Here is a 144,179-nt window from a genome sequence, read left to right on the forward strand (position 1 = left end):
GTACTGTTTTGAACCTTACATTTATTCAGGTTGATCTTAGGACAGTAATCCATTAATTGGACAAAATTATCCTTTTCACCCCCCCCCCCCTTCCCCCTCCCAATCAAAAAAATATTTTTCTATTTTTTCCCTATCTTTGTTTATTTTGTTCTTGTTAGTCCTGTTATATATCCGGCTGGCTTAACCAGACATTGTTTCTGACTAGTTAGGGGCCAACAGGGATTCTCAGGAACAGCTGATGGTGAGCGGGGGCGCCACATTGCGACCAACCTCCGCTGGTAGGAAGGGGTGTACTAGGGAATGATAGGGTGACAGGCTGTGAAGAGGGTGAGGGCTTAGCAGGTGCCCGGTAGATGCTGGTTAGATGGTATGAATAGTATAAATCATGAGGGCCAAGTTAAATAGCATAAGAAATGTAGACCATAGAGGCCAAGGTGGGCAAAACATAAGGAATACTACCTTGGTGGTCCACAACATCTAGTATGGCACTGAGCACTTTTGACTTAACTGCCTGACTTACATACTTTTCTTCGCAGTGGTTAGGTATTGTGTGCATTTCGTCCCTATGTGATCTATTTAGAACCTGCATTTCCCTTTGTAACACTAGTCATGGACCTAACTTTCCACAATAGGGACTTTTGCTGACTCGCCTTATCAGGTTTGCTCGTATTGGGCCATACTGGATTTTTATTTAATTCATACTATAGTATTCACACCTTCAGTTTACTGAGTACTAATTCTTCACTTGTGACTCCCTTTTGTGTGTTCATTGACATTTTGTACTATGCTCGATGTACTACATGCTTGGTCTTCTCTCACTTATGTATGATTTGCTCCTATGTGGTTCAGGATATTTTTAACTATTTGTGTATTTATATAACTACTATATCTGGCTTTATAACCCAAACCCTGGATGTGGATTACGATAGAAAAAAAACAATAAGAATGATAAAATAAATAATGTGTAGAAAAAGGGGAGGGACAATAATGTAAAGGATCAAAAATGACTTTATTAGTGGTAATTTGGCAAAAGCATTGGCACTTATATGCATAAGGTGCCCGCACAAATAAAAATGACAATAAAAGATAGAAAAAACAACATACTGTATATAAATGAAACAGGATAGAGACCACATGAAAATTGCTAGGTATAAGGGGACTGAATATATTATAAAAATAAATAATAATACATCACAGTAAAAATAGATGAATGACTAGAAATATGAAAACAGTCACACGTAATACCCAAATAATATACCATGTAAAGGTATGATTGATGAATATACTATGAATTAATTAACGGACACTGTATATGCAGTTGTTAGATGTGATATGGCAGCCGCTCAAAAACTAATAGGCAAATAGTATATAATCAATAAATATATTTAAGATTAAACTATCTGACACCATATATGCAACATATAAAAATAATGAAAATGACAGTCAGAATATCATGATCTCATAATCAAAGGAATATGGGATGAATAAAAGGAGACAGGCAGGGCCGTATTTAGAGTTTGTGCTGCCCTAGGCACTTTTAGTGCTGCCTCCCCCATTGGTATGACTAAGGGCTCATACTCACATGCAAGAAACTCGGACGAGTGTCACACGTCAATACCCAGCACTGAGATCGGAGCCTGTGGCCGCATAGCAGTACACGCTCCGCTCCTGAGTGCTGGGTATTGATGTGCGACACTCATCCGAGTTTCTCGCATGCGAGTATGAGCCCTAATGCAGACACTGTCGGCAGTGACTTAGGCTACTTTCACATCAGCGATTTTTGCCATTCGCGGCACACATACATACAGCTCGGCACACATACATACAGCTCTACACACACACATACACAGCTCCCCACACACCTACACATACATACAAAGCTCCGCGCGCACACACACACACATACACACACAGCTCCGCACACCCACAGCTCCGCACACACACAGCTCCGCGCACACACACAGCTCCACACACAGCTCTGCACACACACAGCTCTGCACACACACACACAGATCCACACACATACACAGCTCCACATACACACAGCTAGACACACACACAGCTCCGCACACTCACGCAGCTCCGCACACACACACAGCCCCGCGCACACACACACAGCCCCGCACACACACACACACAGCTCCACACACATACACAGCTCCACACACACACAGCTCCACACACGTACACACAGCTCTGCACTCACAAACACACAGCTCCACACACACACAGCTCCACACACACACACAGTTCCGCACACACAGCCCGACACACACACATCTCCGCACGCACACAGCTCCACACACACAAACAGCCCCGCACACACACACAGCCCTGCACACACACAGCCCCGCACACACACAGCCCCGCACACACACAGCCCCGCACACACACAGCCCCCCACACACACAGCCCCGCACACACACACAGCTCCGCACACACACACACAGCTCAGCACACACACACACAGCTCCACACACAGCTCTGCACACACACACACAGAGCTCCACACACACACAGCCCCGCACGTTTGCTCCAGGGATCCACCCCACTCACTCTAGCTGGGTCCGACTCCTGGGAGGAAACAAACATCCAACATTACAGTGCACGGGTCCAGCCTCAGGCACTGTCTGCAGGCAGAAACGACGCTGAGGAATCTGAGGGAAGGGGTGAGGGGAGTCATGACAGAGCCAGGCAGCAGCAGGCAGCATGCAGGCGGGAGATCATTACAGTACTTACTGTGTACTGCTCTACTGCGAGTCTTGGCCAGCAATGTGTGTGTCCCAAGGTCGGGAGTCAGGGCGCCTGCCGCTCCACCTCAGCCCCAGTAAGTGGACTTCTGGGCACGCAGGAGTTAGGCTGTGAGCAGGGGGTCACTGTGTCTCACTCAGCAGAGAGTAGGGCGAGTCGGCATCAGCACCACATGTTCTGACTGCCGCCCTCTGTCTTCAGGAACCAAGGGACGCACTGGACTAATTGGAAAAAAAAAACCTTGTTCAGGCGCCACCCCCCGCATCTTCCCACCCTAGGCACGTGCCCTCAAGTGCCTAGTGGCAAATATGGCCCTGGAGACAGGGACTACACTGAAAAAGTAAGAAAAATTATACACCGGTATGCCCAGCATAAAGGTGGCAGAAAAGGATGATACCTGTCAAGTGGTGTGGCTGCGTTCCCGGAAGAGGTGCGCCTGAACTCAGGACCGTAATCCTTCGAATGGACCAGATATTGCAGTGGGCGACAGACCACGCGAGAGTCCACAATCCGTTCTACCTCATACTCATTCTGACCATCCACCAAAATAGGACTACCCCTGAGGAAGACCCCAACGGTTTCAAAAGAGCTTTATAGAACACGTTGGGGATCCGTAGTGATGGGGAGGGCGCAAATGGAAGGCCACAGGATTAACTACCTTCATAATCTCATAAGTGCCAATGAACTTAGGCCCCAACTTAGCCGAAGGAAATTTAAGCTTAATATTCCTGGTGGACAACCATACCTTATCCCCAACCCGGAATACTGGCCCAACAGATCGTCTTTTGTCAGCAAAGATTTTATACCTCCCCTGGCCCCCCCAATGTTCCTCTGAACCTCCTGCCAAACCACCCCCAACTGTTAAACAGCTTGATCAGCCCCAGGTCAGCCTGAATCCAGTCGGAAAAACTCCCCAAAATGAGGGTGAAACCCATAATTACAGAAGAAAGGAGAGGTGCCCCTGAACTGATTAATGTGATTATTAAAAGCAAATTCAGCCACAGGCAAAGAGGATCACCAATCGTCCTGCCGCGCTATGGTGAGACATCGCATGATTTGTTCCAGGGACTGATTGGTCCTCTCTGTCTGACCATTAGTCTCCGAATGATATGCTGAAGAAAAGGTCAAACAGATACCCAACTTTTTACAAAACTCCCTCCAAAATTTGGACACAAACTGCACTCCCGCCAGAAACCACACTCACAGACACACAAATGCAACCGCACCACACGTTCAACAATTTAGCTAACGTCTCTGCATTAGGCAGACCTGTTAATGGTACAAAATGCGCCTACTTGCTAAATCTGTCCACCACTACCCAAATGACCGTTTTACCACTAGAAGGAGGAAGATCAGTGATAAAATCCATGGACAGATGAGTCCATGGTCTATCAGGAATTTGCAATGGCACCAATTCCCCGGCTGGCCAGCTATGGGAGTTCTTAGCACGAGCACATACATCACAGGGTGACACAAACTTCACCACATCCGAGGCCAACTAGGACCACTAAAACAACCTAGACACACCTTTACGGGCAGCTGAGATTCCATGATGTCCATACAGGGCAGAATCATGAAACCCCCGGAGTATCCTGAGACAAAATTGAATGGGCGCAAAGAGCTTATTGCCCAGCAATGATGGATGGGGCAAGAGATTGGGCCTCACGAATCTCCAGCTCCAATACCGAAGATACCCCAGCCACCACTACACCATGCTGAAGAATAGAGGAAGGAGGTTCAGGATGTGATATCGGGTCCAGACTACGAGACAAACAATCAAGGCATCGGCCTAGACATTTTTAGAACCGGGTCAAAAGGTAATAAATAATTGAAACCGTGAAAAGTGACCATCTCGCCTGTTTCGGTGTCAACCTTTTAGCAGATACGATGTACGCCAGATTCTTATGATCTGTAATTACAGTGATTTGATGGACCGCCCCCTTCAAAAAATGCCACCATTCTTCAAATGACAGTTTAATGGCTAGTAACTCTGTTACCTACATCATAATTCTTTTCAGCAGAAAATAATTTCTCCGAGAAGAAGGCACAAGGTCTTAAATTGGTCAAAGTGGTAGGTCCCTGGGACAATATCGCCCCTACCACCACCTCCAAGGCGTCCACCTCCACAATAAACGGTTCAGATGGATCTGGTTGAATACAGGGGCAGACATAAAACATTACTTTAACGCCACCCCCTTTAGCGACACCCCTCGCCCCAGCAACAAACGCGGTGGAGGAGTTGGCTTGCTCCTGTCCGACACCTGCTCCTTTACTCCAATCCCGCTACCACCCTCCGCTACTCTTCCCTCGTTTGAGGTGCACTCTGTCCGCATCTATTCCCCCTCCAACCTCCAGCTGGCTGTCATCTACCGCCCCCCAGAACTAGCCATCTCCACCTTTCTCGACCACTTCACCACCTGGCTACTTCATTTCCTCTCTGTTGACATCCCCACTATCATCATGGGTGATTTCAATGTCCCCATTGACACTTTCACCTCAGCTACCTCTAAACTTTTATCACTGACTGCCTCCTTTGGCCTCACTCAATGGTCCTCTGAGGCCACTCACAAAGATGGCCACACGCTGGACCTCATCTTCACCCGCCTCTGCTCCCTTACTAACCTCACTAACACACCCCTCCCCCTGTCTGACCACAACCTACTGACATTCTCGTCCCTCTCCTCTCCTAGTGTGCAACCCCCACTCCACAAACTCACTCACCCTCGCAGAAATCTCAAACATCTCAACTTACAATCACTCTCTGAGTCCCTTCTCCCTCTCACAGACATAGCTTCCCTTCATGACACAGATGCTGCTGCCACTTTTTATAACACCACAATAACAACAACACTCGATTCGGCCGCCCCACTCATGCATAGTAAAACTCGTACAATTAACAGGCAGCCCTGGCTGACCAGCCTGACCAAAGAATTGAGACGGGCTTCCAGGATTGCTGAGCGGAGATGGAAGCGATCCCACTCTGCCGACCACTTCACTGCATACAAGCAGTCCCTCGCCAGCTTCAAGTCTGCGCTCACTGCCGCAAAACAAACTTACTTCTCATCCCTCATATCCTCCCTGTCCCACAACCCTAAACAGCTTTTCAACACTTTCAATTCTCTACTCCGTCCCCCCGCACCTCCTCCCTCCCCCCTCATTTCTGCTGATGACTTCGCCTCTTTCTTTAAACAGAAGATCGATACGATCAGAGAAAGCTTTGGCCCACAGCGCCCACTGCCCCTCTTAGCTGCTCAACCCTGCTCCTCCAAAACCAGCTTCTCCACCATGACAGAAGATCAGCTCTCCACCCTCCTGTCAAGATCACACCTCACCACCTGCACGCTTGACCCGCTCCCATCCCACCTCATCCCTAACCTTTCCACGGTCTTCATCCCAACCCTAAAGCACCTCTTCAACCTCTCACTCACAACAGGTGTCTTTCCCTCATCCTTCAAGCATGCCAAGATCACACCCATCCTCAAAAAGCCCTCCCTCGACCCATCCTCTGTGTCTAGCTATCGCCCAATATCTCTTCTCCCTTATGCCTCCAAATTGCTGGAGCAACACATCCATCTTGAACTGTCCTCCCACTTCTCCTCCTGCTCCCTCTTTGATCGGTTACAATCAGGCTTCCGTTCCCATCACTCAACTGAAACTGCCCTAACTAAAGTCACCAATGACCTACTAACTGCCAGGAGCAAGCGACACTACTCTGTCCTCCTTCTCCTGGACTTGTCTTCTGCCTTTGACACTGTAGATCACTCCCTTTTGCTACAAATCCTCTCATCCCTTGGCATCACAGACTTGGCCCTTTCCTGGATCTCGTCATATCTGACAGACCGAACATTCAGTGTCTCCCTCCCCCACACCACCTCCTCACTTCGCCCCTTGTCAGTCGGTGTTCCTCAAGGCTCTGTTCTAGGACCCCTACTCTTCTCCATCTACACTTTCGGCCTGGGACAGCTCATAGAATCCCACGGTATGCAGTACCATCTCTACGCTGACGACACGCAGATCTACCTCTCCGGACCTGACCTCTCCTCCTTGCTTACCAAAATCCCGCACTGTCTGTCTGCCATTTCAGCCTTCTTTTCTGCTCGCTTTCTACAACTGAACATGGACAAAACAGAATTCATCATCTTTCCCCCATCTCACTCTACCCCTCCACCAGACCTATCCATCAATGTCAATGGCTGCTCACTATCCCCAGTCCCACACGCCCGGTGCCTCGGGGTGATCCTCGACTCTGCCCTCTCTTTCAAGCCACATATCCAAGCCCTTGCCTCCTCCTGTCGTCTCAAACTCAAAAATATTTCCCGGATCCGTGCTTTCCTTGACCGCAACACTGCAAAAACGCTAGTGCATGCCCTTATCATCTCCCGCCTCGACTACTGCAACCTCCTACTCTCTGGACTCCCCTCTAGCACTCTGGCACCACTCCAATCCATCCTACACTCTGCTGCCCGACTAATCCACCTGTCCCCCCGCTATTCCCCAGCCTCTCCCCTGTGTCAAGCCCTTCACTGGCTTCCTATCGCCCAGAGACTCCAGTTCAAAACCCTCACACTGACATACAAAGCCATCCACAACCTGTCTCCTCCATACATCTGTGACATGGTCTCCCGGTACCTACCTACACGCGACCTCCGATCCTCCCAAGACCTCCTTCTCTACTCCCCTCTCATCTCTTCTTCCCATAACCGCATCCAAGACTTCTCCCGTGCTTCCCCCATACTCTGGAACTCTCTACCCCAACACATCAGACTTGCGCCTACCATAGAAACCTTCAAAAAGAACCTGAAGACTCATCTCTTCCGACAAGCCTACAGCCTGCAGTGATCCTCAACCTACTGAACAGCCGTACAGCCAGCTCTTCCCTCTCCTAGTGTATCCTCACCCACCCCCTGCAGACTGTGAGCCCTCGCGGGCAGGGTCCTCCCTCCTTATGTACTCGTGTGCCTTGTTATCTGCTCATGTTTAATGTATTTGTCTATATTTGCCCCGTATTCACATGTAAAGCGCCATGGAATAAATGGCGCTATAAAAATGTATAATAATAATAATAACGCCAAAAATGCCGCTGTGGCTGGAGCAGGCCAACTCGATATCAGACTCCTTTTGGGTCAAACCAGTGAGGGGTTTGACAATTTGAGAAAACCCCCTTATAAATTTCCTATAATAATTAGCGAACCCCAAGAACCGATGAAGGCTTTTAAGATCTCTGGGTTGCACCCAGTCCACAATAGCTTGAACCTTTCGGGGGTCCATATGAAACCCTTCAGCAGACAAGATGAACCCCAGAAAGGACAATTCCTGAACAAAAAACAAACATTTATCTGGTTTAGCAAAAAGACAGTTCTACCGGAGCCTCTGGAGAACAGCACGCAGATGACAAATATGGGCCAGCTTCTCCGTACACCAGAATGTCATCTAGATAAATAGCCACCTTCGAACCAAAGAGAGGCAGGAAACGTTAAACCCACCATAACCAGGCCGGGGAAAGAAAAACAAGAAGCAAACCTCGTCCTGGATCATGATACTCAGACTTTCCGGGCAGTAATAAGTTGCGGTCACAAGATGGCGGCGCGGGACTGGAGCGGCACCGGGAAGAGCAGAAGACAACTGCTAATGAGTTCCAGACTGGGGGCAGGGAACATAGATTAACGGCACCACTCCAGAACTGCAATAGAAAATACAAAAAACGCTGGGCGTGGTGTTTGGGTGGTGTTAGGAGTGGTTATTGGGGTGCTGTTTGGAGCGGTGCTTGGAGCGGTGCTTGGAGCAGTGTTTGCGGTGGTGCTTGGAGTGGCACTTGCAGTAGTGTTTTGGGCGGTGTTTGCGGTGGTGCTTGGAGTGGTGTTTGGGGCAGTGTTTGAGGGGGTGTATGGAGTGGTGCTTGGAGTGGAGCTTGGAACAGTGTTTGGAGCAGTGTTTGGAGCGGTGTTGGGAGCGGTGTTTGAGGTGATGTTTGGAGCTGTGTTTGGGGCACTGTTTTGGGCGGTGATTGGGGCGATGTTTGGGGTGGTGTTTGGGGAGATGTTTGGAGCAGTGTTTGGGGCGGTGTTTGAGGCAATGTTTGGTGCGGTGTGTGCAGAGGTGTTTGAGGTGGTTTGGAGCCGTGTTTGGGGAGATGTTTAGGGTGGTGTTTGGGGCGATGTTTGGAGCTGCGTTTGCGGATGTGTTTGAGACGATGTTTGGGGTGGTGTTTGGGGTGGTGTTTGGGATGGTGTTTGAGGCGATGTTTGGAGCCGTGTTTGCAGCTGTGTTTGGAGCCGTGTTTGGGGCGGTGTTTGGAGCCGTGTTTGGGGCGGTGTTTGGAGCCGTGTTTGGAACCGTGTTTGGGACAGTGTTTGGGATAGTGTTTGCAGCTGTGTTTGGGGCGATGTTTGGAGCCGTGTTTGGGGCAGTGTTTGGCCATGTTTAGGGCAGTGTCATCGCCCCAAACACGGCTCCAAACACCGCCCCAAACAGCGTCCCAGTGTTTTGGGAGATGTTTGGGGCGATATTTGGAGCCATGTTTGAGGCAGTGTATGGGGTGGTGTTTGGGGTGGTGTTTGGAGCCGTGTTTGGAACTGTGTTTGGGGCAGTGTTTGCAGCTGTGTTTGGGGCGATGTTTGGAGCCGTGTTTGGGGCAGTGTTTGCAGCTGTGTTTGGAGCCGTGTTTGGGGCAGTGTTTGGAGCCGTGTTTGGGGCGGTGTTTGAGGCAGTGTTTGGAGCCATGTTTAGGGCAGTGTCATCGCCCCAAACAGGGCTCCAAACACCGCCCCAAACATCGTCCCAGTGTTTTGGGAGATGTTTGGGGCGATGTTTGGAGCCGTGTTTGAGGCAGTGTATGGATCAGTGTTTGGGGTGGTGTTTGGGGCGATGTTGAGAGCCGTGTTTGGGGCAGTGTTTGCAGCTATATTTGGGGCGATGTTTTGAGTGGTGTTTGGGGCGGTGTCATCGCCCCAAACAAGGCACCAAACAGCGTCCCAGAGATTTGGGGGATGTTTGGGGGCGGTGTTTGAGGCGGTGTATGGAGCAGTGTTTGGAGTGGAGCTTGGAATGGTGTTTGGAGCAATGTTTGCGGTGGTGCTTGGAGTTGAGGCGATTTTTGGAGCCGTGTTTGGGGTGGTGTTTGGGACTGTGTTTAAAGCTTTGACTTGTCCCTAGTGATGAGCCAGTGTACTGGTTGCTCGGGTTTTCCAGAGCACGCTCGGGTGGTCTCTTTAGTGTTTGGAGATTTAGTTTTCATCGCGGCAGCTGAATGATTTACAGCTACTAGCCAGGCTCAGTACATGTGGGGGTTGCCTGGTTGCTAGGGAATCCCCACATGTAATCAAGCTGGCTAGCAGCTGTAAATCATTCAGCTGAGGTGAGGAAAACTTAATCTCCGAGCACTAATACTCGGACATCACCCGAGCGTGCTTGGGAGAACTCGAGCAGCGAGTACACTCGCTCATCACTACTTGTCCCACAACACACAATCTGACTCCCAACTACGTGGATGGGTTTGAACATTATTGCTCCTGGAATTTGGCTCTTGAAAACATTTTTTTTTTCTTGAACTGTGAAAAAAGCTGTAGAACATAATAAAGTGTTTATTGTCCGATCCGCCGGATGACAGGAACACAATATTTATTATGAACACTTAAAAAGGGAATGTAAAATAATTAGACTAACAAAACATTACAGAATTGATGTTTTTGTTTGTCCCCCTCCCAAAAAAAAATAAAGTTATTCAATGAGTCACGTCACATGTACCCGAAAAAGGTGCTAGTAGAAATGCAATTCATCCAGCAAAACAAAACCTCGCGAACTACGGCACAAAACGCTTCAAACAAAGGACGTGAAGCTCAGGCTTTCAGCGGCCTCTTCTTCATCAGTCCCTCATGCTGCCGCTCCCACGTGGCAAGCCCCAGCCAATCAGCACCGCTCAGAGTCCTGTCCCCTCCGCGCCTGCTGCCTCACTGTCACAGAGCTCAATTTATAAACAAACAGTTGCGTCCTTCCGCTTCTGCGGCGCGGTTCACTGATTGGTTGTAAGGCTGGAGGTGGGAGGGGCTACGCAGTGGAAGCGTATGGTTGCCATGCCGCCAACAGCTTCCGGTCTGTGTAACTTGCCGCCTTCGCCTTCATTCAGCGGGAGTTGCGTCCTGTACAGACCCGGGTGAGTGCGGTATTCTGCGTCTGTCACCGACAGCGGTACACAATTCACACTGCAGACGTTTCCTGTCACCACAAGTTCTTCTGGGGCTTGTGGTGCCTCGGTGACGTGCGCATAGTGCTCAGGGGAGTGCTAGGGAATTGCCTTTATAGCAGTTTCCTTCCTTTATTGAGACATGAGCTTTATTTAAAGGAATTGTCCTGTTTGTCACAGCAGCAGTGATCTGTGATCCGGCGACCCCTGGGCCCCCCATGGATGACGGGTCGCCCTGAAGGCCCCTTCACATTCGACGCTGCAGCGATACCGACAACGATGCACTCCTCCTGCACTGGCTGTGAGCACAGCGGCCGGAAAGCAGAGCGGTGACGTCACCGCTCTGCTTTCCGGCTGACCAACGCTCACAGCCAGTACAGGAAGAGTGCAGAGAAGCAGAGCGCCGGGGACAGACAGCGGTAGGTAAGTATGTAGTGTTTGCTTTTTTTTACTTTTACGCTGGTAACCAGGGTAAACATCGGGTTACTAAGCGCGGCCCTGCGCTTAGTTACCCGATGTTTACCCTGGTTACCAGTGAAGACATCGCTGGATCGGTGTCACACACGCCGATCCAGCGATGTCCACGGGAGATCCAGCGACGAAATAAAGTTCTGAACTTTATTCAGCGACCAACGATCTCCCAGCAGGGGCCTGATCGTTGGTCGCTGTCACACATAACGATTTCCTTAACGATATCGTTGCTACGTCACAAAAAGCAACGATATCGTTATGTGTGAAGGTACCTTTACTGACAGCCGCCTGCCACAGTGACATTACCCGAGGGTGAGGGGCAAGGACTTGGTCGGGTCCAAATGAGTTTACAGATTCTTTAGTGCTTGAGCCATCAAATGCTTTAAAGGGAACCTGTCACCCCGTTTTTTCAAGAAGAGCTAAAAATAGCGTTAAATAGGGGCAGAGCTGTGCTTTACATTAGTGTATTTTGGAGCCTTTATTCACCACATATGCTGCCGAAATATCTTTGTAAAGTCGCCGTTTTGGGCTGTCACTCACGCTCGTCAGGTCATATGGGCGTAGTGACATCGCTGTTTCTCCCCCAGGTCTCCGTTGGTGGCGTAGTGGTGTGCGCATGTCCAAGTGGCGAATCCACTGCGCAGCTTCAAGGAAAATAGCGCGATCTGCGCTATTCAGCCGTTTATCAGTGGGCGTGGCCATCTTTGTGAGGCCGCGCGTGCGCAGATGGTTCTTCTCGGCTTCCCGGGGCTTCAGGAAAATGGCCGCGGAATGCCGCGCGTGCGCAGATGGCGATCTCGGCGGCCATTTTCCTGAAGCCGAGTTCGCATCTTCCCCCACTATCGCCCTATAGTGAGTTCAGACGTCCCCACTACCACCCTAAAATGTGTACTGATTGCCCCACTATTGTGACTGGTTTGGTTTGGTGGTGGTCTAGTGTGTCTAAATATTTGATAAGGAAATGCTTTGTGTTTAGGATCCGGCCATAATAAAGATGGCGGCCTGGGATCAAGATGGCAAGGAACTGAGCTTGATGGATAAACAGATCACGAGGTAAGAGCCCAAATCTGCAAATTAAAAGGGTTGTTTGAGCATGTAATGATGATGACATATTTGGCAGTAGACCATCAATATCAGATTGGGGGCAGTTTGACCCCCAATCACCTGTTACTGAGTGGATCTAGATGTAAGCATTGAAAGGAGCTGAACAGCACTTTGCACGGCCGCTGCTAAATTCTGCAATCATTATCATATGCCCGGACAATCTCTTTTAGCAATTAAGGAGGATCTGTCATATGATTTCACAATACAAACTGCAGACATTATTAAATAGATCTTTTTCCATCATACATGACGGCACCACGAGAGAGGGGATCCGCCCATCAAGGACAGGAAACCTTCAAGATAAAAGGGGCGGCTCCTCTCTCCACATCAGTTGGTTTCCTGTCCTTGACGGGGAACCCTCAAGAAAAGGACACTCTAATAATTCCCTACTTGGACGACTTCCTGATAGTGGGAAAGAACTTTTCTCACTGTCAGGAGCAGGTCAGGATAGTGATGGACACTCTTCAGACACTGGGATGGCAACTAAATCTCAAGAAGTCCAAGTTAGAGCCGGCATTGGTCCAGAATTTCCTGGGGATAACGGTGGACTCCGTGGCACAATAGTGCCGCCTCCCAGAAGAAAAAGACGAAAAAATCAAACAGATGATTATGGCCACATTAAAAAAGCCGGAAATGACCTTAAGAAGGGCCATGTCGGTGTTGGGGTCCCTAACCTCCTGCATACCGGCAGTAAAATGGGCCCAGTTCCATGCAAGAGAACTGCAATGGTGTGTGCTGCAGAACGACCTGGAACTTCAGGGACAGTTAGAGCAGAAGCTCACTCTCCCACTCTCTGTGCTCCAATCTCTCAGATGGTGGTTACAGATAGAGTCATCCCCCAGAGGAGTTCCCTGGACATTCACAGCCTCCATGGTAATCACAACGGACGCCAGTCCATGGGGATGGGGAGCTCACTCAGACACACTATGGGTCCAAGACCCCTGGGCTCAAGAGGAGAAAGATCTATCCTCAAACGAGTGGGAGCTCCTAGCAATAGAAAGGGCGCTAGAGAGATTACTTCCACACTTGGCAGGGCATCATGTGAGAGTCCTATCGGACAAACGAACAGCGGTCGCATACGTGAACCACCAGGGAGGCACCCGCTCTCGGGCACTGATGCACATAACCACAAGACTCATGTCTCTAGCCGAAAAGCACTTCCTGTCATTATCGGCCCTGCATATCCGAGGTGTGGACAAACATAAAGGCAGACTTTCTAAGCAGGAACCACTTGAGGCAAGGGGAATGGTCCCTAAAAAAGTCTGTTTTTCAACGGATAGTGCACATGTGGGGAAAACCCAGGGTGGACCTCTTTGCCTCAAAAGTCAACAAGAAAGTCCAAAAATTCTGCTCCCTGAACCCTACAGACAGGCCGTTGGCAGTAGACGCCTTCAGCATAAAATGGACATCTGGACTCTTGTATGCCTTCCCACCGATATGTCTAATCCCAGTGGTTCTGAGGAAGATCAGGGAAGACAAGGCCAGAGTGATCGTGATAGCGCCCTTCTGGCCGAAAAGACCGTGGTTCTACTGGCTGAGAGTGATGTCAGTGACGGACCTGTGGGTTCTCCCGGAAGACCAGGACCTTCTAACTCAGGGTCCCTTCAACCACCCGCAGAACTCCGGGCTTCATTTGACAGTCTGGCATTTGAGCGGTCGTTACTAGAGAAAGAGGGGTTCTCAGCTGGGTTAATATCCACCTTGCTCAGCAGCAGAAAACCAGTAACGACCAAGATCTATGGGAGGATATGGAAGAAATTCCTGTCCAGCTCAGGGCCAATACGGGAAGGGGAGGTCCCGATAGTGGCAAAACTGGAGTTCCTGCAGAAGGGCTTAGATCTGGGGTTAGCTGTTAGTACCCTCAAAGTACACATTTCAGCCTTAGCAGCCCTATTCAACTGTGACCTGGCAAGTAATAGGTGGGTGGTGAGGTTTATCCGAGCCTGTAGTAGAACTGACTCTGTCCCATCTCCTACTCCTCCACCATGGGATCTAAATCTAGTGTTAACTGCCCTGACGGAAAGCCCCTTTGAGCCGTTAAATACAACTTCTGATAAAATACTAACATTAAAAACAGCTTTGTTAGTGGCACTTACGTCGGCCCGTAGGGTGGGGGATTTACACGCGTTGTCAGCTGACCCCCCTTACACACAAATTATGGACGATAGGGTTGTATTAAAATTAGATCCGGCATATCTCCCCAAAGTGGTATCGAGATTCCATAGAGCTCAGGATATAACCCTACCCTCTTTCTGTCCCAATCCCAGTAACAAAAAAGAGGAGAGACTCCATTGCCTAGACGTTAGGAGATGTATCCTACAGTATCTAGAGGTGACTAAATCCTGGAGGAAGCAGAGGGCTTTATTTGTTTCATTCCAGGGGTCAAGGAAGGGCCTTAAAGCCTCAAAACAGACTATAGCTAGATGGGTGAGAGAGGCCATTATTCTAGCATATAGTAGTGCAGGCAGGGTTGTTCCACAGGGTCTGAAAGCCCACTCCACGAGGGCCATGGCGACGCCGTGGGCGGAGAGAGCAGATGCTACCATCGACCAAATCTGTAAGGCGGCCACTTGGTCCTCTCCGTCTACTTTTTTTAAACATTATAGACTAGACCTATCTGCTACCTCTGATCTCCCTTTTGGGAGAAGAGTGTTACAAGCAGTGATCCCTCCCTAGAAGAGAATACAAATCTCTGTAACTCTCTCGTGGTGCTGTCATGTATGATGGAAAAACACGGGTATTACATACCTGGTAATGTGTTTTTTCATGAGACATGACGGCACCCTTATATTCCCACCCTTTTGATCACGTCATTAGTTGGGTGCATTATTAGCATTATTTGTATTATACACTCCCTGGGGTATCGGTGAATAGAACTGTATAGGATGTATTATTTATGTGTACACTAACCAGCGGAGTTCCTCTCGTACTCTGTAAAACAACTGATGTGGAGAGAGGAGCCGCCCCTTTTATCTTGAAGGTTTCCTGTCCTTGATGGGCGGATCCCCTCTCTCGTGGTGCCATCATGTCTCATGAAAAAACACATTACCAGGTATGTAATACCCGTGTTTTGGACCCGATGAGGCTGCTGTATTTTTTTTTGAAAATCCACATCATAATTGCTATATAACCCTTTATGAAAGTTTTTGCTTTTTTTCCGTCCATCTGGCCTGATTGACAGCTGCTTCGTATCCCACCTCTCTGATGATGAGATCGAACATTGCTCCGTACAAGCTAAACTGACCGACCGGGCGGGAGGACGGAGAATGAATACTCGTGGACTCTGAGCGCTTTCTTTAACTGGATTTAGAAAACGCACCTCTTATTATGAGGATTATGCAGCTATTTTGAAGTGGATTTTCAGAGCAGGTACACCAATCTCATCAGGTCCAAGATATCGATCTTCTAATGTGTGCAGTTAATATTTTGAAATCTGGTAACAAATTCACTTTAAGATGTTTCCCGTGACCTGTTCATGTCAGGTTTAATGTCTCTGCTTAAAATATTTGTAGGTGTAACATGGATGTCTAAGGGTATGTGTCCACGTTCAGGATTGCATCAGGATTTGGTCAGGATTTTTCATCAGTATTTGTAAGCCAAAACCAGGAGTGGAACAATTAGAGGAAAAGTATAATAGAAACATATGCTCCACTTTTGCATTTATCACCCACTCCTGGTTTTGGCTTACAAATACTGATGAAAAATCCTGACCAAATCCTGATGCAATCCTGAACGTGGACACATACCCTTACAGTGAGATCCATCACCCTTGGCTATAATGGTGTCATTACAGCACGGACATTACGAGCTTTTCATGGCGTAAAGCCTCTTGGTGACAGGTGCCACCATTTCGTATTTCTTCTAAGGTCATTGTCACTAATTGACATCTGTTTTACAGCCACATCATAAAAAGTCCATGATATATTTCAATGAATGCCTGTAACAGATGGCCATTAGGATCACAGATTTATAAGAAAAGTATACAGCACGGATGGACCCCGCCATACAAAATACAGAACTCTGCTTCACTAGTCCGCACAAAGTCATTGGGATGATGACTATACTGATCAGATGAGGACCTTAAAGGGGTTGTGTGGCCTTAGGCTACAAGTCTGAAGTCACAATATGTGACTGCAGACTTGTGAATCCTCACATTGCGTGCGCTGTACACTGTGGGGCTTTTCTAGTGGGCGCGACGGGCGCAGAATGTGGCCGGGAGTATGCAAGTCCCATGACCACCTGCTTCCAGCACTGAGGAATCCTCACAGCGTGCATAGAGTGACTGCAGCCTTGTAGCCTAAGGCTGGACAAACCCTTTAATTAACGCTATTTTGACCTTTTTATCACTAAAGTAGTCATATGCACGCACCATGTACGTTCAGATTTTTTTTCGGGTGTCGTTCACAAGAAATGGAATTAAAAATTGAGGTGTGAAGAGGCCCTAAAGCAGGGGTGTCAAACTGCATTCCTCGAGGGCTGCAAACAGGTCATGTTTTCAGGATTTCCTTGTACTGCACAGGTGATAATTTAATCACCTACACAAATAATGAGTTGGTGATTAAATTATCACCTGTGCAGTACAAGGAAATCCTGAAAACATGACCTGTTTGCAGCCCTCGAGGAATGCAGTTTGACACCCCTGCCCTAAAGTCCTCACTTTAAGACCACCTATCTTTATACAAGTAGCTGAACCACGCCACGCATATGATGGTGATCCAGACCCCTTTGTACTCAGGCATCCCACAGAAGTAATCTGCACAAGGTCTGATTAACCCTTACATTGTGATTAGCGGAGCTCCTTGCTCGCTCTCCATGGTTGTGTCTCGATGAATCTTGCATGGCTGGGCGCGGTGTAATTCTGAAGATTGACAGCTCAGACCAGCGTCACTGTGGCACTGCTGGTCTGTACTGAGTGCTCTCCTGGGCTGCAAGCAGAGACTGCCTCTGCAGCATGGAAGAAGGCATGTGGGACTGACTCTGGTTCTGGTCCAGTGATCCGGCCAGCTTCAGAGCAACGTGCATCGCACTGCTAGCCTAGTTAACGAGCCACTCTGAGGCTGCAGGGTGGCCGGTAACCTAGGCCACAAGAGGTACACTAGAAAAAAAAGTGTCAGGAGGACTGATCAATATAGAAGTGTCAGGAGGACTGATCAATATAGAAGTGTCAGGAGGACTGATCAATATAGAAGTGTCAGGAGGACTGATCAATATAGAAGTGTCAGGAGGACTGATCAATATAGAAGTGTCAGGAGGACTGATCAATATAGAAGTGTCAATCAGACTGGCGGCCTCGACCAATTAGAGACGCGGGATTTCTACGTCGATGCTATGCCGGTCTCTGATTGGTCGAGGCCTGGCGGCATCGACCAATCAGAGAGCCGGGATTTCCAGGACAGACAGACAGACGGAAAAACCCTTAGACAATTATATATATAGATGTCTAAAACAATGCGAATACAATGAATACCCAGACGTGAATAAACACCACCACCGACTTAATAAAATACGGAGGCACCAAGGGGAGGTGCCTCTCCCTATATGTAACCTATCTCACCCTGCCTGACAGCGGAGGTTGGCACCCTATGTCCTGCGCTCTGGCGCCCCCACTCGGCGACGGCTCTCCCTGTCTGCCCTATTGCGCCTAACAGTGGCAGGGGAGTGAAAAGAGATGCCTAAAGGGTGAGAAAGATAGTTTAAGGAGATATGCGGTTTGTCTTTGAATCATATAATAGAGCTAATTGAAGCTGGTCTCATGGCTGGACTAGATATAGTTTATGTAGAAATCTTCTTCTATTGATAAACTTTCTTATGTGAATGCTTCTTGTATTGACAAATCTTCTTATATGAATGCCTAACTGCTGACTGAACAATCCATAATAACCCAAGCAGATATTTCATAAACAGAATAAAGGCCTATTATATATGGATAGAGGAAATAGAGAGGATAGTGAGAGGGATATCTTATCTTATTCCTACTGATGGCATATATTCCTCATATATCAATAACACATGTGTATACAAGATGCTTAAAATACACTGAACCAAACACGCTCTATGTTTATATAAACTCTCACAGGCCTAATATATAGTCCACAGAAAAATGTCAGTACTGCTATGTACATAGGTTAAAGGGAACCTGTCACCCCGAAATTCGCGGGTGAGGTAAGCCCACCGACATCAGGGGCTTATCTACAGCATTCTGTAATGCTGTAGATAAGCCCCCGATGTTACCTGAAAGAGGAGAAAAAGACGTTATATTATACTCACCCAGGGGCGGTCCCGCTGCTGGTCAGGTCAAACGGGCGTCTCCGGTCCGCTGCGGCGCCTCCCATCTTCATTACAAGACGTCCTCTTCTGATCTTCAGCCACGGCTCCGGCGCAGGCGTACTTTGCTCTGCCCTGTTGAGGGCAGAGGATAGTACTGCAGTGCGCAGGCGCCGGAAAGGTCAGAGGCCCGGCGCCTGCGCACTGCAATACTTTGTCTGCCCTCAACAGGGCAGAGCAAAGTACGCCTGCGCCGGAGAAGTGGCTGAAGATCAGAAGAGGACGTCTTGTAATGAAGATGGGAGGCGCCGCAGCGGACCTGAGACACCAATTTGACCAGACCGCAGCGGGACCGCCCCTGGGTGAGTATAATATAACGTCTTTTTCTCCTCTTTCAGGTAACATCGGGGGCTTATCTACAGCATTACAGAATGCTGTAGATAAGCCCCTGATGCCGGTGGGCATACCTCACCCGCGGATTTCGGGGTGACAGGTTCCCTTTAAAGAGATAAACCCGCTTAAAGGGAACCTGTCACCCCGTTTTTTCAGTACGAGATACAAATACAGTTAAATAGGGCCTGAGCTGTGCGTTACTATAATGTATTTTGTGTACCCTGAATCCCCACCTATGCTGCCGAAATAACTTACCAAAGTCGCCGTTTTCGCCTGTCAATCAGGCTGGTCAGGTCATATTGGCGTGGCGACCGCTGTTTCTTCCCCCAGATCTTGCATACATTTCCGTTGGTGGCGTAGTGGTTTGCACATGCCCATCTTCTGAATCCATTGGGCAGGAGAAGAAAAAACACGCGATCTGCGCTATTTCCCTGGTGATCTGTGGGGGCGGCCATCTTCCTGAGGCCGCGCGTGCGCGTCTGGAGTCCTCTGCTGCCCGGGGCCGCGGGATGCCGCACGTGCGCAGATGGAGATCGCGGCGGCCATTTTCCTGAAGCCCCGGTGTATATATAATGAATCTCTAATAAGCTTGTTGTAGCCAGAATAATACAATGGCCTTGGGGAGGGAGGGGGATTTTTATTGTCAGATTGACTGCAATATACACCAAGTATATGGATAAAGAGTTCAATATTGGGACCAGATACATAGTGTCACAATAGCCCATGGCGGCTGATAAGTGTGACCAGGTTTAAGTGGTTTTGCAGACCAAAACAGGGGATTTATGAACATGGATATACCAGAAAAAAAACTAATAAAAGCCCAATCAATAGTATAATAAGAAACCAGCAGGTTTTGATGGTTTTACAGATTCAGAAAGACAGATTATGAAAAACCAAATTTCAATATTGTCACAAAAAGCAGTTAAACTGTAAAATTAAAATGATACCTTGGGTGATGAAATCCATCTTGTGGTTCTTGTGTAATCGGTTGAAAAACACTAACGTTGCACCATCAATTACCAAGAATGATTACTCTAGAGCAGTGTTCCCCACCAAAAGGTCATGTCTTCAGGATTTCTTTAGTATTACACAGGTAGTAATTGCATCAGCTGGACAACCAAGAATCCCATCACCTGTGTAATACTAAGGAAATCCAGAAAACATGACCTGTTGGTGGCTCTTGAGGGCCAGAGTTGAAACTGCATTACTGCCATAGAAAATGGGTAATAAAGGAAAAAAACACCATATAATGTACATATGAAGTATTCATCTGAAAAAAGGCTATGAAAAAAACAGTAGAGAAGAAGGTACTTGGCGAACTACCATGTCAAGGCATCCTTCAAAGTTGGGTCCCTCTCCTGTAATCAGTGTTAGGCCGGCTTCACACTTGCGAGTTTTACGGACGTAAGAGCGCAGAAAGCCTGGGAGCTTTCTAGGTAAGTTCCCACGATCTATGAACATCCAGCAGAGGGCGCCTCACCGCAAATGAAGCTAAATATAGATCATTGATCTATATTTAGCCTCATTCCCCGGGGTTTTGCAGCAAGGAGCAGCATTGCATTAGCGGAACTCCTTGCTGCAAAATGTTTTAACCCCTTCAGAAGGATTTACATCGTTGGACGTTACAGATCTGCGGAGGGTAAGGATATTGTTGGTTTATTATGTTTTTTTACTTACAGAACGAGGGTCTTCAGTGACTGGATTGGGCGTAGAATAAAATACTCCAACAACCATTGTTTTTATTTCATTAAAATAATTTTAAATAATGTGTTTGTGTTTTATTTAACCCTTTACTACAATTGGATTAATAATGGATAGGTGTCATAATTGACGCCTCTCCATTATTAATTAGGCTTAATGTCACCTTACAATAGCAAGGTGGCATTAACCCTTCATTACCCCATATCCCACCGCTACACGGGAATGGGAAGAGAGTGGCCAAGTGCCAGAATAGGCGCATCTTCCAGATGTGCCTTTTCTGGGGTGGCTGGGGGCAGATATTTTTAGCCGGGGGGGGGGCAATAACCGTGGACCCTCTCCAGGCTATTAATATCTGCCCTCAGTCACTGGCTTTACTACTCTGGCGGAGAAAATTGCGCGGGAGCCCACGCCAATTTTTTCCGCCATTTAACCCTTTATTTTAAGAGCTAGAACGGCCAAATTTTGCAGATACACACTACTGACAGTAGTAGTGTGGAATCTGCAAAAAAAAAAGTGTTTTAGGAAGGAGAAAGAAAAAGCCGGTAATTGAATTACCAGCTTTCAAGCTGTATAGCGCTGGAAAAAATATTAATATATATACATATATGTGTCTACTGACATATATATATTTTTTTCTTTTTGGGACACATGGATCACTTCTATAGCGGTATGTTGGTTTTGCAAGCCTGCGAGAAAACCGCGCAGTACGGATGCCATACGGATTACATACGGAGGATGCCATGCGCAAAAAACGCTGACACACCCTGCCTACGGAGGAGCTACGGACCACTATTTTCGGGACTTTTCAGCGTATTACGGCCGTAATATACGGACTGTATTTTCATACGCTGAGTGTGAAGCCGGCCTTAGAAGTTTTCTGTTAATGATGTGCCTGTGCTCCGGGGTGGGACGGTCTGCAGAGTCTTACCTTCCTGCTCTAGGCCAGAGAAACCAAGGAAAGACCTGACCACAGTCGGCCCCGAAGCCCAAACAGTCTGTCTCAGTCTCTATGATGAGGAACATGTTTGTGCTTTGGTGCCTGTGGGCAGGTCTTTCCTTGGTTTCTCTGGCCTAGAGCAGGAAGATAAGACTCTGTGTACAGTCCCACCCCAGAGCACGGGCATATCATTAACTGAAAACTTCTAATACTGATTACACAAGAACCACAAGACGGATTTCTTCACCCCAAGTATCATTTTAATCAGTGGCAACATGGCAGTAGTTTACTTAGCACAATCCTGCTGACAGATTCTCTTTACGACAACCTCTTTAAGGTGATTGGGTGCAGAGTCGTCTGACAGCCATGCAGGATAAGATGGTCCCAGCAAAGGGCAGCTGTAAAGTGCATTGTGCAACCAAGCAACCTAAGATTAAAAGATTTATACTTTTCATTTCTGCTTATCAAGTACCATCGATGTTGTCTTGGCCAACGTTTTATCCCCCTGAATCATGGAGTTCTTATTTAAAGGGCTAGTCCCATCACTACAGGTGTAGTGCTACACAGCGCACAGGGGTCAGATGACAAATCCTCTTTATCTCTGACCTGTGCCGCGTGTTACTTGTCCAGTTTTGACATTTACTGGATCTGATTGTTTACTAGTCTTCCTTTATTATTCTCTTAGTTTGCTGGACCTTACCTTGAATCCCCACCTCTTGTCACTCAATCTGCACTGCAATCAGATCTGCAGGATTGAAGGCCTTTCCTATCTCCATGGTTTACAGCATCTGGACTTGTCATCCAATCTTATCTCCAGAATTGAAGGCCTGGACTCCCTGATAAGTCTACAAAGCCTAAATCTGTCCTGCAACAGACTAACAGCAATAGAAGGTTAGTTATAGTCTTCGTTACCATATTGTTAGTCAAAAAGCACGATTTTGCATGTGAACATAAAGGCATAGCCATAGTGGCCCTGTTACAAAGATCCAGTAGATACGTTTAGTGAAGAACTCCGCACGCGGGTTGTTCTTTAATCCGTATTTGAAGTTTGGGTATAAAGTGGCGCTGGTGGTTTCTCAGATTTAGATCCATGATGAGCCAAGATCTCAATCTTCACATCGGCGCCATTTTATTGAAGACTATCGGGAGATGAATCTGTGCAAGCGCAAATATATGAATACATTGACCAGTGGATATTACGTCATGTCATTGACTCTCCCCAACCAGTTCTAGCAGCCTGATATCGTGGTGATAAGGAATAACAGAGGAATGTTTATAGATTTCTATGTTATTTTATGTAGAATAAATTCTAATATGCCATTTCTGGGAAGCTTTGTGACAACCACAGCCATTTCTGTATTTGCTGACCCAACATCTGCCCTTTTCTACAAAGGAGGAACAAGGCAGAAGTTAAAAATGAAAGATGTGCTCTGATCATAAGGATTCCAGTACATTATGATTGATGGGGGGGGGGGGTCTAATCTTTGGAAGCTTCCCACCGGTCTTGAGAAAGAAAGGGCCAGATAAGTACTGTAGCGTTGTACCCCCTTCTGTGGCACTGGCAGCGCAGGGAACTGGTTCACAGAAATGGGGATGCAGCACTTAAAGGGAATCTGTCTCAACATTTGGCCTATGTAAACAATTAATATGGGCATACAGGTTATAGGCTTCTGAGGAGAGTGATACTTGTGTGTGTTATATCACATGCTTTGTGGATAAATCATCTTTTATCACTTTATATAAATGACCTCTTCCAGGCTCTGGGGAGGACGCTGCCTGGAGATAACTCTGCCCCCAGAGATTATTACATGAAGGGGAGTTACCAGTGTGATGGCCGCTCTCTGACACATCTGCAGGTTCCTCTCAGATCCCATCTCACAGGCAGATGGGATTGTAATATTGTTACAGTACAGCAGAGCTGTGAGAGCTGCAGCAAATGTGTGTGTAAGGAGACAAAGTTCATTTCTCCTGTTTTGTGTTGGTTACTTGTCTCACACTGGTAACTCCCCTTCATGTAATAATCTCTGGGGGCAGAGTTATTTCCAGGCAGCGTCCTCCCTCGAGCCTGGAAGAGGTCATTTACATAGTGATAAAAGATGATTTCTCAACAACCAGGCATCTGATATGAGGCATACAGGCATCACTCTCCTCAGCAGTCTATAACCTGTATGCCCATATTAATAGTCTAGATAGGTCAAATGTGGTGACAAATTCAATTTAGTTAGCTCTGTGATCCCTTCTTTGTCAGGTTTGGTGGATGGGTTCCACAGATGGGACTCCCACCAATAATTGCATCTACTGCTTCTTTCACATACAAACTCCTACATCCCATAAGCTGGCCATACACATTAGATGGTTGATGGCTGAACGATGCTTTGTCCGATTCAGCCGACTCTCGCATACACAGGAGCAGTCATTTGGCCGAGCGCTCCTGTGTTCTCTGAGAAAATCACCGACTGACGGGTTGGCCTGAGAATTATCTGCAGGAGAACAATGCAATCATCAGTCAGAAATTGGACGGCCGACATTAGCCTAATGTGTATGGGGGCTTAGCACCTTAGCTGAGGCCCTGCAACTCAAAAGTGCAAATACCACCGAGTGTCTAACATCTGTAAAAGTTACAAATCCCAGAATGCAAAGCATTAGCGCTACTGCAGATGATAAGACTGTAAGGAATGCTGGGAGATTTCTGCTCCGAAGCTTGCAGAATTTCTCTGTGAAGCCAGTAACACGGGCTGTAAGCACATCGCATTCGTTAGATGACATCTGCATCTGTATATATATTATATTATTGAGCGTGATTCCCACAATGTGTTTTCAGGGCTGCAGAACTTATTACATCTGAGGAAAGTGAACGTCTCCTACAACCGTATACATGACCTGAGTGGTAAGTGGATGTGTAACCCCCGGCCCCCAGGTTTTATTAATGAGCAGACATTTCTAGCGAGACCTGGTAATGCGTCCGATGGCTTCATCTTCCCCGTTAGTGTAATGGATTGTGACAGTAACATCTTTATGATAATATCACTCTGTACACAATGAAGAACCGCAGATTGGTTTTCAAAGAGTTTAACATATTAACATTTCCATTTATTGGCCTCCTGATGCATACATTCATATTCTCCTGCGCCTGCTATTAATGTGATCCATCTCGTGGCACAGACAGGACCGCTCCTAGAGACCTGCATTTCCATTAAACAGAATCTGTCACGAAGGCTCCTATCATCGTAACCATTCTTCTGTGGGGTCAAGGACACATGTTCTCCCCCGACACATCCTCTTTAAAGGGAATCTCTCATCATGTTTTTGCCACCTGATATGAGAATAGGGGCAGGGACCCTGATTCCAGTAATGTGTCACTTACTGGGCTGCTTAGTCTAGTTTTGATTAAAAAAAATCGCTGTTTCAGCAACAGGAGATTATCATTATAGACTAGTAAACCTGCAGTCATGAAGTCCTCCACGAGTTTTAACCCCTACAGCAGTCTTCAGATTACATAACAAAAAACTGCTGACAGATTCCCTTTAAGGTGATACTAGCTGAATCATATACTCTATTGGAGGATTAGTGCTTTGGAACAGTCACCTTTGAGTGAGTGGAGCCCCACAGGACTGCAGGATGTTTCAGCGCCTACAACATACGGGCTTAGTAATGGCGGTGTCTTATATACGCCTCTCCATTACTGACCCCTGGGCTTGATGTCAGCGGATATTACATGACTGACCTCCTCCCCGTAACCATTACCCTGCTTGCTAATGCACTAGGGCAAATGGGAAGAGTCGAGGTTAAGCTCCTGGACTTGCGCATCTAATGGATGTTCCATTTCCGGGGCATCTGGGGGCTGGTGTTATTGGTCTGGGAGGGGCCAATATCAATGGCTCCTTCCCAGCCTATTAATATCAGTCTGCAGCTGTCAGTTTAGCCTTTTCTGGTTATTAAAAATAGTGGGGCCCTACATCGTTTTTTTGGGGCCCCTTTTTTAATAACCAGTAAAGGCTACTCAGACAGCTGGGAACTGATAATCGTCTAGGAAGATCCATGGATATTGGCCCCTTCCCAGAATAATAACACCAACTGCCAGCAGTCTGCTTTCCCACAGCTGGTTAATAAGGGGGGACCCCAGGCCATTTTTTTTATTTAATGTGCTGACTACAACGATCATCAGCGTCGCCTGGTCTCGCAGGGAGACCAAGTGAGGATGATGTAGCCCACTCACCTGCATGACAAGCCCTGCCCACCTGTAAGTTTCCAGATTCTGGAGGGGAGGGACAATCTGAGGGGACATCTTGGGAAGCAGCATATTCTCAGCCAGAGATTGTATAACCAGGGGAGCAGCTCCTGTTACAGAAGGATTTGACAAAACAAAGTTTTAGCAAAGGGATTAGCTATGGCAGTTAAGGCATATGAGAAGGGCACGTAAAGTAGTGGCCAACCCTTTTAATTTCCATCCCTGACTGTAGGAATAGTTCTTCTCACACTGCAGTAGTATATTCTCGGGTTAGGCTGCTTTCACACATCAGTTTTTTACCGTCAGGCACAATCTGGCGAATTTTTTTTAAAAAACGGCTCCTGCAAAAGTTGTCTCTGGATCCGTTTTTTTTTTTAAATCATTGTATTAGCGACGTATGGCCTCACGTTTCATCCGTTTTTCACCGGATCCGTTGAAAAAATTGTTTTTCTGTGGCCGAAGAAAACGGTCATAGGAACGTTTTTTGTCTGTCGAAAAAACGGACAGCGACAGATCCGTCGCCGTCTGTCATTTGCTATAACGGAAGCCTATGGCGCCGGATCCGTCAATGATGGAGTCCGGCGACGGATTCCGTTTCTTTAAACAAAGTATGCATTTTCCATTTTGGGGTGTCTCTGTCTCTCTCGAGAGCAAAAAAACGGATACGTCACATCAGTTTTTCACAATTTGCCACGGATACATTTTTTTTTCTCAAAATTCTCCGTATTGTGCCTGACGGCAAAAAACTGATGTGTGAAAGTAGCCTGATCTGTATAGAAAGTTCTTTTTTATGTGTTTTCCTACTCTCCCTTTTTTCAGGATTATTTGCCTTTCATGGAAGAAACCACAGACTTAGCCACTTGTATCTCCACAGTAACTGCATCAGCAGCATAGAGCAGGTATTGCACGCCATGATGGGATTACACTCGTTAGTTCACCTGACGTTGGAGCAGGATGGCAAAGGCAACCCAGTGTGTGCTGCAGAAGGTACAGTAGTGATGATAAGCATTCCCTGCTGACAGTGTGCACAACAGCTCATTAAGGCTATGTTCACATGCAGCATTTTGTATGCATGTGCAAAAGCGATGAGAGTTTAGAAATCGTGGCTGTTGGCCACTGCAGATCAAATATTGACATTAAAAAAAATAAAAAATGACCATATTCATCTATTTTCTTCTATATTTGGAATGAAACTCAGCCGTTCAAGTCTGAGCGTGCTAAAAAAAAAAAAATAGATCCCATGCAGAAATTTACAGCGTCCAATTAGACACATTCCTATTAGTAACATTGGAAACTGTATTTGTTCTTGTAAATTTTATTCATTGATGTTGTATGAAAACGAATGCCATACAGATGAAAAATCTTTTTTTTTTTTATGGATAAAAATCACTTTTTTTTTTTCTCCCACTTGTTTGAACTTAGCTTATGGGTAACTTTGTTGTGCCAAAGTGAATGGTGGCCTGTTCTCCTGCTTTCCGTCTTCTTCTTCTTCATCTATTGGGCCATTTTTGTGACCATTGGTGGCATTCTGTTGTACCATCTCCTCAAGCGTAAGCAGTGCGCTAATTAATATTATTATTATTTATATAGCACCATTGATTCCATGGTGCTGTACATGAGAAGGGGTTACATCAAAATACAGAAATCACTTACAGTAAGCAAACTAACAACAACAAACTGATACAGAGGGGCGAGGACCCTGCCCTTGCGGGCTTGCATTCTACAGGATTATGGGGAAGGAGACAGTAGGTTGAGGGTTGCAGGAGCTCTGGTGTTGGTGAGGCGGTATCTCCGGTAGTGATGAGGAGGCAGCGGAGTCAGTGCAGGCTGTAGGCTTTCCTGAAGAGATGGGTTTTCAGGTTCCGTCTGAAGGATCCGAATGTGGTTGATAGTCGGACGTGTTGGGGAAGAGAATTCCAGAGGATGGGGGATATTCTGGACAAGTCTTGAAGGCGGTTAAGTGAGGAGCGGATAAGTGTGGAGGAGAGAAGGAGGTCTTGGGAGGACCGGAGATTACGTGAGGGAAGATATCAGGAGATTAGTTCAGAGATATATGGAGGAGACAGGTTATGGATGGCTTTGTAGGTCAGTGTTAGTAATTTGAACTGGATACACTGAGGGAATGGGAGCCAGTGATGAGATTTGCAGAGAGGGGAAGCGTAGGAGTAGCGAGGAGAGAGATGAATTAGTCGGGCAGCAGAGTTAAGGATGGAAAACAGAAAAGGATGTTGCAGTAGTCAAGGCGGGAGATGATGAGGTCACGCACAAGCATTTTAGTAGATTGACTGTTGAGGAAAGGACGGATTCAAATGTTTAAGCTGGAGGCGACAGGAGGTGGAGAGAGCTTGGATGTGCGGTTTGAAGGACAGCGTAGAGTCAAGGGTTACTCCGAGGCAGCAGACTTTGGGTACAGGGGAAAGCATGATGCCATTGATTGCGATAGGTAGGTCAGGTAAGGAAGATCTATGGGATGGAGGAAAGATGATGCGTTCAGATTTGTCCACATTGAGTTTGAGAAAGCGAGAGGAGAAGAAGGAGGATATGGCTGATAGACACTCTGGGATTCTGGACAGCAGAGTGGTGACGTCTGGTCCAGAAAGGTAGATGTGAGTGTCATCAGCATAAAGGTGTTACTGGAATCCATGGGACTTTATGAGTTGTCCCAGGCCAAGTGTGTAGATTTAGAAGAGTAGGGGTCCTAGAACAGAGCCTTGGGGGACTCCAACAGAGAGAGGGTGGGATGAGGAGGTAGTGTGGGAGTGGGAGACGCTGAATGTGCGGTTGGAAAGGTACGAGGAGATCCAGGATAGGGCGAGGTCTTTGACACCAAAGGAAGAAAGAATCTGTAGTAGGAGGCAGTGGTCAACTGTGTCGAAAGCAGAGGACAGGTCTAGAAGGAGGAGCTAATGATTCATCCCATTCAGTAGTTTTTTAGATTATTTTTTGAGACTAGCATAATAGTACAATATATTCTTATCAACTTATACCTGTGTATATCTTGCCATTGATATTTGATTCCTGTACTTTCCCATTTATGGAGAACTTTTTGTTCATACATTACAGAATCCTGTCATGAACAAGGTAACGATGGACTGTATATAATGGGCACTAATATTCTGCTATGTCATTCCATATGCTTCATTGTATATGCTTTTTGATTTTCACATGGATTGAATGAATATTTATGCACCATATGATGAGTAAAGACTCCCATCTCCTGGATGTGCACATTGAATGGAGCCAAACAGAAAAGCTCTGTTCAATGTGTAGCAGGCGCTGCCGGGTAATGCAGATTACCTCTTATTTTATTAATAGGAATTGATGTACAGTACCTAGCAGCTGCCGCAGCACATTGAAGGCAGGTATGATGTTCGACTCGACTGTTTAAACGGGTTATCCTACACTATTTTTTTTTTTTCTTCTCATGGTACTAAGAACTGACATGCAGGTGGTCTCGGGGCATTCACGGACCGCTCATGTCAGCAGTTCTGCTGCTTGATTTGACCTATTGTCAACAGAACAGCTCTACCTCTTCCAGGCTGCTCTGCTGATGTCATGCTGATTGATAGCCGATTCCCCACAGTTAGGGGCTCCTTCTCACTTGCGAGAAATATGTCCGAGTCTCGCAGGTTAAAACCCAGCTCTGGCGCCGGCACGTGGGAGCGGAGCGTGCAGCTCCATGTATTGCTATGCAGCCGCACGCTCCTCTCTGGAGTCCCGGCGCCAGAGCAGGGTTTTAACCTGCGAGACTTGGACGTATTTCTCGCAAGTGAGAAGGAGCCCTTAGGCAGCAGGGAGCCAAATATCAATCAGCATGACATTAGCAGTGTCACTCGGTCAACAGAGCAAAGTGAAAGAGAAGCAGCCGCTCTGTGACTATTTTGAAAGCAACAGAAGCGGTATGTGACCTTACTTAGCCGGTAGACATCCGCTCCGGGCAGAACAGGTAGGTAAGTTCTTAGGCCCATAAGCAAAAATTAAAATGGTTCTAGATAACCCCATTAATGTTTACATCTGACTGCCACCAAGGCTAATAACAGCTCATCAGTGGGAGTGCCGAGTGTCAAATACCCACCAATCTGATATTGATGTCCTATCCTGAGGATAGGTCATGAAAAATATTTACCCGGGCACCCCCTAAGTCAGGGTCAGTATAAGTGAAGTAACTATTTCATTGCTCATTACTTTTGTGACTTTCATTAAAGGATCTATTATTATTTTCCGCTTAGGATACAGAGATTTAATTCTTGGAAATGTGCCCCAGTTAAAAGCCCTTGATGGTGTAAGTAGATCGGGTGAATCTGGCATTGGATTTGACATAGATTCAGCAGATCTGCCGAATCTGGAGTTCCTGGAATATCTGATCACATGTGACAGTGACGCTGCAGATAAGGACATAAAGGTGACTATTCTGACCTATAGTTACATAGAGGCGCACTTTTTTTTAAATTGAAGAGAACTGCCTTTCACCTGATACACTGTAGCAATGTGTCGTACAAAGGTACATCATCATAGTGAAATATGTACAGAATTTTTTTTTTTTCATAATCAGTATTAAAAATAAAAAAATTCTTGAAATTTTCACACTGACCTCTGCGGAGTTTCTAAAGTCAAACTTCAAATGGCAGCAGTAGGGTGACGGTGACCCCATTTCTTGTATTAAAGCAATGGAGGGGGACAAGGCGAGCTGTGATATCACCTATTGTGGTTGGTGGATCATGTATTACCAGTCATTGTAATCCTGCCTGTGATGGTAATGAGGCTGCTGAAAAGTAATACAGAACATGATAGGAAGTATGAGTCTAAAATATCTGTAGGGGCCAGTGTAAAAATTGCAAGATTTTTTTGATATGCACATTGCCAAAGTTTTCAAAAAATTACATTTAACACAAAAAAAACAATGTTAACAATGGGTTATTGTTCTGTTGATTTGTTCATAAACCATCACATGTGCAAAATCAGTAAAGAGTGTCTGGTCTTTAACTCCTCACCATGGGCATTTTCCGTTGTTTTCTTTTCTCCTTCCTTTCTTCCAAGAGCCATAACTTTTATATATTTTTGTCGATATACCAGTATGAGGCTTTGTGTTTTTGCAGAACGAGGTGTACTTTTGAACGACACCATTGATTTTACCATGTAGTGTCCTGGAAAACATGAAAAAACTTCCAAGTGTGGTGAAATTGCAAAAAAAAAAAAAAAAAATGCTGTTCCACAATTATTTTTGGGGATTTTTCTTTACCATGTTCAGTATATGATAAAACTGACCTGGTAATATGATTCTCCATGTCATTACGAGTACGCAGATACCAAACATGCGTAGACCCATAGCGTTTCCTTTTTTCCGAGTCTGGGATTGGATTAGGGCTTATTTTTTGCGCAGTGAGCTGACGTTTTTATTGATACAATTTTGGGGTAGATATGATGTTTTGATCGCCTGTTATTGCTCTCTTGCGGCAACAAAAAAAAGTAATTCTAGAGTTTAGATTTTTTTTTCTCGTTACGCTGTTTGTCGAATGAATTGATTTATCTTATGTTATGATAGATCGGATATTTCTGAACACAGCGATACCAAATATGTGTATTTTTTTATTGTTTTATTTCAATGTGGTAAAAGGGGAGGGTGATTTGTACTTTTTATATGTTCGCTGCGATCGTCCGGTCGCCTGTGCTTATACATAGTAGTGCTCCAGCACTGCTGTTTTATAGCAGAAATCACGATTATGAACGGCGGCTACTAGCTGACGTTCACAGGAGTACGGTAATGACAGGCACAAGAGTTTTCTGTAGATCTCCGGCCGTCATGAAAACCCATCGGCACCCCGCGATCACATGACAAGATCCACCCACAGCTGTTAAAGGCACATAATGACTGATGAAATCAGCTGTCATGTGGAGGGAAAGATGCGGGCTCGCCGTCTGAGCCCGCATCAAAGTCTGGGACACAACATTTGACGTAAGTTTACGTCATATGTCTTTAAAGGAATTTAATTAAAATATAATCGTGTTCGCGTTTTGTGTTTCTTACATGGTCCAGTTTTCTTTTATAAAATGACATTGAATTCAGAATTGAAGCTGGCAATTTTTAACTGATCAAATTGCTTCCCGTCGTATTGAAAAATCATCGGACTCTATGAGACGTCATCATTGCATTTGATCATTTGAGTGTTGTGGGCAAAGAACATGAAAAGATATCGGCTGGAGAGAACATACCGTATACGCAGGGCTTGTTCAGAACTCTGTGTACAGGGAGGCAGACATGGTAATAAGCCACCTCTGCGTCCACCATGGCGAGTCTGGCCGTCTCTGATAACCGGATCCTGATTTTGCAGCTGCACAAGTCATTGCAGAGTTGTATGCAAGATTGGCCTGATATTTTAGGTTGTTGATGGTCCACAAACATTTAACTTTTATTTGTAATAATATTTTCATTTGTATCATTAGAATTCTACCAATGTTCCAGTCGTAACACCCCAAATTGATAAGGTTTTATCTCAGTACCGAAAGCGACCTGTTACCTCTGGCTCAGGATATAAAAGTAGCTATACGGATATGACTTCGTCCTCCGAGCAAGAATTTCTGAAAAATCAAGATGCCCACAACATGCTGCGAGAAATGAGGATTAAGAAGTTAGAAGATCAGATATCCGAGCTTCTGAAGAAGGTGTGATAGCAGGATTTAGGATGCTGCACCACACAGATATCTCTTCTGTTCATATTTTACGGCTTTTCATATATATTTATTACAGACTTCTAATTCCAAAACTGAGAGGGAAGAAAAACACTTGACACCTAAGAGACACTGACCTCACAACAGAGAGCGACTGTGAAAGCAGCAAAGAGAACGTGAAAAGTTCTGTAACAAAAAGGAGCAAAATCCCCAGCTCTAGGAAGACCAGCCATGTTCCAAAGTGCCACAGTCTGCAAAAGAACAAGACCAAATCTGTAACCAGGTGATACTAGTAGGTTTATCAGTGTTTCTGATAGTTCTGCTATGTTGTAACCTGTGAGGCCTGGATATATTCTGTGGTACTGTACAAAGAATAAGAATATGGACCCTTATTTAGGAAGTCAAATGGAGCAATTAAAGGGAATCTGTCACCAGTTTTTTGCTACTTAGTCTCAGGGCCGCATAGAACAAGAGACCTGATTACAGGGATGTGTCACTCATTAGACTGTGTGTTGTAGTTTCAATTCAATTAGTGTTTTATCATCCAGAGATTATGACTGCTTGACTAGGTCTCAAGTGCAGACCAATCAGTTTAATCTGTGTGACCCCACCCCACCTCTGATTGGCCCTTTACTGACATTAAACACTGTACTGTACACGGGAAGCTGCCAATCAGAGGTGTGGGCGGGGTTATACACCGCTCAGTGTTCAGATAAAACAGGCATCAAAATGACACTGAGCAGTCGAGTAAGTGACACATCACTGGAAATAGGGTTTCTTGCCATATATTATGCTGCTCCCAGATTACATAGCACAAACCTGCTGACAGATTCCCTTTAATGACATATTGTATCCTAGTTCTCAAAAATGCCTCTTTCTGCACTTATCAGTCACTTCTTCTATCCTGCACTGATCAGCACTCGATAAACAGCTGAAATCTGTCTACTACTGATCTGATATCACTGAAGGATTAAATTTTATACCTGCTGTCTATAGCAGAGAGGAGGGGAAAAGTTGGGGAAAGAGCAAGGGCACACAAAGAGAGACTGCTGAGGCTTCTAGTGATTTGAGCCTACAAGGGGAAAACTGGTAAAAAAAAAAGAAATAGAATACAAGTTGTCTACTAACCAGAAAGTGTTGTTCCTCATGTACAAACACGACAACTAATTCTGAAAAATGGCTTTAAAAGTGCTGCTACACTTCAACAGCAGAGTATCCGACACTTGGAGAGCATACGACCTTCAGGCAGAAGTACTAACTGCCAAGCCATTGTGTAATATATATATAATATTATATTTGGGCTACATAATGGTACTTCACTGTTTTGTAGTGGACCAAGGCAAAACACAAGGAAGGAAAAAAGTCCTTCCTCTCTTAGGAAAGCTGAAAGCCCAAGCAGCGTTTCTTCAGAAAGAGTGCACAGCGCAGAACGTGTGAATGTTAAGCTGTCAGGAACGTCGGGCTGTCAGGAACGTCGTGACGCAGGATCCGCTACCCAAGCAGTAGAGGAATCCACGTACAGGGTAAGAGACTGTCCTGTATATTTCATCTGCAAGTAACAATTATAAATCCACTCATATTTCCTATTATTCTGCAGGTGCTCGTTCAGGAATTGGATCTGGAGCGAGAGCGAAGGTGGAAGGCTGAACAACTTGTGATGAAGTTATCGGAAAATATCAAAGGGTTACAAAGCCAGGCAAAGGAAGAGAAAGACATTAACAGCATGGCCATGTACACTACTGATCGGTGGGTAAACATCAATGTCCTCCGGGTAGTAGAGGCATTTTGGTTCGTGTAGTTCATGCCCAATAATTCACAGAACATTTTTAGGAGTCAAAAGTTTTTGAATGTAAATTATAATTGCAAAATCACATGAAAGTCATCGTCCTTATTCTTGTATTACTGTGGAAGCAGCATTGCTCCCACCATAGAGGATGGATATCTTTTTGACATCTGCCCTTTTAAGAGTTTGGTAAAATGCGTCTATTCTAACTGTGAGGTGTTTTGTTTTTTAAGTAGAAGTATGTACTTTTCATTGTGGCTGTTTGGTGCCAAAATATGCGTGCCCTAACTGGTAAAATATGAGTAAGGGCCACTTAAATCGAAGATGAGCTAAGCCCACCAGCATCAGGGGCTTATCTAGAGCATTCTGTAATGCTGTAGATAAGCCGCCGATGTATCCTGAAAGAAAAGAAAAAGAGGTTAGATTATACTCACCTGCGCGGTCCGATCCGATGGGCGTCGCGGTCCGGGGCCTCCTATCTTCATAGGAGGACGTCCTCTTCTTGTCTTCACGTTGCTGCTCTGGCAGAGGGCAGAGCAAAGTACTGGTTGAGGGCAGAGCAAAGTACTGTAGTGCGCAGGTGCTGGGAAAGGTCAGAGAGGCCCGGCGCCTGCGCACTGCAGTACTTTGCTCTGCCCTCAACAGGGCACACAAAGTACACCTGAGCCGGAGCCGCAGCGTGAAGACAAGAAGAGGACGTCATCGTAAGAAGATGGGAGGCCCCAGACCGGACCGCAGCGGGACCATCCCTGGGTGAGTATAATCTAATCTCTTTTTCTCATCTTTCAGGATACATTGGGGGCTTATCTACAGCATTCCAGAATGCTGTAGATAAGCCCCTGATGATGGTGGGCTTAGCTCATCTTCGACTTAGGGGGTGACAGGTTCCCTTTAAGTAAAAACTAGTGCAGACGAATAATGGGGCAAATGCTCACAGAAACAAAGTCACTGCTTTTAGCTTTAACTCAGCTGTGGATATTGGCAAGGTGACATCTGATTAGTTGCTACAGGAAATCTGCTCCATATTTATCATTTTTACTTGAGTCCCGTAGTCCTTATAAGTGGAGATGGACAGACCCCTGGATGTTCGGGTCTGGCCGAATAGTTAAAAAAAAAAGAAGTTTGGGTACCAGAACAGTACCTGAATACCATTCACTTGAATGGGGGGCACGAACATCCAGTGTTTGCCACACTGTCATGTGCATGACAGTGCGTCAAACGCTGCTTCTGATTGGCGGTAACATAATTACCGCCGGTCGGAGAGCCGCGGTTCCAATGCTGTTAAATGAGAAGGTGAGCATGCAGCCGTGATCGGAGGTAGAAAGTTTACAACCCTCATCTGTCAGTGTTAGCAAGGCTGGTTATCAAGAATAGCGGGGGTCCTCATGGTGCTTTTTAAAATGATTTAAATAAATAATTTAAAGAAAACGCCGTTGGGTCCTGCTCCCTTTTTTGGCAACCAGTCTCGCTAAAGGAGACATCTGGGGGCAGCCAGAATAAAGTCTTTTACGTGAAATAAACACACTTTTACTTTTTTATTTAAAAAATAACAAACAGTTATACTCACCTAACACCCATTCCATTGAAGCCAACGTCTCTTGTAATAAAACAAAAATAATAAACAACCATATCCCTCACCTGTCCGTTGTTTTGTCCCACGCTGTAGTCCATGTCTGGGGATAAACAGTTTCAACCTGGATGGTGCCAAGATGTGACCGTCCAGGCTGAAACCACTGATGAATGAGCTGCTGTGAGCCTCAGTGACTAGCGATGACGTCATCGATCTTACTGCCGGTCACTGAGACTGCGTCCCAGCCGGGCCAATGAACTGCGGTGACCTCGGTGAGACTGCTCGCACATTGAGAAAGTCTCACGGTGCATCTGTGAATTCACCACAGTTCAGTGGTAGAAGTTTCTCATGGTGACCTCCCCTATGCACTGTGAGACTTTTTCATTGTGCTAGCAGTGATCACCGTAGTTCAGGGGCCCGTCCACTGCAGCTCGCTCATTCTTTCTTGCTTCTCAGCATGAACGGTCGCATGTTGCCTCCATTCATGTTGAAGAGCACGTGTTGCACAGATGGTTTATGGCTTGGGACACTATGGATTCCAGCCACCCCTCCATATATCCCCCAGCCATCTATCCCTCAGCCATCCATCCATCCCTCAGCCATCCGTCATTCTTCCCTCCACCCATCCCTCATTCATTCATCCATCCATCCATCCATCCCTGATGGGTCCTAACGTATCTAATGTGAATACCTCTCTAAGACGGAAGGTATTCACATTAGATACATTAGGACCAATCAGTTTTGAGACCACCTTGTCGTTGGTTGATGGGCATGCATGAATTGGCCAAATTATGTGCTAAGTGTCTCATTTTTTTCCTAGTATCCGTATTGCTATTCATATTTCATATATTTCATATTGACGTGCTTTAGCACTACAATGTGCAACTTTTTTTTTTGTTTATTGTATATGGAGGTAGCTGCTCCTAGTTGGCACCTGTTCACATTAGCTTGGAAGTGCCGATCAGTCTTTTTGTCAATGAGTGGAACAGGCTGCCACGAGAGGTGGTGAGTCCTTCTTCAATGGAAGTCTTCAAACAGAGGCTGGAAAGACATCTGTCTGAGATGGTTTAATGAATCCTACATTGAGCAGGGGATTGGACACGATGACACTTGAGGTCCCTTCCAACTCTAACATTCTATGATTCAATAAAATGATAAATTACATTTTCAAGTATAGTAGAAGAAAACACAGCACTCAATAGAAAAAATTTTTTTGTAGGTGCTCAAATAGGGTCTCCAACCCATAGAACAATAATAGAAAAAACTTGGCACTCAGTAGTGAGAAAAATTATTTTGCTTCTTTTTATTATTAATGCATCCAGACAAAATTGACAAATAAACGTTTTCGGTCCGGCAAAGGACCTTCATCAGACAATTCTTTAGTGGGAACTATAAATACATAAAGTAAGAAAATATCAGAAAATATAAATTGTCACAAGATGCAAAATATATTGGAAACAGTTGCTATACAGTGGTGATGATCATTAGAACTGGTGAAGTGTAATTCAAAAAACGAAGAGATCTATCCGTTAGTGCTCCGTGGATGGCAGAGGCTCCAGTGAGTACGCCGACCGTGCTGTATGAGATAAGTATAAGGGAAATACAAAAGTGATATATTTTGACTAATATTTTGACCGAACCAACAACAGGCGAGCACGGCGAGTATACCTCCCCGTCCCTCTCCTGCGACGTCTGGGGCAAATTTTGCTGGGGCAAATTATTGCTGGGGCAACGGTTCCATCCTTGGTCCCCATTTCCCCCCACTACCCCCTCCCTGCAGCGAGCACATAGAGCCCTGCTCTCATGTACCTCTCCGGGGCACGACAGAGGAAGATCCACAAAGCCCCAAGACAAACCCATTTTTGGGGATGAGGACGCATCAGGGGCCTCTCCATCCCCCATCCAGGGTGCATGGATTGAGTGCGCACCCTCACAGGACAGGAGGTCCTGCGACGCTGTGAGTATACAATCTCCCTGTGCCCCCAATCTGCGGCAGCGATGCGGTCGGGTCCCTGGGGAGAGGCGCCGTCAGCCATGGTCAGCGGTGGTAAGCAGCGCTCCGTCGCGGCCGCCGCCGCGCATCGCCAGGCAGGCCAGAAATTTAGTCTCCAGCTTTTCACCCAGAGTAGGCCGCAGTGGTATGCATCGCTCCTTGCGGCCGCCGCCGCACATCGCCGGGCAGGCCAAAAATTTAGTCCCCAGCTTTTCAGCCGGAGTAGGCCGCAGTGGGCAAATCCCTCCCACGGCCATAACCCCGCCCCCTATTTCGGCGCTTCTCGTCTGGGATGAGAGGCTCCCTGCAGATCTCGGGGGCCATATTGCTCTACCTCCCTGCAAGGAGCCCACGCGTCCACAGCTCTCCAGAACAGCCACGCTAATTCCTCCCCGGGGACACAGGCACAGGATCGTGGGTAAGCTGCTTCAAGAAAGCTTAACCCCTTCCCTGCGTATACTGCCCGCTCTGTCTCCAAAGATACTATGTCTCAATCCAAGGAGACTAAAAAGGGAAACAAGAAGCACACTGTATTTGTCACTGTATGTGCCACTTGCAATGCGGCCCTGCCCCGAGCTCACACTAGCCCTTTGTGTGCGGATTGTGTCCCGGCCCCTGCGCAGCCACCGCCGCCGACCCTATGGAGCCTAGTCTCCCAGAGTGGGCAGCTTCTCTGTCACGATCTACAGATTTTCTAGTCAGGGCGGTTGATTCCCTCCGGGGCCCCCCCTTCAGGTCAGTCCGTGATGGATACGGGCGACGGTACGGATCCGTCCACCAGCAGGGGGCGCACACTATCTCTCCTCCTCGGGGTTCCAGAAAACGGACCCATGTTTCTTCCCCTGACCACGGGCCAGCTGGTTTTTCAGCGTCGGCGACCTCTGCGTCCCGGTCCCCTTCCCCAGACAACCCGAACGACTCTGAATATGAGTCCGACGATTCTTACGTTCAGGATTTCTCCCCCTCCCAAGAGACACTCGACTCTCTCATTGAGGCGGTTAACCAGACCCTGAAGGTGACCGAGGAATCCGTGTCTATGCCCGAACACGTGGTGTCGTTCAAAAAGACTAAACGTGTCCAAAAGTTTTTTGTCACTCATCCTGAGTTCAAAGAAATTGTACAAAAACATAGAGATCGCCCGATAAACGTTTCATGGGTCAAAAACCCATAGAGGCCAAATATCCTTTTTCTCAGGACCTAATCAAGGACTGGCTGCAGTCCCCTTCTGTCGACCTTGCTGTGTCACATCTCGCTTCCAAAACCATTCTGTCCCTGTCAGACGGCTCCTCTGTTAAGAACCCCTGTGACCGCCAGATTGATTATCTGGCTCGCTCCGTCTTCGAAGCCACAGGAGCGTCCCTCTTTCCCTCCTTGCGTGGCTAAGGCTATGTCTGCTTGGGCCGAGACGCTTTCCTCGACCATGCAAGCTAGAGACCTTCCTCCTGAAGCGGTCAACCTGGCTAACCAGATAGCCCAGGCTGGGGACTTTGTAGTCAATGCCTCAATAGACGCACCCAATTGCGCGGCACAAGCAGCCGCGAATGCAATCTCCATCAGAAGAGCCCTGTGGCTCAGGGATTGGCGAGCAGATTCGGCCTCCAAGCGCTCCGTGACATCTCTGCCCTACCAGGCGGGTCGTTTGTTTGGTGAAAAACTAGACCAAATCATCTGGGACGCCACCGGGGGAAAAAGTAAATATCTTCCCCAGCAAAAGCCTACCCGGCCGTTTCGGTATCAACAACCCCGATTTCGGCCCTTTCGCAGCAATACCAACTGGTCTACTGCACCCTCCACCTCCGCATCAGGGCAAGGCACGCGCGGCGGCCGAGGCTCCCAGGTCTCTTACAGACCTAACCGTAATTGGAAACCCAGACCGAGACCTTCCGGGTCTAAGGGAACCACATCCCATAGATCCTCCACGCAATGACTCTTTGCAGCTTCCGGGGGGCTCCAACAGGGTAGGAGGGCATTTACTGTTGTTCCGCCAGGCCTGGCTCTCAGTCGTTTTCGATGAGTGGGTCAGGGAACTGATATCCACCTTATACAAGATAGAATTTTCTTCCACATGCCTCCCCCCCCGCCGAATCGCGCTTCTTCCAGTCTTGCCCTCCAAAATCAAGGACAACAGCTCTTCTTCAGGCCATACGGGCACTTCAAGGGGACGGAGTCATCATTCCAGTTCCCCCAGACCAAAGGTTCCAAGGGTTCTACTCGAACCTATTCGTGGCCCCAAAGAAGGACGGATCGCTCTGTCCGATCCTGGACCTAGAACTGTTAAACAAATTTGTAAAAGTCCGTCACTTCAGGATGGAATCCCTCCGATCGGTGGTCGCGTCTATGGAAAAAGGAGAATTCCTCGCGTCCATAGACATCAAGGATGCTTACCTCCACATCCCAATCTTTCCTCCGCATCAAAAGTTCCTACGCTTCGCGTGTCGCGGAGAGCACTTCCAATTTGTGGCCTTGCCTTTCGGCCTCGTCACCGCCCCCAGGGTCTTCACGAAGGTCATGGCGGCTGCCATGGCCATTCTTCATTCCAGGGGAGTGGTGGTACTTCCGTACCTGGACGACCTACTAATAAAAGGTCCTTCTTATCCAGCCTGCGAAGAGTCCGTCGCTCTCACGGTGGATACTCTTTCTCGCCTGGGTTGGAAGATAAACTTCGAGAAATCCTCTCCGATTCCGGCCCAGCGGATTACCTTCCTTGGAATGACTCTGGACACTTCTCGCGGTCTGGTCATCCTCCCTCAAGACAAGGCCTTGGCCTTGCAGCAGGGAGCCCAAAGTCTTTCCCGTCCAGTCTCCCACTCCATCCGGTTCAGCATGCGCGTTCTCGGGCGGATGGTAGCTGCCATGGAAGCGGTTCCATTCGCGCAATTTCACCTCCGTCCTCTTCAGCATGCGCTTCTGTCGGCGTGGGACGGCAATCCGTCCTCCCTCGACCGCTGCTTCATCCTGTCCCCACGGGTCAGAAAGACCCTCAGGTGGTGGACGTTGAAGTCCTCCCTAACCCAGGGAAGATCCTTTCTCCCTGTGCAGTGGTTGGTGGTGACCACCGATGCCAGCCTCATAGGCTGGGGGGCGGTTTTCAACCACCACACAGCTCATGGGCGGTGGTCCTCTTGAGAGTCTCGCCTTCCCATCAATCTCCTGGAGATACGAGCTATCAGATTAGCATTGTTCCAGTTTCATCACCTTCTGGTGGGTCACTCAGTCAGAATCCAGTCCGACAACGCCACGGCTGTGGCGTACATCAATCATCAGGGGGGAACCCGCAGCAAGATGGCTATGCTCGAGGTGTCCCACATTCTGCACTGGGCGGAATCCAATCATTCGCCCATCTCGGCGATCCACATTCCGGGTGTGGAGAATTGGGCGGCGGACTTCCTCAGTCTCTTCACCCGGAGGTTTTTCAGCAGATCTGTCTTCGCTGGGGGACTCCGGATGTGGATCTCATGGCATCCAGGTTGAACAACAAGGTTCCACAGTTCTTTGCTCGGTCACTCGATCCACGGGCCATCGGAGTAGACGCCCTGGTCTTGCCTTGGCACCAGTTCCGTCTCCCGTACATTTTTCCTCCTCTTCCCCTGCTGCCCAGGGTCATCAAGAAGATCAGGGCAGAGGGGGTACCAGTGATCCTTGTCGCGCCGGGCATGGTACGCGGAACTGGTTCAGTTGGTCGCCGACGCCCCCTGGCATCTTCCAGATCGCGTGGATCTTCTCTCACAGGGCCCCATTTACTACCAGAACTCAGGGGCCCTGTCTTTGACGGCCTGGCCATTGAATCCTGGATTCTAGGCCAAGCGGGTTTCACTCCTGAGGTGTCTTCCACCATGATCAGGGCTAGGAAACCTGTTTCCATGCGCTGTTACCACTGTACCTGGCAAATTTTCTTCTCATGGTGCGATGCACAGGGGCGATCCCCTTTGGTATTTTCAATCCCTGCCATACTGGAATTTCTTCAGTCTGGACTAGAGTCGGGACTTGCCCTTAGCTCTCTAAAGGGTCAAGTTTCGGCATTGTCAGTCCTTTTCCAGCTAAAGATTGCCAATAGATTGCCGGTGAAGACTTTTTTCCAGGGAGTCTCCCACGTGGCGCCTCCCTACAAAATGCCCTTGGATCCGTGGGATCTTAATTTAGTTCTCGGAGCTCTCCAGGAGACTCCCTTCGAACCGCTACAGGACGTGTCCCTGACTTTCTTCTCCTGGAAAGTAGTGTTCCTAGTGGCTATTACGTCCATCAGGCGGGTTTCGGAGTTGGCTGCACTCTCCTGCCTCCCTCCTTTTCTAATTTTTCATTCGGACAAGGCGGTATTGAGGACTTCTCCCGCTTTTCTGCCCAAGGTCGTCTCTTCTTTCCACCTCAATGAGGAGATTGTTCTGCCTTCGTTCTGTCCGGCTCCGGTCCGCCGCATTGAGAAGGCTCTGCACTCTCTTGATGTGGTGAGAGCTCTTCGTCGGTACGTCTCGCGGACGGCTCCCTTCCGCACGTCGGATGCCCTGTTTGTTCTTCCAGAGGGGCCAAGGAAGGGTTCTCCCGCTTCCAAAGCTACTATTGCTAAATGGATTCGGTCGGCCATTGAAGAATCCAATCGTGTCAAAGGTGTTCCTATCCCAGCTGGGATCAAGGCCCATTCTACCCGGTCGGTGGGCGCCTCGTGGGCCATTTGGCACCAGGCGTCAGCACAGCAGGTCTGCAAGGCTGCGACATGGTCTAGTTTGCACACTTTTACCAAACATTACCACATTCATTCTCTCTCTTCTGCAGACGCCGCCCTTAGCAGGCGTATTCTGCAAGCGGCAGTTCCTTAGCCGTAAGCAAGTGGTACATGGGGTATTAGCATATTGCTCCCCACCCAGGGACTGCTTTTGTACGTCCCATGGTCCTGTGTCCCCCAATGAGGCGTAGGAGAAAAGGAGATTTTTGTGTACTCACCGTAAAATCTTTTTCTCCGAGCCAATCATTGGGAGATACAGCACCCACTCTGTTAGCCTGTTTGGCTTGTTGTTACTTCTTGGTTTTTGACATAGTTTGTCATTTGTTCATGCTCCTACTGCTTTACTACCGAACTGGTGAATTTGTAGCCAGTGAAGGGGTGTATACTGCAGAGGAGGAGTTAATCTTTTGTTTACTTAGTGTCCTAGTGGCAGCAGCATAACACCCATGGTCTTGTGTCCCCCAATGATTGGCTCGGAGAAAAAGATTTTACGGTGAGTACACAAAAATCTCCTTTTCTCACTACTGAGTGCCAAGTTTTTTCTATTACATTTTCAAGTATGTCCCTCCTGATAGCACACCAGCAGGTAATCCTCCTTGGCCTATACAAGGACAGGATCACAATCACAGAGCAGTTAAAAAAAAAAGCCTCTCCCGGCTCCACCCTCCAGTGTTTTTCCTGTCCCTATAGAGGATAGTTGCATGAGAGTTGCTTCTAGGGTGAAGATACCTTATCCTGTGGATTTTCATTGTGCGCACTCGGATGGGATCAGGGGGGTCACTGCCTTCCCTCTTCTCCCTGTCAAGCGGTCTAAGGCCGACACCTCTCTGGTCAGAGGTCTCTCATCTGTCAGTTGCTCCATCCCATAGGGACTCAGGAGGGATTGGGGGTCTTTGACTTCCCTTTTCCCTGTCAAACTATCCAGGGCCGACATCTCCCTGGGCAGAGGTCCTTCAGCCATCAGCAGGCCTGTGCACCATCTGCAATAGTTCAGTTTTCCTGGTTGTGACACTGGTTTCCTTCATGGTGGGAGTTCGGCATTCCCATTTCCCCCTGTTCCCTTAAAGGGAGGCAGCACATGTAAGGGCACTGTGTGAATGTTGTCTCGATAGACTAGGCCTTTGGACTGACCGTAGCCGGCTTGGCATGGCTGTGATTATGCCGGAAGTGCCTACACCAGAAAAGCTTGTTGATTAGCTGTGCTGCAGCCTTTCAACAAGTGTTATTTGACTGCTGAACCCGAACAGTAACACTGACTTACGAGAAAACTCCATGATCAGGGTCCATGCTTCTACACTAGGTGTCCGGTACAGGCCCCGAACTTTACCGTTGGGGTTTACCCATCACTATCCATAGTCTCCCTGCTCTGACAGTAAGGAGTCGCCCTCTGTCATTGGCGAGAGATCTTTCCTCAAGAGGTAGAGGATGTTCCATTGTCGCTGTTTCAGACTAGGTGTCAAAGATCATTGGGAAGATCTCTTGCTGTTCCCTCATATATTCGCACATTACAGAGGAATGGCCTTTAGGCCTTAAAAGAAGCTTATACATCATGTTTCACTATTAAACTGGGTGTTACTGATGCAATGTGCATTACTAACATGTTGTTTTCAAGCAAAACAGCGCCGTATTAATAAAAAAAGAAAAATCACTTTAAGTTCTTCCAAGCTGAGTGAGCCCAAGTTTGATAATCAGTGCTGGTTACTAAAAATGGTTGCGTATGTTCGCACTAGTCTCTTGCATAGGTGCAGATTCAGACACATAGCCTTGGGGATATACAGTGTGTGCAGAATTATTAGGCAAGTTGTATTTTGATCACAGGATACTTCTTATACATGTTGTCCTACTCCAAGCTGTTCAGGCTTGAGAGCCAACTACCAATTAAGTAAATCAGGTGATGTGCATCTCTGTAATGAGGAGGGGTGTTGTCTAATGACATCAAAACCCTATATAAGGTGTGCTTAATTATTAGGCAACTTCCTTTCCTTTGGCAAAAAGAGTCAGAAGAGAGATTTGACGGGCTCTGAAAAGTCCAAAATTGTGAGATGTCTTGAAATTGCCAAACTTTTGAAGCATGATCACCGAACAATCAAGCGTTTCATGGCAAATAGCCAACAGGGTTGCAAGAAGCGTGTTGGGCAAAAAAGGCGCAAAATAACTGCCCATGAATAGAGGAAAATCAAGCGTGAAGCTGCCAAGATGCCATTTGCCACCAGTTTTGCCATATTCCAGAGCTGCAACGTTACTGGAGTAACAAAAAGCACAAGGTGTGCGATACTCAGGGACATGGCCAAGGTAAGGAAGGCTGAAAAACTGACCACCTTTGAACAAGAAACATAAGATAAAATGTCAAGACTGGACCAAGAAGTATCTTAAGACTGACTTTTCAAAGGTTTTATGGACTGATGAAATGAGAGTGACTCTTGATGGGCCAGATGGATGGGCCAGAGGCTGGATCAGTAAAGGACAGAGAGCTCCACTCCGACTCAGACCCCAGCAAGGTGGAGGTGGGGTACTGGTATGGGCTGTATCATCAAAGATGAACTTGTGGGACCTTTTTGGGTTGAGGATGGAGTGAAGTTAATCTCCCAGACCTACTGCCAGTTTCTGGAAGACACTTCTTCAAGCAGTGGTACAGGAAGAAGTCAGTATCGTTCAAGAAAAACATGATTTTCATGCAGGACAGTGCTCCATCACATGCCTCCAACTACTCCACAGCGTGGCTGGCTAGTAAAGGTCTCAAAGAAGAAAAAATAATGACATGGCCCCCTTGTTAACCTGATCTGAACCCGATAGAGAACCTGTGGTCCCTCATAAAATGTGAGATCTACAGGGAGGGGAAACAGTCCACCTCTCGGAGCAGTGTCTGGGAGGCTATGGTGGCTGCTGCACACAATGTTGGTCGTAAACAGATCAAGCAACTGACAGAATCTATGGATGGAAGGCTGTTCGTGTCATCATAAAGAAAGGTGGCTATATTGGTCACTCATTTTCTTGGGTTTTGTTTTTGCATGTCAGAAATGTTTATTTCTAAATTTTGTGCAGTTATATTTGTTTACCTGGTGAAAATAAGCAAGTGAGATGGGAATATATTTGGTTTTTATTAAGTTGCCTAATAATTCTGCACAGTAATAGTTACCTGCACAATCAGGTATCCTCCTAAGATAGCCAAATCTAAAAAAAAATACTCCCACTTCCAAAAATATTAAGCTTTGATATTTGAGTCTTCTGGGTTGATTGAGAACAGTTGTTGATCAATAATAAAAAATAATCCTCTAAAATACAACTTGCCTAATAATTCTGCACACAGTGTAGTCTAGCTCTGGTTATGAAACTGTTTTTTGTGGAAACGGTTCTTTCTAACCGCTCTCTAAGATGGTCCTGTATTAGGAGCTACAGATATAACAATTCAGTGATGTTGTTTCTTCCCTATATGTATGGGTGTGTAGATGCAGTAGCATGTAAAGGTTTGGGCACCCCTAGATAAAATTACTGTTATTGTGAACAGTTAAACAAGTTGAAGATGAAATGATCTCTAAATGGCCTAAAGGTAAATATGACACATTTCCTTTGTATTTTAGGCAAAAAATATGTTTTCATATTTTACATTTGAAAAATTTCAGAAAGTAAAATGGTCGATGCAAAAGTTTGGGCACCCTGCATGGATAGTACCTAGTAGCACCCCCTTTTTGCAAGTATCACAGCTTGTAAAAACTTCTTGTAGCCAGACAAGAGTTTTTCAATTCTTGTTTGAGGGATTTTCACCCATTCTTCCAGTTCTATCAGATTTCTTTGTCGTTTTGCATGCACTGCTATTTTGAGGTCTAGCCACAGATTTTCAGTGATTTTCTGATCAGGGGACTGTGAGGGCCATTGTAAAACCTTCAGTTTGCGCATTTTTAGGTAGTCTATTATAGATTTTTGTGGACATAAAAATTGTACACAGTTGTGCTCAAAAGTTTACATACCCCAGCAGAATTTTTGCTTTCTTGGCATTTTTTTAGAGACTATGAATGATAACACCAAAACATTTTCTCCACTCATGGGTAGTGGTTGGGTGAAGCAATTTATTGTCAAACTACTGTGATTCTCTTTTTAAATCATAATGACAACCCAAAACATTCAAATGATCCTGATCAAAAGTTGACATAACCCATTTCTCCTTCGCCTCATTGGGGGACACAGACTGTGGGGTGTATGATGCTGCCAATAGGAGGCTGACACTAAGTGATACAAAAAAAGTTAGCTCCTCCCCTGCAGTATACACCCTCCTGCTGGCTCTCGGCTCCTCCCCTGCAGTATACACCCTCCTGCTGGCTCTCGGCTCCTCCCCTGCAGTATACACCCTCCTGCCGGCTCTCGGCTCCTCCCCTGCAGTATACACCCTCCTGCTGGCTCTCAGCTAACCAGTTCTTGCTTAGTGTCTGTAGGAGGCACATGGGTCTGGTTCAGACCCCAACGTTTTTATTTTATTGTTTACTTTTCTGTAAATTTTTATTTTTTAATTAACGGAGTGAAGGGGGCGACGGTCCCTTTCAAGGTTCCGATCTCCCCCGAACCATCAACAGGCGAGCACGGCGAGTATACCTCCCCATACCCTTTCCTGCGACGTGGGAAGCCATGCCTGAGCTCACTTCAGGGGCGACGGTTCCTTTCATGGTCCCAATCTCCCCACACCAGCAGCAGGCGACCACATGGAGTGTCGCCTCCATGTATCCTCTCCTGGAGCCAGGCCTAATGCCGGACAACTGGCCCTGTCCACCCGGACTGAACTCCGTGGCTGTACAGAGGCCCCTCTCTATGGCGTCCGAGCAGCCCCCACTGTCCCACCACTGTGAAAGCGGATGGCACAAGGAGGCGGACGGGTCCTCTCCACCTCCCTAACAAACGGATGATGGATTGAGGCTTATCCCCGCACTGTCCACGCTGCACAGAACAGCGCTGAAACCCACATCCGCGGCGGCTCCGTGCCGGGACGCGCGCCAATGGTGAGTGGATCCATCTTCAGTGGGATATCCACATGCTGAGAGGCAGCCTCAGCCACTTCCCTGTGGCCCACCTCTCTGAGGTAACGCTCTGGATGGCTGCAAAAATTTAGCCCCTGGCTTCGGCCGATTTGTAGGCCGCATCCTGGAAGTCTTGCCTGGAACGACCCACTGGTGACGTCCGCCGGCTACAGAAATTTAGGCCCCGGCTTGGGCCTATTCAACATCGTGTCTGTGGCTCCGCCCCCCAAATTGGCGCTTCTCGCTGTCTGCGAGATTTTATCAACTCTGCAGCTCCCGATGGCCATCTTGGTCCACCCGGCCAGCTCACACTGGGGTGACAGTATTTTTCCATTAAAGGGGCACATCGACTCTACATCAGTACCCGGGTAAGGAAGTACCTGGTCTTAAAGGAGCATGACCAGTATTCCCTGGTCTTAAAGGCGCATGACCAGTATTCCCTGGTCTTAAAGGTGCATGACCAGTTTTCTCTGGTCTTAAAGGTGCATGACCAGTATTCTCTGGTCTTAAAGGTGCTTGACCAGTATTCCCTGGACTTAAAGGTGCATGACCAGTATTCTCTGGTCTTAAAGGCGCATGACCAGTATTCTCTGGTCTTAAAGGTGAATGACCAGTATTCCCTGGTCTTAAGGGCGCATGACCAGTATTCTCTGGTCTTATAGGTGAATGACCAGTATTCCCTGGTATTAAAGGTGCATGACCAGTATTCTCTGGTCTTAAAGGTGAATGACCAGTATTCCCTGGTCTTAAAGGCGCATGACCAGTATTCTCAGGCGCATGACCAGTATTCTCTGGTCTTAAAGGTGAATGACCAGTATTCCCTGGTCTTAAAGGTGAATGACCAGTATTCCCTGGTCTTAAAGGCGCATGACCAGTATTCTCTGGTCTTAAAGGCGCATGACCAGTATTCTCTGGTCTTAAAGGTGCATGACCAGTATTCTCTGGTCTTAAAGGTGCATGACCAGTATTCTCTGGTCTTATAGGTGAATGACCAGTATTCCCTGGTATTAAAGGTGCATGACCAGTATTCTCTGGTCTTAAAGGTGAATGACCAGTATTCTCTGGTCTTAAAGGTGAATGACCAGTATTCTCTGGTCTTAAAGGCGCATGACCAGTATTCTCTGGTCTTAAAGGTGAATGACCAGTATTCCCTGGTATTAAAGGTGAATGACCAGTATTCCCTGGTCTTAAAGGCGCATGACCAGTATTCTCAGGCGCATGACCAGTATTCTCTGGTCTTAAAGGTGAATGACCAGCATTCCCTGGTATTAAAGGTGCATGACCAGTATTCTCTGGTCTTAAAGGTGAATGACCAGTATTCCCTGGTCTTAAAGGCGCATGACCAGTATTCTCTGGTCTTAAAGGCGCATGACCAGTATTCTCTGGTCTTAAAGGTGCATGACCAGTATTCTCTGGTCTTAAAGGTGCATGACCAGTATTCTCTGGTCGTAAAGGTGCATGACCAGTATTCCCTGGTCTTAAAGGTGCATGACCAGTATTCTCTGGTCTTAAAGGTGCATGACCAGTATTCTCTGGTCTTAAAGGTGAATGACCAGTATTCCCTGGTCTTAAAGGCGCATGACCAGTATTCTCTGGTCTTAAAGGCGCATGACCAGTATTCCCTGGTCTTAAAGGCGCATGACCAGGATTTCCTGGTCTTAAAGGTGCATGACCAGTATTCCCTGGTCTTAAAGGCGCTTGATCAGTCCGAGGAGCCCTCCGCCGCCGACCCCAGCTTTATCCTCTAGTTCCCCTCAGTGGACTTCTTCACTGACCAATCCATGGTTCTCGGACCAAGAGATTGAATCCCTCTGTGTACCCTCTGTGTTTGGAGTGCTCGCATGACCAATATACATGGTCCCTATCCTACATGGGAGCCGTCGGCTAGCAGGAGCCGCAAGTATTCTAGAAACGTGCAGGCGTCTAGAAACATACAGGCATCTAGAAAACGGAAGTTTTTCGTTTCCTGCTCCCTCACCAATGATTTGATGACAACAAGGCTCTGAATATGGATTGGATATTGCCTGAGCTTGCCAGAGCTTCAGAGACTAAACTCCCTCGAGAGCATTTGCCATTCAATTCGGATAAGCGATTCACTGGACAGAAGCCTCTACGTGGGATGCCATGCCTGGCCTGTTTTTTAAGGGCGACGGGTCCTTTAAAGGGCACCGATCTCCCCACACCATCAACAGACGAGCACACGGAGTGTCGTCTCCATGTTTCCTCTTCTGCATCCAGGCCTAACGCCAAACAACCTGTCCTGTCCACCTGGAGACCTGAACTCTGTGGACATATAGAGGCACCCTTTTTGGCGTACGAGCTCCCCCCTCTGCATCACCACTATTTAGTGGATGATGCAAGAGGGCGGACAATTCCTCTCCACTTCCCTGTTAAGAGGTTGATGGATCGAGGGTTCCTAATTTTTATCTCTGCACCGTGAAAAGAGGAGATGGCAAGAGACTATGACCTGCTGGATGCAGCCGCACATTCTGCCATGGGGCAGTTTAACCAGGTAGAATCTCCTGTGGTATACCTACCAGTATCCCTACCTGATGGGTCATCAATTAAAAATACCACGGACTGTCAGATAGCAAATCTGGTTCGTTCCGTCTTGCGGCTTCGGGTCCAGCGCTCTATCCTCCCTAGCTGCCGCATGGATTGCTAGAGCAATGGTCTCCTGGCTGGAGACCTTAACTACCTTGATTCACACCAGCAATACCTGGCCAATCAAATCTTTTGAGCGGGAGACTGACAAAGGATTGTATAAGGATTGTCTAGCACAGTCTAGATCTAAGGGATCTTGGCTCCAAACAGGGGAGCGAAAAGTAAGATCGACCCTGGACCTCAAACTTCTAACAACCTTTGACATGGTCCTCCTTCTTTGGATGGAGTCCCTCCGCTCAGCCATTACTTCAACAGAAAAAGGTGCAGTTTCCGGCATCCATCGACATTCGGGTTGCTTGCCCTCTGCAAAAATTCCTTCGCCTTTCCATTCGTCAACAGCATTTTCAAGTCACAACCTTGTCCTTCGGCCTTGCTTCCGCACCTAGAGTGTTCGCTCGGGTCATGGCGGATGTCATGTTTCTCTTGCACTCTAGAGGCGTGCTCGTCCTGCCCTGTTTGGTCTGTCTAGCCGCCCTTCCAGGACTACGCTGAGTCGTCTATATCTTTTGCGATACCTTCTCTCCTGGGCTGGCTGCTACACTTAGACAAGTTCTCCTCATTTCCAGCCCAGCAGATATCCTTTTTGAGGATGATCCTGCACACTTCTAGAAGGATGGTAATTCTTCCTCGAGACAAGGTCATGGCCCTTCAACAGGGAGCTCGCGCAAGGAGAGTTCTGAGGACTTGATTACTCACCCCCTCATTTCATTCGATTTGCTAAGAGAGTTCTGAGCAAAAATGGTGACGACAATGGAAGCGGTTTCCTTCGCTCCGCTCGTTTTCAGCAAGTCAAACAGACTTTCAGACAATAGTCTCTGAGCTCCTTCTTCATCCAGGGCCTTTCTCTTGGTTCAATGGTTATTAGTAACTTCCAATGCCAGTCTTCTTCTCCCCATCATTGTTCTGGAGATTCGAACGGTAGTCTTACAGCAGGTCCACTGCCTTCTGGCGGGTCTCCCTATCCGAATTCAATTGGATAATGCCACGGCGGTGCCTTACGTCAGTCATCTAGCAGGTACCCACGGTCAGGCGGCATGACCGAGGTACCTCACTTTCTCTGATGGGCCGAAGTCTATTATTCAGTGATCTCGGCAGTATATATCCCAAAAGTAGAACACTGAACGGCAAACAAATTCAGCCATCAGGGTTCCGCCTCAAGTCAGTGGGAACTTCACACCGAAGTCTTCCATCAGATCTGTCCTTACTGGAGCTCTCCAGTTGTAGGTGGGATGACATCCAGACTGAAGGCCAATGTACTCGAGTTCGTGGTTCGGCCTCGAGATCCAAGAGCCATCGCTCTCCATGCTCTGGTTCTGCCGTGGTACCAGTTTCCATAACTCCCCTTCCACTGCTTCCGAAAGCCTTTCGGAAGCAGAAAGGGGCCCCAGTGATCCTCAGAGATCCGCACTGACCACGTCCGTTTTTTGTTTGCGGAGCTAGTATCTTCTCGCCTTATCACAGCACAACTGCAAGTAGGGACTTTCTCACAGGGAGTTTTCACACGTAGTTCTTCCCTATCGCATACCGTTAGATCATTGGGACCTTATTATTCCTAGGAGCCTTACAGTAGGCTCCTTTTTCATCCGGGCAGACTTTACTATCAGGTAAAGTCGTCCCGTTCTCCTCTGCGATATTCTCACTCTGACGAGTCTTCGGAGCTAGCTTCTCTGCTCTTTCAGACTTTTTTCCCTTATTTCCTTCGAGGCAAGGTTGTCCTCAGGCCATCTCCATCCCTTGTTACCAAGGTGGTACTGTATTACCACTGTTATGAGGGCATAGTTCTTCCCTCATCTCTTTTGGCTCCAGTCCACAAAATGGAATAAGATCCCCCATATTCTGGACGAAGTGAGTGCTCTGAGTAGGTACGTCTTGAGGACGGCGTCCTTCTGAAGGTTGGTCGTTTTATTTGGGCTTCCTGACGGTAGAGGAAGGCTTCCTGACATTTTCAGGAAGGGTTTAGCCGTTTCATCGACCATGATAACATGGTGAATTCTTTTCACCATCCAGGAGTCCTTCCGTGCTAGATGTCAGCCTATCTCCCTGTCTATCAAGGGTTCTAGGCACCAGGCGTCAGCAAGGCACGCCTGCAAGCTTGCGGATTCGTCCAGTCCGCATGCATTCTTGAAGCACTATAATTCCCACACTTCCACAGATGTGAGTCTGGGCAGGCGGACTCTGGAGGCCGCGGTGGCGCACTTGTAAGTAGCGGTTACACAGGGCCTGATCTGTTGTTGTCCCCACCCAGGGACTGCTTTGGGACGTCCCACGGTCTGTGTCCCCCAATGAGGCGAAGGAGAAATAGGGATTTTTGTGTACTCACCGTAAAATCCTTTTCTCCGAGCCATTCATTGGGGGACACAGCTCCCACCCTGTTATTAGCTTATGATTGTTTTTTATAATCTGACATGCTATACTCTCATATATAATATGACATGCTATACGCTCATATATTGTTATTGATCTCCTACTGCTTTTGCACCGAACTGGTTAGCTGAGAGCCAGCAGGAGGGTGTATACTGCAGGGGAGGAGCTAACTTTTTTTGTATCACTTAGTGTCAGCCTCCTATTGGCAGCAGCATACACCCCACGGTCTGTGTCCCCCAATGAATGGCTCGGAGAAAAGGATTTTACGGTGAGTACACAAAAATCCCTATTTCTTAATACCCCCTCTAACATTTCTGGAGCAGCTGAGGGCTGGTATTTTTAGCCTGGTACAGGGCTAATAAGCATGAAAAATAAGGGGTTGAACAAAGAAATAACACCACAAAACTTTTTTTGGTTCCTTTCTTCAAATATCTTTAACTCCAAAAAATATTCATTGCTGTAAAAAAAAAAAAGCATTAAAAATGTGCGTTTTTTTTTTCCATTGCGTTTTTGCTGCCAACAAATTCTTAGAGATGCAGAAACGTTGCAGAAATTTCTACAATCAAATACTCAACATGAGCACATACCCTAAAGGTAACCAGTAACATAGCTAAAAATAATTTACCAGGTGAAAGGTGTCTTTGGCGTTCAAAGGATTTTTTAGTTTAAGACGAACAAGGGTATAAAATGGTCTCATGTAGCCAAGAAAATATAGCGCCTTTTTTTTCATCTTTTTTTCTGAACGCTGTTCTCAAAAGAACACTCTACAACTATTAGACAATGCGATCAAACTTTTCATTTTCCCTAAAGATTTTGCTAGTGTTGTAAAGTTAATTTTTTATTCTCATGGTCCTTTTTTTTTAAGGATTAAAGAATTGCTTTTGAAGGAAAAAAATTCAAAAACTACACTTCAAGCACTCATTCACCAACTAAAAGAGGAAAATGAAAGGCTGGCAAATGAAATTAAACAATTTGCTATTAGAGAAGACGACTACCAAAGAGGCCTCAAAAAGATGGAAGATGGAATGTCCAAACTAGAGACGCAAAGAATGCAGCAAGAAGCACTGGAGGTAAGCAATACCTGGCATAGGTGGGCAACTTTGAGAGTGGAAAAAAGGTGCTGGTCCAGGAGGTAATTAATGTATTGTTTGTTTTTTTTATTTCACCCCCGGGTAACAGTAGATTAGTTCGGAGTTATATGGAGGAGACAGATTGTGGATGGCTTTTTAGGTCAATGTCAATAGTTTGAACTGGATACGCTGGTGATTTTGGAGCGTGGAGAGAGGTGAATTAATTGTGCTTCAGAATGAAGGTCAGACTGAAGAAGTGCGAGAGTTTGCGGGAAGGCCACAGAGGAAGATATTGCAGTAGTGGAGCTGAGAGATGAGGGCATGGCGTTAACATTTTATTAAATTCATGGTTGAGGAAAGGACGGATTGTGGAAATATTTTTGAGTTGGAGGTGGAAATAGCTTGGATATGCGGTTTGAAGGACAAGGCAGACTCAAGTGTTACTCCGAGGCATCGGACTTGCAGTACAGGAGAAAGCATGATATTATTTATTGTGATGGATGAGGTAGGGGAGTTAGGTGAGATGGAGGAAAGATGAAGAGTCCTCTTTTATCTGCATTGAGCTTTTGGAAGCCCAATGAGAAGGAGGAAATGGCTGATAAACACTCAGGGATTTTGAACAGCAGGGAGGTGACGTCTGGGCCAGAGAGTAGATCTGAGCATCATCAGCATATAAGTGATACTGTAAGGCATGCAACTGTATTAGTTGTCCCAGGCCAAAGGTATAGCTTGAGAAGAGTACGGGTGCCAGAAAAGAGCCTTGAGGGACTCCCAACAGATAGAGGACAGGACAAGGAGGTAGTGTAAGCGTTGGAGACGCTAAATGTGCAGCTGGAGAGGTATGAAGAAAGCCAGAATACAAAGCCTTTAGCACCAAGGTAAGAGATGATTTGTAGTCAGAGGGAGTGGTAGACTGTGCTGAAGGCAGAGGACAGGTCTAGAAAGAGGAGTACAGAGAATTGTCTATTAGCTTTAGCTGTAAGTTAGTCATTAGTAATTTTTGTCAGGGCAGTTTCGGTGGAATGATGGGGACGGAATCTGGATTGTAGGTAGTCAAAGAGTGAGTTGGATGAGAGAAGGGAGAAAAGTTCACCATGGACATGCTGTTCGAGGAGTTTGGCAATAGCTGGATGTAGAGGTCAGGTTGAAGAATGGCTTCTTTAGCTTAGGTGCGAATGTTGCAAATTTGAAACTAGAAGCGAAGTTACTGGAGATTAGCGATAGGTTGAAAAGATGGGTTAAGGCCGGTATAAGCGTGGTGGTGAGGTTGGGGAGGTGAGATGGGATGGGGTCAATCACACAAGTGGTGAGCTGCGATTTGAAGACGAGAGAAGGTGAGTGAGCTCTTCTTCAGTGATGGTCGGGAGGAAGGTTATAGGGCAGGGGAAGTGATCTTTTATACATAGGGGTTGTGTTGGATGAGCAGTAAAGAATTGCCCTGTTTGGTCAGCCTTATTTTTTCTAATGTGCAGCAAAGTCTTCTGTAGAGCTGAGAAGGTAGGATCGGGCAGTGGAGGGAGTTAAGTGTTGAATAACTGTTTGGGGTTGTGGGATAAAGAAGATACAATGGCTGTGAAATACACCTGTTTGGCAGAGGTGAGGAGCCGAATTGAATGTGAAAGCTGCTGAAACGTATCTGCACAAAAGTGGTATCATTAAAAACGCCAGCTCTGCATGCAAAAAATAAGCCCTCAGATCACAAACGCCAGCTCTGCACGCAAAAAATAAGCCCACAGATCACGAAAAATGGAGACGCTACGGGTAACGGAAAATTGCGCAATTATTATTTTTTTTTTAGCAAAGTTTGGAATTTTTTTTTACCACTTAGATAAAGTGTAACCTAGACATGTTTGGTGTCCATGAACTCGCAATGAGCTGGAGAATCATAATGGCAGATCAGTATTAGCATTTAGTGAACCTAGCAAAAAAGCCAAACAAAAAACAAGTGTGGGATTGCACTTTTTTTGCAATTTCACCACACTTCAAATTTTTTTTTTGTTCTTTTCTAGTACACGACATGGTAAAACCAATGGTGTCTTTCAAAAGTACAACTCCTTCCGCAAAAAATAAGACCCCACATGGCCATATTGACGGAAAAATAAAAAAGTTATGGCTCTGGGAAGGAGGGGAGCGAAAGACGAAAACGCAAAACCGAAAAACCTCTGGTCATTAAGGGCTTAAAAATGCTACGTTAGTGTGTATTAATCACCAGAATATTATGAATTCATCTGAATGTTATAAAGCATCTAGTCAATTACCATTTTTTATCTAGTGTCTCTGATAATATTAATCATTTGATCTGTAGGAATGGTGCGGCCGCTACCTATATCCTTATTCAGATTTGTTTATGCACTACTAACTTGCTGATAAAATTAACTAAGGGGAGGCGTAATAAGGGGAGGCATAGGAGTTAATTTTATCAGCAAGTTAGTAGTGTATAAACAAATCTAAATAAGGATATAGGTAGCGGCCGCACCATTCCTACAGATCAAATGAATAAGATCAGCGACACCAGATAAAAAAGTTAATTGAATATATACTTTGTAACATTCAGATGAATTCATAATATTCTGGTGATTAATACACACTAAGCTAGCTTTTTTTAATCGTCCTTATCAGTTCAATAAACGTTGTGTTTTATTATAATCTTTATTTAGAGTTTAGTTGCCGGTTGGCAAATTGTAATTAATAAAGTTAAAGATGACACATTTCCTTTGTATTGTAGGCAAAAAAAAAAATTTCATTTTTTACATTTTAAAAATTATAAGAAGGAAAATGGGTCGATGCACAAGTTTGGGCATGCTTGGAGATTTGTGTGCTGAGATTACTTTGACCAAGGTTTCAGACTTTAAGACTTTAATTAGGGTTATGGCTTGTTCACAATCTTCTTTAGGAAAGGCAAGGTGATGCAAATGTCCCAGCATTATAAAAATCCAGCCTTTTTTTAACCTTGTGCCAAAAAACATTAGCAGGAGAAGGCTAAAAGAAGATGGCAACACGTTTTCAAGTTGCCCTTTTCACAGTTCGAAATGTAATTAAGAAATGACAGTTACCAGGAACAGTGGAGGTCAAGATAAGGTCTGGAAGACCAAGCAAAATTTCAGTGACAGTTGCTCATACGATTGCTAGAGAGGCAAATCAGAAACCCCACTGCCATAGAGCAAAAACTGTGAAAAGATTCCTTGAAAAAAGACACATAATGTCAATGCCATGGCCTGAAAATAGTCCGGATCTCAATCCAATTGAAAATCTTTGGAGGAGGTTGGAGAAAATGATCCATAACAAAGGCTCCAGACCCATTCAGAGGACCAAAAACATTAAGGCTTCCTTATCTATGAACTGTTCCATTATATATGGACACAACTGTTTATCACTCTCACATAATGGTGATTCTGCTTCACGTCATCTGTCTTATCTATGGCATTATTTCTGGGCTGTATTGTGAATAAATATGTGATTGTTCAGAATTTGTTTTAGTCTTTGCCTGATGAAGAGACCTGTGTAGTCTCGAAAGCTTGCAATTTGTTACCATCTTTTCAGTTAGCCATTAAAAGGTATCAACCACTGAGGACCCTCAATTCTAAATATTTTTCTATCTACTGGCTAACACGGTAGCAAGATATATATCTTTCCTATATTTAAAATCCTGACCGGGAACTATATAAAGCTTATATTTTTGCTAAAAAATAAAAGTATTTAGTAATTTTTAAAAGTATTTTATTTATTTTATTACATTTCTTTGAGAACTCCATTAAGCTACATGTGAATTTCTTCAAATAAGAAATAAGTCTAAAAAAGCCCAAGTGACCAATGTGAAAATTGCAAGATTATTAATACTTTTAATACAGATTGTGAAGATGAAAAGAAAACCGTTGCCAAAAAATATTTTTACACACAAACTTGATTTAAATACTAGGTCACATTTTCTTATGTTAACTTCCCTTTTATGGCTACGTTCACATTAGCGTTTGCGTCGGGCGTCGCAGCGGCGACGCATGCGTCATGCGCCCCTATATTTAACATGGGGGACGCATGGACATGCGTTGCGCTGCGTTGTGCGACGCATGCGTTTTTTTTTGCCGCAAGCGTCGGGCGCAGAAAACGCAACAAGTTGCATTTTTCTTGCGTCCAAATTTCGGCAAAAAATGACGCATGCGTCGCAAAACGCAGCGTTTTTGCATGCGTTTTGGTGCGTTTTTATTTGCGTTGTGCGTTGCGTCGCCGACGCAGCGGCGCACAACGCAAAATGTGAACGTAGCCTAAGCAATAATTTATTCTTGGTCTCCTTTACCTTCTTGTAATCACAGCATACAATGAGAATGCTTTCTATGGTATTGTGTTTTTTTTTAATTATGTAAATGACACTTATACACTTCCTTACAGATGAAGCGCGTGCAGGAAGCTGAACGTAAAGTGTCTGCCTTCCAGAGAGAAAACGAGCTGCTTCGCTCATCTGTACGTCAGCACAAAGAAAAAGTCCAGCAGCTCCAAGAATTGCTTACTTCCAGGGAGCAAGCACACAGGTACCTGTGACGGCCAGCAGCACACATATATACAGGTACCTGTGACTGTCAGCACACATATATACATGTATACAGGTACAGGTGCGTCTCACAAAATTAGAATATCATCAAAAAGTTAATTTATTTCAGCTCTTCAATATAAAAAGTGAAACTCATATATATATATATACGGTAGTCGTTACAGAGTGATCTATATCAAGTGTTTATTTCTGTTAATGTTGATGATTATGTCTAACAGCCAATGAAAATCCAAAAATCATTATCTCAGTAAATTAGAATACTTTATAACACCAGCTTGAAAACCAGATTTTAAAATCCGAAATGTTGGCCTACTGAAATGTATGTTCAGTAAATGCACTCAGTACTTGGTCGGGTTCCTTTTCCATCAATTACTGTGTGGTGTGGAGGCGATCAGCCTGTGGCAGTGCTGAAGTGTTATGGAAGCCCAGGTTGCTTTGATAGCAGCCTTCAGCTCGTCTGCATTGTTGGGTCTGATGTCTCTCAATACCCCATATATTCTCTATGGGGTTAAGGTTTGCTGGCCAATCAAGCACAGTGATACTGTTGTTTTTATACCAGGTACTGGTACTTTTGTCAGTGTAGACAGGTGCCAATTCCTGCTGGAGAATGAAATTTCCATCCCCAAAAAGCTTGTCGGCAGAGGGAAACATGAAGTGCTCTAATATTTCATGGTAGATGGCTGCGCTGACTTTGGTCTTGATAAAACACAGTGGATCTACACCAGCAGATGACATGGCTCCCCAAACCATCACTGATTGTGGAAACTTCACACTAGACCTCACACAGCTTGGATTGTGGCCTCTCCACTCTTCCTCCAGACTCTGAGACCTTGATTTCCAAAGGAAATGCAAAAATTACTTTCATCTGAAAACAAGACCTTGGAACGCTGAGCAACCGTCCAGTTCTTTTTCTCCTTGGCCCAGGTAAGACTCTTCTGGCATTGTCTTTTGGTCATGAGTGGCTTGACATAAGGAATGTGACACTTGTAGCCCATGTCCTGGATACATCTGTGTGTATTGGCTCTTGAAGCAATGACTCCAGCAGCAGTCCACTCCTTGTGAATCTCCCCAAATTTTTGAATGGCCTTTTCTTAACAATTCTTTCAAGGCTGCGGTTATCTCGGTTACTTGTGCACCTTTTTCTACCACACTTTTTCCTTCCACTTAACTTTTCATTAATATGCTTCTTTAGCAATGATCTTTTGTGGCTTACCCTCCTTGTGGAGTGTGTCAATGACTGCCTTCTGGATATCTGTCAAGTCATCAGTCTTCCCCATGATTGTGGAGCCTACAGAAACAGACTAAGGGACCTTTTTAAACACTTAGGAAGCCTTTGCAGGTGTTTTTTGTTAATTATTCTAATTTACTGAGATAATGAATTTGGGGTTTTCATTGTCTGTAAGCCATCAACATTAACAGAAATAAACACTTGAAATAGAATCACTCTGTGTTTGTAATGACTATATAATATGAGTTTCACTTTTTTTTTATTGAAGAACTGAAATAAAATAGCTTTTTGATGATATTCTAATTTTGTGAGACGCACCTGTATCTGTGACTGTTAGCAGCACACATATATACAGGTACCTGTGACTGTCAGCAGCATGGTGACTTTATGTAGCTGAAGGACCAGACACCCATAACTGTGGTTACTATTGTGACATGAGCCGTCCTGTTGAGTCATGTCATTTGTTGAATAATGGCGCTCGCTATGCAAAATGAGAGGGTAATGGGGAGTAAGCGCTTGGCCATGCAAAGGGTGCACCGAAGCCCCTCATTTGTATACTAAATAATGTTTTGTGTTTTTTTTGCAACTGCAGCACTAAAATCTATATTACAAGTATGATTTTTCCAGGGGTTAAGCCCCCTATATACTTGTACAGATAGTTTGATTAGTGTTTGGGGGTTGATGGTCTCTTTTTAAAGGGGTTTTCCCTACAATATTAGCAGCCTGTCCTAAGAGTAGGCTATCGATATCAGATTGGTGGAGGTGCAACCCCACAATGATACTTGTGACTAACTTAAAGGCAGGCCATCAAAATTGTAGTAGTGTAAAACCGTTTAAATCCACATTTTTATTTTTTTTAAATGCAATGTCTGAGGAAAAAATCCGTGTCTCTAATTTGGCTGCAGATTTCATTCTACTGCCGTACAAAGCATTGACCAATGTGGAATCCATTATAAAGCATTTGCTACACAGAGCGGGCTGGCTCACACAGTGAGGTGGATACTCTAACCCTAAGGTCTAGGTGGGCACACGTGCCACAGGCATCTGCGCATCAGGCAGGCGTAGCACGTGAGAAACAGAAAGCAGGGTCACAGGCGGACAAAGAGGCAAACAAAGTTTTAATAAGGTCCTGGAAGCCACAGACAAGCAGGCGGGATGTTGGAAACCACTGACCGGCAGGAGACATCTAGAAGACCGCAGTTAAGCCGGCGGTTTGTTGGAAACCGATGGCAGGCAGGAGAAGTACATGAGACTACAGGCAAGTAGGTGGGATGCTGGAAACTGATGGCAGGCAGGGAACATCCAAGAAATCACATACAGGTAGTACAAAAAACTGAGAAGTAGCAAGAAAGTCTAAAACCATGAACAGCCAGGAAGACATCATGAAAACCGCAGGCGTGCACGTTGAAGAGATCCTAGAAGACCAGGGAAAAGGTGGCTGACAAAACTCCTAGAAAGTCTGAATACCTTGGAACTCGCAGAGAGGCAGGAAGATGTCCCGGAAACTGCAGACCAATTGTGATACTGGAATCCCCAAGAAGGCAAGGTCCTTACCTCAAATCGCAGACCAGTAACTCATGGACAGGAAACCGCAGACAGACAGGAGACGTCCTGATGACTGTGGACTGGACCTCTGCCCCAACATCTAAAAGGTGTGTGTCTTGGGATGTCTTATATAGACCCAGAAAATATAACACATGGGAGCACGCCGGGCTACTTGCAAAGCCTGATGTTGAGTACAAGAAAATGAAACGGACCGGGGCATGTGACAACAACAATCGACTTGCTGCAGATTTTACGATCTCCCAGTATGGTTTTATTTTTATACTAATGTCTTCTGCCTCATATACATTTGGTTTTAAATCCCCATTCACTTATATCATACTATTTATGATTGCTGCAAATTTGCAGTCTGAAGTCCGCACTGTAATTCCACAGCAAATTCTGAAAATGTGATCGTGACCTTCTGAAAAAAAAAAAATGCAATCATATGTTTAAGGGGATGGTCAGTCCAAACTGAGAAGTCTGCATTCAACATGTTAACAGGCCTGGGTGGATCGCTATACCACCCGCGGCTCTTAGGGGCACATGTCATGTGCCGGAAAAGATATGGGTTCCGGGGCTGAGGGAGGGGGAGACACGACAAATAATGTGTATATATATTTTATTTATTTATTTTCGGGATGCGCAAGCTTTGCTTTTTTTTTGGCTTAAAGAGAATCTGTCACCAGGTTTTTGTTACCTCATCTGAGAGCAGCATAATATGGGGAAAGAGACCTTGATTCCAGCAATGCATCACTCAATTTACTGTGTGCAGCATTTGTGACACAGAGTTCTTAGGTTCTATATGTACATGGTCTATAGGTAGTGAACTGCTTATCACCGGAGGGGAGTGGTCAGACAAGTTGGCGTCCAGTCCCCCCAGCAAAGATAATGTTCTAGCGATAAAACCTTCATTGTACATAAACAGCACACAGCCTGATAAGTGGCACATCGTTGAATGTAGCATTTTAACCCCTACCTCACTGTCCTGAGGTTACATAGCAAAAACCTGCTGACAGATTCCCTTTAATAAATTCTGTAATTCTGCCTGATTTCAGACACCCCTAGGGGGAGCAAACTGAATATAGATTTATACAGCTTCTTTTGAACAAAAACCTGGTGACCGATTCCCTGTAAAGTGACCCTGTCACTTACCTTCCATGTAATTTTTGTTTACATGGTGTAATTGCCTCCGTTCCCTTGATTCTGGCATTTTTTCCTGTGCCTCGATGTTCCTGATACATGCTATTCTTATTGCTCCCCCTAGATAAATCTAGTCTTGTCAGTCAAAGGGGTGTGACATTTTCTTAAAAGGAAACCAAACAACTGAATAATTTGGAACCCTAGAGCAATAGAAAACCAAACCAGAAAAAACAAGGATCCCTAAAAAATAACTTTTAATCACAATAGTTAAAAATAGAAGACTTTATATATCACATATAGTAAAAAAGTACAAAGTGTACCTAAAGAACCCTATAACGGACTACAATAAATCCTGCCTGTCAGTGGAGGTTGGCACCCTAATTTTCCGCGGTTGGCGCCCCCACTCCTCGACGGCTCACCCTTTTAAATCCCTAAAAAGGCCTGTAATACAAGAAACCTGGTGAGCCCTGAAGTACAATCCTATACTGACAACTACCTACCAGTGGAGGTTGGCACCCTAATTTTCTGCGGTAGGCGCCCCCACTCCTCGGCGGCTGACCCTAGGGTCCCTAACGGTCCCTATAATAAGGATAGACAAAAGATAATGTCCCAAATACACCTCCGATACCCGTGAAAAAAAAAAACACAAAAAAATGGAAAAATGAAATACAAAAAAATAATAAAAAGAAAAAAAGAGAGATCGATTGCTATCACAGCTTTATATAGCAATATATGGTGGGTGTCGCATAGCAATATATACCACCACAGTAAATACCCTTACAGATAACTGGGTATAACGGAGTGTAAAGATATATCTTGTCCAAATTGGATTATCCTGACCAGCATAAAGCGCAAGAATAGACAGAATATGTATGATGACAAAATGTGTATTGGTCACACTACTCCCGTTTTATCACAATATTCAGCAAGAGACGAGTGCTCAATGCCACCAAAGTAGCCTTTCAAAAGACACTGGATCCACATCAATGTGCAACATTTATATACCAGTGGAAAGGCAGCATGTCATTCATCATGATAGGACAGATACTCCTAAAAACATGGATCCACCAGGTAGTACATAGATATCCATGATAGGCAGGTAATTTTAACATACATACACCTCTTTTACAATCCTCAAGGTACTCGAACACAATCGTTCTGACCACATAGACAGTATGCATAAAGATGTGTCACCGCTATACTCATCTATTTGTTGAGGTGTATTATGGCCTTTCCAATTAGACCCAGATGTCCATGTGGAAGAATGGATGTCATCCTGACCATAGTCTGTCAGTAAGTCACCAGGTAATGCCCGACGCGTTTCTGGGTCTAATTGGAAAGGCCATAATACACCTCAACAAATAGATGAGTATAGCGGTGACACATCTTTATGCATACTGTCTATGTGGTCAGAACGATTGTGTTCGAGTACCTTGAGGATTGTAAAAGAGGTGTATGTATGTTAAAATTACCTGCCTATCATGGATATCTATGTACTACCTGGTGGATCCATGTTTTTAGGAGTATCTGTCCTATCATGATGAATGACATGCTGCCTTTCCACTGGTATATAAATGTTGCACATTGATGTGGATCCAGTGTCTTTTGAAAGGCTACTTTGGTGGCATTGAGCACTCGTCTCTTGCTGAATATTGTGATAAAACGGGAGTAGTGTGACCAATACACATTTTGTCATCATACATATTCTGTCTATTCTTGCGCTTTATGCTGGTCAGGATAATCCAATTTGGACAAGATATATCTTTACACTCCGTTATACCCAGTTATCTGTAAGGGTATTTACTGTGGTGGTATATATTGCTATGCGACACCCACCATATATTGCTATATAAAGCTGTGATAGCAATCGATCTCTCTTTTTTTCTTTTTATTATTTTTTTGTATTTCATTTTTCCATTTTTTTGTGTTTTTTTTTTTCACGGGTATCGGAGGTGTATTTGGGACATTATCTTTTGTCTATCCTTATTATAGGGACCGTTAGGGACCCTAGGGTCAGCCGCCGAGGAGTGGGGGCGCCTACTGCAGAAAATTAGGGTGCCAACCTCCACTGTCAGGTAGTTGTCAGTATAGGATTGTACTTCAGGGCTCACCAGGTTTCTTGTATTACAGGCCTTTTTAGGGATTTAAAAGGGTGAGCCGTGGAGGAGTGGGGGCGCCAACCGCGGAAAATTAGGGTGCCAACCTCCACTGACAGGCAGGATTTATTGTAGTCCGTTATAGGGTTCTTTAGGTACACTTTGTACTTTTTTACTATATGTGATATATAAAGTCTTCTATTTTTAACTATTGTGATTAAAAGTTATTTTTTAGGGATCCTTGTTTTTTCTGGTTTGGTTTTCTTAAAAAAACCATGCCCAGTTGGCTAATCGTTCTAGATTTACATACAGGGAGGAGGGTCCGTAGCTCAGGAACTGAGAGGTGTAGAATTTAAAGATAAAAAGTCCATATTCGTGAATGCTTGCATACATTACCATTTCTGGATTATCTTTCCATCACAATGTGTTCTTCATCTCCAGAAAGGAGCTTGATGCGCGAGTGTCGTTACTTGGGCCCGAGTTCCAAGAAGCAGTGGCTAAGGAGGTGTCTAGAGCAGAACGCCTCCATAATCAGCAGATCAAGGAGTTTCAGGAGAAAATGAAGGCGCTGTCACAGCAATATACGGATCTAGAAGACGAATTTCGTACTGCTCTAATTATTGAATCTGGAAGATTTAAAGAGGTATTGCCGTATGATGAGTATGGAGACGTCTAAATGGGAAGTTGGCATTTTATTGTGTGAGATCCCAAATTATGTGCAGGAAAGTTCTTTGTACATCTCCTCAAATTTCTTCATCCAGTTACTTTGTGCAAAGCCTCTGAAGTCATGTGGTTAAATTCCTTGTGTCTGAGTGGTTTGTTGATGTGATCAAACCCCATCTAGCACCATAACTATAGCCCTTGTATTCCTAATCACTTCTGGCCATTCACTGTGAATGGCCAGTAATACGTAACTCACAGGGAAGCTACGGAAACTATGGCTGCCCGACTCCGGGTCTTCTGCGTCCGTTAGGTGTAAAAACCTGTAGATACTAAGAGGTTGTCAAGTGAGTGATCCTTTTTTTTTTTTAAAAAAAAGACTCAAAATGGGTTAAAAAGTTAAAGATCCAGTACTTTCTTTACTGATCCAAACCCAAACTCTAGCTACTTACAACCTCCTGACTTGGGGGCATGAGACACAGTAGCCAATCCTTGGTCACAGTAGTGACCCGCTGCAGCCAGTGATTGCCTGCAGTGGTCACATGTCGTTGCAGCAGTAAGTAGAGATCAGTGGAAGAATTGGGCTGGCAGGTAACCAGTGAGGTGAGAACTGCTTCTTTTACTATAGGCTCATAATGGGTCTAAAAATTAAAAAAAATGTTTCCCGCCAAACAACCGCCAGGTAATTAAGGAACTCGCCTAAAAAATAACAAAATAAAAAAATTTGGAGTATTTTTTATTTTCTTTCAATCCTCTTACCTAAAGTTTAAAAACGTCATATTCTGCTGCTGAAGAGATCTTGCTTGATATCCTCTTGTATTTCTGGCCATAATGATATAACCGTCTTTCCTGGCAGGTCATGTAATGGAAATGAAGGCTTTGTCATTTCTTTTATGTGTAGACACAAGAGCTTACACTTTCCGTGGGTCTCGTGTCTATTTTACATCTTTGTGACCTTGAAATCTGCTTTGTTACAAAATGTTTCCTATTGAATCTGTTCATTGTGACAGAAGAAGAAAAATCTGCGTGCAATGATTTTCTGCCCGTCATCTCCTCCACGCTTCTCTATTGAAGTCCTCATCCAATTGACAAAAACTGCGCTGTTTTTGACAATAGTTGGCTGAAATGAATCAGGTCTGACCATGAATACTGCCATTTTCTAAAGTTCAAAAGTAAAACTTGTAAGGGGTTTGTGGATAATGTCGCACAGCAAGACTAATTCGCTGCACGGTCTGTGGTAATGGCCAAGAGACAATAGCTCCGCGTCTCGTGTAAAGGCAAGTGTAGGTCATCACTTCAGATTACTGTCACAGATCGCACCACAAATTACCCGCATCCTGCAATCTAGGATGTGTTTTGCACACTTTGTATCTGCACCTAGAAACTTTTGAAAAGTGTCTATAAAAGTGATTATTAGTGATGAGCGAGTGTACTCGTTGCTCGAGTTTTCCAGAGCACGCTCCAGTGATCTACGAGTATTTGTGACTGCTCAGGGGATTAAGTTTTCGTGGCTGCAGCTGCATGATTTGCATGATTTGCGGCTGCTAGACAGGCTGAACACATGTAGGGATTCCCTAGCAACAGGCAACCCCCACATGTACTCAGGCTGGCTAGCAGCTGTAAATCATGCAGCTGAGTCAACAAAAGGTAAATCTCCGAGCACTTACAAATACTGGAAGATCACCCGAGCAACGAGTACACTCCCTCATCACTAGTGATTATATCTGAGAGTAATCAAATGTTCTGGATTTATTGTGGCACATGGGCAGTATGGACAGATTTGGGGCAGTGCTATTTTTAATGACCCTACATTTTGGTAACCAATTACATCTAGGAGAATTTATCAAGTAAAGCAAATTTCTAATGAGTTGTTAATCATCACAGCCGCAGGATTTGAAGAACATAAATGTGGTTCTCAATGTGATAGGTTAAAGATGGGTTTGATGTCGTCACGGCAGAGCTAGCGGAACATAAAGAAGCGCTCTCTCACAGCCGCCATAAAGAGAAGCAATCTGCGAGTTTAATTCAGGAGCTCACTACCGTGGTAAAGGAGCAGAAGACCAGAATAGCAGACGTCACCAAAGCAAAGCAAGAAAACATAAATTCTCTCAAAGTAGGTTTGTGTGTGTGTAGTGTGCCTTCACCTTTTTTTTATATAGGGAATCTGTCAGCAGGATTTCACCCTCCAAACTATTTATGTGTATACTAGATGGAGGCCCGATGCTATCGCATCGGGAGGGTGCCCCGGCGGTCTGGATCCCAGTGGCGGTTGGGATCCCAGTGGCGGTCGGGATCCCAGCGGCGGTCGGGATCCCAGTGGTGGGGAGGGGTCCTTGCAGCGTGGGGTTCTTGCGGCGGGGGAGTCCCAGCAGCAGGGTGTCCGGTGATGACCCGCTGGTGGTACTGCATAAGGGCCTGGTACCACCAGCGGGTGCCATATTGGAATACCCATCACTTGGGTATTCCAATATGGCGGTTGGCGTACTTCCGGTGTTTCGCGGTGGATTGTGGGATTCAAGGACATCCAGACGGAAGTGGATGACAGACAGTTTAAGGTAATTATATAAATAGATGTTGCTCTTTTAAATCTCCACATGTGCATGTAGAGTAATCAGCCTTGGAATTTAGATGCAAATGAAGATGAAGAAGTAATTTATAGATCTGAAGCCTCTGTCACTACAGCTCTATTCCCCATCCAGCACCCCCTCCTCCGGCTTGACTGATGGCCTCTATGATGTGTAACTCCATTCAAACGAGTCATCGTCGGTCAAGCTTGAGGAGGCAGGGAACAGAGCTGGGGTGACAGAGGCTTCAGATGTATCATAGCTATGTGCATGTCAATTCAAATACGGATTTCTCAATAAAAGAGGAATGGACTGACCAAGTAATGGTATTATTGGACTTGTCTTTGAAAGAGCTACATGCACATATAAATCGTTTGGGGTGTGAAATCCAGCAGACATATTCCTTTTTTAAAGTTTCTTCTTTAAGGCAGGACGTTCCTAACCACATATTTCAGAAAGACTAGGAATTTTAATCACATGGACACATGTTTTCACACTTTTCATTCTGTGATCCCCAGATCTCACCAATGGTAAATGCTACCTTTGGTGACGTCACTACCAAGATGTCCCATGATATCGCTACAAGACTTATGGTGGAGGACACTTGAGTTTCAGTGGATGCAGGGGGCCCTCGCCATTAATGATCCCCACCTCACATGCTAAGAAGATGTGATTCCTTGGATTACCATGGATCATACAATTCCTTAAGACACATTAAATTCATTTTTTTCAGACTATTCAAATCTTCTGTAGATTATGAGAAAAATGCTGAATAACTGTGAAGACGGCACAAAAGCTGCAGAAATCCAGTGTTCATGTTAACCCATACATGAGTTATTACCTATGATTAGGCTTTGATCGCTTTGATTAATATGGACACTACTCTTACTATAGAGCAGAATACGCAGCCTGGAGATGGTGGCGGAAGAAGAAAAAGGAAAAACTGTTCAGATTGAGCTACTGAAGCAGGAGAAATCCAAACTCATATCACAGCTCACAGCCCAAGAGTCTCTGATCGATGGATTAAAAGCGGAAAGGAAAATCTGGGGACAAGAATTAACTCAGCAAGGTGAAGCCATTGAATCCAATTATTCAGTTTTACAGAACTTTTACAATTTTTTTTCTTTCTTAGTTGTATATTACAAAGACAGTCCCCTCTAACTATAAGATAATCTTAAGAATCCGCTGATTTACACCGATCTGGCTTCAATCTCCAGAGATAAGATGGTGTTACTGGGTGAAACTATGTGTCTGGGCGCATACTATGTGAATATGAATTATCACAGGCCAATGTAGAGCACATCAATCTAGCTTCTATGGGGGATCCAAGTAGAAGACCCTGACCATGATGTCAGCCTGCCCTAAAGGAGTTGGCATTATTTCTCCTTTCAGACTTTATCTAAATTGTGTTGTACAAACCATTGTGCGTTGTAATGAAACCCTAAAAAGCTTCATGATAGGTGGGACGATATGCTTCAAGATAGACGGGACGTTATGCTTCAGGATAGACGGGACGTTATGCTTCAGGATAGACGGGACGTTATGCTTCAGGATAGACGGGACGTTATGCTTCAGGATAGACGGGACGTTATGCTTCAGGATAGACGGGACGTTATGCTTCAGGATAGACGGGACGTTATGCTTCAGGATAGACGGGACGTTATGCTTCAGGATAGACGGGACGTTATGCTTCAGGATAGACGGGACGTTATGCTTCAGGATAGACGGGACGTTATGCTTCAGGATAGACGGGACGTTATGCTTCAGGATAGACGGGACGTTATGCTTCAGGATAGACGGGACGTTATGCTTCAGGATAGACGGGACGTTATGCTTCAGGATAGACGGGACGTTATGCTTCAGGATAGACGGGACGTTATGCTTCAGGATAGACGGGACGTTATGCTTCAGGATAGACGGGACGTTATGCTTCAAGATAGACGGGACGATATGCTTCAGGATAGACGGGACGATATGCTTCACAAATAGATGGGACGTTATGCTTCACGAATAGACGGGATGATATGCTTAACGATAGGTGGGACGATATGCTTCAGGATAGACGGGACGTTATGCTTCAGGATAGACGGGACAATATGCTTCATGATAGATGGGATGTTATGCTTCATGATAGACGGGACAATATGCTTCACAAATAGACGGGACGTTATGCTTCACGAATAGACAGGATGATATGCTTAACGATATGTGGGACGATATGCTTCAGGATAGATGGGACGTTATGCTTCACGATAGGCGGGACGATATGCTTCAGGATAGATGGGACGTTATGCTTCACGATAGGCGGGACGATATGCTTAAGGATAGACGGGACGTTATGCTTCACGATAGGCGGGACGATATGCTTCATGATAGGCGGGACGATATGCTTCACGATAGGCGGGACGATATAGTAACATAGTTATTAAGGTTGATGGAAGATTTTAAGTCCATCTAGTTCAACCTATAGTCTAACCTAACATGCCCTAACATGTTGATCCAGGGGAAGGCAAAAAAAAACCCATGTGGCAAAGAGTAAGCTCCACATTGGGGAAAAAAATTCCTTCCCGACTTCACTTACAGCAATAGGACTAGTTCCCTGGATCAAAGCCCTATCAAGGAATCTAGTGTATATACCCTGTAACATTATACTTTTCCAGAAATGTATCCAGTGCCCTCTTAAATTTTAGTAATAAATCACTCATTACAACATCGTATGGCAGAGAGTTCCTTAGTCTTACTGCTCTTACAGTAAAGAATCCGCGTCTGTTATTATGCTTCACGGTAGGCGGGACGAGATGCTTCAGGGTAGATGGGACGTTATGCTTCACGATAGGCGGGATGATATGCTTAAGGATAGACGGTATGTTATGCTTCACGATAGGTGGGACAATATGCTTCACGGTAGGCTGGACGATATGCTTCAGGATAGACGGAACGTTATGCTTCACGATAGGCGGGAAGATATGCTTCACAATAGGCGGGACGATATGCTTCGCGATAGGCGGGAAGATATGCTTAACGATAGACGGGACGATATGCTTAACGATAGACGGGACGATATGCTTAACTATAAGCGGGACGATATACTTAAGGCTAGATGGGACGATATGCTTAACGATAGATGGGACAATATGCTTAACGATAGACGGGACGACGTGCTTAACGATAGGCGGGACGACGTGCTTCACACACAAGCCACAATATCTAGTCCTCATTAGCATTGTGGGAGATCAGACAATAGAAAAAGTACATGTTTTGAGTTTTGGACATCTAGTAATAATTTTACAGTTATACATGTTAAAACATTCATGTTAACAGTTACCGTATGTAATTATAACAGCACCCTGGTCAATAGCCAAGTCGGTAGTCCATGGCTGCCAGACCATAGCCCTGCCAATTTTCTACTATCTGCTGGCATGTTATTAGATTAGTAGGCCCGGTGTGACATCATAGGTGGGTAGACAGTGTACCGAGGAGGTCTCTCCCAGATTACAGCGGGCTGAGGACTAAGAACATGACTAGCCAATTTAAGGAACTAGTTTTTATTAACAACGAAAACTGTGTTAGCCCGGAAACAGCAAGAAACAGTTACGTATCACACACCTAGCACGGATCAGCTAGGACCTCTGCACTGCCCAACCAATAGGCCCAGTATATTCTATGGGCTACACTATAATTTGCCTGACTTGTGGTTCTGCCTAATGCGGTAACCGGGAGTTACCCAGAACAGGGGTGTAATTAGATGAGTGCAAGAAGCGGCCCCTCTTAGCAAACCGTGTCTCTAACAGAATTTAGGTGTAGCACCAAACTCTAAAGTCTGCATGCTTGCACTCACCGGGATCAGTGTGGTGGAGCCTGGGCTCAGGACTAACCGGCCATTAAAGGGAACTTGTCACCCCTAAAATGGAAGTTGAGCTAAGCCCACCGGCATCAGGGGCTTATCTACAGCATTCTTGAATGCTGTAGATAAGCCCCCGATGTATCCTGAAAGATGAGAAAAAGAGGTTAGATTATACTCACCCAGGGGCGTTCCCGCTGCGGTCCGGTCCGATGGGTGTCGTGGTCCGGGGCCTCCCATCTTCATAGGTGACGTCCTCTTCTTGTCTTCACGCTCCGGCGCAGGCGCACTTTGTCTGCCCTGTTGAGGACAGAGCAAAGTACTGCAGTGCGCAGGCGCCGGGCCTCTCTGACCTTTCCCGGCGCTTGCGCTCTACAGTACTTTGCTCTGCCCTCAGCAGGGCAGACAAAGTACGCCTGCGCCGGAGCCGCATCGTGAAGACAAGCAGAGGACGTCATCGTAAGAAGATGGGAGGCCCCGGACCGCGACGCCCATCGGACCGCCCGCCCAGGTGAGTATAATATAACCTCTTTTTCTCATCTTTCTGGATACATCGGGGGATTATCTACAGCATTCCAGGATGCTGTAGATAAGCCCCTGATGCCGGTGGGCTTAGCTCAACTTCCATTTTGGGAGTGACAGGTTCCCTTTAACTGAACACGGAAGTGGCTGTCTAATTGTCTGAACGAACGTTTAGCTGGGAGACCGTGGAGTGGATCCTGGGCTTGTCATCTGGAGCGCAGTTTTCTTTATCGCCTCTCATTGGGGGACACAGGAACCATGGGTGTATGCTGCTGCCACTAGGAGGCTGACACTATGCAAATAAAAAAGTTAGCTCCTCCTCTGCAGTGTACACCCCACCGACTGGCATTAAACTCTTCAGTTTAGCTTAGTGTCAGTAGGAGGTGGACACGGGTCTTTCTTTAGACCCTTATCTACCTCAATGTGCGTCGTTTCTTTTCAGGTTTTTTCCGGATGGGATACAGGGTGAGCTGTCACACCTGTAGTCCCTCAAGCGGACTATGAGTACGGCGCGTACTGCCACCCCGTATCCTCATGGATCCCTCAGCAGGACCAAGAGCCTGGCACACAAGCGTGCTCAGAAGTCCGGTCCTGGCCCGTCCCCCACCCACTCGCCCACCAGAGCCTGTCGGTCGGAGGAGACGAGGACGTCCATCAGCAGCTCCTATGGACGTCTGATACCTTCTCAAGGTTAGTAGCAGACGACGGGGGATTTTACTAGGTGAGTATTTCTAAAGGGGTTCCCAGGACTCAGCGCGGGTCATCGCTGCATTTGCAGCACTTTCCCCGTTCCCTGCGCGGTGGCTACCTTTCCATGCCCCACCGCGTTCCTCCAGCGGTCGCCGTTCTTCCTTCAGGCCCCGGCCTCCCGGGGCCTGCTTGCGGCACACTCCTGCCTGCAGTTTTCCTTCAGCGGTCGCTGGCTCCTAATTTAGGCCCCGGCCTTTCCCGGGGCCTACTTGCGGCGTACCAGCTGCCCTCAGCGTTCCCCCCCCTCAGCGTTCTATGCAGCGGCCTCTCCGGCGGCGCTCACCTCCACAGCCAGCTGGGGCCTACTCCGGCGATTCTTCACCGGCGGCAGTGCTCCCTCTCTTATATGCGGCGGTTGCCGCGCCGCTCTGCCGGGCAGCGTCTGCGCCGCGGGGATCTTCTCTCCGGTCACCGGCTCCAAATTTAGGCCCCGGCTTTTCCGGGGCCTACTCCGGCGACCCTTTTCCGGCGGCAGCGCTCTCCCTCTTTCATGCGGCGGCTTCAGCGCCGCTCTGCCGGGCAGTGTCTGCGCCGCGGGAGTTCTTCTCAGCGGGCACCGGCTTCTAATTTAGGCCCCGGCTTTTCCCGGGGCCTACTTCCGGTGCCGCGCTCCGCCCACTTCCTTCTTCATCGGGCGGGCTTTTTTCCCGCCCGACATACTGTGCCTGCTCATCGGCGCCCCCCTGTCTGGCTCCTCCCCCGTCCTCCAGGGACAGCGTCTGTGTGTGCTCGCCGCTTCTTAGCTGCAGGAGCTCACGCAGCGCACCCCACACCTTCGCCACTGCATCCTCCGTGGGCACAAGATCTGCACAGAATCCAGCACCTCAGGGCAGGAGTTCTCCTCCGGCAAGTGGGACATCTTCCAGGACGGGTCCGTGAGTAGCTGCACTGCAGACTGACACCCCCCTCTGCCCCACTGTCCCCTAACCCACTGGCATCTTCAGAGGACCTCTCAAAATGTCTACCTCTAAAGGGGGCCGCTCTCGCCCCCCTACTTCTTCTTCTGCCTTAGTCACGTACTTTGCTTGTTCGTCCTGTAACAGCAAACTTCCCTCAGGTCAGTCCTCCCCGCTGTGTCAGTCCTGCAGCAACCCGATTGTTCCCACCGCCCAGGATCCCCCGGCTGTTCCGCCCGAGAGTGATCCCCCCATCCCAGGATGGGCCGCCTCTCTGTCACAATCGGTGGCCGATTTAACACGGGTATCTCAAACCCTGGTGTCCGCGCTGGATCGGTTACCCCTGCAGACCCCGGCCGTAGCCAGCGGGTCACAGGAACCGCCGCCAGAGCTCTCCTTGATAAGCCACAAAAGGTCCAGACAGGAACGTCGGTCTGAGTCCTCTTCGCGCTCCATCTCGCCGCTCGGCCCTCCCCCGCGGTTGGTGTCCCACCGATCCTCCTCCCCTGAGTCAGGCGAGGCATTATCTGATGCGCCTTCGGAGGATACTTCGGAGCTGGATCCTAGCCAAATCGCCACCATGAGTGAGACGGTCCAGAACCTCATTGGGGCAATAAACCAAACATGTGGCATCAAGGATCCCTCTACGGAACCCGCAGATCAGGCGGTTTCGTTTAGACGGGCCAAACCACCTTCAAAATTTTTCGCTCCTCATCCTGAATTCGAGGAAATCGTGTCCAGAGAGAGAGAGAACCCCACTAGGCGTTTTCAGAGAGGAAAACGCCTGGGTGTGTTATATCCTTTTCCTCCAGAACTTACCGCCAATTGGACGGCCTCTCCCTCGGTGGACCCCCCTGTTTCCAGGCTGTCCACCAACACGGGGCTTCCTCTGTCCGGCGGAGCATCTCTGAAGGATTCTAACGATAGTTATAGAATCCTTCGCGAAATCTGCTTTTGAAGCGGCTTCAGCGGCTCTATGTCCAGCTTTTGCGTCCACTTGGGCTTCAAAATCCATCTCAAAATGGGCCAAGGATCTTCGGCGAGGTATCCTGGATGGGGCGCCTCCCGCGCAATTAGCGGAACTTGCCAACCAGATTTCCCACGCTGGTGAATACCTGGTTTCCGCCTCCCTGGATGTCGCGTCTTGTGCGGCTCAAGCTTCCAGCAATGCCGTTGCCATCCGCCGGACCGTTTGGCTCAAGGCCTGGCAGGCGGACTTGTCCTCCAAAAAGTCCCTCACTAGTCTGCCCTTCCAGGGCTCTCGCCTCTTTGGTTCCCAGCTGGACCAAATAATTAAGGACGCCACCGGGGGTACAAGTTCTCTTCTCCCCCAGGCTAAGCCTCGTCGCCCTCCTCCTAGACGACAGTTTCGTTCTTTTCGGCCTTTTCGTCGCTTCGCTGCGTCAAACTCCTTTTCCCAGCAGCAACAGAGGCCACAGGCACGTCAAGAGAAGAAGGCGGTGTCCTTTAGGCCCACTCCGTCCTGGCGTCCTCGTTTCTCCCAGGGTAGATCCTCCAGGCCCAGGACTGGAAGATCCACTTCGGCATGACTCTCGGCAAGACTCCAGCCCAACTCCCAGATTGGGCGGCCGTCTTCTCCTTTTCAGGGACGTCTGGATTTCCGCAGTAGAGGATGCATGGGTCAGGGAAGTTGTATCCTCGGGATACAAAATAGAATTCGCTTCCCGACCTCGGGATCGTTTCTTCCAATCCCGTCCTCCAAGAGACCCCGCTCTAGTTCCGGGCTTCTTCTCAGCCATCGCTTCTCTGCTCAAATCCGGGGTAATCGTTCCCGTCCCAGAAAAAGAACGCTTCACGGGTTTCTACTCGAATCTTTTTGTGGTACCGAAAAAAGACGGCAAAGTTCGCCCCATTCTGGACCTCAAATTGCTGAACAGGAGAGTCCGCCTGAGACACTTCAGGATGGAATCCCTTCGTTCAGTAATTGCTTCCATGGAGGCTCAGGAGTTTCTATGCTCAATAGATATCCAGGACGCCTACCTCCATGTCCCGATATTTCCCGGACATCACCGTTTCCTGCGCTTCGCAGTGCAACGAGATCATTTTCAGTTCGTCGCTCTGCCGTTCGGTCTCGCAACCGCGCCAAGAGTGTTCACAAAGATCATGGCGGCGCTGATGGCCATCTTGAGAGTCAGAGGCTTGGTCCTATTTCCATATCTCGACGACATCCTCATCAAGGCTCCGTCCTTCGCTCAGGCCCACGAAAGCCTGTCCATTGTTCTCGACACCTTAGCCCGTTTCGGGTGGCTGGTAAACCGGAAGAAGTCCTGCCTTATTCCTTCTCAGCGCATCATCTTTCTGGGCATGCTTTTCGATACTCGTCAGAGAAGAGTCTTCCTTCCCACAGACAAGAGATCCACTCTCTGTCGGGACATACGCTTGCTCCAGGGTCCTCGACCTCCCTCCCTCCGTTCGGCCATGAAGGTTCTGGGGAGGATGGTAGCTACATTGGAAGCGATTCCCTTCGCCCAATTCAATTCGCGACCCCTTCAGCAAGCCATTCTGTCTCAGTGGGACAGGTCGGTCTTCTCCCTGGATCGACCGATCAAACTCTCCGTTCGGGTCAGGCGGTCTCTCAACTGGTGGCTGACGTCACCTCTCATCTCCCAGGGCAGGTCCTTCCTTCCGGTTCACTAGCAGGTGGTGACAACGGACGCCAGCCTGCTCGGCTGGGGTGCGGTTTTTCGCCACCTGACGGTCCAGGGCCGCTGGTCGCTGCAGGAGTCATCTCTGCCGATCAACGTCCTTGAAATTCGGGCCATCTTCCTGTCCCTCCGTCACTGGGAAGGGATCCTCAGGGGCCATTCAGTCCGGATCCAGACGGACAACGCCACGGCTGTGGCATATGTCAACCATCAGGGGGGGACTCGGAGCTCCTTGGCCCTTGCCGAGGTATCCAAGATCCTCCTTTGGGCAGAGGCAACGGTTCCGGTGATATCCGCGGTGCATATCCCCGGCGTGGAAAACTGGGCCGCCGACTTCCTCAGCCGCGAGGGCCTCGCGGCAGGGGAATGGTCCTTGCATCCGGAGGTCTTCCATCAGATTTGTCTTCGATGGGGAACTCCGGATGTGGATCTCACGGCGTCCCGAGTCAACAGGAAGGTTCCGCAGTTCGTCTCCAGGTCCCGCGATCCTCTCGCAGTGGGCGCCGATGCTCTGGCCATTCCTTGGTCACAGTTCGAGCTGCCCTACCTGTTCCCACCCCTTCCATTACTTCCCAAACTGTTGAAGAAGATCAAAGCGGAAGGGGTGCCGGTCATCCTGATCGCCCCGGATTGGCCCAGGAGAGCTTGGTTCGCGGAGCTCGTCAACCTTCTCGCGGACGCTCCCTGGCGCCTTCCAGACAGGCCCGATCTGCTGTCCCAGGGTCCGATCTGCCACCCGAATTCTCGGTCGCTCAGTTTAACGGCGTGGCTGTTGAGACCGCGGTTCTGAGAGCGTCTGGCTTTTCGGACCGGGTGATTCACACCATGATTCAGGCTCGGAAGCCTTCGTCTTCCAGGATCTACTACCGCACCTGGAAGGCCTACTTCCGGTGGTGCGAGTCCAATCGCGTTCCGCCTATGGTTTTTTCCCTGCCTTCTCTTTTGGCCTTCCTTCAGGCAGGACTGGATTCGGGCCTGGCTCTTAGTTCCCTGAAGGGTCAGGTCTCTGCGCTTTCCATCCTCTTTCAGAAGACTTTGGCCTCTCGGCCACAGGTTAAGACCTTCTTTCAGGGGGTAGCCCACGCCGTCCCGCCGTACAGGGCCCCTGTGGAGGCATGGGACCTAAACCTGGTACTGGACATTCTGAAGGTTTCTCCCTTTGAACCTCTTAGGGAGATTCCTCTATCAGTTTTATCATGGAAGGTAGCCTTTCTTGTGGCCATCACGTCCATTCGCCGCGTTTCCGAGCTGGCGGCCCTGTCTTGCCGTCCTCCGTTTTTGGTCATTCACCAGGACAAGGTGGTCTTCCGGCCCCCACCTTCTTTTCTTCCTAAGGTGGTTTCCACCTTCCACCTCAACGAGGACATCGTTCTACCTTCCTTTTGTCCAGCTCCGACTCATCCTCTGGAGCGATCATTGAACAAGCTGGACCTTGTCAGGGCTGTGAGGATCTATCTGGACAGAACGTCCACTTTCCGGAAGACGGATTCCTTTTTTGTCATTCCTGATGGCACGCGCAGAGGCCAGCCGGCTTCTAAAGCGACTATTGCTCGATGGATCAGAATGGCAATCTTGGAGGCTTACCGGGTCAAGAACAGAGTGCCCCCTCCTGGGATTAAGGCTCACTCTACCCGGGCAGTCGGCGCCTCCTGGGCGGTGCACCACAGGGCTTCCGCCCTACAGCTGTGCAAAGCGGCAACTTGGTCTTCCATCCACACGTTCGCCAAATTTTACAAGGTCCATACCTACGCATCGGCGGACGCCAGCCTAGGCAGAAGGATCCTGCAGGCGGCAGTGGTGAGTCCTCTGACCTGATGGAAGTCTGTTTTTCCCGCCCTTGGGACTGCTTTGGGACGTCCCATGGTTCCTGTGTCCCCCAATGAGAGGCGATAAAGAAAACAGGATTTTTGGTTGCTTACCGTAAAATCTGTTTCTTGAAGCCTCCATTGGGGGACACAGCTCCCTCCCAATGTTTTTGTTATATGTTCTCTGACTGTTCTCACGTTTACAGTTCTCAAGTTTGTGGTTATGGTTTTTCAACCTTGTTCTTTCTCCTACTGCTTTCTCACTAACTGAAGAGTTTAATGCCAGTCGGTGGGGTGTACACTGCAGAGGAGGAGCTAACGTTTTTATTTTCATAGTGTCAGCCTCCTAGTGGCAGCAGCATACACCCATGGTCCCTGTGTCCCCCAATGGAGGCTTCAAGAAACAGATTTTACGGTAAGCAGCCAAAAATCCTGTTTTTGCCTGACAGGATAGCAGAACGCCATTCACGTCACAGCCGATGCTTTGCGTGGACTCTAACTCTGTATCCAACCGAAGTCGTCCCCCCAACATGATTCTTCTTCTCTGACAGGAATCACAGGGATAGTTGCACCTTTCCTCAGTGATCTGACCAGTTCCTAGCACACGGCAAACACCCGTTCTTCTTAACTGTCCTGTGCTCCTGTCACATCTGTCTCTTATTAACTGCACTCCAAGATGGCCGCCTGCAACTCTCAGTCATCCTTCAGTTTTCCAACTGTCGCTGGTGGCGGCTAAAACTGGTTCTCTCCCTGTGTGCCATCTGACATACAGGTGACAGTCGTATGAATCTGCAAACTGCTGCCATAATGGCTAAAACACCAATAACCTCTTTTATGTTTACACAGGTAAACAGGTGTGGAGTGGGAATCTTCATCCACCCCCTCACATGTGCGTGACTCTGCAGTTATGAAGTTGCGTTCGGTCTTATAATCAGTGGGGGCTCTAGGGAAAGGCAAAATATAGGGCAAAGTTGGCAAGTCTCTGGTCCAACAGCCATGGACTACCGACTTTGGCTGCTGGACCAGTTTCTTGTCAATCTGTTTGCCACACTTTGACCTTTTATAGTTCCCGGTAACATTTGGTCCCTTTATCGCTCTGACTGCTACAAATCGAACCTGCACTGTATTCACTCTCCATGCAGTCCGCAGTGTAGATGACTTGTGTATTTCACCCACTTGGCTTGTTGTCATTTACCAGAAACCTTCAATGTTCATTTCCCGCTGCATTCTTCACAGTAGTTCTTTGTGAAGCTAAGTGTGCACAGTGTGTTTGGCATACAATTGAGGCTCCATTCACATCTCATTATTTTCTAGCATTTGATGGTGCATGGGGCAGAAAGACACATTTATCAGTTGTATTTGGGTTTTACCAGTGTATGTGCAGAATGGATAGAAAAATAAGATGTGATCAGAGGCGTATGTATTTAATGCAACCTGCTAGACCAGGATGTCGTTGGATGCCTGTGCAGTTGGATCCTGTTTTGATGAATGTTACCACTTTCAGGCTTAAGTATATTTTTCTAGCAGGTAAAAGAGAAGTTCCCCTTCAATCAGAGCTAACATTCATCTTAAAAAAAAATCATGAAAGATGAATACTCAAAGTGTCTAAGAAAGTTTGTTATACACCAAATACACTTTATTTCCGGTGATGAGAAAACCTCTTTTTAGAAATAATCCCTTGAAAACATCAAACTATTTTTTTCCAGGAGTTGCATTGGCCCAGGACCGGGGAAGGCTGGAAGCAAAGATTGACGTCCTTTCCGCAGACCTAGAGACCTTGAAAAAGCAAAATGAAAGAGATAATGATGCACTGAGGATCAAAAGCAAAATGGTGGATGATCAAACTGAAACCATCCGGAAACTAAAAGAAGTGAGTCCATGAGTATTTTAGCTTGTATAGATTGCCCCAGACTCGCTCTGTACTTGTGGGGCAGGATTGATTGTATTTCATTTCGGTGGCTCTTGTTGTAGAGCTTCATTACTCCATCATTTAGTATTCTCATACACATCCGCTTCTACAATCAGGACCATGTATTGTAAAGGGTCATCAGCAGTGTCACGATTCCCCTGACCGCTGTCACCAATGGGTCAGGATTCACACCGTGACCGTCACCCCTACGTCACGGATTGAGGTGACTTTAGGCCAACAGACGGCTATCACATGTGCAGGGGGGCTTATCTTAGTTATCCCTCCACTCCACGATGTGATGAAAAGCCACACACAAGGCTATTGACCTCTTAGTTTACAGCAGGGGCTTATTCTAGATATCCCACTGCTTTTCTATATCCCACAAACTGCAGGGATTTATGTATATCCCGCTTACAGTTCCACTTAACACTTGCAGCTCTCTGGCGCCCCCTTACTTTCAGGTCAGATTAGGTACTGCACCCTGGGTAATTAGTCGCCAGGAAGGCTGCCTGCTATGTACTGGCTATTGGGCACGCTGCAGCGACGCGGTAAACTACTCCCACTCAGGCAGGAACAATAATTATCAAACCCGCAGTTGCTTCAGCATAATCCAACAGTCAGCACACTTTCGCTGCCACCAGCTTCGATTAAACGGGTCCGAAGCTAACCCAACTCAACAGTAACAGTAGCGTTTTCCCTTCAGAAGACTTAGGGTACGGTTTTTAGAGCATGGAGAAGAACTAACATATAATAGTATATCCCATTAAAAATTAGGCAGTGCGTTATCAAAAATATTTTATAAAGAAGTTACAAATGAGACAATTGCAAATATGTACATGGGTAATTATAACATAAAGGGAATAAATGAGAAAAGCAACACTCACATGTTTAAAGCATGACAGGCATCCAGGCTAGTGGAGTTTTTCCATATGTCCCTGCTCATTTGGACGTGCTGCTGGCTTCAGAAGACAAGCAGTCCAGCAGGAGGAATCAGCAGAAGAAGTGAGCTGGGGCTCCTGCCACAAACTTAATACCTTAAAGCTTTGACATCACAGAAGGGCTGGCTTATTCAGACCCTCCTCTCTCTACATTCTGCCTAAACTTTAACTATTCTCTCTAATTTCTATAACTTCACTACAAAACATGACAGAGTCAGACCAAACCTATCATTCATCTCGGATTAACGTGAGCATTCTAATGAGATCAAATATGTCCTATCTGGGATACATATTTACAGAGAAAACCCTACTTCTTTACCAGACGGAGTTAGAAGCCCGAGTTTCAAGGGATGGGTACCTACACCGAGTGGGAATACGAATATATATTTTCGTGTTCTTACCGTAAACATGGTGCATAATATCGTACCAAAACCAAACAAAGGATCTTTCATGAATTTTGGAGCCACTTTACCAGTTCTGACTAGTGAAGGTGGGAGGGGTGAGGGACTTTCCTCTGAGCCTGGAATTTACGACCCCAGGGCAATAAAACCCCCTTCTAGCATACAGTCCGTAGCCCAGAGAGAAACAAGTAGTCAGCTAGTGAAGGGGGGGTTTAGCCCACCTCATGAGCTGACGAGCAACTAAACTTATGATATTTCATACCATATCGTGACACCTCCCCCTTTTGGTGAGCGCTAGGGAGGCAGTACCCCACGGTATGCTTCCATGGGCACCTCAGTAGGTTCACCCTGGCGGGAGAGTCCATCTGCATTCCCATGCTCTTTGCCCGTTTTATGTTCAATGGTGAAGTCAAACTGCTGAAGGGCAAGGCTCCAGCGTAGCAACCTGCCGTTGGTTCCACACATGGCATTTAGCCAGCGCAGAGGGTTGTGGTCGGTCACCACAGTGAAAGTGTGACCATACAAGTAGGGCTGCAAGCGCTGCAGGGCCCAGACTATGGCCAGGCACTCCTTCTCAATTGTGGAGTAGGCCACTTCCCTCGGCAAAAGTTTCCGGCTCGGGTATAACACGGGGTGCTCTTGGTCCTCCGAGTCAACCTGGCTGAGCACAGCACCAAGGCCAAACTCGCTGGCGTCGGTCTGCACCAAGAACGGTCGACTGCTGTCGACTGCTTTCAACACAGGGGCGTTGCACAGTGCGGTTTTCAACGCCTGGAAGGCCCCCTCACAGCCATCTGTCCAGTTGACGATGTGGGGTAGCTTCTTCCTGGTGAGGTCCGTCAAAGGTTTTGCCAGGCTACTATAGTGCCGTACGAAGCGCCTATAGTACCCTGCAGTGCCCAAGAAGGACATCACCTGTTTCTTGGTCACGGGAGTGGGCCAGTTCACGATCACCCCCACTTTGTCAGGCTCTGGCTTCAGGGTGTTCCCGCCTACCCGGTGCCCCAGGTAGTGAACCTCCCTCATGCCCATCTGGCACTTTCCCGGCTTGATAGTCAGTCCTGCTTGGTGAATTCGCCTGAGCACCTCCTCGAGATGCTGCAGGTGTTCCTTCCAGGAGGGACTGAAGATGGCAATGTCATCCAAGTACGCCACGGCGTACGTCTCCAGTCCCTGAAGCAGGAGGTTGACCATCCGCTGGAAAGTGGCAGGGGCATTCTTCATGCCGAAGGGCATGACCGTGGACTCGTACAGTCCGAAGGGCGTGATAAATGCGGACTTCTCCTGCGCCTCGGGGCTCAGGGGAATCTGCCAGTATCCTCTACTCAAATCCATTATTGTCAGGTATTTTGCGCCAGCTTACTTCTCAAGCAGCTCCTCGATGCGCGGCATGGGGTGCGCGTCAGAGGCTGTGATGGCGTTGAGCCCCCTGTAGTCCACGCAGAACCGGGTGGTCCGGTCCTTCTTTGGCACGAGAACTACAGGTGAGGCCCACGCACTCTTTGACCGTCGAATCACCCCCAGCTGTAACATCTCATCAATCTCTTGGCGCATAATCTGCTGCACCTGGTCAGAGATTCGATAGGGTGTTCGCCGTAGTGGGGCGTGATTCCCGGTGTCCACCTCGTGGACTGCTAACTCAGTCCTCCCAGGTCGGTTGGAGAACACGACCCGAAAAGGTTCCAGTGTGGTTTGCAACTGCACCCGCTGGGGTTCAGTTAACGAGGCGCTTACCTCCACATCCTCGATGGACCCATTGGCCTTGGCTTGGGCCAGCAAGTCCAGGAGGGTGTCTTCCTCACCGTCTTCGGGCAAGCTGCAGACCGGTAGGACGAAAGGTTCACGTTCGTGATGAGCCTTCATCATGTTGACGTGAAAGGCCTTTCGCCTACCCCGAGCGTGGTCAAGCGTGACCACGTAAGTGACCGGGTTGAGCTGTTGGTGGACGACGTACGGGCCCTCCCAGGCGGCCTGAAGCTTATCCGTTGGTACGGGGACCAGCACCCACACCTTTTGACCCACGTGGTAGGTCCGCTCCCGGGCGTTCTGGTCGTACCAGTGCTTCTGATCAGCCTGAGCCTGCGTCATGTTGTCATGCACCAACTGTGTCAAGGTCTGCATCTTGTCACGGAAGCGCATGACATACTCCACTATGGACACTTCAGAAGGGTTCAGCTCCTCTTCCCAGGATTCTCTTACCAACACAAGGGGTCCCCGGACTCGCCTGCCATACAGGAGCTCGAAGGGGGAGAACCCCGTCGAGGCCTGCGGAACCTCTCGGTAAGCGAACAGCAGGTGTGGGAGGTACCGCTCCCAGTCGCGCCCTTGGGTCTCAACCAGCATGCGTAGCATCTGTTTGAGGGTACCATTGAAGCGTTCACACAGGCCATTCGTCTGTGGGTGATACGCACTCGATACCAGGTGCTTCGCCTGCATTCTCTTACAGAGAGCCTCCATTAGGCGAGACATAAATTGGGTCCCTTGATCAGTAAGCATTTCCCTGGGAAACCCTACACGTGAAAAGATGGCCAACAGGGCATCCGCCACCTTACCTGCCCTAGTTGACGACAGAGCTACTGCCTCTGGGTACCGGGTAGCATAGTCTACCACAGTAAGGATGTATTGCTTTCCAGAGCTGCTGGGGACGGCCAGCGGGCCCACAATGTCCACCGCGATCCTCTGGAAAGGCTCCTCTATCACTGGCAAAGGGATCAGGGGAGCCTTAATAGCAGGTCCCGCCTTCCCCACTCTTTGACAAGTGATACAGGAGCGGCAGTAGTTTGACACATCTGTCCCCATCTTAGGCCAATAGAAGTGTTGAGACAGCCGGGCCTTAGTTTTGCTGATCCCCAAGTGTCCAGCTAGCGGGATCTCATGGGCAATCCGCAACAACTCACCCCGGAATTGCTGTGGGACGACCAGCTGTCTTTCCCTCAACCACTCCTTTTGTGATTCTCCGGGTACTGTCTCCCGGTACAACCTTCCTTGTTCCCAGAACACCTTCTCCTTATCAGTCTCGGAGAAGGGCGTCCCGGCAAGTTGTCTCAAACTCTCTAGGCTCGCATCTGTGTGCAGAGCGGCCTGAAACTCCTGGCTAGGGGAAGCCAGAAGCGACGTCAGGGTCCCTTCCCCACGGGAACCCTCTTGGACCTGCTCTGGGTCCACCTCTGGTTCAGTCACAGTAATGACTGAGGAGGGTCCGGAAGGCAGACAGTTATCTGCGTTCCGGGCACTCTGACTGCGGGTGACAGCAGCTACGTACGCTGTCTCCCCGGGGGTTTCTATAGACCCATCAGTCGGCGCTGCTATGAGCTCTACCTCCCCATCCACCCCCAACACTCCAGGGGCAGTGCTACTTATGGGCCAGTTACCTTCCTCGGTGGCACTGGTCACTTTCATGGCATCACCTTTCCTCACTGTTCCCATGCATCTCCCCATTTCCTGTAGCACCGACACTTGCCCCTGTTAGGGGTTCCTCAGCCGTCTCACTCCGTAGAGCGACGTGGCTGGGCACGCCTGTACCTATGGACACATTAACCTTCACAGAAAAATCATTATCAGGTTCAGCTGGCACAGGTACAACATTTTCACCATCAATCCTAGGGAAAAAATGGTTAATCGATGCATCATTACAAGATAAAGCATGGTCAGGTAACACATGCGATTTCCCATCATCATCATCATCAGGGTTAACTTTACCCTTATTAGTAGATTGGGGAGGGGTGTCAGGGACGTAGTATGCAACCATCCTCCCCAAATCAGTCCCCAACAAAACATCAGTGGGCAAATTATCAGACAGCCCCACTTCCTTCACCCCGCTCCCGACACCCCAATCAATAAAAACCCGGGCCATCGGTAAGGGACAGCTGATGCCCCCAATCCCAGTGACAGTTAGGGTTTTCCCCGGAATGATTTCTTCAGGGGCCGCCAGTTCGGGTCGGATGAGGGTTCGTTCAGCCCCGGTGTCCTTGAGGCCTGTAGCAACATGGCCTCCCACAGTGACGTGCTGTACGTTGTCACACACCCTCCCAACCACACCACCCACCAAAAGAACTGCTGCATTAGGCCATGGGGCCTTGGCTGGGGTGTTCTTCTGCTTGGTTGGGCAGGAGGGACTGATATGACCAGTCTGATGGCAGGGGTAACACGTGCGAGGTTCGGTGGTCGGTCTGGTGCTGTTGGCCACGGGGACAGGACCTCTGGTGTGTTGGCTGGCAGGGGTACTGGCGTTGGTTGCAGGCTTACCCCCTCTCCAGCTGGTGGTGACTGGCTTCCGCACTTCCGATCTACGGTTGGCCTCATAGGCATCGGCAATCTGCGCTGCTTTCGTCACGTCTTTGGGTTCTCTGTCCATCACGAACTGTCGCACCTCAGCTGGGCAAAGATGAAAGAACTGGTCTTTGATCATCAGGTCTCGCAGCTGTGCAAAGGTGGTCACTGACAGTCCTTGGGTCCACTGGTCAAAGTGGGTCCCCAGTCCATGCACCACATCACTGTAACTGTCGTGTGGGCCACGTTGGAGGGTCCGGAACTTTCTACGGTACACCTCGGGTGTAAGCTGATACTTGGCTATCAGAGCCTTTTTGATGGCCTCATAGTCACCATCTTGTTCTTGAGGGAGGGCAGCAAACGCCTCCAGAGCTTTACCTCTCAGCCCTGGTGTCAGGTATCGTGCCCATTCATCTGTAGGCAGCCGGTACTGTCTGCAGGCTTTCTCAAAGGCCCGCAGAAAAGTGTCCAAGTCCCCGTCCTTCTCCATAACAGGAAAGTGATCGGGCCGGGGCTTAGGTATCTGAGCGCTGCTGGGCTCACGTCTCTGGGCGGTGGAGGGCATCCCCCCCCTGCCGGAGCATCTCCAGTTCATGTTCTTGCTGGGCTTGGCGCTCGGCTCTCTCAGCCTCCCGCTCGGCTCTCTCAGCCTCCCGCTCGGCTCGGGCCTCTCTCTCGGCTCGCTGGGCCTGGGCCTCTCGCTCGGCTCGCTCCTGGTATTGCTGGATCAGCTGCAGACGTCTCTCTAGGTCATCTGCGGAGCATTGTTGCAGAGCCAGCTGCAGGAGGAGGTCTGCGCCCCCCTGGTTGCCAGTAGGGCCCGTATTCAGTGGTTGGACCTCTGCTGCAGCACCATGTTCGCTTGTGCTGGCCTCTGCGGCCTCTGGGCTCTGTGGCCTGGCTTGGTCGGCTTCCCATTGCACCAGGTCAGCGACCATTTGAGCCTTGGACTTGTCCTGGGGGTTCAGGCCATGGCACGTGCATATCCCAGCAAGAAAGTCCTTCTTCTGCTGGTTGTACCAGGCTTCCCCTTTCGCAGCCATGGTTGCCAAATAAAAGATAGGATAGAAAAACGAAGAGAGAGGGAGGGGATAATTACCAGTACGCAATTGTCTCACAACTAAAAAGCACTGAGTTCGTTCTCCAAACTTATTTGCGCAGAGTCCTCGCAAGAACTTTCTGCAAGTTTTTAGTGAGAGGAATGATTACTCAAACCAAATCACTAATGCTATAAGATATCCCACCGCCTTGCCACCAATTGTCACGATTCCCCTGACCGCTGTTACCAATGGGTCAGGATTCACACCGTGACCGTCACCCCTACGTCACGGATTGAGGTGACTTTAGGCCAACAGACGGCTATCACATGTGCAGGGGGGCTTATCTTAGTTATCCCTCCACTCCACGATGTGATGAAAAACCACACACAAGGCTATTGACCTCTTAGTTTACAGCAGGGGCTTATTCTAGGTATCCCACTGCTTTTCTATATCCCACAAACTGCAGGGATTTATGTATATCCCGCTTACAGTTCCACTTAACACTTGCAGCTCTCTGGCGCCCCCTTACTTTCAGGTCAGATTAGGTACTGCACCCTGGGTAATTAGTCGCCAGGAAGGCTGCCTGCTATGTACTGGCTATTGGGCACGCTGCAGCGACGCGGTAAACTACTCCCACTCAGGCAGGAACAATAATTATCAAACCCGCAGTTGCTTCAGCATAATCCAACAGTCAGCACACTTTCGCTGCCACAAGCTTCGATTAAACGGGTCCGAAGCTAACCCAACTCAACAGTAACAGTAGCGTTTTCCCTTCAGAAGACTTAGGGTACGGTTTTTAGAGCATGGAGAAGAACTAACATATAATAGTATATCCCATTAAAAATTAGGCAGTGCGTTATCAAAAATATTTTATAAAGAAGTTACAAATGAGACAATTGCAAATATGTACATGGGTAATTATAACATAAAGGGAATAAATGAGAAAAGCAACACTCACATGTTTAAAGCATGACAGGCATCCAGGCTAGTGGAGTTTTTCCATATGTCCCAGCTCATTTGGACGTGCTGCTTGCTTCAGAAGACAAGCAGTCCAGCAGGAGGAATCAGCAGAAGAAGTGAGCTGGGGCTCCTGCCACAAACTTAATACCTTAAGGCTTTGACATCACAGAAGGGCTGGCTTATTCAGACCCTCCTCTCTCTACATTCTGCCTAAACTTTAAACTATTCTCTCTAATTTCTATAACTTCACTACAAAACATGACAGAGTCAGACCAAACCTATCATTCATCTCGGATTAACGTGAGCATTCTAATGAGATCAAATATGTCCTATCTGGGATACATATTTACAGAGAAAACCCTACTTCGTTACCAGACGGAGTTAGAAGCCCGAGTTTCAAGGGATGGGTACCTACACCGAGTGGGAATACGAATATATATTTTCGTGTTCTTACCGTAAACATGGTGCATAATATCGTACCAAAACCAAACAAAGGATCTTTCATGAATTTTGGAGCCACTTTACCAGTTCTGACTAGTGAAGGTGGGAGGGGTGAGGGACTTTCCTCTGAGCCTGGAATTTACGACCCCAGGGCAATAAAACCCCCTTCTAGCATACAGTCCGTAGCCCAGAGAGAAACAAGTAGAGTCAGCTAGTGAAGGGGGGGTTTAGCCCACCTCATGAGCTGACGAGCAACTAAACTTATGATATTTCATACCATATCGTGACAAGCAGGACCAATGGTTAATGCCCATCTAAATCCATCTGAAAGAATACCAAACATAAAAGAAATACAATAATAAAAAAAAATCACAACAATTCCTCCATTAGTCTCCACTTTTCCTTTGATTAGATCCACCCTCATACATGAATTGGATCTGAGAAAGTAATATTCATATTTCACATAATTTCAGTCTCTGGAGATAAGCCATTTCTCGAAATCTCCTTCTTAAAGCCAAGTGGCTGGTTGTAAGCAGCTGGCTGCAGCAGGAGCCTCCCCCCACTGATCATCCTACAATATGCTTTGTCCTTCCATCGACCTACCAGAATAAAATGGTAGAGATCAAAAGAAAATCTAATGGGGGTGATTTTTTTTTTTCCTTTCTCATTCTTGGTCCTCTACCAGAGGCCTGGGAGTTTGAGGATTCCTCGCAGGATCTTAGCTGTTCCCAGCATTGTGCTTTTCTGGACCGAGAGCTCAGATGGGATCTGTTGTAGCCATTTTCCAAACTTAGGGGTCACTGCTCCAGGTTCTCCTATCACCACTGGAATCACTGTTGCCTTCAGCTTCCACATCTTCTCCAGTTCTCCTCTGGTATTTCTCCAGCTTCTCATATTCCTTCTTTCTGATGTTGCTGGCACTTGGCACTGCCACATCTATTATCATTGCTGTCTTCTGATCCTTGTCAACTATCACAATGGCTGGTTGGTTAGCCAACCCCTGCTTATCTGTCTGAATCTTGAAGTCCCACAGGATTTTAGCCCTTTCATTCTCCACCACTTTTTCTGGGGTCTCCCACCTGGACTTAGGGGAACTTGGCCCATATGCTGTGCAGATGTTCCTGTATACAATTCTCACTACTTGGTTGTGGCGTTCAGTATACGCTGTTCCTGCTTGCATCTTCCACCCTGCCACTATGTGTTGCACGGTTTCTGAGGTTACTTTGCATAGTCTGCACCTTGGGTCTTGTCTTGTGCGGTAGATTCCGGCTTCTATGGATCTGGTACTTAGTGCTTGCTCTTGTGCCGCTATGATTAGTGTGTGTGTGGTCTCCGAGACCAGATTTCTCCGTATCAGCCACCTCCATTATCTGTCGATGGTACAGCCCATGCAGCGGCTTCTCTTGCCATGGAGCTTCATGTTCCTGTTCTTCCTTTCAGTTCTGTGGTTGTTGCTGCCCTAGGCTTTCTCTCAGCATCTCATCTTTTGGTGCCATTTTTCTGATGTATTCCTGGATACTCCTTGTTTCATCCGTTATTGATGGTAAAATCAATTCTGATTGACGGTGAAATCATCCCCGCCGGTCAGAGATCCTCAGTTCCCACTCTGTCAGAAGACAGAATGAGCACGCAGCTGTGATCGGAGGTATAAAGTTTACCTCCGGTCATTGGTGTCGGTTGATGGGGCTACTGCTCACAACATCTGCCGCTAATAAGAGTGAGAGCAGGAGTGGCTGATGGAAGTATTCATAAGCTGTCACCTGCTCTCTAAATAAATAATAATGAAAAAAAACTTGCCATGGTTTCCGCCATATTTTTGATAACCAGCCATGCAAAATTCACAGCTGGGGGCTGCAACTCTCAGCTGTCAGCAGCAAGGCAGGTTATCAAAAATTGTGGGGTCACCACGCCATATTTTTTGGTTTTTTAAATAAATAATTACAACTGCATGGGGTCCTCCTCCCCATGTTTGGCAGTCAGCCTGGCTAAAGCAGACAGCTGGGGGCAGGTACTCTCAGGCTGGTTAGGTCCATGGGATAGGCCGGGTTGGGCGATGGCAGCAGCACACCAATGACTGAATGTAAACTTTATATCCCAGATTCGCGCTAACGCTGTCTTTTGACAGCGTGGGAACCGCAGCTGTCTGACTGGCAGTAATGATTTTACCGTTAAAAGAAGCGATGTTTGCCACGCTGTCATGTGGATGACAGTGTGACAAACACCCAGTGTTCGGGGGGCCGAACCCGAACAGATTCACGGACTTTCTGGTGAAGTCCGTGTTCAGTGTCTGTGCCCAAACAGTAGGTATTCGGAGGCTTATATATAAAGAGAGGGCTTCCTCTGCAAGATTTGGTAAGGAGTGCAGAAAGGACTCAAATTTACACCTTTATATATCTTTGAGTAGATGTGCAATGTCTCCCAGTTGTTGTGATGAGCTGGGACTTTGCATGGGGAGCCGTTATTTTTTATTGTCTAAATATGATTATGGATGATCAGTGCTACGTAAAAAAAAAAAAAGTAGTAACCTTGTCTTGATGATGTAGGGACAGAGACCTTGATTCTTGCGATGTGTCACTTACCGTTGCAGTTTTGACAGAATCCCTGTTATATCTGTTGTAGATGTAGCAGTTCTTCTGAATGCTGAGCTGTGTATAACCCCCCCCCCCCCACACACACACACACACACACACACACACACACCACTGATTGGCAGCTTCCTGTGCACACTGTAAATTGTCAGCAATCTGCCAATCAATAGAGGGGGTGGGCAATACAGATCAGTCAGACTGGCCTGCAAGTGAGAACTAGTTAGGCAGTGATAATTTCCTGCTGATAAAACACTGATAGTTAATTTTACTGGGATCATTTGACCATCTATTGAATATGAAGGCCTCCTGACCTTTCCCCAAAAATTGTTAGGGGAGAAAAGATCTGGCAATTTGAATGTCACCGTCCGATCCTATTGTCAGGCGGGGAGATAAGCCGCATTTAGCAGCTCTTATAGAGAGCACAGGAGAACTCGGCTGAGCCATGTGACCCAGTGTATGAGGGAGTTGGAGAGCTCGGTGAAGCCATGCGACCCAGTGTATGAGGGAGGTGGAGAGCTCGGCTGAGCCATGAGACCCAGTGTATGAGGGAGGTGGAGAGCTTGGTGGAGCCATGCGACCCAGTGTATGAGGGAGGTGGAGTGCACAGGAGTGCTCGGCTGAGCCATGCGACCCAGTGTATGAGGGAGGTGGAGAGCATAGGAGAGCTCGGCTGAGCCATGCGACCCAGTGCATGAGGGAGGTGGAGAGCTCGGCTGAGCCATACGACCAAGTGTATGAGGGAGGTGGAGAGCTCGGCTGAGCCATACGAACAAGTGTATGAGGGAGGTGGAGAGCTCGGCTGAGCCATACGACCCAGTGTATGAGGGAGGTGGAGAGCTCGGCTGAGCCATGCGACCCAGTGTATGAGAGGGGTGGAGAGCTCGGCTGAGCAATGCGACCCAGTGTATGAGGGAGGTGGAGAGCTCGGCTGAGCCATACGACCCAGTGTATGAGGGAGGTGGAGAGCTCGGCTGAGCCATACGACCCAGTTTATTGAGGGAGGTGGAGAGCTTGGCTGAGCCATACGACCCGGTGTATGAGGGAGGTGGAGAGCTCGGCTGAGCCATGAGACCCAGTGTATGAGGGAGGTGGAGAGCTCGGCTGAGCCATGCGACCCAGTGTATGAGGGAGGTGGAGAGCTCTGCTGAACCATGAGACCTAGTGCATGAGGTAGGTGGGAGAGATGACTGTCAGCCGACATCTGCTTGATATGTATAGCCAGTAGTTGGCGGCTGGTGGACCTAGCTAGCTATAACACACTTCAATAGATGGCTATTGGCTACCTCTCCTCAGCCATGCATAAACCTGAACACTTGTGTTCTCCAGAGGGAAAGCACAATAAGCTGCTGACTCTGACTGCCGTTTAAGAAGAACGCAAGACTCATGCAATTGAAATCCGCTCAATTTTTCATTCCCCCTGACAGCTTCCACTTTGCGAGAATCTGGAAGCCACTAAACAAATTCGATGGATGGTCATTCTCTCCCAAATCTGCCAGTCCAAAAGATCTACATCTAATGCCTGGATAACTAGATAAAGCACTGGTCTCTTTAAAGGGAATCTTGTCTGCAAGTGTTTGCTATGTAATCTGACATCCGCATGATGAAGGTTCAGGTACCCTGATTGCAGTGATGTGTCACTTACTATACTGGTTGCAGCAGTGGTAATAAAATCACAGTTTTCTCTGCTGTAGATCTAGCAGAGCTCAGAGTGCTGAGCTGTGTATAACCCCGCCCACATCACTGATTGGCACTTTCTCTGTACATTCTATATTGACAGAAAGCTGCTGATCAGTGCTGGGGCGTGTTTGGACCAGGAGGCACGAGGCACCTAGTCATCTCATGGTGATATAAAACACCCAATTTTAATTAAACAGCAAAACACAACCTAGAAAGTGACACATCACTGGAATCGGGGTCTCTGCCCTTACATTGTTTTGGTCTCTGATTACATAGCAAAAAACCTCATAGATTCCCTTTTAAATATCTGTGAAACTGATCTATGCGCTGACTAATATAAAAATTGCCTGCTTAATATGTCTCCTTTATAGACACTCCAACGTATGCTAAGTTATAGAAGTGACCATAGAGGAATAAATGGGAAACGTGTACATCCATGATAACTTGTTGCAGATATAGATGGCAATCGCTTGTATTTTTTCCTGACAAATCCACAATTCGAGAAGAAAATTCTATAAGGGTTTGTCAACAAATCAAATAAAAAAAGAAATGAGGTCATGGTGGTCCCGAACCCCCGCCGCTCCACCGTGATGCTGCCAGCTTCCCCCACCAGTCTCTGCTTCCTATCTGAACTGGAAGAAACTGTTTCTCATGGATTGGTACATTTCCTACACATTGTTTTGTCAGGGATTACAGGAAAGGGACGAACGAATAAGAAAATTACGTGCCGAAAATCTGGAGACCGAGAAAACCTTAAGAGAGCAAAACGATGAAAGCGCAACACAATTGCAAGAAGTGAAAGAGAAGCTGGAACGGCAGACGGCGAGAAAAGAAGAAATGAAGTTTCAGCTTGAAGAAAAGGAGGCCGAGCTGCTGGATGTGAAGAAAGCTTCCAGGTGATTAAGCAGCCGGCGGAGCAGAGGTTTTCCTAAATGTAGCTTGTGCTGTTTGATGTGGAATCTTGGCTCATTTCAGGCATTTGCTCTTTCTTTTCATAGTGCAATGAATAAGAAGTGGCAGGATAAAGCCGAATTACTAAGCCAGCTTGAAACACAAGTCAGGCAGATGAAAGAGAATTTTGATGCCAAGGAGAAGAAGCTGATTGAAGACCGAGACAAAAGCCTCCATAACCATAAGTAAGTGATTTCAAGAAACGTTGTAAGGAGGCAGTGAAGCCCAGCTTTTTATCAAAATGGTTAGTAACCTTGTTTGATGTTTAATGACTGTCTGTCTATCGTGTATCCATATCATTTATACCCCAAGAGGACTACAACAAAATGGCGACACGGGGTGCCAGAGAGAGTATCAGCCTTTGTGTGTTTCTTACACAATTGTCTTTTTTCTTTCTCAACGCTTTAGTTCAGTGTAGAGATTTCTGCAAATAAAACTCTATGTGGGGTTCCTGCATAATGCATGAATTTCTGCACGCACATGCAGACGAATGGGACAGGTGTAGATACGACTGCCGTCATTTAATCCTGGGGCGTTCAATCCCAAGAGCTCACATCCAGAAATTAGTAGATTGCTGTACATCACTTCCTGGACCAGTCAGACATTTTACTAACGATCAGGGGCATGGAGTGCACAGGTCACCTTTCACCACTGATTTCTGTGTGCACAGGGTGGTGATGGAGAAGCTTCATTCGGTGGATGACGCATTTAGGAGACAATTGGAGTCCATCCTGGCCGCTCACCAGGCCGAGCTTGTAAACTTAGCAAGTCAGAAGCAAAAGGACTTGGATGCAGCCAATGAGAAAGTAAGTATTTTTTTTTGCCCGGTCAGTGGCTGTCCAGTCTAGTAATGCTTTCTAAAACACTTAGCTGATATGTTAAAGGTAGTCTCCAAGAAATGTAATAATTCAAATAAATGATACATATTTAAATATTAAACATTTTTAGCAATACGTAGAGCAAAAAGGGTAAGCATTATCCAGTGCACTCTGTCCGGATTTTACACAAAGCAAGTGCCAGGACAGGCTGTAGGACGGATTGTGAGAAGTACGAGACAGATGCATTAAAACGGTCAGGGTGACTAAGATGGATGATCATCCTCTGACAGCCGAAGAAAGGTGTTTTATCTTCTCCTCTAGTCCGGCTCCACTCAGCGTCCTGTCAGGGTGACTAAGATGGATGATAATCCTCTGACAGCTGAAGAAAGGTGTTTTATCTTCTCCTCTAGTCCGGCTCCACTCAGCGTCCTGTCAGGGTGACTGAGATGGATGATCATTTTCAGTCAGCTGAAGAAAGGTGTTTTATCTTCTCCTCTAGTCCGGCTCCACTCAGCGTCCTGTCAGGATAGATGATCATTCTCAGTCAGCTGAAGAAAGGTGTTTTTATCTTCTCCTCCAGTCTGGCTCCACTCAGTGTCCTGTCAGGGTGACTGAGATGGATGATCATTCTCTGTCAGCTAAAGAAAGGTGTTTTTATCTTCTCCTCTTGTCCGGCTCCACTCAGCGTCCTGTCAGGGTGACTGAGATGGATGATCATTTTCAGTCAGCTGATGAAAGGTGTTTCTCCTTCGTCTCATTGGGGGACACAGGACTGTGGGTGTATGCTACTTCCGCCAGGAGGCTGACACAAAGTAGATTAAAAAAAAAATTAGCTCCTCCTCTGACATATACAGCCTGACACTGGCCGAGACAGCTCCAGTTTATGCTTAGTGTCCATAGGAGGCACATCTCTGGTTTTTTCCCCAGATCCTTTTCCTTTAAAACCGTGAAGATGAGACAGGGGCGACGGACCCTTTTGAAGGGGTTCCGATCACCCCAAACCTACAACGGGCGAGCACGTGGAGTGTCGTCTCCACGTATCCTCTCGTGGGAACACTTGCCGGACTCGCCCATGTCCACCCTATGGTAACGAAACCCTAGGCTGTACAGGCACACACTGTCTGTCCGTGCAGCCTCCACTTCATCACCAATGCACTGACAGCGGTGATTGAGAGGCAGACAGTCCCTCTCCTCACCTCCTGAAGGGGTGACGGAGTTAGGGTGCCTGCACCGTCTTATACATAAGCCCCCCCCTCTGACCTTGTTTTCGGCGGTGGTGGGCTGGAGGGCTCCGACAGCGCTACGAGTTATTTTGTATGCCAGGATGGCGCGGTTTCGTTCTGCAGCAGTGGTGCTGCTGGAAACTATTTCCGGGTACTTCCCCGGGCGCCGGCTAATCAAGTCCCCGTCTTTCGAAAGTCCCGCCCCCTTTTTACCGCATCTTCTTCCAGCGGTCACCTCCCCCTCCCGGAAAAGATCCAGGAGCAAAATCTAGGCCCCTGCTTCTGCCTGTAGTAGGCCGCAGCCAGAAAAACCCTTCCCCCTCGCGGTGTATCCGCCCTCCAATTAAGCGCACTGTTTTATAAGGATAGCGCTAACACTTCTCCAGGTGACAGCCTTCACTAGAGGCACAGGGACACAGGACTGGGGTAAGTGCTACTCCCCCCAGCCTGACAGCTGAAATACTTGATTCAGCAGCGTTATTTGTCAGCACCAACAGCAGAGTCACCATGTCTAGAAGGACTAAAGGTACCGTCACACTCAGCGATGCTGCAGCGATATAGACAACGAGCCGGTCGCTGTTTAGGTCGCTGTAGAGACGTCAAACACAGCAGCTCCAGAACGATGCAGGAGCGATCAAGTGATGTAACGGCGACTCACTTATCGTTGTAGCTGGTTGTTAGCTCCATGTAAAACATTACTGGCATCGTTGCTTTTGCTGTCAAACATGACGATACATGCCGACCTGACGACCAAATAAAGTTCTGGACTTCTAGCTCCGACCAGCGATGGCACAGCAGGATCCAGATCGCTGCTGCGTGTCAAACACAACGAGATCGCTATCCAGGACGCTGCAACGTCACGGATCGTTGTCGTTCTCGTTGTAAAGTTGCTGAGTGCGAAGATACCTTAAGTCTCACACGGTTTTATATACCACGTGTGTTGCCTGTCGGTCTGCTTTTCCGCATGCCCAGAGCAACCGTCTCTGTGAGGCCTGCGATTCCGAGCGCGCTCAGGAGCCCTCCCCTGTGTCTCTGTCCAGTGCGCCTGTATCTGAGACCGCAGTGTCCCCCCCCCCCCTGAATGGGTCGCATCCTTGATACAGTCTATGACTAAGGCGATCGAGTCCCTCCAGACCCCGGCTGGAGCCAGGGACGACGGTTCATCTGTCTTAGGAAAATCCTCCGGTTCACAGGAACCTCTGGCCTGCAGGGGTCGCGCTCCCTCTAGAGCCAGGGACGACGGTTCATCTGTCTTAGGAAAATCCTCCAGTTCACAGGAACCTCTGGCCTGCAGGGGTCGCGCTCCCTCTAGGCAGACGCGGGGGAAATGAACCCATACAGCGTCTCCTGGTCCGTCAGGTTCATCTGCATCCTGGAGTTCCGTGTCCCGTTCTCCCTCTCCTGCAGATTTGAGTGAACATGGTTCGGACTATGACTTCGAAGGTTCTCTCGATTTAGAGGCTCCTGATTACCAAGAGTCAGTAGACAGTCTCATCGAAGCCGTTAATCAAATCTTGGGAGTGGAGGACGAAGCCACCTTGACTTCCGGTCATAAGGTGTCTTTAAGAGGTTCAAGCAGCCTCATAGAGTTTTTTTCGCTCATCCTGAATTTGAGGACCTAGTCCATCGCCACATGGAAAGGCCGGACAGGCGCTTCTCGGGACAAAAAGCTCTTAATGCAAGATATCCTTTTCCCCCTGATTTACGTAAAAAGTGGGCAGAATCTCCTGTGGTAGATCCACCTGTTTCTCGATTGGCCTGTAATACTCTCTTATCCTTGCCCAAAGGTTCCTCTATTAGGGATCCAACAGATCGGCTCATAGAGAGTTTAGCTTGTTCTGTTTTTGAGTCCTCTGGCTCAGCTCTCGCGCCCTTTTTTGCGGCGACCTGGGTAGCCAAAGCCATGATATCCTGTCAGAGTCTTTGACCAAGGTTCTTCAGGATAGAAGATTACCGATAGATGTGATGGAAATGCCAAATCAGATAGCTTTAGCCGGAAGTTACCTGATCAGTGCATCCTTGGATAAAGCAAATTGTGCTGCATTAGCAGCGGCTAATGCAATATCCATTAGAAGGGCTCTATGGTTGAGAACTTGGCGGGCGGATTCTACCTCAAAGAAGTCTCTAACAAGTCTCCCCTATCAGAGCGGCCGACTTTTTGGCGAAAAGTTAGATCAACTCCTTTCAGATACCACAGGAGGAAAGAGTAATTTTCTCCCACAATAAAAAGTTAAACAGCCGTTTCGTTGCCAATTTCAGGCGAGGTTTAAGCCCTTTCATAACTCCAGTTGGACCACAGCGGTAAACCCTGTCGGTCCAGGTCTAGCCAAGACAGAGACCATCAGGTCTCGTATAGAGCCAACCCATTGGGAAGAATGCGGTCCCAATGGCCAAGGTCAAGGGGATCTAGATCCTATTGGTCCTCAGCCAAATGACTGGAGGCATCCGCGGCTCATTCCCAACAGAGTAGGCGGTCGTCTGCTCTTGTTTCATCAGTCTTGGCTCACCGTCGTTTCCGACAGATGGGTAAGGCTACGTTCACATTAGCGTCGCGTCGCTGTTGCGTCGGCGACGCAGCGGCAACGCGCCCCTATGTTTAATTCTAGTGGCCCCAGATTGGCCTTGTCAGTCATGGTACGCAGACTTGGTGCAGTTGCTCGCCGAAGCTCCTTGGCCCTGCCAACCCGTCCGGATCTTCTGTCACAAGGCCCGATATTCCACCAGAACTTAGAGGCTCTGCGTTTGTCAGTTTGGCCGTTGAATCTTGGATTCTGACGCAGGCCGGGTTTTTTCAGAAAGTTACTAATACTATGATTAGCACCCAGAAATCCACCTCAGCTCGAATTTATCACCACACCTGGAAGGTTTACCTTTCATGGTGCAGGAAACAAAGTCTTCCCCTCTTCGTTTCTCCATTCCTAACATCCTAGCATTTCTTCAGGCCAGCCTGGATTCGGACCTCGCACCTAGTACCCTCAGAAGACAAATATCAGCTTTGTCGGTGCTCTTTCAGCGTAAGAAAGCTATCAATCTGCAGGTAAAAACTTTTTTACAGGGAGTTTATCACAAGGTACCGCCTTATAGGGCTCCCCTGGAAGCTTGGGACCTTTATATGGTCTTAAGTGCACTACAGGAGGCTCCTTTTGAGCCTCTTCAAGAAGTCTCTTTATCGTACCTCTCTTGGAAAGTTGTGTTTTTGGTGGCCATAACCTCCATTAGGCGGGTTTGAGAGCTGGCGGCCCTGTCCTGCCAGGCTCCGTATTTAAGGTTTCATCAAGATAAGGTTGTGCTAAGGCCAGTACCTTCCTTCTTGCTAAAGGTGGTTTCCTTGTTCCACATTAACGAGGTCTTACCTTCCTTTTGTCCAGCACCAGCGCATCGTATGGAAAAAACTCTCCATACGTTAGATCTAGTGAGAGCTCTGAGGAGATACGTTTCAAGGACTGCATCTTTTCGTCAGACAGATGTTCAGTTCATTCTTCCTCAGGGTCGTAGGAAAGGACTCGCAACCTCAAAATCTACCTTAGCCAGATGGATACGATCAACTATTCAGGAAGCCTACCGTATCAAGGGTAAGGTCGTGCCGGCTGGGATCAAGGCACACTCCACGCGAGTAGTGGGGGCTTCCTGGGCGCTTCGGCACCAGGCATCTGCAGAACAGGTTTGCAAGGCTGCAACCTGGTCCAGTCTGCACACCTTTGCCAAGCATTATAACATCCATACTCAGGCCTCTGCAGATGCAAGTCTGGGTAGAACACAGCTCCCGACCCTTATTTTTATTGATTATCTCTTTTCAGCCGGTGGAGTTATTCTAGACATGTTGTCTCTATATTAATACTGTTTTACTTTCTCTCCTTCTGCTTTTGCACCAAACTGGAGCTGTCTTGGCCAGTGTCAGGGTGTATATGTCGAAGGAGCTAAATTTTTTTTATCTACTTAGTGTCAGCCTTTTGGTGGCAGTAGCATACACCCACAGTCCTGTGTCCCCCAATGAAGGACTCGGAGAAAAGGATTTTACGGTGAGTAACACAAAAATCCATGTTTTATCTTCTCCTCTAGTCTGGTTCCACTCAGCGTCCGGTCAGGGTGACTGAGATGGATGATCATTTTCAGTCAGCTGAAGAAAGGTGTTTTATCTTCTCCTCTAGTCTGGCTCCACTCAGTGTCCTGTCAGGATGGATGATCATTTTCAGTCAGCTGAAGAAAGGTGTTTTATCTTATCCTCTAGTCCGGTTTTACTTGGCGTCCTATCAGGGTGACTGATCAGATTGTGCATTGACGATGCTTGACCGGACGCTGCTCTGACATGACCTCTGTCTCGTGCTTCACACAGCCTGTCCTACTCCTACTGTGTATCCTCTAAAATTTAGGAGGGGTTGTGCTTGGTTGTAGCTGCTATCTTGGAATCCTGACAGAGTACACTAGATAAAGCATACCATTTTGCCATATAAAGGTATTTAGAAAAATGTTTAATATTTTAAATGTGTATTATGTATTTTATTTATTTTAGTGCATTTCTCAGGGATCCCCTTTAAAAAAAGGGAAGCAATCACCACAAGTGAATGAATTGGGCTCTACTCACAAAAATTCGGTCATTCTCCAAATATTTCTGGACCTAACTGTATATGTGTTTGTGTATATATAATATATACAGTTAGTTCCAGAAATATTTGGACAGTGACCAAATCTTTGTAATTTCGACTCTCCATGCCATTATTTTCAATTTAAAATGAAATAACTGAGATGCTATTGAACTGTTGACTTTCAGGTTTAGTTGAACAAAAATATCCTGTGAAATGTTTAGTAATGGCAGCCATTTGTCTACAAAACCTCTTCATTTTAGGGGCTCAAAAGTGATTGCACAAATTAATTTTACCATAAATAAATATATTCATTTTTAATACCTTGTAGAGAGTCCTTTGAAGGCAATAAGTACCTGAAGTCTAGAATCCATGGACGTCACCAAACACTGGGTTTCCTCCTTTGCGATGGTTTGTCAGCCTTTACGGCAGCTAACTTTAGTGGTTGCTTGTTAGTGGGTTTTTCTACCTTAACCCCTCTCTCCGATATCGGGCATAATAATATGCCGATGTCGGTCATTCTCCCTTTGATGTGGGCTCCGGAGCTGAGCCCACGGTTTTCCCGGCACATGTCAGCTCTTTTGAACAGCTGACATGTGCCCGGAACAGCCACGGGTGGAATCGCGATCCACCCACGGCTGTTAACCAGTTAAGTGTCACTGTTACTCTGACAGCGGCATTTCACACACTCTTCAATCGTGCCGGAAATTCCCCCCATCGGCGCCCATGTCACATGACCGCGGGTCACCGATGGGTTGGCATGACAGCTAGTAATGAGCGAGTATGCTCGTTACTCGGGTTTCTCCGAGCATGCGCAGGTGGCCTCCGAGTATTTCGCCGTGCTCGGAGGTTTAGTTTGTCGACATAGCTGCATGATTTGCGGCTGCTAGACAGCTTGAATACATGTGGGGATTGCCTGTTTAAGCAACCCCCACATGTATTCAAGCTGTCTAGCATCCGCAAATCATGCAGCTGTGTTGACATAAACTAAATCTCCGAGCATGCCGAAATACTCTGAGACCACCCGAGCATGCTCGGAGAAACCCAAGTAACGAGCATACTCGCTCATCACTAATGACAACCAGAGGTCCGCAGCAGACCTCTATGGTTGTCACTAGGGTTGAGCGAAACGGGTCGAACATTTTCAAAAGTCGCCGACTTTTGACAAAGTCGGGTTTCATGAAACCCGATCCGACCCCTGTGCGGGGTCGGCCATGCGGTACGCGACTTTCGCGCCAAAGTCGCGTTTCAATGACGCGAAAAGCGCCATTTCTCAGCCAATTAAGGTAAACGCAGAGTGTGGGCAGCGTGATGACATAGGTCCTGGTCCCCACCATCTTAGAGAAGGGCATTGCAGTGATTGGCTTGCTGTCCGCGGCGTCACAGGGGCTATAAAGGGGCGTTCCCGCCGACCGCCATGTTACTGCTGCTGATCTGAGCTTAGGGAGAGGTTGCTGCCGCTTCGTCAGAAGCAGGGATAGCGTTAGGCAGGGTCCATTAACCACCAAACCGCTTGTGCTGTAGCGATTTCCACAGCCCAACACCATCTTCGGTGTGCAGGGACAGTGGAAGCTACATTTTTTTTTTTTTTTCCTCAGCGCTGTAGCTCATTGGACTGCCCTAGAAGGCTCCCTGATAGCTGCATTGCTGTGTGTACGCCGCTGTGCAAACCAACTGCTTTTTTCAAAGCACAAATCCTCTTGTTCCTTCCTTTCTGCACAGCTATCTTGTTTGTTTGTCCACACTTTTTATTTAATTTGTGCATCAGTCCACTTCTTATTGCTGCCTGCCATACCTGGCTGAGATTACTACAGGGAGATGGTAATTGAAGGACAGTTCCTTTTTTTTTTTTTTTTTTTGTGGGAGATTAAGATTGGCATTTCTGCTAGAGTGCCATCCCTGTCTGTGTCATCTCTCACTCAGTGGGCCATAGAAAGCCTATTTATTTTTTTGCTTGATTTGGGTTCTAAAATCTACCTGAAAAAAATCACTACGTCAATCAGTGGGAGAAAAATATTGGCCTCAGGGCTTGTGTGCCACTCCTTACTCCTGTGTGTGCCATCTCTCACTCAGTGGGTCATAGAAAGCCTATTTATTTTTTTGCTTGATTTGGGTTCCAAAATCTACCTGAAAAAATCACAACATCAATCAGTGGGAGAAAAATATTGGCCTCAGGGCTTGTGTGCCACTCCTGACTCCTGTGTGTGCCATCTCTCACTCAGTGGGCCATAGAAAGTCTATTAATTTTTTTGCTTGATTTGGGTTCTAAATTCTACCTGAAAAAATCAATAAATCAATCAGTGGGAGATTAATATTGCCCTTTCTGCTTGTGTGCCAGTCTTGACTCCTGGGTGTGCCATCTCTCTGTCTCCAATTGTGGGCCATAGAAAGCCTATTAATTTTTTTGCTTGATTTGGGTTCCAAAATCTACCTGAAAAAATCACTAAATCAATCAGTGGGAGATAAATATTGGCCTCTGGGCTTGTGTGCCACTCCTGACTCCTGTGTGCGTCCTCTCTCATTCAGTGGGCCATAGAAAGCCTATTTTTTTTTTATTTGTTTTCTAAATTCTCCCTGAAACAATCATTTCATTTTATTTGGTTTATAAATTCTTCCTTTAAAAATCATTTTTTTTTATTATTTTTTTTTTTCTAAAGTCTCACTTTTAAAAAAAACAAAACAAATCAGTGGGAGATTAATATTTACATTTGCGCTTCAGTGACAGTCCTGCGTGTGTGGCATCTCTCTCATTTGTTGCCACCAACAACAGAGTGTGTAACATTGTGCCTGATTTTCGTTGTGGTCTCACCCACCTGTAAAGGGGTAGCTAAATCATACTGAAGTTATAGCTCGCCGTGTAAGTTGTGTGACAGCAACAAATACCGTTAGTTTGGTAACGTTTTTAAAACAATGAGGAAGTCTGGTGGAAGAGGTCGTGGCCGGGGGCGTTCATTGTCAGCTGGTAATGAGGGTAGTGGTAGTGGTGGAGCATCAGGTGGTCGTGGGAAAAAAAATATTGCACCTAAGTCTGGAGCTGTGGAGCCAGGTTCGTCGTCTGGCTACACAAGGCCTCGAACGCTCCCTTTTCTGGGAGTAGGAAAACCGCTTTTAAAGCCGGAGCAGCAAGAGCAAGTTTTGGCTTATCTTGCTGACTCAGCCTCTAGCTCTTTTGCCTCCTCTCGTGAAACTGGTAAAAGTAAAAGCAGCGCGTCGTTAGTGGATGTTCACGGTCAGGGACAAGTCGCTTCCTTGTCCTCTTCAGCAAAAACAACAACAGAGAAGAATGCAGCAGGCGACACAACGGGTTACTCCATGGAGCTCTTTACACATACCGTCCCTGGCTTACAAAGTGAAGCAGTTAACAGTCCATGCCCATTACAAGTTGAATCTGACATGGAGTGCACTGATGCACAGCCACAGCCAGACTACTATGCTGGTCCTTTGACTCAGACCACAACATTGCCCTCGCAGGGTGCTGATCAAGAATCAGACCCTGATGACACTATGTTGCCCCATCACCAACGCTATACCACCGACCGACACGGTGACACCGACGAAGTTGCACACGAGCTACAAGAAGAGGTAATAGATGACCCAGTTCTTGACCCCGATTGGCAGCCATTGGGGGAACAGGGTGCAGGCGGCAACAGTTCTGAAGCGGAGGAGGAGGGGCCGCAGCAGGCATCAACATCGAAACAGGTTCCATCTGCCGGGCCCGTATCTTGCCCAAAACGCGTGGCAAAGTCAAAACCTGTTGGAGGACAGCGTGGCCATCCGGTTAAAGCTCAGTCTGCAATGCCTGAAAAGGTATCCGATGCTAGAAAGAGTGCAGTCTGGCATTTTTTTAAACAACATCCAATTGATCAGCGCAAAGTCATCTGTCAAAAATGTTCAACTAGCTTAAGCAGAGGGCAGAATCTGAAAAGTCTCAATACAAGTTGCATGCATAGACATTTAACCACCATGCATTTGCAAGCTTGGACTAACTACCAAACGTCCCTTAAGGTTGTAGCACCCTCGGCCAATGAAGCTAGTCCTCAACGCAACATCCCTTCCGGCAGTGTAGGGCCACCATTTTCTGCACCACCTGCAGTATCTGTGCAGGTTTCTTTGCCAGGCCAAAGCAGTCAGGGTCAGGGAATCACCAGTTTCGTAGTAGGAAACACTGCATCTAGGGCACCGGCGGCAACAATACCATCTCCCACCGTCTCTCAGTCTGCCATGTCCACCGGCACCCCCGCTAGTTCCACGATCTCCAGCTCTCCAGTCCAGCTCACCCTACATGAGACTATGGTTAGAAAAAGGAAGTACTTAGCCTCGCATCCGCGTACACAGGGTTTGAACGCCCACATAGCTAGACTAATCTCGTTAGAGATGATGCCCTACCGGTTAGTTGAAAGCGAAGCTTTCAAAGCCCTGATGGACTACGCTGTACCACGCTACGAGCTACCCAGTCGACACTTTTTTTCCAGAAAAGCCATCCCAGCCCTCCACCAGCATGTTAAAGAGCGCATCGTCCATGCACTCAGGCAATCTGTGAGCACAAAGGTGCACCTGACAACAGATGCATGGACCAGTAGGCATGGCCAGGGACGTTACGTGTCCATCACGGCACACTGGGTAAATGTGGTGGATGCAGGGTCCACAGGGGACAGCAAGTTTGGGACAGTTCTGCCAACCCACGGTCTAGGAAACAGTTGGCTGTAGCCGTTCGCACCCCCTCCTCCTCCTCCTCGTCCTCCTGCAGAAGCGAGACCTCGTCCACAGACCGCAGTCGCACAACCACTCCATCCGCAGCTGCCACTGTTGCACACCAGGTCTCCCATTATGGGGCAGCTACTGGCAAACGTCAGCAGGCTGTATTGGCTATGAAGTGTTTGGGCGACAACAGACACACCGCTGAAGTTCTGTCCGAGTTCTTGCAGAAAGAAACGCAGTCGTGGCTGGGCACTGTAGATCTTGAGGCAGGCAAGGTAGTGAGTGATAACGGAAGGAATTTCATGGCTGCCATCTCCCTTTCCCAACTGAAACACATTCCTTGCCTGGCTCACACCTTAAACCTGGTGGTGCAGTGCTTCCTGAAAAGTTATCCGGGGTTATCCGACCTGCTCCTCAAAGTGCGTGGACTTTGCTCACATATCCGCCGTTCGCCCGTACACTCCAGCCGTATGCAGACCTATCAGCGTTCTTTTAACCTTCCCCAGCATCGCCTAATCATAGACGTTGCAACAAGGTGGAACTCAACACTGCACATGCTTCAGAGACTGTGTGAACAGAGGCGGGCTGTTATGTTTTTGTGGGAGGATACACATACACGGGCAGGCAGTAGGATGGCAGACATGGAGTTGTCAGGTGTGCAGTGGTCGAAGATTCAAGACATGTGTCAAGTCCTTCAGTGTTTTGAGGAATGCACACGGCTGGTTAGTGCAGACAACGCCATAATAAGCATCAGCATCCCCCTAATGCGTCTGCTGATGCAAAGTTTGACGCACATAAAGGATCAGGCGTCTGCAGCTGAGGAAGAGGAAAGCCTTGATGACAGTCAGCCATTGTCTGGCCAGGGCAGTGTACAGGACGAGGTAGCGGGCGAAGAGGAGGAGGAGGACGAGGAGGATGATGGGGATGATTATATTTTTAATGAGGAAGCTTTTCCGGGGCCAGTGGAAATTGTTGGCGCGGCAAGGCCGGGTTCTGGTTTTTGGAGGGACACAAGTGACGTGGATTTGCCTGAAACTGCCCCTCAACCAAGCACAACCACAGATTTGAGAACTGGAACTTTGGGCCACATGGCGGATTATGCCTTACGTATCCTCAAAAGGGACACACGCATAACAAAAATGATGAATGATGACGATTACTGGTTGGCCTGCCTCCTTGATCCTCGCTATAAAGGCAAATTGCAAAATATAATGCCACATGAGAACTTGGAACTAATATTAGCAACCAAACAATCAACTCTTATTGACCGTTTGCTTCTGGCATTCCCTGCACACAGCACCCGTGATCGTTCTAACACGAGCTGCAGGGGCCAGCAGACCAGAGGAGTTAGAGGGGCAGAAATCAGAAGTGGCGTTGGCCAGAGGGGTTTTCTGACCAGGTTGTGGAGTGATTTTGCTATGACCGCAGACAGGACAGGTACTGCAGCATCAATTCAAAGTGACAGGAGACAACATTTGTCCAGTATGGTTACTAACTATTTTTCATCCCTTATCGACGTTCTCCCTCAACCGTCATTCCCATTTGATTACTGGGCATCAAAATTAGACACCTGGCCAGAATTGGCAGAATATGCATTGCAGGAGCTTGCTTGCCTGGCAGCTAGTGTCCTATCAGAAAGAGTATTCAGTGCTGCAGGTTCAATACTAACAGAAAAAAGGACTCGTCTGGCTACCCAAAATGTAGATGATCTAACCTTCATTAAAATGAACCACAACTGGATTTCGAAATCTTTTGCCCCACCTTGCCCGGCTGACACCTAGCTTTCCTATGTAAAGGTCTTGCCTGTGGACTATTCTGAACGACTTTTCCAATCTCGTAATTTGCAGCACCTGATTGTCCAGCATCCGACATGTTAACACCTCCCTAAATGGCCAAAGTCCCCACACGGGGCCGTGGTATCGCCACTTGGCGCCAGCACCCGTGAGAGTACTGTTTGTCTGAAGAGGTGGGTGTGCCCGCTTTTGGTCGACGGCACTGCCACTAGGTCCCTCATAGTACAATAAAGTGTCTGGCGGTGGTGGTGCGCACCCAACGTCAGGCACACCGTTGTAATATGAGGGGCCCTGGGCCTGTACCGCCGGCCACAAGACAGTCCCCCCCCCCCCCCCAGGTCAAACAGTGCTGTACCACTTGCAAAATTTTCTCTCACAGCTCCACCAATGTTTAGTCTATGCGCTGACATCCTTCAATGCCTGGCACTGTCAATACCATTGTATTGACATTTTTCTTATGTTAGGCCTTCGAAGCCTGTCTGCGGTCACTCCTTCCACTAGGCCTCCACTGACCTGTCTACTGCTGCCCGTGTTCCCCTGGAACCAATTTTAAATTGCCTACAGCCAGCCCAATTTATTATGTTAGGGCTTCGAAGCCTGTCTGCGGTCCCTCCTTCCACTAGGCCTCCACTGACCTGTCTACTGCTGCCCGTGTTCCCCTGGAACCAATTTTAAATTGCCTACAGCCAGCCCAATTTATTATGTTAGGGCTTCGAAGCCTGTCTGCGGTCCCTCCTTCCACTAGGCCTCCACTGACCTGTCTACTGCTGCCCGTGTTCCCCTGGAACCAATTTTAAATTGCCTACAGCCAGCCCAATTTATTATGTTAGGGCTTCGAAGCCTGTCTACGGTCCCTCCTTCCACTAGGCCTCCACTGACCTGTCTACTGCCGCCCGTGTTCCCCTGGAACCAATTTTAAATTGCCTACAGCCAGCCCAATTTATTATGTTAGGGCTTCAAAGCCTGCCTGCGGTCCCTCCTTCCACTAGGCCTCCACTGACCTGTCTACTGCTGCCCGTGTTCCCCTGGAAGCAATTTTAAATTGCCTACAGCCAGCCCAATTTATTATGTTAGGGCTTCGAAGCCTGTCTGCGGTCCCTCCTTCCACTAGGCCTCCACTGACCTGTCTACTGCTGCCCGTGTTCCCCTGGAACCAATTTTAAATTGCCTACAGCCAGCCCAATTTATTATGTTAGGGCTTCGAAGCCTGTCTGCGGTCCCTCCTTCCACTAGGCCTCCACTGACCTGTCTACTGCTGCCCGTGTTCCCCTGGAACCAATTTTAAATTGCCTACAGCCAGCCCAATTTATTATGTTAGGGCTTCGAAGCCTGTCTGCGGTCCCTCCTTCCACTAGGCCTCCACTGACCTGTCTACCGCTGCCCGTGTTCCCCTGGAACCAATTTTAAATTGCCTACAGCCAGCCCAATTTATTATGTTAGGGCTTCGAAGCCTGTCTGCGGTCCCTCCTTCCACTAGGCCTCCACTGACCTGTCTACTGCTGCCCGTGTTCCCCTGGAACCAATTTTAAATTGCCTACAGCCAGCCCAATTTATTATGTTAGGGCTTCGAAGCCTGTCTGCGGTCCCTCCTTCCACTAGGCCTCCACTGACCTGTCTACTGCTGCCCGTGTTCCCCTGGAACCAATTTTAAATTGCCTACAGCCAGCCCAATTTATTATGTTAGGGCTTCGAAGCCTGTCTGCGGTCCCTCCTTCCACTAGGCCTCCACTGACCTGTCTACTGCTGCCCGTGTTCCCCTGGAACCAATTTTAAATTGCCTACAGCCAGCCCAATTTATTATGTTAGGGCTTCGAAGCCTGTCTGCGGTCCCTCCTTCCACTAGGCCTCCACTGACCTGTCTACTGCTGCCCGTGTTCCCCTGGAACCAACATCAGAAAATATAAAAATAAGTATTTTGCTTATAAAAAAAGAAAATACTGGAGAGATATCAAATGCAGACATTTTAACATTAAAAACAAACACATACAACAAAAATCTGGTACAGTACTCAAAATGGCCAACAGCTACAATAACTTTCTCCTGCAAGTAGTTAACTGAAAGTTTTTTTCAATTTAAAACACAGATATGGCATCCACCGAGTGTTGTCCTGTCGCGTCTTCTTTATATTATTGCCAAGAAGATGCAAAACAATGAAAATAATAAAATCATTATTTACCAAAAAAATAGAGTAAGTCAAAACCACATTGCAAATAAACATTCATTACAAATAAAGAAGCAGGGCGCGTCCGAGGGTGAGTATATACCTAATAAGAATATAATCACCCTCGGACGCGCCCTGCTTCTTTCCGACAGCCTTCCTTCCTAAGAATCAGCCTTTCCGTGGTGTAGAGAGAGGGTGTGTTACCCTCCAAGGTGTTCCCCAGGTTGCCTTTCCTGAGCTTCGATCTTCATGCTCTCGTTTAGTAGTTGTCGGAAAGTAGGCTGCATTAGGCCTACAAATTGGGTATGGGGTGGAGAGAGATGGTGTGTTACACTCCAAGGTGTTCCCCAGGTTTCCTTGCCATTGCTTCGGTCTTCCGACTCTCGTTTAGTAGTTGTAGAAAACTACACTGCATTAGGCCTACAAAATGGGTATCGGGTGGAGAGAGATGGTGTGTTACACTCCAAGGTGTTCCCCAGGTTTCCTTGCCATTGCTTCGGTCTTCCGACTCTCGTTTAGTAGTTGTAGAAAACTACACTGCATTAGGCCTACAAAATGGGTATAGGGTGGAGAGAGATGGTGTGTTCCACTCCAAGGTGTTCTCCAGGTTGCCTTTCCAGAGCTTCGATCTTAATGCTCTCGTTTAGTAGTTGTTGGAAACTACACTGCATTAGGCCTCCAAATTGGCTATGGGGTGGAGAGAGATGGTGTGTTACACTCCAAGGTGTTCTCCAGGTTTCCTCGCCATTGCTTCGATCTTCAGACTCTCGTTTAGTAGTTGTAGAAAACTACACTGCTTTAGGCCTACAAAATGGGTATCGGGTGGAGAGAGATGGTGTGTTACACTCCAAGGTGTTCCCCAGGTTTCCTTGCCATTGCTTCGGTCTTCCGACTCTCGTTTAGTAGTTGTAGAAAACTACACTGCATTAGGCCTACAAAATGGGTATAGGGTGGAGAGAGATGGTGTGTTCCACTCCAAGGTGTTCTCCAGGTTGCCTTTCCTGAGCTTCTATCTTCAGGCTCTCGTTAAATTGTGGTTAAATGGAACAACTGCATTTGGCGTACTAGTTGGTTTGGGGCCTACTAACAGTGTCTGCCGCTCCTTGCTGTTCTCCTGGTTTCCTGTCCTGAAATTCCGTTTTCAGGCGCTCGTTAAGTAGTTGTTAATGTTAGACTGCATTTGGCCTACTAGTTGGGTTGGGGCCTACTATCGGTGTCTGCCACTCCTTGCTGTTCTCCTCCACTGAACAAAGCTGTGCCGCCTGTTTACTACGGTTGCTAATTTTGAACTGCATTTCGACTACTTACTGATTTGAGCCTACTCTCTGTGTCAGCCTCTCATTCCAGTTGTCCTCCACTGCAATGCCCCCTGGTTATTCCTGTGTTACCAATTTTGAACTGCATTTAGCCAACTTTATTCTTTGGGCCTATATCTGTGTTTCCTCCTCATCCTGCCCATTGCCCAGCCAGTGATAGATGAGTCTGCTGGTACATTGACCCATAACGCAACATTCCCCGTGCACGCTACACAACAACATTGTGACCCTGCTGAAAGTCAGGTTGCTCTTCCCGCATACCATACCACCTTACACGGGGACAAAGAGGAAGGTGCAGATGAAAGTGCAGGTTCCTTCATCAGGTGGGGGGAGGAATACTAGTTGGCGACGTCACTGGCACAGGGCCTCTCATAGTACGCAAAAGTGTTGCTGCCGGTGGGAGGCGCCCCCGCCTTGCAAACACACCGCTGTACTTTGAGGGGCCCTGTGCCAATGCCAACGAGTGGGCCCCCCCTGCTTGCTCAGGTTCACAGCACTTGCAAAGTTGAAATACTTACCTCTCCCTGCTCCACTGCCGTGACGTGGTCCAGATTTCCTGGGCCCACTAATTACTTGAACCAGCCCTACCCACCACAACTTTAGCCAAATGACCCCCAATTTCAAATGCCTTCCAATTATTATAAGGTAAATTACGCTTGACAAGCTTCATTAAGAAGAATGGATGGTTTTGACATTAAAATGGGCACTCTAGGTGTTTTCCTGGCCCCCACTCACTGCCGACTATGCTGCCCCATTGACTTGCATTGGGTTTCGTGTTTCGGTCGATCCTGACTTTACGTCATAATCTGCCGATTTCACTCGACCCGACTTTTGAGATAGTCGGGTTTCGCGAAACCCGGCTCGACTCTAAAAAGGTCAAGGTCGCTCAACTCTAGTTGTCACTACCGGATAGCTATAAGCGCCGACCACCGGGCGGCGCTCATAGCAAGTGAGTAATTCTGCTACATACAGGCGATCTGAGCATCACCTGTATGTAGCAGAGCCGATAGGGTTATGGCAGCTTGTAGTCTCCCATGGATGGCAAAAGTTAAAAAAAAAATGTTTTAAAAAAATCAAACCTACACATATTTGGTATCACCGCTTTCAGAATTGCCCGATCTATCAATAAAAAGGATTAATCTGATCGCTAAACAGAGTAGTGAGAAAAAAAAAGTAAAAACGCCAGAATTTCATGTTTTTGATCACTGCAACATTGCAATAAAATACAATAACGGCGATCAGAAGATCATATCTGCACCAAAATGGTATCAATAAAAACATCAGCTCGTCACGCAAAAAATAATCCCTCACCCAACCCCAGATTACGAAAAATGGAGACGCTACAGCTGTCGGAAAATGGCGCAATTTTTTTTTTTTTCACCTCTTAAATAAAAAAGAACCTAGACATGTCTGGTGTCTATGAACTCGTAATGACCTGGAGAATCATAATGGCAGGTCAGTTTCAGCATTTAATGAACTTAGTAAAAAAGCAAACAGACAACTGTGGGATTTCACTTTTTTTGCAATTTCACCGAACTTTGATTTTTTTTTCTGTTTTCGAGTACATGACATGGTAAAACCAATGGTGTCATTCAAAAGTACAACTTGTCCTGCAAAAAATAAGCCCTCACATTGGCCATTTTGACCAAAAAGTAAACAGTTATGGCTCTGGGAAGCAGGGGAGCAAAAAATGAAAATGCAAAACAAAAAATACCTCTGGTCGTTAAGGGGTTAAGTTATGTCTTAAGCATGTGAAATGCTGCTGCATGGGGTTGAGATCTGGTGACTAACTTGGCCATAACCGAATATTCCAATTCTTTGCCTTAAAGAAAACTCCTGGGTTGCTTTCTCGGTATGTTTTGGGTCATTGTCCATCTGTTCTGTCAGGTTCTGTCCAATCAACCTTGCTACATTTGCCTGAATCTCAGCAGAAAGTATGGCCCTGTACACTTCAGAATTTATCCAGCTGCTTCTGTCTTCAGGCACTTCATCAATAAACACTAGTGACCCAGTGCTATTGGGAGCCATGCATGTCCATGCCATCACACAGCCTGCACCATGTGTTAGGCTATGTGCACACGTTCAGGAATTCATGCAGAAAATTCCTGAGAATTCCGGACATTTTCTGCATGAAATCCGCAAGAAAACCGCATGCGTTTTTGCCGCGGTTTTGACGCGTTTTTGACGCGTTTTTTTCCGGACACTTCCCAATGCATTTTGGAGTGGGAAATCCGCAAAAAAAACGCAAAAAGATAGAGCATGTCCGGATTTTGTGCGGTATGCATTTTTTATGCGGGAAAAAAACGCATCATGTGCACAAAACATGCGGAATTCATTCTAAATGATGGGATGCTTATTGTATGCGTTTTTTTTTGCGGTTTTATAGCGTTTTTATCGGGAAAAACCGCGAAAAAACCGCAACGTGTGAACACAGCCTTACAGTTGATGTGCTGTGCTTTGGATAATGAGCCCTTAAAACCCTTCTATATACTTTTTCCCATCATTCTGGTACAGGTTGATCTTAGTTTAATTTGTCAAAGGAATGCTTTTCCAGAACTAGGCTGGCTTCATTAGGCGTTGTTTTTTTTTTTTTTTTGGCAAATTCTATGCGCTCTCATGAAGTCTTCTCTTCTCTTTATGGTAGACGTAGATACTGAAACGGCTACTTTGCAGAAAATGTCCTTAATTTTGCATAAATCAATAGTACATCGCCTTTTTTTTTTTACCGGTAATGAGTGCGCCTGGTCCTTAGAATGGTCTTTGGAAGGAATACGTCATGTGGTATAGGATTACTCCATCCTAGGTGCACTACCCTACATTTATCTACATGAAACCTCATTTGCCAAGTGTTTGCCCATTCAGTCATCTTATCCAGATTGTTTTGCAATATTGTACTGTCAAAGTCAGATTTTAATATCCTACATAGTTTGGTGTCTCTTTGCTGCGACTCTTTGTTTCCTGTCATTTTTTTGCACGTTTCTTACCCATCTGCATATAGTTTCCCCAGTCCTTGCTTCTGTAGCTTCAGTATAAGGCTGTTATGTGGTACAATATCAAATGCCTTTGCAAGGTCCAGATAAATCACATTAGTTGCATTACCAACATCCAGGTTTGAACTTACCTCATAGAAACCCAACATGTTGGTTAGACACAACCTATCTTTCATGAATCCGTGCTGGTTGCCAGTTATATTATTCTTTGCAATATATCTCTATATCATTTCAAATGCCGTAAAAAAATTTGGCACACTACTGATGTCAGGCTTACCGGACGGTAGTTGTCTGGATCCACCTTCTTACTGTTCTTAAATATTGGTACCACGTGAGCCATCCTCCAATCCTGTGGCACCACCTGTTACAAGAGAGTCTAAGGATATGAGATCCAGCGGTCTGTCAATTACTGAGCTCATTTCCCTCAGTATCCGTGAATGAATGCCATCTGGGATTTGTTAGTATTTCATTTGCTCAGAAGCAGGCATACTTTTTGTGTTTAAACTAGCTCAAATCAGGTGGTGAACTTTGATTTTTGCCTTGTTGCCTTTGCCTTCTACTAAATTGATTGGCATATGGTGGTGTCGTTGTCAGGTTCTGTAATACAGACTCTATAATATGGAAACATATGTATTTTCTGTATGCATTTAGTCAGAGCCTTAGGCTGGGTTCATACTGCGTTCTGGCAGTCCGTTAGACGGACTGCGTTACACCGAGGCATAACCCGGTGTAACTCAGTCCATTAACGCTGCCATTAATCTCTATTTCAGGCGCATCGCTAGCGCACGCCCAAAATGGGCGTGCGCTAGTGATGTGCCGTCATTGAGTGACGGACCCTGGGACGCGGGCTGCAGCATTTCCGGGTCCGTCACCGCTAGCGCAGATAGAGCATCTGCTAGCTCTATCTGCGCTAGCGCGATGGCATGTCAGCACTTGCGTTAACGCAGCCCATTTAACGCATGTGTTGAACGGGCTGCTGTTAACCCAGTGTGAACCTAGCCTTAACTTGTTTTTACCGGACAACCCCTTTATCAACTATCCACAAGATAGATAACATACTTATCGGTGGTGACCGACTGCTGTGACTAGTATCGGTTGCCAGATCGAAGAATTTTTATTCCCAGTGGGGCACTTTTTTACCCATTAAAATAAATGTGGCAGTGATAATGCCAACCACAGCTCCATTCATTCTCTCTTGGGTTGTTGGAAAAAGCGCGGCGCAGTGCTCGGCAGCCCCATATGGAATATATGGAGCAGCAATCGAGTATCTGCACTGCCGCTCCATTCTAATGGCGGTAAAAGATCCCTGTTCTGGTGATCCCAGCATTTGAACCTCCACCAATCAATGTTTTATTACCTACCCTGTGGATAGGTGAGAACTTGTTTTCACCAAACAACCCCCTTAAATAGTAACTAAAATATTAACACTTTTTTTGTCTGTCACTTTAATTGCAAGCAGATTGGTGGGGCTCCTGATCCCGAGATCCCCACTAGTCACTCAAAAAAAAAAAAAAGCAAAAACACTGCAATATTCAGGTAACAGGAGTGCACAGTTTCTGTATGAGCACTTGCACATCGAGGGGAGCATGAGCCTGAGCACATACACACCGAAGGGAACACAAGCCTGAGCACATACACACAGAGGGGAGCAGGAGCCTGAGCACATACACACAGAAGGGAACACAAGCCTGAGCACATACATACAGAGGGGAACACAAGCCTGAGCACATACACACAGAAGGGAACACAAGCCTGAGCACATACACACGGAGAGGAGAGCAGGACCCTGAGCACATACACACAGAGGGGAGCACGAGCCTGAGCATATACACAGAGAGGAGAGCAGGAGCCTGAGCACATACACAGAGAGGAGAGCTTGAGCACTTACAGAGGAGAGCGCAAGCCTGAGCATATACACACAGAGGGGAGCCTAAGCACATTACACACAGAGGAGAGCATGAACCTGAGCATATACACACAGAGGAGAGCATGAGCCTGAGCATATACACAGAGAGGAGAGCAGGAGCCTGAGCACATACACACACAGAGGAGAGCTTGAGCACTTACAGAGGAGAGCGCAAGCCTGAGCATATACACACAGAGGGGAGCCTAAGCACATTACACACAGAGGAGAGCATGAACCTGAGCATATACACACTGAGGAGAGCGCGATCCTGAGCACATACACACAGAGGAGAGCGCGAGCCTGAGCATATACACACAGAGGAGAGCACGAATCTGAGCATATACACACAGAGGAGAGCGCGAGCCTGAGCACATACACACAGAGGAGAGCACGAGCCTGAGCACATACACACACAGGAGAGTGCGAGCCTGAGCACATACACACAGAGGAGAGCGCGAGCCTGAGCACATACACACACAGGAGAATGCGAGCCTGAGCACATACACACAGAGGAGAGCGCGAGCCTGAGCACATACACACAGAGGAGAGCGCGAGCCTGAGCACATACACACAGAGGAGAGCGCGAGCCTGAGCACATACACACACAGGAGAGTGCGAGCCTGAGCACATACACACAGAGGAGAGCGCGAGCCTGAGCACATACACACAGAGGAGAGCACGAATCTGAGCATATACACACAGAGGAGAGCGCGAGCCTGAGCACATACACACAGAGGAGAGCACGAGCCTGAGCACATACACACACAGGAGAGTGCGAGCCTGAGCACATACACACAGAGGAGAGCGCGAGCCTGAGCACATACACACACAGGAGAGTGCGAGCCTGAGCACATACACACAGAGGAGAGCGCGAGCCTGAGCACATACACACACAGGAGAGTGCGAGCCTGAGCACATACACACAGAGGAGAGCACGAGCCTGAGCACATACACACAGAGGAGAGCACGAATCTGAGCATATACACACAGAGGAGAGCGCGAGCCTGAGCACATACACACAGAGGAGAGCGCGAGCCTGAGCACATACACACACAGGAGAGTGCGAGCCTGAGCACATACACACAGAGGAGAGCGCGAGCCTGAGCACATACACACACAGGAGAGTGCGAGCCTGAGCACATACACACAGAGGAGAGCACGAGCCTGAGCACATACACACAGAGGAGAGCACGAATCTGAGCATATACACACAGAGGAGAGCGCGAGCCTGAGCACATACACACAGAGGAGAGCGCGAGCCTGAGCACATACACACACAGGAGAGTGCGAGCCTGAGCACATACACACAGAGGAGAGCGCGAGCCTGAGCACATACACACAGAGGGGAGCTACAAGTACAGGCTTTCCATTGTGTCTGTACTCCACTCTTTTATGCTGAAGTGGGGGGTGCGCAATTGGTGAGGTCACAGGACCCGAAATTCAATCAAAATACTACAAAAAATATAAAAAGGCTAAAGTTTAGTTACTCTCTAAGTTGGGTATTTACCTTGGAAGCATTTAGAAGTTTTAACAAGGCTAGATGTCATAATCGGAGAGTGGTTCAGGCTGAAAGAGCAGATTAGGGTTCAGTGATTACTTTTCTCCCATGCTGGCAGCTTATATAGGTCATGATCTATCTATATAATTGTCTACGGGTCACTTCCGTCTGTTTGTCTGTCACGGAAATCCTGCGTCGCTGATTGGTCGCGGCCGGACACAATGGGCACAGTCTGGCCACGAATTCGCCCCTCCCTACTGCCCTCCAGTCAGTGCCCCCATAGCGGTTTAGCAGTCCGTTAAACGGACTGCGTTACAGCGCGTCATAACGGAGAGCTCTCCTTTTGTATTGCTATTAGTACCTGCAGTGTAATTGCGATGTGCCGATGGGCTACCATGTCAGCTGCGGTCCTAACAATATTCCCCGGGGCTTCTATCATTATCTTGCAGTTAGGCCCCAAAATAGTACCATTGGAAAACTACTGATCCTACTGCAAAAAACAAGGTGTTATTTAGCAATAAGAACCAAAAAATATAAAGTTATGGCTCTTCAACACCTATTGAGCAAGCCTGGTCAGTAAGAGGTAAATGCTGCCAATAAATCTCTTCTTTTTTTCCTTGCAATTCTTAATTCTAACTCTGCCCTCCCGCTGTGAGCGAACCTTTTGCTCGTTCAAAGGAAAGCATTTCAGGTCCAATAGGAAAATGCTATGTAAATTTGCTTTTAGCAGTTACTTTTTATGTATGGGCAAGTTGTAACGTTTTTCAACTTAATACTGTGGTATAAAAAGACTGAAAAACACTGAAGCTGCAAACTGTGTTACCCAAAATGTGGGTCCATCTCAAAACATGTGGCCTCGACTGTAGAATTAAAGGATCTATCCACCACCCTAAGTGTGTTCCATACTGCCCCCAACTGGTATCCGTAGCCACCTACAATGTCCATACTTATGTTTTTCCTACCCTACTAGGTTTATCAAGTAGAGGAAGAAATGCGCCAACTGCTACAAGAAACTGCAACCAGTAAGAAAGCCATGGAAGAGAAGATGAGGCGGCTGACCAGTGCGTTATGTGACATTCAGCAGGACTTCTAGCTCTGCACCCAGCGTTGCGCTGACTTTAGTCTTACATCTGTTCATAGGTGTGTTGGGAACTTACATGACATTCGACTCCTTGAAGAGTTCACCTATAACCAATGTCGTTGTTGTGTCTTTAAATTATTACTTTAGTTTGTGTATATTTTTCAATATATATTTCTAGATGATGAATAATTTCTGAAAAACACTGTATACACTAACGGCGTATGTTTTATGGAGACTTCATAGCTAATACAGAAGTATAGGTTGTATCATGAAATTACTTAAACATAAAGTGAATTCCCCCCTCTAGAGCTACTTCAAGTGCTGTTTAATAATCCAGATTTTTTTCAACCTTTAAAAGTGGGGAACTCTTGGAGAAAACCCTACTAGTTATTTTTTAACCAAACCAAAAACAAGGACCAGGACACCCGTTTCGTCCCAATAGTCTGCCTTTCTGTGTAGCGGCCGCACAGCTTTAGGTCACTATAAACCTGCAAATTAACCCCATATCTGCAGATTAATGGAGTATTTTGACATGACGGGTTAATTTTATTAAAAAACAAATAGCATAAAAGCCATCCCACCACAACAAGGTGTTCCCAATCAGGATGGTTTCTATTCTAGTGATTCACCTGTCTATGTGACAACCAGGTCTCAAAATAGATGAGGGCACAGCAGGACCAGTGCATGACCACATTGCATACTTCTGTGGAGTGCCGAGTATATAATGGCACACAACACAAGGGGACCGCATGCCCAAAAATACTGATCACAGGAAACCAAATAACAAAGGCTGTAGAGGGAAAAACTGGTGAAAATGCTGGATACAAGAAATGGTCTTATTCCTCATGAATGCACTTGACAGCTTATCCTAAAAAGTTATTTTAATGTGCATATGTACAGTTGTGTGCAAGTGTTTGCCCCCTTCCTAATTTCCTATTCAGTTGCATATTTGTCACGCTTAAATGTTTCAGATCACAAAACAAATTTAAATATTGGACATTGATAACACAAGTAACACAAAATGCAGCTTTTAAATGAATGTCTTTATTAAGGGAAAACGTAATCCAAATCTACTGGGCCCTTTGTAAAAAATTGATTGCCCCCTAAACCTAATAACATTTCAATCGGGATATGGTCAGTACTTTGACTAGGCCACTCCGAAGTCTTAATTATATTTTTCGTAAGCCATTCAGAGATGGACTTGCTGGTGTGTTTTGGATAATTACCCTTCTGCATTACCTAATTGCGCTTCAGCTTGAGGTCACGAATAGATAGCCGTGCATTCTCCTTCAGGATTTTTTTTTGTATACCGCAGAATTCATGGTTCCATTTACCACTGAAAGCCTTCCAGGTCCTGAAGCAGCAAAACAGCCCCAGACCATCACACTACCACCACCATATTTAACTGTTGGAATGATGTTCCTTTTCCGCAAAGCTGTTACTTCTACACCAGCTGTAATGGTACATAAATCTTCCAAAAAGTTCAACTTTTGTCTTGTCAGTCCACAGACTATTCTCCCAAAAATCTTAAAGGCTTGTCTCAGTTTTGCCAGAAAACATCTTGACAATCTTCATGTTCTTATTGCTCAGCAGTGGTTTTCGTCTTGAAACTCTGCCATGCAGGCCATTTTTGCCCAGTCTTTCTTATGGTGGAGTCATGAATGCTGACCTTAACTGAGACCTGCAGTTTTTCAGATTATTTTTGTGGGGTCTTTTGTGAACTCTTGGATGAGTCATCTTTGCGCTGTTGGTCTAATTTTGGTCGGTCGCCATTTGTAGGTAATGGCTCTCACTGTGTTTCGCTGGAGTCCCAGAGCTTCAGATATTACTTTATAACTTTTATTAATTAATTAAAACCAGAGAGGGAAACTTTTTTTTTTTTTTTCAGATCAATTTTTAGTTTTTGATTATAGATTTTTTTTGTTTTGTTTTAGTACTTGATTATAGAAGCAGCCATGTATAAGCATCAGCTTTAAAAGTAGCTGATTCTTTACAGAAGGTACATGAACCGAGGATAGCAGTATAATGGCCCTGGCTCTTTGTGCATGGAGTGAGAGGAGGTGAGCTGTGACCATCAATTATTCTAAAGCGTGTATCTTGTATTACCTATATAGCAGTACTACCTTTTCTGTAGTCCTGCCTGTGATGATTAAACAAAGGAGTACTGAAAAGCTCTTTCTGCATAATAGAAAGTATCATCCTAATGTTAGATTTAGCTAAATTTGCAAGATTGTAGGGATTTGTTTTTATTTAGATGATATGGAAACTAAAAAAAATCCAAAAAACCTTTTTTTGATGTTTCCATACAAAGGATATTTAAACAGTCATTTTTTTCTAGTTGTATATTTATTGAATATTTTTTTGTATAAACATAGCAAAAATAAAAAAAAAAGTAATGTCAATGCTGTCTTTTGTTAATTTTGCATCACACAAAAAATTTAGTAGTCTTTAATTTGTGCCAACTAAAAAGCTACAACTCATCCTGCAAGAAATAAGCCCTCCGTATATATCGGGCAATAGAAAATTATTTATTGCTCCTAGAATATGACAACACAATTTTTTTTTTAAGTGTTCTGTTATTTAATTATGAAAACATATACAATTATAAAAGTGTGTGTGTGTATATATATCTCTCTCTCTCTCTATATATATCTATATATATATATACAGTGGGGCAAAAAAGTATTTAGTCAGTCAGCAATAGTGCAAGTTCCACCACTTAAAAAGATGAGAGGCGTCTGTAATTTACATCATAGGTAGACCTCAACTATGGGAGAGAAACTGAGAAAAAAAATCCAGAAAATCACATTGTCTGTTTTTTTAACATTTTATTTGCATATTATGGTGGAAAATAAGTATTTGGTCAGAAACAAAATTTCATCTCAATACTTTGTAATATATCCTTTGTTGGCAATGACAGAGGTCAAACGTTTTCTGTAAGTCTTCACAAGGTTGCCACACACTGTTGTTGGTATGTTGGCCCATTCCTCTATGCAGATCTCCTCTAGAGCAGTGATGTTTTTGGCTTTTCGCTTGGCAACACGGACTTTCAACTCCCTCCAAAGGTTTTCTATAGGGTTGAGATCTGGAGACTGGCTAGGCCACTCCAGGACCTTGAAATGCTTCTTACGAAGCCACTCCTTCGTTGCCCTGGCTGTGTGCTTTGGATCATTGTCATGTTGAAAGACCCAGCCACGTTTCATCTTCAATGCCCTTGCTGAAGGAAGGAGGTTTGCACTCAAAATCTCACGATACATGGCCCCATTCATTCTTTCATGTACCCGGATCAGTCGTCCTGGCCCCTTTGCAGAGAAACAGCCCCAAAGCATGATGTTTCCACCACCATGCTTTACAGTAGGTATGGTGTTTGATGGATGCAACTCAGTATTCTTTTTCCTCCAAACACGACAAGTTGTGTTTCTACCAAACAGTTCCAGTTTGGTTTCATCAGACCATAGGACATTCTCCCAAAACTCCTCTGGATCATCCAAATGCTCTCTAGCAAACTTCAGACGGGCCCGGACATGTACTGGCTTAAGCAGTGGGACACGTCTGGCACTGCAGGATCTGAGTCCATGGTGGCGTAGTGTGTTACTTATGGTAGGCCTTGTTACATTGGTCCCAGCTCTCTGCAGTTCATTCACTAGGTCCCCCCGCGTGGTTCTGGGATTTTTGCTCACCGTTCTTGTGATCATTCTGACCCCACGGGGTGGGATTTTGCGTGGAGCCCCAGATCGAGGGAGATTATCAGTGGTCTTGTATGTCTTCCATTTTCTAATTATTGCTCCCACTGTTGATTTCTTCACTCCAAGCTGGTTGGCTATTGCAGATTCAGTCTTCCCAGCCTGGTGCAGGGCTACAATTTTGTTTCTGGTGTCCTTTGACAGCTCTTTGGTCTTCACCATAGTGGAGTTTGGAGTCAGACTGTTTGAGGGTGTGCACAGGTGTCTTTTTATATTGATAACAAGTTTAAACAGGTGCCATTACTACAGGTAATGAGTGGAGGAAAGAGGAGACTCTTAAAGAAGAAGTTACAGGTCTGTGAGAGCCAGAAATCTTGATTGTTTGTTTCTGACCAAATACTTATTTTCCACCATAATATGCAAAAAAAATGTTAAAAAAACAGACAATATGATTTTCTGGATTTTTTTTTCTCAGTTTGCCTCCCATAGTTGAGGTCTACCTATGATGTAAATTACAGACGCCTCTCATCTTTTTAAGTGGTGGAACTTGCACTATTGCTGACTGACTAAATACTTTTTTGCCCCACTGTATATATATATATCTATATATATATATATATATATATATATATATATATATATATATATATATATAATGCCTCCTGTACGGAGAAACTAGTAGCATGCATTGCTCAGGTGTGATTTTGGCCCATTATTCCACACACGCATTCTTCAACTGCAGAAGGTTCCGTGATTCACGTCAGGTGATTGGCTGGGCCATTCTAGCAGCTTTATTTTCTTTCTCTGAAACCAATTGAGAATTTCCATGGCTTTGTGTTTGGGATCATTGTTTTGCTAAAATGTCCAACCTCATTTCATCTTCATCATCCTGGTAAATGGCAGATTTTTATCAAGAATGTCTCAATCTAATTGAAGGAAGAATGAATGGACAAAGACTAAGTTTGCCAGTGCCGTATACTGAAAAACAGTCCCACCTCCAAACTGCACAATTGGTATGGTATTTTTGGGGTGATATGAAGAGCCTTTTGATCTCCAAACTTGGTGTCATCCAAAGAGTTAAATTTTGGTCTCATCTGAGCAGACTATATTCTTCCAGTGTTTCACAGGCTTGTCTAAATGTTGTTGAGCAAACTGCAAACAAGCTGTCACGATTCCACCTTTCTGTGTTGCTGAAGGCAGTGAATGACAGGCCTCTGATCCAGTCTAGAGCAGAGGTATGCTGAGCTGCCAGTATTCATGAATGGAGTGTTCAATACAAGTGGAATATACTATATAGAAATTAAAATTAATTTTAATTGCCATCTCTACATAGTACCTAATTCTTGTTTTGGTCCAGCGCAGCTCACCTCCTGCGAGTTCTCGTTTGTGTCATCAAGCTTCTCCTCGCCGCTCTTGCTGCACAGCTCCCACTCAGGTTTCAGTTGCTCCACTCGGCAGCTCTTCTCTTCCTCCTACACTGCCCACTCCATCAATAATAAAAAAACTTCAACACTGCCAGAAGGAGAGCGAGCAGAGCTAAAAATGAATCAAATTAATCGTCCGGCACTACTACACTGCTTAACAAAAATGTTCTCAGATGTGTAGTTTCCAACATTAGGTCACATGTTAGAGGATTTCTTTTTTTCTTTTTTATTTCTGACTTGTTAAAAATTTTAATTTGTTGAACAACGCTTTGTAAATTCTGGAATCGGGCTGAAAGCACACTTATTGCTCTTTCATTCCTGAGCTGTCATGTCTGGTCTCTAATACCTACTGTTCATATCACTTTAGTGTGGATATCTGAGATCCATGTGTCTCAGGCCATCCTTTTTCCGCATCCCCACGCTCCCTGTGCCTTTGTATGTTTATTCCATCCTTGCCCCATCTGATCTCTACCTCATGGGAGCAATTTGATATTCAACATACCCCATTTTTTGATGACAAAATGGTTTATTCAAATGATTCAGATCTCATGGTGGAATTTTTCTCCAGATTAGAAACCTACATCTTGATCTTTGTATAGTTTCTATACTGAACGATGGAGTACATGGACCATACTCTGCCTTGACAATCTCCTCTGCCTCTCTACGATGTGTAACTAGATTACACCAATCAGTGATATATGGGCCTGACACCATTGCCAAGGGCATACACTATTAAGAGCAGGCGGACCAGCAGGTGAAGTGGGTCGGATCTTTGTGTTTCAGAGAAACTAGTAATGATGATGACCTAGCTCCTGGCAGTAAATGGCAGTAAAGTAAGACCATGGAGGAGCTAACTACGAATCTGTGTACAAGCAATGGTAGATAGGTTACTCGCTATCCTCTCCTCACTAGCTTGACCAGCTGCTTAGATATTCCAGGAAGGAAGATGCAGTGCACAAACTTTTAAACAGTTTATTCACAGTACCTTGATAAATGATGATGTTGAGATGTCTAGGGAAGATAAATGGCTAAGGAAGAGGTAGAAGATGGAGGTTGTAGTTTAGAGGTAACAGGACAATTCTCTCTCCAGTTCTGATGCACATTTCTGCCAAGATGGCACTGACCAGAAAGAAACAAAGGAACCAGAAAGATAGGAGATGTTAATGAGCGAGCAAGGCATTATGGGAGATTAAATCAGCAATACATGAAAACATACTATATAACAATGGCCAGTAGATAGCAGCCAACAACAAATACTGTACAACCATCACTTCAATGGAATCAAAATAGTATGCATAAGTCCTTGTAATAGTTATAAACTCAGAGGATAGCTGAACAGCACACCTACCGTGCCTTGACACGTATTCATACCCCGTAAACTTTTCCACATTTTTTCACATTACACCCACTAACCTAAATTTATTTTATTGGGATTTTATGTGATATACTAACACAAAGTAGGAAGTATTTGTAAATTATAAAGGAAATGATATGGTCTTCTAATTATTTTTAAAATATAAATCTGAAAATTGTTACGTGCATTTGTATTCAGCCCCCTGATGTCTCAACTCCTAAATAAAACCCTGAGTGACCAATTGCTTCCAGAAGTCACATAATTAGTAAATTGAGTATACCTGTGTGGACATATTCATATGTGGTCATATTCTCAGTATAACTACAGAGGTATGAGTTTGAGAACATTAAGGGTCAAACAACATCATGAAAACCAAGGAACACACCAGACAGGTTAGGGATAAAGTTATGGAAAAAAAAATATCCCAGTTATGAACTTCACACGCAGCACTGCTTAAATGGATCCTGTCAGCAGGGTTATGCACAGTAACCTACAGTGTCAGGTCGTTGTCGTTATACTGATTAAAGTGATACTTTGGTTGATGAAATCTGTCTCGTGGTTCTTGTTTAATCTTTATTTTCAGTTTTTAGTCAATGATATTCTCGTGCTCTGGGGCGGCCTGTGGGGGGTCTTCACATGGTGCTCTGCTTAGGTATTCATCATGCATCCTGCTGACAAGTCACTGATCCCTCAGTGACATGCCCCCTAGTTTACATAATGAATACCTGTACATACTGAAAGAATAAAAAAAAAAACTTCTGCAGGCAGATGCCAGCCGTGGAACCTACGCTGTAGCATAATCGCTAGTGTCCTAGGAATAACTGTTCTTGATGTTAAGTGCAAAAAAAAAAAAATCAATTTGAAAATTGCGCCGGCCACGTCTGCACAGTAGTAGCTATTGGTGTGTATAGAGATACAATAGCTGCTATTGTGTAGGCGGTGCCATCTTGCTGGAGAAGAAAAAAAATTTCCTCCAAGGTTTCGGAGCTTGCGTAATAGTTATCTGATTTCTATACACACCGATAGCTGCTATTGTGCAGGCGCCAGCGGCGCTATCTTGGAGAAGGAAACTGTCAAATAGATTTTTTTTCTACTTGCTCACTAATATCAAGAACAGTTATTACTATTATTACTAGGACACTAAACATGTGATTATGCTGCAGCGCAGATGTACAGGTAATCATTATGTAAAATAGGGGGCAGGTCACCGATGGATCAGTGACCTGGCAGCAGTCTGCATTATGAATTTCTAATCAGAGCACCACATGAAGATTCCCCCACAGGCCGCCCCGGGAGCACGAGCATATCATTAACTACAAAGTGAAAATAAAGATTCCTGTTATGATCTGATGGCCTAGGAGCAGCATGTGACGTACTCTGGAGAAGGTGGTACCTGTACTGACCGCAGACCCTGAACTTAGCAGCGCAACTAGAAATAGCCGTGGGATGTACCTAAAGGTACCGTCACACTAGACGATATTGCTAGCGATCCGTGACGTTGCAGAGTCTTCGCTAGCGATATCATCCAGTGTGACAGGCAGCAGCGATCAGGCCCCTGCTGTGCTGTCGCTGGTCGGGGAAGAAAGTCCAGAACTTTATTTCGTCGCTGGACTCCCCGCAGACATCGCTGAATCGGCGTGTGTGACACCGATTCAGCGATGTCTTCACTGGTAACCAGGGTAAACATCGGGTAACTAAGCGCAGGGCCGCGCTTAGTAACCCGATGTTTACCCTGGTTACCATCCTAAAAGTAAAAAAAACAAACACTACATACTTACCTACAGCCGTCTGTCCTCCAGCGCTGTGCTCTGCTCTCCTCCTGTACTGTCTGTGAGCGTCGGTCAGCCGGAAAGCAGAGCGGTGACATCACCGCTCTGCTTTCCGGCCGCTGTGCTCACACAGACAGTACAGGAGGAGTGCAGAGCACAGCGCTGGAGGACAGCCTAAGAACTAACTTCCCCTAAAGATACAAAACGGGAAAACTATCTTGAGAAAATCACCAAAGGATAGACAGCCCCCCACAAATATTGACTGTGAGAGGAGAGGGAAATGACAAACGCAGACTAATCAGGATTAGCAAAGGAGGCCTTACTAGCTAAAAAGAAAGAATAGGACAGAGAACTATGCGGTCAGTATTAAAACACTAGAAAATATCCACCACAGAAAATACAAAACTCCACATCTGACTAAAGACATGGAGGGTATATCTGCGTCTCCAGAGATACCGCTTGGCTGCAAAAAATCCTTACACAGACAAGCTGGACAAGACAAAACATGAAAATGCACTGAACTATAAAGCCCACAGCATGTGGACAGCAAAAACAAAGCCAGGACTTCTCTTTGTTGAAAAGCACAGCAAACTGGAGAGACCAGTAAGGGATGTGAATCCTCCAAAAACAATGGACAACTGGCACTGACTAAAGGATCAAGCAGGACTAAATAGCTGAGTCCAAATGAACACACCTGATAAATGCTGCGATCCAAAGACAGCAGCACTACCACTCATAACCACCGGCGGGAGCCCAAGAGCAGAATTCACAACAGATTCCACAACAACCACAAGACGGATTTAATCAACCAAGGTACCATTTTAATCAGTATTACAGAGCTGACCTGACACAGTGTGTAGGGTACTGTGACAATCCTGCTGACAGGTTCCCTTCCATCATCCAAAACTGAAAAGAGTAGGGCTATGTGGACAAGTTCAGGAAAGTTTGCCGAATTTTCCTGAGCAAATCTGGACTACTTTCGCAGGAAATCCGCTCGCTTTTTTTTGCGCTTTTTTTTTTTTTTTTGCAGATTTTTTCCGGAGGTTCCCAATGCAATAACATATCGGCAAATCCGCAAAATTAATGAACATGCTACGTTTTTTTCCTCGTTGCGTTTTTTTCATGAAAAAAAAAAAGAAACATGGGCACAAAAATTGCGGAATGCATTGCAATTAATGGGATGCATAATGTAAGCGTTCTCTAAGCGTTTTTGCAGCGGAAAAATACGGAACGTGTGCACATAGCCTAAGGCACAACTGCAAACCTACCAAGATATGGCAGACTTGCCTCCTGCCTGCGTGCGTTGTATGAATCTAACATCCTGCAATGCCGAGTATTAGATCTGCAATCAGACAATGGAAAGTTGATGCCCCATCCTGGGAGAAGTTAACCCCTTCCCGACCTTTGACGCAGCGTATGCGTCATGAAAACCCGTGCCAATCCGACTTGTGACGCAGCATATGCGTCATGGCCGGATTTGGCTCCTGCAGGCCGGGTGAAAGGGTTAACTCCAATTTCACCCGGCCTTCAGGGACAGGGGGAGTGGTAGTTTAGCCCAGGGGGGGTGGCTTCACCCAACACCACCCCCCCCCCCCCCCCCCCCCCCGTGGCTACGATCGCTCTGATTGGCTGTTGAAAGTGAAACTGCCAATCAGAGCGATTTGTAATATTTCACCTAAAAAACGTGAAATATTACAATCCAGCCATGGCCGATGCTGCAATATCATCGGCCATGGCTGGAAACACTTTTGTGCCCCCACCGATCGCCCCCCCAGCCCTCCGATCTGTGGTCCGCTCCCCTCCGTCCTGTGCTCCGCTCCCCCGTCCTCCTGTCCGCTCCCCCGTGCTCCAATCCCACCCCCCGTGCTCCAATCCACCCCCCTGCACACCGATCCACCCCCCCGCACACCGATCCACCCGCCCGCACACCGATCCACCCCCCCGCACACCGATCCACCCGTCCGCACACCGATCCACCCGCCCGCACACCGATCCACCCCCCCATGCTCCGATCCCCTCCCCCCGTGCTCCGACGCCCCCCCCCCCTTATACTTACCGAGCCTCCCGGGGTCCGTCCGTCTTCTTTCCTGGGCGCCGCCATGTTCCAAAATGGCGGGCGCATGCGCCGTGCGCCCGCCGAATCTGCCGGCCGGCAGATTCGTTCCAATGTGAATTTTGATCACTGATAAAACCTATCGCAGTGATCAAAATAAAAAAATACAGTAAATGACCCCCCCCCCTTTGTCCCCCATAGGTAGGGACAATAATAAAATAAATATATATATATATATTTTTTCCACTAAGGTTGGAGTTAGAACTAGGGCTAGGGTTAGGGTTTCGGTATGTGCACATGTATTCTGGTCCTCTGCGGATTTGATAAATCCACAGTGCTAAACCGCTGCGGATTTATGGCGGATTTACCGCGGTTTTTCTGCGCATTTCAATGCGGTTTTACAACTGCGATTTTCTATTGGAGCAGTTGGAATCCGCAGAAAGAAATGACGCTGTGTACAGCGATTTTTGTTTCCCATAGGTTTACATTGAACTGTAAACTCATGGGAAAGTGCTCAGATCCGCAGCGTTTTCCGCAGTGTGTGCACATACCTTTAGAATGTGCACACGGTGCAGATTTGGCTGTGGATCCGCAGCGGATTGGCCGCTGCGGATCCGCAGCAGTGTTCCATCAGGTTTACAGTACCATGTAAACCTATGGAAAACCAAATCCGCTGTGCCCATGGTGCGGAAAATACCGCGCGGAAACGCTGCGTTGTATTTTCCGCAGCATGTCAATTCTTTGTGCGGATTCCGCAGCGTTTTACACCTGATCCTCAATAGGAATCCGCAGGTGAAATCCGCACAAAAAACACTGGAAATCCGTGGTAAATCCGCAGGTAAAACGCAGTGCCTTTTACCCGCGGATTTTTCAAAAATAGTGCGGAAAAATCTCACGAATCCGTAACGTGGGCACATAGCCTTAGGGTTAGGGTTGGAATTAGGGTTGTGGTTAGGGGTGTGTTGGGGTTAGGGTTGTGGTTAGGGTTACGTCTACAGTTGGGATAAGGGTTAGGGGTATGTTGGCGTTAGAATTGAGGGGTTTCCACTGTTTAGGCACATCAGGGGGTCTCCAAACGCAACATGGCGCCACCATTGATTCCAGCCAATCTTGTATTCAAAAAGTCAAATGGTGCTCCCTCCCTTCCGAGCCCCGACGTGTGCCCAAACAGTGGTTTACCCCCACATATGGGGTACCAGCATAGTCACGACAAACTGCGCAACAATTACTGGGGTCCAATTTCTCCTGTTACCCTTGAGAAAATAAAAAATTGCTTGCTAAAACATCATTTTTGAGGAAAGAAAACGTATTTATTATTTTCACTGCTCTGTGTTATAAACTTCTGTGAAGCACTTGGGGATTCAAAGTGCTCACCTCACATCTAGATAAGTTCCTTTCGGGGTCTAGTTTCCAAAATGGGGTCAATTGTGGGGGGTTTCTACTGTTTAGCCACATCAGGGGCTCTGCAAACGCAACGTGACGCCCGTAGAGCATTCCATCAAAGTCTGCATTTCAAAACTTCACTACTTCACTTCCGAGCCCCGGCATGTGCCCAAACAGTAGTTTACCCCCACATATGGGGTATCAGCGTACTCAGGAGAAACTGGACAACAAATATTGGGGTCAAGTTTCTCCTGTTACCCTTGGGAAAATAAAAAATTGCGGGCTAAAAAATCATTTTTGAGAAAAGAAATTTTTTTTTTTAATTTTCATGGCTCTGCGTTATAAACTTCTGTGAAGCACTTAGGGGTTCAAAGTGCTCACCACACATCTAGATTCGTTCCTTTGGGGGTCTAGTTTCCAAAATGGGGTCATTTGTGGGGGATCTCCAATGTTTAGGCACACATGGGCTCTCCAAACGCGACATGGTGTCCGCTAATGATTGGAGCTAATTTTCCATTTAAATAGCCAAATGGCGTGCCTTCCCTTCCGAGCCCTGCCGTGCGCCCAAACAGTGGTTTACTCCCACATATGGGGTATCTGCGTACTCAAGACAAACTGGACAACAACATTTATGGTCCAATTTCTCCTATTACCGTTGGCAAAATAGGAAATTCCAGGCTAAAAAATCATTTTTGAGGAAAGAAAAATTATTTTTTATTTTCATGGCTCTGCGTTATAAACTTCTGTGAAGCACCTGGGGGTTTAAAGTGCTCAGTATGCATCTAGATAAGTTCCTTGGGGGTCTAGTTTCCAAAATGGGGTCACTTGTGGGGAAGCTCCAATGCATAGGCACACAGGGGCTCTCCAAACGCGACATGGTGTCCGCTAACAATTGGAGCTAATTTTCCATTCAAAAAGTCAAAAGGCGCGCCTTCCCTTCCGAGCCCTGCCGTGTGCCCAAACAGTGGTTTACCCCCACATATGAGGTATCGGCGTACTCGGGAGAAATTGCCCAACAAATTTTAGGATCCATTTTATCCTATTGCCCATGTGAAAATGAAAAAATTGAGGCGAAAATAAATTTTTTGTGAAAAAAAAGTACTTTTTCATTTTTACGGATCAATTTGTGAAGCACCTGAGGGTTTAAAGTGCTCACTAGGTATCTAGATAAGTTCCTTGGGGGGTCCAGTTTCCAAAATGGGGTCACTTGTGGGGGAGCTCCAATGTTTAGGCACACAGGGTCTCTCCAAACGCGACATGGTGTCCGCTAAAGAGTGGAGCCAATGTTTCATTCAAAAAGTCAAATGGCGCTCCTTCCCTTCCAAGCCCTGCCGTGCGCCCAAACAGTGGTTTACCCCCACATATGAAGTATCAGCGTACTCAGGACAAATTGGACAACAACTTTCATGGTTCAGTTTCTCCTTTTACCATTGGGAAAATAAAAAAATTGTTGCTGAAAGATCATTTTTTGTGACTAAAAAGTTAAATGTTCATTTTTTCCTTCCATGTTGCTTCTGCTGCTGTGAAGCACCTGAAGGGTTAATAAACTTCTTGAATGTGGTTTTGTGCACATTGAGGGGTGCAGTTTTTAGAATGGTGTCACTTTTGGGTATTTTCAGCCATATAGACCCCTCAATCTAACTTCAAATGTGAGGTGGTCCCTAAAAAAAATGGTTTTGTAAATTTCGTTGTAAAAATGAGAAATCGCTGGTCAAATTTTAACCCTTATAACTTCCTAGCAAAAAAAAAATTTGTTTCCAAAATTGTGCTGATGTAAAGTATACATGTGGGAAATGTTATTTATTAACTATTTTGTGTCACATAACTCTCTGGTTTAACAGAATAAAAATTCAAAATGTGAAAATTGCGAAGTTTTCGAAATTTTCGCCAAATTTCCGTTTTTATCACAAATAAACACAGAATTTATTGACCTAAATTTACCACTAACATGAAGCCCAATATGTCACGAAAAAACAATCTCAGAACCGCTAGGATCCATTGAAGCGTTCCTGAGTTATTACCTCATAAAGGGACACTGGTCAGAATTGCAAAAAACGGCAAGGTCTTTAAGGTCAAAATAGGCTGGGTCATGAAGGGGTTAAAGTAAAAATAAAGTTTTTAGAAATTGGAAAAGTCTAATTAGTAAATATCTAATGTGAAAACAAATAAACATAGGACACATATTTGATATCACTGCCTCTGGAACCACAGGACCTCTAAAACTGTTCCACTAGTTAACCCCTTCAGTGAAAAAAAAAAGTGGTAAAAAAAATGTTTTTTTTTTTTTCTCATACCGCTGAAGAAAAGGTTGAATAAAATGCAATCAAAAGTCGAATGTAAATAAAAATGGTATCGCTGAAAACATCTTGTTCTGCAAAAAACAAGCTGCCATACAGCTCCATCAGCAAAAAAAAGTACAACACAGTCAGCGGAGAAATTAAAAAATATAGTTCTCCGAATATAGAGATACAAAAACAATTATTTTTACAAAATTGTTTTTATTGTGTAAAATTGGCAAAACATAAAAATAAGACATAAATGTGGTATCGCTGTAATTGCACCAACGAGAAGAATAAAGTCCTCTAATCACTTACAGCGCACGAGAAACGGCATCAGCAATAAAGAAAACTCTTGACCTGCCGCTGATTTGTTAATTCTGCTTCCCAAAGGTCCCAGTAAGGCTCGGCTAACATTTGTCAAGTGCTCTACACTGAGCACTTAAGATTTCCATGTAAATTTCTGAAATATATGATTCAGACAGAACCCCTGGCAGAAGATTCCCTATAATGAGGCAGTTGGAGACACTGTGGAAGCCTTCTGGCCTGTGATCCAGCAGTGTCTGTCTTTTTAAGCATGCATAAAAGTGCGGTTGGCCACAGTTTTGTGCCAATTGAAATCCAGAGTAACTCTACTGCCTCTTTATAGTGATTGGATCCGGCAGGGTCAGGGGTTTTATCTGAATTACGTCATTCAGAGATTTAGATGGAAACCCCGATGTAAGTGCTCTGGGTAGAGCGCAAGATAAATGTGATCCAAAATGTTATGTAAACAATTCAACTCAATCCACAAAAAAGCAAGTCCCCGCTCAGGTTCATCATCTGCCAACGGAAATATTGGGGACTTCAACGTTACTCATAACACAAAGGCTCTGGAAAAGCAAAATGGCTCCCTCCAAAAGAAATCCAGCGCTCCCTAATCCGAATACCCACCTCTCTTCTGAGCCTCAGTGTTCCTAAACCACATTTAGCATCCACATGTTTGTCAGTACTGTAGCAATAAGAGTCCGCCTTATTTACAGGGTGCACGTCTCCAGAAGCACTAGCTGGGCATAATGTATTGAGCACTACATTGGTAGATTTGCAATTTTCACTCTACAACATCTATTGCTGTTTGTTTCTGAGGCAAAATAGTCACTACACCTGTATATAAATTCCCAGAGGGGTGTAATTTCCAAAATGGGGTCAATTGAAGGGTGATTCTGCTGTTCTGGAACCTAAGGGCTCTGTATATGGAGTACACAAATGTGACATTGCATCCCCAAACCATAACAGCAAAATATGCACTGTAATATGTCTCTTTCCTCTCTTTCCCTTCTGAGCTTTGTACTGTACCACAAATGTAGTTTTTGACCACATATTGATGTACCCAGGAGAAATTGCACAACAAATTTTGGGGTCCATTTTACATAGTAACATAGTTATTAAGGTTGAAGGAAGACTTTAAGTCCATCTAGTTCAACCCATAGCCTAACCTAACATGCCCTAACATGTTGATCCAGAGGAAGGCAAATAAAACCCATGTGGCAAAGAGTAAGTTCCACATTGGGGAAAAAATTCCTTCCCAACTCCACATACGGCAATCAGACTGATGTGGCCTCGGTCAGATGTAACATCATTTGAAGTGACGACATCTTTTAAGTGTCATCAGAAATATACCAGAAAGATAACCCATGTTATATTCTCCTTCATGTTGTCACGCCCTGATCCATCTCCTTTCATTCACAGGTATGTGCGAACTGTCTCCTAATCTGAACTAACCACTGCACCCCCTGAATCCCATATACTTCTATCCCTCTTCTAACTGCTGGTATGTGTGAACTGTCTCCTAATCTGTATTAGCCACTGAATCCCATATACTTCTATCCCTCTTCTAACTGCTGGTATGTGCGAACTGTCTCCTAATCTGAACTAGCCACTGCACCCCCTGAATCCCATGTACTTCCATCCCTCTTCTAACTGCTGGTATGTGCAAACTGTCTCCTAATCTGAACTAGCCACTGAATCCCATGTACTTCTATCCCTCTTCTAACTGCTGGTACCTGCGAACTGTCTCCTAATCTGAACTAGCCACTGCACCCCCTGAATCCCATGTACTTCTATACCTCTTCTAACTGCTGCTTGCTGAATGCATATTGATATGCACATTTTCCTCACACCTAGCTCTATCCTCCCATCTTATTGTATCCTTCACCCACCTTGATGCTAATCAAATGTCCTATTAACTGCAACCTGTGAATTGCTCCCTGCTGTGAACTCCCTCTTCCTCTCTCACCTGGCTTCATTTCATGGACTCTTCAAATGGTATAAGTTGCATGGTGCCGGTCAGATATGGGCTCAGTCAGATGTGACATCATTTGAAGTGACATCAGAAATATACCAGAAATAGTCCAGAAATCGGCCAGACGGTAAGACTAATCACTATCTTCTAAATTTACTTGCCTTTCTTTTCCTCCCTTGCTCTTTAACCATGCTCACATTTCCCCCACCGTTTTTGCTCCACTAATCATCACTTTCCTTCACCCACCTGTTTCCCCTTTCTCTGCTTATTCTCACTGCTGGCGACACATCTCCCAATCCTGCCCCCCACCCCCACCCCACCATACATTACTAACCCTCACACTATGAGAAACTTTTGCAACCCCTCACACTTAAAACCTGTGCCACTGACCCCCACCACCCTGCTTCCCCTCTCTGGGGCACTTTGGAATGCCCGCTCTGTCTGCGACAAGCTCCACATGGTCCATGATCTCTTCACTTCCCGCAACCTTTCCTTCCTGGCCCTCACTGAGACCTGGCTGACGCCCCCTGACACAGCCTCGCCTGCAGCACTGAGTTACGATAGCCTCCAATTTACCCACACTCCTCGCTCTGGCAACTGACATGGTGGAGGAGTGGGTATCCTTTCTTAAAACTTCCTTCAACCCTATCCAACCTCCACCCTCCCTTATCCTCCCTTCTTTCGAGGTTCACTCTGTCCGTATTTACGCTCCTTCCAATCTCCAAATGGCTGTCATATACCGACCACCTGGCTCAGCCACTGCCTTCATCGACCAATTCTCCACCTGGCTCCTTCATTTTCTCTGTCTACATCCCCACCATCATCATGGGCGACTTTAATATCCATACTGACACCCAGCAGCCTCCAAACTACTGGCCCTTCATCCTTTGGACTCACCCAGTGCTCCTCCACAGTTACCCACACAGACGGACATACACTAGACCTCATCTTCACCTGCCTCTGTTCCTTATCTAATCTCACAACCTCTCCCTTCCCCCTATCTGACCACCATCTACTCACCTTTTCATCCTTGTCCTCCTCACCTGCCCCCCAGGTCCAGCCATTACCACATCCTCGCAGAATCCTCTCAAACCTAGACATTCACAGACTATCAGACTCTCTCCTACCCCTGTCCTCCATATCTTCACGACACGGACAGCGCCACCGCTTTCTATAACTCCACCCTCACATCAGCCATAGACTCAGTTGCCCCTCTCATGCATGGCGGAGTGCGACGAACCAATAGGCAACCCTGGCATAACAATCTCACAAAAAACTTCGACAAGCATCCAGGGTCACGGAGCAGCGTTGGAAGAAAACACGCCTGCCAGACGACTTCACTGCTTTCAAACAAGCTACACTTGACTTCAAATCAGCCCTCACCTTTGCTAAACAGACCTATTTCACTAACCTTGTATCTTCACTATCCTACAACCCAAAACAACTGTTCAGCACATTTAACTCCTCCGCCCACCACTGCCACCTCCAACTCCCTTCATCTCTTCCGAGGACTTTGCCACCTACTTCAAAAACAAGATCGACCAAACAAGGCAAACCTTTACTTGTCCACCACCCCAACCACTCCATATACCAGACCTCTGCCCTTCCCTAATAACCTCCCTCTCCAACATCACTGTATGAGAGCTTACTCGCCTCTTTTCCAAATCACACCTCACCACCTGTGCACTTGACCCCATCCCTTCCCACCTGCTCCCCAACCTCACTAACACACTCATTCCAGCTCTAACCCATCTCTTCAACCTATCGCTCTCTTCCGGTACCTTCTCTGCCTTCAAACATGCCACCATCACACCCCTCTTCAAAAAAGCTAACCTTAACCCAACTGCTATGCCCAGCTATCGCCCCATATCACTGCTCCCGTTTGCTTCAAAACTCCTTGAGCAGCATGTCCATGCTCAACTTTCCTCCCACCTCTCATCTAACTCTCCTTGACAACCTCCATTCTGGTTTCCGCCCCCACCAGTCCACCGAAACTGCCCTGACAAAAATTACTAATGACTTAGTCACAGCCAGAGCTAACAGACAGTTCCCCATCCTCCTCCTTCTTGACCTGTCCTCTGCTTTTGACACAGTCGATCACTGCCTACTGCTACAGATTCTCTCTTCCCTTGGCTTCAAAGACCTTGCCCTGTCCTGGATTGCCTCATGCCTATCCAACGGCACATTTAGCGTTTCCCACTCCCACACTACCTCCTCATCCCGCCCTCTCTCTGTTGGAGTCCCTCAAGGCTCTGTCCTAGGGCCCCTACTTTTTTCCATCTATACCCTTGGCCTAGGACAACTCATAAAGTCCCATGGCTTCCAGTACCACCTGTATGCAGACGAAACTCAGATCTACCTCTCTGGCCCAGATGTCACCTCCCTGCTGTGCAGAATCCCGAAGTGTCTGTCAGCCATATCATCCTTCTTCACCTCTCTCTTCCTTAAACTCAATGTAGACAAAACCGAATTCATCATCTTTCCCCCACCTCACATATCCCCCCTACCTGATCTATCTATTATGGTAAACGGCATCACGCTCTCACCCGCACCTGAAATCCGCTGCCTCGGGGTTACTCTCCACTCTGCCCTGTCCTTCAAACCTCACGTCCAAGCTTTTGCCACCTCCTGTCGCCTCCAACTCAAAAATATTGCCAGAATCCGTTCCTTCCTCAGCCCACAGTCTACCAAAACTCTTGTGCATGCTCTCATCATCTCTCGCTTCGATTACTGCAACACCCTTCTCTGTGGCCTCCCAGCTAACTCTCTTGCACCACTCCAGTCTGTCCTCAACTCTGCTGCCCGGCTAATCCACCACTCTCCTCGCTACTCCCCTGCTTCTCCCCTCTGCAAATCCCTCCACTGGCTCCCAATTCCCCAACCAATCCAGTTCAAACTACTAACACTGATCTACAAAGCCATAAACAACCTGTCCGCTCCCTATATCTTTGAACTAATCTCCCAATATCTTCCCTCACGTAATCTTCGATCCTCCCAAGACCTCCTACTCTCCTCCACACTTATTCGTTTCTCACACAACCGCCTCCAAGATTTCTCCCGAATATCCCCCATCCTCTGGAATTCCATGCCTCAACACGTCCAATTATCCACCACCCTCGGATCCTTCAGATGGAATCTGAAAACCCATCTCTTCAGGAAACCCTACAGCCTACAATAACCGAGCGGCCGCCTCACCGCTGCCGCCAGAGCCGCTGCCTCACCACCGCCGCCAGAGCCGCCGCCACCTCACCCCTACCTTCTGTCTCTTCCCCACTATCCCATAGAATGTAAGTCCGCAAGGACAGGGTCCTCTCCCCTCTGTCCCAGTCTGTCACTGTAAACCTGTTTACTGTAAACGATATCTATGACCCTGTATGTAACCCCTTTCTCATGTACAGCACCATGGAATTAATGGTGCTATATAAATAATAATAATAATAAATAGTTCCCTGGATCAACGCCCTATCAAGGAATCTAATATACAGTATATATAACATGTAACATTATACTTTTCAAGAAAGGCATTCAGTAGCTTCTTAAATTTTAGTAATGAATCACTCATTAAAACACACGGCAGAGAGTTCCATAGTCTCACTGTTCTTACAGAAAAGAATCCACGTCTGTTAAAATTAAACCTTTTTTCCTCCAGACGTAGAGGATGCCCCCTTGTCCCCGTCTCAGGTCTACAAGTAAAAAAGATCATTAGAAAGGTCTCTGTACTGTCCCCTCATATATTTATACATTGTAATAAGATCACCCCTTTGTCTTTGTTTTTCCAAACTAAATAGCCCCAAGTGTAATAACCTATCTTGGTATTGCAGACCCCCCAGTCCTCTAATAACCTTGGTCGCTCTTCTCTGCACCAGCTCCAGTTCAGCTATGTCTTTCTTATACACCGGAGACCAGAACTGTGCACAGTATTCTAAGTGTGGTCGAACTAGTGACTTGTATAGAGGTAAAATTATGTTCTCCTCATGAGCATCTATGCCTCTCTTAATGCATCCCATTATTTTGCCTTTCTAACACCTGCCTGACACTGGCCACTAAATGTGAGTTTGTCGTCCACCCATACACCCAGGTCTTTTTCATTGACGGTTTTGCTCGGTGTTTTACAATTAAGCACATAATTATACATTTTCTTTGCTCTACTCAAGTGCATGACCTTACATTTATCCCCATTAAAGCTCATTTGCCATTTATTAGTCCAAGCTTCTAGTTTACATAAATCCTCTTGTAATATAAAATTGTCCTCTTCTGTATTGATTACCCTGCAGAGTTCAGTGTCATCTGCAAATATTGAAATTCTGCTCTGTATGCCCCCTACAAGATCATTAATAAATATGTTAAAAAGAAGAGGGCCTAATACTGACCCCTGTGGTACCACCCTTTGTTTACTATCCATGAGCCAGTTATTAACCCACTTACACATATTTTCCCCTGTCCCCATTATTCTCATTTTATGTATCAACCTTTTGTGTGGCACCGTATCAAAAGCTTTTGAAAAGTCCATATACACTACATCCACTGCGTTTCCTTGGTCCAGTACAGAACTTACCTCTTCATAGAAGTTTATCAGATTAGTCTGACTGGAACCGTCCCTAGTAAACCCGTGCTGATATTGGGTCATGAGGTTATTCCTCTTCAGAGACTCCAGTATAGCATCTCTTAGAATGCCCTCCAGGATTTTACCCACAGTAGAGGTTAAGCTTACGGTAATATAATTTCCTAGTTCAGTTTTTGTCCTTTTGAATATTGGTACATTTGCTATATGCCAGTCCTGTGGTACAGACCATGTTATTATGGAGTCTTTGAAGATTAAATATAGTGGTCTATCAATGACTGCACTTACTTCCTTCAGTACTCGAGGGTGTATCCCATCTGTGCCCGGAGATTTGTCAACTTTAGTGATTTTTAGTCGCCGCCGTACTTCCTGCTGGGTTAAGCAGGTGACATTTTCTACTACCCTTGTGAAAATGAAAAAATTGGGGCTAAAGCAACATTTCTGTGGGTTCAAAGTGCTTACCACACCTCAAAAATATTTCCAGGATCCGTCCTTTCCTCAACCCTTACTCTACCAAAATGCTCATGCATGCCCTAATCATCTCCCGCCTCGACTACTGCAACATCCTCCTCTGTGGCCTACCTTCTAACACTCTCGCACCCCTCCAGTCCGTCCTTAACTCTGCTGCCCGACTAATTAATCTCTCTCCTCGCTACACTCCTGCTTCCCCTCTTTGCAAATCCCTTCACTGGCTCCCAATTTCCCAGCGTATCCAGTTTAAACTACTAACACTGACCTACAAAGCCATCCATAACCTTTCTCCTCCATATATTTCCAAACTAATCTCTCACTATCTTTCCCCACGTAATCTCTGGTCCTCCCAAGACCTCCTTCTCTCCTCCACGCTTATTCGCTCCTCACCCAATCGCCTCCAAGACTTCTCCCAAAAATCCCCCATCCTCTGGAATTCTGTGCCCCAACACGTCCGGTTATCCACCACGTTTGGATCCTTCAAAAGAAACCTGAAAACCCATCTCTTCAAAGAAGCTTACAGCCTGTAATGACCACACGGCCACCTCAACACCATCGGAGCTGCTGCAACCCCTGACTTACTGTCTCCTTCCCCATAATCCTGTAGAATGTAAGCCCGCAAGGGCAGGGTCTTCTCCCCTCTGTATCAGTCTGTCATTGTTAGTTTGTTTGCTGTAAGTGATATTTGTATTTTGATGTAACCCCTTCTCATGTACGGCACCATGGAATTAATGGTGCTATATAAGTAAATAATAATCCTTTAAGGGTATTGTTTCCAAAATATAGTGATGTGGCACGTTTCCACTGTTTAGACACATCAGGAGCCAAAAGTCAACCAGTGATCCTTCCCAGCCCTGCGCTAAAACACTGGTTTTCCACCACATATGGGATAACTGTATACACAGGAGAAATTGCACAGCAAATTTTGGAGTTCATTTTCATTTTTTCCTTCCACATTACTTTAATTCTTGTGTAGCACCCGAAGGGATAATAAACTTCTTGAATGTGTTTTTGAGCACCTTGAGGGGTGCATTTTTTTAAAAATGGTGTCACTTTTCATATAGACCCCTCAAAGTCAATTCAAATGTGATGTGGTCCCTAAAAAAATATGGTTTTGTAAATTTTGGGGGGAAAATGAGAAATTGCTGGTCAGCTTTTGATCCTTCTGACTTCCTAACAAAAAAATGATGTTTCAAATATGTTGATGTGAAGTAGACATGTGGGAAATGTTATTTATTAAGGTAACTATTTTGTATGACACAATTCTCTGGTTTAAGGGCATAAAAAATAAATTTTTAAAATTTTTGCAAAATTTCCCATATTTTCACAAATAAAAACAAAAAATATTGGCCTAAATTTACCACTACCATAAAGTACAATGTGTCATGAAAAAAATGTCAGAATCACTGGGATACGTTGAAGCGTTCCAGAGTTATTACCCCATAAAATGACTCTGGTCAAAATTGTAAAATTTGGCCTTTTCAGAAAGGTGAAAACAGGCTTTGGGGTGAAAGGGTTAATTTGCACAAAAATAAATGTTTTACATACAACAAATAAATGTATGTCACATGGCTTATTACAAAGGGATAAGTCGGTAAAGCGAATGCGGTAACGCCATATAGCTACATTTTGCCATAAATTTCAGACACAAATTTTGGATGTAGATAAGATTGGCTTAGATCAGATGCTCTAAGGATGCACCAAATGTATCACCCAGAATGAGCCGATTTAATACATTTGTCACGTTTTCAGACTGTCTATAAACTAGTCTGCGTTGATAACTTTGCCCCAGTATTCTTGTCACGTGGCACAACAGATTAACTTTGTCATTGGACACAATGCTGCAGTTATATAGAGCTGTGCAATTTCAGCTTCCCATTGTGCATGATGCAGAAACCTGCTATTACCTGCAGAGAAATCATTTCAATGGAACTTTGAACCTGCTGAGCCACTAATGAAGAAAATAACCCATAGTTGTACTTTTTTTTTGTTTTAACTCTTTTTATTAATATCCATTGTGGTGCTGTGGACAAATTGAAGTTTCCACTCTCTGAAGATCCAATTCTACATTTTCGGATGAATTTCTAGTTATATCATAGGTTTCACTGTAACATTAAAGGGGTTGTCCATGCACAACATATTGATGAAATATTCAGGGAAAGGTCTTCACTTTTATGACTGGACAACCCCATTGCAGCATTTCAGACATAAAGGCCTTCTCCAGGCTTTAAGATACTCCTGATACACTAACTTTGTACTGATTATTGTATCGAGCATAAAGCGATTCTCGTTGGTAAGATTTGTTCCCAGCAACAAGAATCGCCTTATCGTGGCTGCCGGGTACACAAGAATTGGTCAATTTATGCACAAAGTGTTTTTCCTATTTTCTAGAGCAGTGATGCAATTCATATATTTCATGCCATAGTGCTACAGAGTGCAAATTTATTTGTTGGTTACTGTATTTATGGCGGTGGTTACTCTTATTTCCCACCTGTACCCACCTTGTTCCTGTTTGGAAGCGACGGTCAGTCTTTTGTTATTTATATGTATGTTAGCCCACACAAATCTCAGCTTCTGTAAACCAGCATAATAAATCCTAGCTACACATCATAATACACAACTCAGCTGCTGCAGAACTTCAACATACACACCTCAATTACTGCAGATCCTCACAATACACGCCTCAGCTGCTACAGAACTTCAACATACACACCTCAATTACTGCAGAGCCTCATAATAATAATTACCATATTTTTCCGACCATAAGACACACTTTGTTTCCTCCAAATTTGGGAGGAAAGTGTTGGTGCGTCTTATGGAACGGATGTAACGTGGGCAGGGGGCAGCAGCGAGTGGGATCCAACTCACAGGAGGCAGAAAAATGTCCCTGCTGCTGGAATCAGCCCTGGGGAAACCACATGGTCCCGATAATTAAAGTGCAGTGAATATTCATTAGCCGCTTCCCCACCCACCTGTCAGCTCTGAGCAGGGAGCAGCAAATGAATACTCCTTCACTTAACCCCTTCCCAACCTCCGCCGTACTATTACTGTGGAGTTCGGGTCCCCTGCTTTGATGTGGGCTGCGGCGCTGAGCCCACCTCAAAGCCGGGACATGTCAGCTGTTTTGTACAGCTGACATGTGCCCGTAATAGCGGCAGGTGAAATCGCGATTCACACACCGCTATTAACCAGTTAAATGCCGCTGTCAAAAGCTGACAGCGGCATTTAACCAACGCTTCCAGCCGGAAATGATTCCATCGCCGTCCCCAGTCACATGATCGCCGCATTCAGAATTGCCTGATCTATCAATAAAATAAAAGGATTAACATGATTGCTAAACGGCGTAGTGAGAAAACATTTGAAACGCCAGAATTACTTTTTTTGGTCGCCGCGACATTGCATTAAAATGTAATAACGGGCGATCAAAAGAACGTATCTGCACAAACGTGGTATCATTAAAAACGCCAGATCGGCACACAAAAAATAAGCCCTCACCTGACCCCAGATCACAAAAAATGGAGACGCTACGGGTAATGGAAAATTGCGCAATTATTATTATTTTTTTTAGCAAAGTTTGGATTTTTTTTTTTACCACTTAGATAAAATGTAACCTAGACATATTTGGTGTCTATGAACTCGCAATGACCTGGAGAATCAAAATGGCAGGTCAGTTTTAGCATTTAGTAAACCTAGCAAAAAAGCCAAACAAAAAACAAGTTTGGGATTGCACATTTTTTTGCAATTTCACTGCACTTGGAATTTTTTTCCCGTTTTCAAGTACACAACATGCTAAAACCAATGATGTCATTGAAAAGTGCACCTTGTCCCGCAAAAAACAAGCCCTCACATGGCCATATTGAGGGAAAAATAAAAAAGTTATGGCTCTGGGAAGGAGGGGAGTGAAAAATGAGAACGCAAAAACGGAAAAGGGCAATGTCGTGAAGGGGTTAAACAGGGACACACATGGTCTCCCCAGCACTGGATTCCTACAGCGGCTGGGGAGATCTGTGTCCAGTGAAGGAGGGGGCAGCAGCAGGGGCCAGAGGGGACAAGATCGCTGTATACCTGACAGCAAAGCTCCCACCTGCCTGGGCTGTGCTGGATGTTGACTGCATAAGGACCTGTGTCATGAAGTGGGCAGGCTGGAGCATCGCCTGGTAAGCACAGAGCCCTCCCTCTTCTGATGTCATCACAGTTCCTTCAGACACCCACTACAACAGTGTTCCCCAACTCTGGTCCTCAAGAGCCACCAACAGGTCTTGTTTTCAGGATTTCCTTAGTATTGCACAGGTGATAATTACATCACCTGGACAGGCAAGCATTCAATCACCTGTGCAATACTAAGGAAATCCTGAAAACACGACCTGTTGGTAGCTTTGAGGACCGGAGTTGGGGAACACTGCACTACAATCTGCAAGCTTCCTCTTATGACCTGTGCTGTGGAGAAGCAACAAGAGGGAGGGTTCTGTGTGTGCAGTCATGGGATGCTCCACCTTTTTACCTCACCACAGTGGCTGGCTGGCTGCCACAATTAAAAGGTCAGTCTTTACAACACACAATAAAGCACTCTGCCAGTCCTGTGGTGAACTATAACTCCCAGCATGCCATAGGACATGCTGGGAGTTATAGTTCTCCCATGGTTTCTTAAAGCAACACTCCAGTGTTATTTTGCAGTGCTGGAGTGGTGCTATAAATAGAAGCCCTGTGCCCCCATTCTTATACTCACCCTCCAGCATCTTCATACAGTACTTTACAGACACCCACACTGGTCCTGCAGCTTTCAACATAATAACATACTATTATGTATAATAACACCACATATAATAGTATGTTATTTATGTTATTAAATATTTTACCACTTTTTTTGCTCCAAATATTTTTTTCCTATTTTCCACCTCTAAAACCTGGGTGCGTCTTATAGTCCGGTGCGTCTTATAGTCCGAAAAATACACTGGTTAATAGAAAATGGGGATGGGTGTTAGTCCCCAAGAGATAATGTTCAAATTCCCCAAACACTCAGTGAATCAAAATGGTTAGCAGCATGGTGAGTACCAATATTAAAACAACTTTTAATTATGCTGATTTAAAACTATAACCGACACACAAATTCTAAAAAGCACCAAACGTCCCTATGCACATTAGCATTTAGTGCACAGCCAGTGAATAGACAGGGGAACATGAGCCCATATAGTTTCTTTGCAGAGTGCATGTGTTCTCCCCTGAAGAACCAATGAAGGAGAAATGCATCAGGAGGCACGTAGGGCTGTTTAGGGCATTTTATCACTTAGGGGCAACAACTGCAATCAATCATTTGTGATAACTAGCAATGAGTCTTTTACAATATTCTGGAGGAATTTTGGCCCACTCATGTTTGCAGAATTGTTGTAATTCAGCCATATTAGATGGTTTCCTTTTAAAGGTAATGCAACAGCATTCCAATTAGATTAAAGTCAGGACTTTGACTAGGCCACTCCAAAGTCTTAATTTTGTTTTTCTTAAGCCATTCAGAGGTGGACTTGCTGGTGTGTTTTGGATAATTGTCCTGCTGCATAAACCGAGTGCAGTTCAGCTT

The 144,179-nt window shown here is 46.4% G+C and overlaps 1 protein-coding gene across 1 annotated transcript; it reads left to right on the forward strand.

The window, feature by feature from the left end:
• Positions 1-10,808: 10,808 nt before the first annotated feature.
• On the forward strand, positions 10,809-119,921 carry LRRCC1 (leucine rich repeat and coiled-coil centrosomal protein 1). Its single transcript, XM_069731550.1, is given in 21 exon segments — positions 10,809-10,900; positions 12,378-12,454; positions 22,486-22,691; positions 24,622-24,687; positions 26,848-27,015; positions 30,258-30,430; positions 32,470-32,688; positions 32,774-32,817; positions 32,819-32,977; positions 34,025-34,217; positions 34,292-34,440; positions 53,654-53,858; positions 58,242-58,381; positions 64,852-65,053; positions 66,998-67,183; positions 68,529-68,703; positions 79,821-79,984; positions 93,025-93,233; positions 93,336-93,473; positions 93,959-94,094; positions 117,242-119,921. Coding segments are annotated over 20 exon segments (3,114 nt in total). The 5' UTR covers positions 10,809-10,900; positions 12,378-12,395; the 3' UTR covers positions 117,365-119,921.
• The last annotated feature ends 24,258 nt before the right edge of the window (positions 119,922-144,179 follow it).

Source organism: Ranitomeya imitator, chromosome 6 (genome assembly GCF_032444005.1).
Source record: "Ranitomeya imitator isolate aRanImi1 chromosome 6, aRanImi1.pri, whole genome shotgun sequence".
Classification (NCBI taxonomy): domain Eukaryota; kingdom Metazoa; phylum Chordata; class Amphibia; order Anura; family Dendrobatidae; genus Ranitomeya; species Ranitomeya imitator.